Source organism: Micropterus salmoides, unplaced genomic scaffold, assembly GCF_014851395.1.
Source record: "Micropterus salmoides isolate LMB-PRFRI ecotype aquatic unplaced genomic scaffold, ASM1485139v1 Ms_hic_scaffold_10, whole genome shotgun sequence".
Lineage (NCBI taxonomy): Eukaryota > Metazoa > Chordata > Actinopteri > Centrarchiformes > Centrarchidae > Micropterus > Micropterus salmoides.
The window spans coordinates 6,033,795-6,177,973 of NW_024040041.1; the positions used below are offsets into that span (position 1 = coordinate 6,033,795).

The 144,179-nt window shown below is 40.2% G+C and overlaps 4 protein-coding genes and 1 long non-coding RNA gene across 5 annotated transcripts; 1 reads left to right on the top strand and 4 right to left on the bottom strand.

Annotated features, from left to right (window-relative positions):
• Positions 1-9,398: 9,398 nt before the first annotated feature.
• LOC119882326 (cytochrome c oxidase assembly factor 3 homolog, mitochondrial) lies at positions 9,399-12,533 on the bottom strand. The gene is made up of 2 exons (XM_038692335.1): positions 12,319-12,533; positions 9,399-9,985 (listed from the first exon to the last, which is right to left on the bottom strand). Exons 1-2 carry the CDS (start codon positions 12,485-12,487, stop codon positions 9,879-9,881), a joined length of 276 nt encoding a protein of 91 aa, XP_038548263.1. The 5' UTR covers positions 12,488-12,533; the 3' UTR covers positions 9,399-9,878.
• A 3,307-nt stretch (positions 12,534-15,840) lies between these two features.
• LOC119882316 (beta-1,4 N-acetylgalactosaminyltransferase 2-like) lies at positions 15,841-62,129 on the bottom strand. The gene is made up of 12 exons (XM_038692327.1): positions 62,067-62,129; positions 59,830-59,966; positions 42,652-42,801; positions 41,724-41,830; positions 41,268-41,305; positions 37,977-38,043; positions 36,994-37,107; positions 36,547-36,633; positions 34,667-34,848; positions 33,868-34,011; positions 17,597-17,825; positions 15,841-17,481 (listed from the first exon to the last, which is right to left on the bottom strand). Exons 1-12 carry the CDS (start codon positions 62,067-62,069, stop codon positions 17,285-17,287), a joined length of 1,455 nt encoding a protein of 484 aa, XP_038548255.1. The 5' UTR covers positions 62,070-62,129; the 3' UTR covers positions 15,841-17,284.
• Positions 62,130-66,034: 3,905 nt separating this feature from the next.
• On the bottom strand, positions 66,035-80,432 carry LOC119882299 (NACHT, LRR and PYD domains-containing protein 12-like). The gene is made up of 10 exons (XM_038692303.1): positions 80,294-80,432; positions 75,681-77,447; positions 75,414-75,590; positions 73,494-73,667; positions 73,194-73,367; positions 72,169-72,342; positions 71,869-72,042; positions 71,522-71,695; positions 70,856-70,902; positions 66,035-68,137 (listed from the first exon to the last, which is right to left on the bottom strand). Exons 2-10 carry the CDS (start codon positions 77,354-77,356, stop codon positions 67,554-67,556), a joined length of 3,354 nt encoding a protein of 1,117 aa, XP_038548231.1. The 5' UTR covers positions 77,357-77,447; positions 80,294-80,432; the 3' UTR covers positions 66,035-67,553.
• Positions 80,433-85,364: 4,932 nt separating this feature from the next.
• On the bottom strand, positions 85,365-91,626 carry nags (N-acetylglutamate synthase). The gene is made up of 8 exons (XM_038692344.1): positions 91,082-91,626; positions 90,188-90,468; positions 89,630-89,843; positions 89,312-89,492; positions 89,039-89,078; positions 88,722-88,853; positions 88,379-88,561; positions 85,365-86,711 (listed from the first exon to the last, which is right to left on the bottom strand). The coding sequence occupies exons 1-8, from the start codon at positions 91,454-91,456 to the stop codon at positions 86,528-86,530; spliced, it is 1,590 nt and encodes a 529-aa protein (XP_038548272.1). The 5' UTR covers positions 91,457-91,626; the 3' UTR covers positions 85,365-86,527.
• A 1,755-nt stretch (positions 91,627-93,381) lies between these two features.
• LOC119882341 lies at positions 93,382-98,377 on the top strand. Its single transcript, XR_005440498.1, has 4 exons — positions 93,382-93,814; positions 96,531-96,702; positions 96,978-97,004; positions 97,293-98,377. It is a non-coding gene; the product is annotated as an uncharacterized LOC119882341 (long non-coding RNA).
• The last annotated feature ends 45,802 nt before the right edge of the window (positions 98,378-144,179 follow it).

Sequence of the window (144,179 nt, forward strand, 5' to 3'; positions counted from 1 at the left end):
TGTACATTTGAAATACCTTCCTACCTTTCTGATAGGAAGCCTTCTTGAGGTGGTATAAAACATTTCTTCTTATATTCTGATTTGAGTTGTGGACAACTATGACCACATGAATTAAAAAAACATTTCACTGCCCAAGTCAGCTATAACACAAGTCTTGATCATCAGACTACATGCTGTACAGTATTTGTGGACAGATTTTGTCCCAGGATTTCTTATGCATTTCTTCTTCTTCGTTGCATGATTTAGAATAATAAGGTGAGAAATGGGTCTATTCTGAGTTCATCCTGCACTGCAGCAGCTAATAAAGTCCATTTAATCCCCAAAACGCTTTTCTTTTAGGCAGGCTGGAGCAGAAAACAACTCACCTTTCTCAAGTTGTACAGTAATGTCACATGTGTATGAAGGTGGATCAAACAAGCTAATCTTAAATGTCAAAGTAGAGAGGAGCCTAGTAGGCCTATTTATTTTCATTCATTACACAATATGAATAAGCTATGCAGACAGTTGTAAAGAAAGAACATCTTTTTCTTCTGTTCTCTACTTGTTATAGTTACACAGTATTAGGGGTGTGGGCTGTATTAAAAGTATCCACTGTTCTCCCATGCTCTAACACACAGTAACGATGAAATGTGTGCTGTTCTCACATTCTTCCTCTGTATGTACACATAAACAACAAGGCAGGGAAATATAAAAGGAATTTATTTTATTGTTTGGGTACATTATTGTTCAGTGTACATGTCACATCTGAAACAAACTTTACGTGCTTGATAACTCTCCCACCCCGCAGACATCTACACGTCAATACCGATTTATATTCATAGCGGCAAGTGCTATGTAGCTCCACATAGGGGACACAGGAAGTGACATATAGCACATTCATGCGGCGTCGGAACCGCGTAGGAAATTCACAGCCGCACCGGCAGAGCTCCAGAATGCAACTCGGCCGGCTCACGCGCGGACGCGCTTACAAGTGCGAGGGCCGCCCAACGCTGCTTGCAGCTTTAATTTTTTTTTTTTTTTTTTTTTTTCTGCAAAGTAGGCCCAAATGACATGGCCTAAACATACTCGAAAACTCACCAAAATTTGCAAACATGTCAGAACCGGTGAAAAATTTCGTATTCTACAAGTTTCGCACATGGGCGTGGCAAAATGACTCGCTAGCGCCACCTAGAAAATTGGAAATGATTAGCCCCTCGTTCACGTTCAACCTACATGTACGAAATTTTCTGGGGACATGTATCGTATCAAGACGCACAAAAAAGCCTCAAGAACCCATAGCCTAAAGTCAACAGGAAGTCGGCCATTTTGAATTTTATGGCCATTTTTGGATGATTTACACACTTCGTACTTTAACGAACTCCTCCTAGGGATTTAGTCGGATCGACGTCAAATTTCTGCTGTGCCTTCTAAAGGCATTGACGATGAAAAGTTGTGCTATTTGCGAGTTTTCGTCAATGGGCGTGTCCGTGGCGTCGATGATTCGCAATGAAACAGGAAGTTGTTGTAACTTCAGTGTACATGCTCACATCTGGACCAAACTGTACATGTAGGATGAGAGTCCCGCCCTGAACACATGTACATGCCGACATTCACCCACAGTCATAGCGCCACCTGCTGGCAACAGAAAGTGACCTTTAACGAAGCAGCCCCCGCCGCACGTTTCACCTACGTGCACGAATTTTCTGTGGTACGTGTATCTTGTCCAGACGCACAAAAAAGCCTCTTGGAGCCATAGCCTAAAATCAACAGGAAGTCGGCCATTTTGAATTTTACGTCAAATTTTGGATGATTTACACACTTCGTACTTTAACGAACTCCTCCTAGGGATTTAGTCCGACCGACCTCAAATTTGTGCTGTGCCTTCTAAAGGCATTGAAGATGAAAAGTTGTGCTATTTGCAAGTTTTCGTCAATGGGCGTGTCCGTGGCGTGGCGTCAAAGATCAGCTCTTCGCCATGACACGGAAGTTGTCGTAACTTCAGTGTACATGCTCACATCTGGACCAAACTGTACATGTAGGATGAGAGTCCCGCCCTGAACACATGTACATGCTGACATTCACAGACAGTCATAGCGCCACCTGCTGGCAACAGGAAGTGACTTTTAACGAAGCAGCCCCCGCCGCACGTTTTACCTACGTGCACGAATTTTCTGTGGTACGTGTATCTTGTCCAGACGCACAAAAAAGCCTCTTGGAGCGATGCCCTAAAATCAACAGGAAGTCGGCCATTTTGAATTTTACGTCAAATTTTGGATGATTTACACACTTCGTACTTTAACGAACTCCTCCTAGGGATTTAGTCCGACCGACTCAAATTTGTGCTGTGCCTTCTAAAGGCATTGAAGATGAAAAGTTGTGCTATTTGCGAGTTTTCGTCAATGGGTGTGTCCGTGGCGTGGCGTCAGAGATCAAGTCTTCGCCATGACACAGGAAGTTGTTGTAACTTCAGTGTACATGCTCACATCTGAACCAAACTTTACGTGCTTGATAACTCTCCCACCCCTATGGAGGACCGATCCTGACACAGTCAGAAATAAATACAGAAATAAATAAATGCTCAATAAAAAATAAGCATCCAATTAAATACACAAAAAAATAAAGTAAATAAATAAATGTGGTAGTAATTAAATTATACAAGGAGACATAAATGTATATATTTTAATTAGTGCCTTTACTTATTCACCTTTGTTATAATTACTTATTTATTTGTTATATTCAACTTTATTTATTACTAATTTTTTTAATGTATTTATTTATGTGTGTTTTAATATTTTTGTCTGTTTTATTCTTCCTTTGTATTTTTTACCTTATTTATTTTCACCCATGGTATTTATTTCTGCCTGTCTTTTTAAATTTCTGTCTCATTATGCAAATGAGGAGGGGCTGTGTCTCAAGGGGTCATCTTCTCTGCTATTGGTGGACCAGTCAGACAGGAGAGCTCCTACTCTGCCTGCAGACATCAACGATCTTGCCCCTCACACAGTCAGATGGCTTCCTTCAGTGCGCTGAGGTGTTTAACAACTCTGAAGACAATACTACCAGCAATGTCTTCCTTCTCTTTTCACGTAGACGCTCCGACAGACAGTGCTTTCAGTTTGCTGCATGCATGGACACAGAACTGCGGTATAGGGAGAAGCACACGGTCAGCTGGCTGCAGCTAAATCTGGAGTGCACTCGTATTCAATTCTGTATGGTAAATTCAGTTTTAACGGAGCAGAGCGAGCTGACAGGCAGAGTTAGAGACTTTTTCTGTCCGTTTCTCTCTTTACAAAGACGCATGTTGCAGTCAGAGTCTTCTCTGACATACAACACAATTTATCAAATTACACATCGGATATACAGTATGAAAATAAGATTGATTGGATTATACTCACAGGAAGTATAAAACCTGTTACATGCGTCTATTAAAAGTAAAGTAACACAAAAATGTCAGGGAAATTACTTTACTTAGATTTAAGTACTGCAGTTGTACATTTGAAATACCTTCCTACCTTTCTGATAGGAAGCCTTCTTGAGGTGGTATAAAACATTTCTTCTATATTCTGATTTGAGTTGTGGACAACTATGACCACATGAATTAAAAAAATTAAACATTTCACTGCCCAAGTCAGCTATAACACAAGTCTTGTTCATAGACTACATGCTGTACAGTATTTGTGGACAGATTTTGTCCCAGGATTTATTATGCATTTCTTCTTCTTCGTTGCATGATTTAGAATAATAAGGTGAGAAATGGGTCTTCTGAGTTCATCCTGCACTGCAGCAGCTAATAAAGTCCATTTAATCCCAAAACGCTTTTCTTTTAGGCAGGCTGGAGCAGAAAACAACTCACCTTTCTCAAGTTGTACAGTAATGTCACATGTGTATGAAGGTGGATCAAAAAGCTAATCTTAAATGTCAAAGTAGAGAGGAGCCTAGTAGGCCTATTTATTTTCATTCATTACACAATATGAATAAGCTATGCAGACAGTTGTAAAGAAAGAACATCTTTTTCTTCTGTTCTCTACTTGTTATAGTTACACAGTATTAGGGGTGTGGGCTGTATTAAAAGTATCCACTGTTCTCCCATGCTCTAACACACAGTAACGATGAAATGTGTGCTGTTCTCACATTCTTCCTCTGTATGTACACATAAACAACAAGGCAGGGAAATATAAAAGGAATTTATTTTATTGTTTGGGTACATTATTGTTCAGTGTACATGTCACATCTGAAACAAACTTTACGTGCTTGATAACTCTCCCACCCCGCAGACATCTACACGTCAATACCGATTTATATTCATAGCGGCAAGTGCTATGTAGCTCCACATAGGGGACACAGGAAGTGACATATAGCACATTCATGCGGCGTCGGAACGCGTAGGAAATTCACAGCCGCACCGGCAGACTCCAGAATGTGCAACTCGGCCGGCTCACGCGCGGACGCGCTTACAAGTGCGAGGGCCCGCCCAACGCTGCTTGCAGCTTTAATTATTTTTTTTTTTTTTTTTCTGCAAAGTAGGCCCAAATGACATGGCCTAAACATACTCGAAAACTCACCAAAATTTGCAAACATGTCAGAACCGGTGAAAAATTTCGTATTCTACAAGTTTCGCACATGGGCGTGGCAAAATGACTCGCTAGCGCCACCTAGAAAATTGGAAATGATTAGCCCCTCGTTCACGTTCAACCTACATGTACGAAATTTTCTGGGGACATGTATCGTATCAAGACGCACAAAAAAGCCTCAAGAACCCATAGCCTAAAGTCAACAGGAAGTCGGCCATTTTGAATTTTACGGCCATTTTTGGATGATTTACACACTTCGTACTTTAACGAACTCCTCCTAGGGATTTAGTCGGATCGACGTCAAATTTCTGCTGTGCCTTCTAAAGGCATTGACGATGAAAAGTTGTGCTATTTGCGCGTTTTCGTCAATGGGCGTGTCCGTGGCGTCGATGATTCGCAATGAAACAGGAAGTTGTTGTAACTTCAGTGTACATGCTCACATCTGGACCAAACTGTACATGTAGGATGAGAGTCCCGCCCTGAACACATGTACATGCTGACATTCACAGACAGTCATAGCGCCACCTGCTGGCAACAGGAAGTGACTTTTAACGAAGCAGCCCCCGCCGCACGTTTTACCTACGTGCACGAATTTTCTGTGGTACGTGTATCTTGTCCAGACGCACAAAAAAGCCTCTTGGAGCGATGCCCTAAAATCAACAGGAAGTCGGCCATTTTGAATTTTACGTCAAATTTTGGATGATTTACACACTTCGTACTTTAACGAACTCCTCCTAGGGATTTAGTCCGACCGACTTCAAATTTGTGCTGTGCCTTCTAAAGGCATTGAAGATGAAAAGTTGTGCTATTTGCGAGTTTTCGTCAATGGGTGTGTCCGTGGCGTGGCGTCAGAGATCAAGTCTTCGCCATGACACAGGAAGTTGTTGTAACTTCAGTGTACATGCTCACATCTGAACCAAACTTTACGTGCTTGATAACTCTCCCACCCCACTATGGAGGACCGATCCTGACACAGTCAGAAATAAATACAGAAATAAATAAATGCTCAATAAATAAATAAGCATCCAATTAAATACACAAAAAAATTAAGTAAATAAATAAATGTAGGTAGTAATTAAATTATACAAGGAGACATAAATGTATATTTTAATTAGTGCCTTTACTTATTCACCTTTGTTATAATTACCTTATTTGTTTATTCAACTTTATTTATTACTAATTTTTTTAATGTATTTATTTATGTGTGTGTTTTAATATTTTTGTCTGTTTTATTCTTCCTTTGTATTTATTTACCTTATTTATTTTCACCCATGGTATTTATTTCTGCCTGTCTTTTTAAATTTTTGTATGCATTTCTGCCTCATTATGCAAATGAGGAGGGGCTGTGTCTCAAGGGGTCATCTTCTCTGCTATTGGTGGACCAGTCAGACAGGAGAGCTCCTACTCTGCCTGCAGACATCAACGATCTTGCCCCTCACACAGTCAGATGGCTTCCTTCAGTGCGCTGAGGTGTTTAACAACTCTGAAGACAATACTACCAGCAATGTCTTCCTTTCTTTTCACGTAGACGCTCCGACAGACAGTGCTTTCAGTTTGCTGCATGCATGGACACAGAACTGCGGTATAGGGAGAAGCACACGGTCAGCTGGCTGCAGCTAAATCTGGAGTGCACTCGTATTCAATTCTGTATGGTAAATTCAGTTTTAACGGAGCAGAGCGAGCTGACAGGCAGAGTTAGAGACTTTTTCTGTCTGTTTCTCTCTTTACAAAGACGCATGTTGCAGTCAGAGTCTTCTCTGAAGAGGGCAATGAAGTCTAGTAGTACCCGATGCGAGCACCACATACAACACAATTTATCAAATTACACAACGGATATACAGTATGAAAATAAGATTGATTGGATTATACTCACAGGAAGTATAAAACCTGTTACATGCGTAACACAGTAATGTCAGGGAAATTACTTTACTTAGATTTAAGTACTGCAGTTGTACATTTGAAATACCTTCCTACCTTTCTGATAGGAAGCCTTCTTGAGGTGGTATAAAACATTTCTTCTTATATTCTGATTTGAGTTGTGGACAACTATGACCACATGAATTAAAAAAATTAAACATTTCACTGCCCAAGTCAGCTATAACACAAGTCTTGTTCATTAGACTACATGCTGTACAGTATTTGTGGACAGATTTTGTCCCAGGATTTATTATGCATTTCTTCTTCTTCGTTGCATGGTTTAGAATAATAAGGTGAGAAATGGGTCTATTCTGAGTTCATCCTGCACTGCAGCAGCTAAAAAAGTCCATTTAATCCCAAAAACGCTTTTCTTTTAGGCAGGCTGGAGCAGAAACACAGTAACGATGAAATGTGTGCTGTTCTCACATTCTTCCTCTGTATGTACACATAAACAACAAGGCAGGGAAATATAAAAGGAATTTATTTTATTGTTTGGGTACATTATTGTTCAGTGTACATGGTCACATCTGAAACAAACTTTACGTGCTTGATAACTCTCCCACCCCGCAGACATCTACACGCCAATACCGATTTATATTCATAGCGGCAAGTGCTATGTAGCTCCACATAGGGGACACAGGAAGTGACATATAACACCTTCATGCGGCGTCGGAACCGCGTAACAAATTCACAGCCGCACCGGCTGAGCTCCAGAATATGCAACTCGGTCGGTTCACGCTCGGACGCGCTACAAGTGCGAGGGCCCGCCCAACGCTGCTTGCAGCTTTAATCTTTTAATTATCATTATTGAGTAGAGCATTTGGTATTGTTGTATTGGTGTCACTTACTTGATTTGTGTCTTTTGTACAATCTTGATTTTTTAAAAATATTTCCCCCAACTGTGGAAGAACTATTTGTATATTTATTAAGTGAGAGCGTTTTGCATCAAGTGCACCCGGCGGGGTGGTATTGCTTTACATATTGGGCTGAATTCTCTGTAGGGCATAGTTTTCTCAAATTTTTCATTAAAGCAGCCATGGTCATCAGATCAGTAACAAAAATGGTTTTTAGTCAAACCAATTTGTATTAAATAAAGTTTTCCTTTTGATTGTAATAGTTGGGTTTCAAATAGTGTTAATACATGTAAAGTTATGGGTAAACAACATCTTCCAGTTGTATTTGTTAATTCAATTCTGACAACTTAATAGGCAGTTTTAAAATGTCAAACACAAACTATAACAAAACTTCCAGTACACCAACTTTCTTGAGTATGTATCTGGGGACGTAAAACCATATAGTCTCAGGGTAGAGGAAGGAAAGGAATACTGTATATCGTAAACATTTAAATAAATTTAAGAAACATTTGACCAAATCTGAATTTTTAGAAAAAGACATGGTCAATAGAAAAAGCTAATAAATAGAACAAGACTCTCTGATTGTATAAAGGACTGGTAGTGTTATGGATATGTCTACCTTTAATGAAGGTTAGATGTTGTTCAGTCAGTTTAGCCAGGACATTTTTAACCCAATTTGCAAATAGAACTAAATATATACAATTGACCATGCCATGGACACAGCAGCCCACTGTGGTATTGCCAGACGGCGAGTTCATGTATGCTCAGTATAATGCCCTAATTTTACAATACTGCCATATTTGCATACTTGCGGTGATTTAAAAAATGCTATTCAATGCATTCAAGGGTGCAACAGAAAATGTAGTATAGAACACAGACATCTTCTAATTACCTCTTTGAGCTTGGGGTCTGTCTATACAGGCATGTTTTATAGGAGCACGTTTGTGTTTTTGTGAAATTGGAATACAAAATTATATTCACACACTTCAACAGTGCTTGCATGTGACTTGGGTAGGTTATTTGAAACCACACATGCTTTATTCTTTTCATGTAGGAAGAATGGCAGTCTCATAAGATACCTTTGAGTAAAGGGAGAATTTATATACATTTTACATTACATTACTCTTCAATCCATCAATAATCTGCCAAGTAGTCATAACATTTCAAATGTTGAATAGGTTTTCCTGTCATTTCCATCCACCAGATTAAACCACAAAGACCAATGGTGAAAATAAATCTGAAGATCTGATGCTGCTTAATGAGAGCTCCATACCGGACTCCATATTAATTTGGTAAATTGAGAATTGGCCTTTGTAAAAGGCTTTAGGTGATGTACTAAGTACATAACTGCATTTCTGCTGACATGTGAGATGGCATTAAACTGCAAGATTTCTGAATGGAGTTTGGTGCAGAGTTGTTTGGTAAAGCTTTTTTTGTCAGTAATTCATAAACCGTATACATGTATCAGCCATAACATTATGACCAGTGACAGGTGAAGTAAAGAACACTGATTATCTTGTTACCATGGCACCTGTAGTGCGTGGGATATATTAGACAGCAAGTGGAGATTTTGCCCTCAAAGTTAATGTGTTTAAAGCAGAAAAAATGGGCAAGTGTAAGGAATTGATCGACTCTGACAAAGGCCAGAGCATCAAAAGTGGTCCAAGGAAGGAAAAGCGGTGAACCAGCAACAGGGTCACGGGCAGCCAAGGTTTACTGAAGCATGTGGGGAGCTTTGAACTGAACTGGACCATGGAGCAATGGATGAAGGTTGCTGGTCCGATGAATCACATTATCTTTTACATGTTTGGTGCCAGATACCACAGTACACCTTCAGACGGGTCAGGGCCGTTTTGGTGGCAAAAGGGGGACCTACACAATATTAGGCAGGTGGTCATAGCGTTATGGCTGATCGGTGTAAGTTTTGTCTTTGTCAAGGTTTGGATAAGTGCAATATAAATAAACTAGAAATATTTATTATTAATAATCTTCAAGAAGTTCCCTAAAATAACTATGTACAGGTAATATCACACAAACTGTACAAAAAAATAGGAATGTCCTTCAAAGAAAAGCCAAATTTAAACTCAAGTATAATTTATTTATTATTTATGTGTTATTGGAAACTTTACTCTCTGTGGTTATGGATATGTTTACACTTGCCTCAAGAAAATGTTCAATTCCAAGTTAAATAGTTATTTTGAGGAGATTTCTCAAAAATTTGGAATTTATTTGGAAATTATGATCATGTAAAATTAACGCTACAGTTTTTTCCACAACATGTCAAGGCAACATGATTGACTACTTTCCTAAGTAAATTTTATTCACAAAATAGTTTACAGCATTTCAAACAGAAAAGAAACAATCTGTAACATCTCTAAATGAATTGAGTGGTAGGTGGTATGTGTCTTAGATATGAGAAGCTCAGGAGACATGACTCATCACATGCCCCTCAGTGTGATGTCACCATACGTTCTATAGGAGTCACACTTAAGGCCCCCCCACCCTGTGGTTAGGGGCCAGGGTACAGTAAGTCCAGGACAGATCATGGTCAGTATCATCAGGAGTTGGCGCCGGTCCGTGGCCCTCTGATGATGTGGATCTTGGCCTCATCATCCAGCTCCTCTATGATTCTCTCCTGTTTGACGGACAGGATGGTGTAGCTAACTGGACAACAACAGATTAAAGGAAAACACTTTGAAATTATTTATTGGACTGGAAACGCAGACCTAACTTACTGGGTATAAAAACAAAACACATACACACACAGAGCACCACATGGCTTATCATACAAGCCATGTGGTGCTCTCTTTTTATAATAGGGTTCAGCGAGGCAGGAGACGTGAGAATGAGGATCTTTTTTTATTATCTTTAAGATCACTGTTTCCTGAATTTCCTGATAAAGAACAAATTGTGGTCCTAATTCTTTTTTAGAGAAAAGGTGTGAAGATTTTTCATATGACTTGATATGGCCCTTTGTAAGTGGCAATATAGCAGCTGTCATATCTTCATGCACTGTTTCTTCTGTTTGAGGAAAAAATTGCTACAAACTACAGCTGTTTGAGGACATTGCGGAGTCTTTTTGAAAATTAAACTATTTATTTCTGAATAGTTTTTTTAAAGCTTGTGTGTCTTCAGTAGGATTTCATGGATTTGTTGACAGTAAGAAAAGCACCATTCTCATCTCTTCCTTTCAAATTAAACTATGAAGATCTGACAGCGGCTGTGTATCCACTTGAGTTTCAATTTCTGATGTTTTTAAATCAATTTCAAGTAATTCAAAGTTTCACAAGGTGAAGGTTTTTGCAGCGATTGACAGAGCTTATAGTTTTGTGCAGGATTCTCTGTACTTCACGTATTATAGTGATAGGATATACTTTGGACCCTCTGGTGACAAACAGTTATGATGCAAAAAAAAAGTCATTTCTGGTGTTTGCTGACTTCACAAATCACCTGCCGTATCAAGTTAATTTAACTCTTGAATGGAATGTTCCCAGGGTACCAGGTTCCCCAGCTCTATATTCCCATAATATAACATACAAGGGACACGATTGTGCATCTGTCTTCCTTGTGATTTAAAAGATTTACAAAAATATTTTACACATGGTAGCTCCGCTTTAATCTTGAGAAGTGGCAGTCTCTATTCATTAGTCACTGCAACTTACACTGTACATTTACAGCTAAACTGAGGCTTCTTCTCCTGTCTGAATGGTAACAATGTGTTTTGTCATAGTGGAGATATCAATGTCTAAAGTCAAGAAACCTGTCTTGCCCGCATATGTGATGGCGTAGGTTTCAAGGAGTATAACATTGCTGGGTGATTTCAACATATTGACACAGATACATTTGACCTATGGGGGGGGGGGGGGGGGGGGGGGGGAACATAAAACCCTTCAAATGGTCTCCTTAATGTCATATTAAGAGGATATTCAGCTGCGAACATGGACCCCTGGTAACAAAATACAGAACACTCTATAAACACATAGTTGGTGTTAAAAGGCAGATTCAATTTTATTTGATGTAAATTAACTTTCGCAGTGTCATCATCATAATGATTTTTTACCTCAACTATCAACTCCTAACCTGGTGTGGACAGCAGGACCTCTTCGGACCTTTGCTTTGGAGAGTAAAAAAAAAAAGAAGGTGCTTTTGCAGTATTAATGTCAGTTCTCATCTTTACCTTGCTTAGTGAGATTTACATCATTTTATCTGCTGTATCTGTCTCTATATTAGCTAGACATCTTTTTTGCTAGTTTACTGCTTACAGCGGTCATCAGATTATACTGTCGGGGGAACAGCTAAATATTATGAACTCTAGATTTGGTATGTTGACCACACAGCTGTGTCACTATATCTTTAGAGTTAACATGAAATAACAAGGCTTCCTTAACCCTCATGACCATATTCTCTTTACAAATTCAAAAAAATTGTACTACAGAATTATTATCCAACGAAGGTTAAAATTATAATTATATAAAACTAATGGCTGAAGGTCAATTTGGAAGATCAAGAAGATTTCCATTAATGTAAATCAGTAGGTCACTACACTAATCAGCACTAGACTATTAAAGTATATATATATATAGTAAAATAGTCACACATTTCTATCAGTAAATTTGAATCCACTGTACACTGCTTTTTAATATTTACTGTGTTACACCGTAAGTTAACAATGACACAGTGAATTCATGTTGAAACACTTTAGTGTTACTGTGTTAAAATACAGCGCTTCAAAAAGAGTTAACGACTGTAAATTAGGTTGCAGATTTTGCTTTTCATGCATTTGAAAAAAATGAAACGATGGTTTAAGCTCAACCTGACATTTAAAACTTGCCTGATGTGTTCAAATAAATTTATTGCTTTTTTCGTCAAACCCGCTACTGTAGATTTTATTTTTATTTTCTCTTGAATCCTTCGAGCCCCTGAATGAAGAAAACGGTTAAAATATTTGCTGTCACAGCTTATAATGTCTATCTGAGTAGGAAACCTGTGAAGGATACACATGCCGACCACAAACGCTCCGATCGCCAGGCCGGTCCGCAGGTTTCGGCTCCGGAGCCGCGCTGCGTTTTTCTTCCAGTAGTCGAGCTCCTCTCGGCGGCGGAGGAGCTGTTTTTCTGCCGCTGTTAGTAAAGGTTTAGCGGATCCTTCTGCTCCTTTCTCCGCCATGACTTCTCTTTGGAGGACCAACTGCCTTAAGTAGATGTCACATATACCGGAATAATATTTCTTTTTAAAGTGCATACCGCCATCTACTGTGTCGGAGTGTGTAGAATCATTGCATTACGCCACCGGCTGGTTTAACTGAGAAAATTAAAATGATTATTATTTCATGTTTCCACTTCCAACACAGCTCATTTTCTGTTCAGCCTTTGGTCTTCTGTTGTTGGTTCATATTTTAATTATAGCATGTAGAGTCGTTTTGTCTGTGGTGGAAGAAGTAGTCAACTTAGAAGTAGGCTAATATATGTGGTTTTAGTGATGCATTAATTTGTAAGCATCACTAATATTGCAGCTGGGCGAGCTGCACTTTACTGACATGTAGCTTAATCCTTAATGGTACATCATTATGTATTAATTGATATATAATTTGTATTAACTCTGTCTCTTGCTAGTTCCTCCAAGGCTATTATTTCCTTATTGATTCAAACCCTATGTGTATCGAAAGCGCATTAGTTAGTGGAGGTTTACTGTACATCAGGGCTTTCCTTACATACATTACGCCAGTTTCTGTGTGTTTCATCTGCAATAAAGTACTTCAGATAAAAAGTCCAATAAAATAACAACGTGATCTAAAGTAAAGTTTGTTTGTATTAATCATTAATGGCAAGTGTATAAAAGAACAACACATCAGTAACTTGATTGATTGAGCTTAAATCTCACAAAAACATAAGGTCGCAATGTGTGTCTTAGTGTACATTGAAAACCTTTTCTTCAGAATAATCTGCACTTACCAACACTTTATAATAGTAGCTAATGAATTATGCATACATAAATATATTTCCCTACATTAGTGTATCCATCTGTTAATCTAAGTGGGAATGAACACGCACTTGTCAGGAGAGAATGGCATTAACCCTTTCATAGATGGTATCCACATTTGTTATTTTAACTCCGTTTTATATATCATGGTTATGTTCTCCAAGCCACTTGAGGGCAGTGTTAGTTGGTTGATAACGACAGGTGCATTTGACTTCAGGCGGCGCTGCGCAGCGTTGACTTAACGTGATGCATGCTGGACTTTAAATAAGGAAAGCTGTTTAAAAATTGTGTCTGACTTTTGCTGGCGCTGCAAAACGTCACCATGTCACATGACATTAAAACCTCGAGTCCGGCGACTGCAGTTGCTTTTCTCCGACTGCACAAAGTTGTAATATATGCTACCTAGTAGACAATGTCTATTTCAGGGACGGCCTCGTTTATTTAAGCAAGACAAAGCCAAACCACTTTCTGCACTAATTACAACAGCATGGCTCCATAGTAAAAGAGTCTGGGTGCTAAACTGGCCTGCCTACAGTCCCCAGCAGGGGTCACTAATCGATTGCAAGTTACAAAAATGTATCAACTTGCCACCTATATACATATACCAGATATTTCATCCCACTTGAACATTCCCACGTTCCTACTACTTAAACTTCCAAAAGGTGGAAACATCTGAAGAGAATAGCACCAGAAATACCAGAGCTGATGAAGGGTGAGGTTGGACTCAGTCATCTTCAGCAACATCTTTTTCTGGGCAATTATGCCCAGCCAGTAAATTTAGATTTAAGTATTTTGCACTCTAAAATGAAAAATAGCATCCCTCAGCTGCCAGCTTCATCAGAAAACAATTTCTATGTTGATGATGGCCTCATTTGTGTAGAATCTGTGGAGACAACCATCAAACTAGTGAGAGAAGCAAAATGAGTGCAAAAGGGAGATTACACCTCCAGAAATGAATCTCAAACATCTTGGAGTCAATTCCTGACAGTGAACGAACCAGTGGAGTTCAGGATGTAGAGCTTCATTATGATGAACTGAACTGCATCACTCTTTGGATACGAGTTGCCATGGTACCCACGGTCAGCAAATTAAGCAAGGCCCCTCGTCACTCTCATGTCAAGAGAGTCAAAAGAAGAGAAAAAACTCAATGAGAGTAAATTGCGGGAACAACAAGTAGCTAAACTTGTGTTCTTTCCTCACAAAGTCTGATGTCATTGAATAACAGTAATGTTAAGTTGTAGGTTGCAGTGAATCTCACTGTAGTCTGTTTGTCTTGCCAACCCAGTTGGGCAGTGCATCTCTTGGTCTGTGTTCCGGTTGCTTGCCAGACTTTGTGCCTTACCAGTGTTAGAGTGAGATAAAACTATTTATTACATTTAATAAACACTGACAGGCAACAGTTTTTATAAAGTACAGTTTAGAAAAGATAACCCCGTTGCTCGAGAACATGTGTTCATTTGCGCATGCACGAAATAAAACCTCCAGTCCAGGCAATGTATGGACGTAATGGCACTCCTCATTTTAACTAATGCAAGATGGAAAGCAATGGATTGACATTGATTATTGATTATTAAAATATGATTAGCAAGGCAAACAGGGCAAAATAGATGCACATAAATCAGTAAATAATAACCAAAGCGTATTCAGCCCAACCATATTTTACATTTGAAAATGTTCTAAATTAAAACTGAAATGAAAACCTGCAGCTGATAACAATAATATCTAGCTAGTATTGTTATCTATAATACACAGGGCCTATGCTATAGTTTTTCAGTAGAGTACATGCTGGATCATCATCAGTAGACTCCATCCACCAGTACAGTTGATCCATTTCCAGCCTCAGCCAACACCAGCACAGACCCAGCACAAATGTCTTACATCTGTACTGCAAGTCTAGCAAGTCACACAGACCCAGGTGAAGTATAAGCAGCCTCAGCCAGTGTGAGCACAGCCAGCGATGTAGAGCCAGCATCAGATACAAGCAGCTCAGACCCTAATGGAACAGTTGCTGCTCCACCAAATGACCCAGTAGATTGGCTCCCAATCTTGACAAACCAGCTTTCTTAAACCCAAAGGCAAGTCTAGAAGACATTTCCTTTCAGGTTTATTATAGAGAGGGACGATTGTAGTGAGACCTCTACAGTGTCAGGTGTGACTGTACAACAATGACAAATTGTTTACATGAGTCCGGTAAGAGGTCCCCATAGCAGAATCTTGCTTGTTGGCCCCAGGGAGGTCAGGATCAGATGTGACTATCAGTGCTCATACATGTTGGTTGTCAGTGAAGACAAAGTGCATTGCTCCTTATTCATAGTTAAGGTAAACGTTGCACCCACAAAAGTTGTTACCGTACCATGGCTGGAGCTGACGGCAGCAGTGAAAAGACTCACAGACCGAGAATAACCATTTGCACTGTAATTGTCTTTCTTTTGTATATATTGTTTGTCTGCGATGGACTGGCGAAATTTTCTGCTGACAAAAGAGGAAAATAAAACATTATACATATTATGCAAAGGCAACAATTCTTGCAAAACTCTTCCAACTCTTCAAACTTGTATTTTTGTAACAATACAGTACACCCAAATGGACACAAAGCAGTAACTACAAGTAAAAATAAAATAACGCTTTTGCTTTTGCGTTTTCTGTGTGAAGGCATAGCAGTTTGCAATAAAGTACCCAATGTAGAGAGACTAACTCTGGTGATGTTTTGGAACATTGTGTTACCTGCCGCTATGTGGTCCTGTAGTTCTCTGAGTGTGATCCAGGTATTTGCAATGACCATATATAATGTGGATCTCCGGCTATGGTGTTGTTGAATTGTAAACTTTGTGTAAAGCAGCGTTAAGAAAGTAATTTGTTTTGTTTTCTGAAATAGTGCTTCATGAATCACTGTTAGTGTTTCAGAAGAAAAAAAAGGACAGCACTGTGTGAAACCAATAAAAACATGTTAACATCTGCTGTGCTAAGAAGGTGATAGAGATCAAGTAAATACCAGTTACCAGTCTTAGCAATTGAGAAAAACTCTATTATCTAAAAGTGTTTTCACATGTGTCAGTGTGGGATGCTAATTAAGAAAATAGTGAAGCAAAATAAATATTACAGTTTTGCTAGACGTGTGTTATTGAATTTCAGAGTGTAAAGCAGTAAGTGTGTTTAAGGTTTTTCAAAAATGTGTTATTAAATTACAAATTGAGTGTAAAGCAGAGAGCCTGCGTTTGGCGCACTTGGTAAATGCATTGGCTACAAGTGGTAATGAAGTAGTGCCTCAAAAATCAGAATCCAAAGACTCAGAATGTTTGTGTTTCAGCAGAAAACTGTAACATACAGGTGCTGGATCTCCAGACCGCAGTGATTCCTGGGGCATTGTAAACAGTGACATTTTTCTTCTGTCATCCTTAGCACAGAATGTTAGGTCCTTTGAGAAATAGCTTTTCACAAATCGAGCCGTTTAAATGTTTTATACTTGCATACCTTGCACTGTAATACTAGTGTTTCATTTTAAAGAAGATTTCAACTTTTCACAAGTTTTGTTTTGTATTAGGCTACATAAATTGACCCAGCCTGAGAATATGACCTTTATCTTTTTGAAAAAGGGTTTTATGCATAAGTTCTTAGGTTTGTATCAACATACACATGTAAACCTTTAGTAAGAACAGGATTACTATTTTTAGATGTTTCTTTACCTTTTATCATTTTGATAGAACGAAGTCTGTATCTACTGGCTTAAATGTTGGTTAAAAACAATCAATTGAAAAGTAAATGTTGGATTTCTCTTTGAGTAAATTTGAGTGTGTTTGATTAAAGCTATTTAAATCTAATATCTCATTTAATTTTTCAGTGGTGGCACCTTTGTCATTATACTAAATTAAACTATTATTATTATTACAGCAGCTTCCAAATTCATAATGTTCTTTATGGGTTATTAAATAATGTGAATAAAGTCAATAGGTACAACCAGTGACTTCAATGTCTTCCAGTTGTGTTCTATCCATATCGGATACACTTGAGGTTGTTTTTGAAGAAGTGAAGCTGCAGTTTGAACTCTGAGTCACTGTGTGAAGGATTTCTGAAGCTGGCGTAGCGAGCTGCATCCTTTTCGTTGGCTGTTTTGGGCTGATGGCCAATGGACACATGGTCACAGCTGGCAACCAGTAAGGAGCCCAGGCCATCCATAAAGAACTCTAGAGTCAGAGACAGATATTAGAAAAACACATCTTTGTATCATGGCCAACAAAAACTGAAAAATATGGGCTTAAGGCCACTTGGAATCTAAATTCTGTTTGGCTCTAGACCTACCTGAATGCGCTACCCTCTGGAGCTTGGGGTCAAATCCCACCCTCTGTACAGCATCTGTACGAGCCAGGAAGAAGTTGACCACCCCACTGGCCAGAGAGCATTGTGGGTACCCAGGAAGTGAGTGGAACTTTGCATTAGACTTCCTGTACAGGCAGCCGCCCTCCATTTCCTCTCCTTCCTCATACTGAAGAGAGAAGTAAAACCGGTTCCCTTGTACTGACCCGCCAAGCTGTTAAGAACAAAGAGACCAGAGAACTGGTTAGGGTCAAGGAGCTCAAGATATAGGGTGTTGGGGTTGAAGTATGCTGGGTCATGCTCATTGTAAAGCCCCCTGAGGCAAATCTGTGACATGGGGCCATATAAATTAAACTGACTTGACCTGCTATAAACTGGTCCATTGTGTATCTGCCTCAAGAAAAGCTCACAGCATTTATAATAAATAGTTGTAAAAAATGGTGCATAGGATAGGATTGTGAAACGTGTCTTCAGAAAAAAAAAGCACAAATTAATCAAATCAAAGATTAAATGCAGGTGGCGTTAAGTACCAGTTCTGCCGGTCACTGCCTAAGTTAAGTTCTTGTTTTTTTTAGGATACAAATATTTAACATTCTTCTTCTGCAACACATTGAAATAGTAGTATGTCATATTGATTAATACATACTTACACAACTATACTGACACGTTATATTTCAGTTGGTTTCAAAATATAAAATATAAAGAAATATGTAATGTTCAAAAGAGTAATTTGATCTTTGTTATGCATTTCTTTGTTTGTGAGCGTGGCTTCACTCTGGCAACTGGCAGATCAATCAACTTATTAACACCCTAGTCAAATACTCCTGGGGCAAGTTTAATTTCAAAATGTTTTGCCTGCTTTGCTACAGTTTCCTGGTGAGAAGTGCAAGGGCCTTTAAGTTACCAGCATCTATGAAGATTCACCCCACTTTCCATGTGTCACTGATCAACACTGTCTCCTCCTGTCTGTCTCTGAGCCCTCTGGCCGAACCCCCCACCGACCTCCCCCAATCAGATTAATTCTGTATAATACCCTTGTTAGAGACTTTTATGGACACTGCTTTGTGTGTGTGTGTTTTGGGTGTCAATATGGGCACCTGGTGGAACGACAAACTTGTTACCAATCAACATCCTGGTCAAATACTCCTGTGGTAAGCAAAACGTTTTGCCATGTTTGCAACAGTTACCTGGTTAAATGAGCTTGTGTACCCAACAAGATGTTTAAGGCACCACCCAAATAGCAAACATTACTGAAACTATGTTGAATCAACATTCTGCTCTCAACGCTAATTTCATTGAATCAACATCAGACTCTGGTGTTGATGCATCATCCTTTTGCACCCTTCTTTAATACCGAAACAACGTTGAAATGATAGCTAACTAAAAATCAACGTGACTTCAGTGTTATTTCAACCAATATTACTATTGAAACAACGTTGAAATGATAGCTAACTAAAAATCAACATGACTTCAGTGTTATTTCAACCGATATTACTATTGAAACAACGTTGAAATGATAGCTAACTAAAAATCAACATGACTTCAGTGTTATTTCAACCGATATTACTATTGAAACAACGTTGAAATGATAGTCTAACTAACAAACAATGTGACTTCAATGGTATTTCAACCAATATTACTATTGAAACAACGTTGAAATGATAGCTAACTAAAAATCAACGTGACTTCAGTGTTATTTCAACCAATTTTACTATTGAAACAATGTTGAAACTATGTTGAATCAACATTTTGCTCTCAACGCTAATTTCATGTTAATTCATCATCATTTAGCACCCTTTTTAATATTAAAACATTGAAATCATAGCTAACTAAAAATCAACGTATATATATTGTTTGTCTGCAATGGACTGGCGACCTGTCCGGGATGTACCCCATCTTTCGCCCGATGTCAGCTGGGATTGGCTCCAGCACCCTGCGACCCTGTACGCAGGATAAGCGGTTGACGATGGATGGATGGATGAATGGATGGATGGATATATTGTTTGTTGATGTGCCTTTACATGGAAAATGTCAAACCTTTTCAGATTTTTTTCAATTGCAGTTGTGCTAATATGTTTGGGCCTGTTTAGCAATGGACGCTACCTTGAAAGAGTTTAAAATGACTAAGAGATGTATGTTTGAAACTTTTAATGTTTTTTATTTTCTTGTACTTTTCAACTTTTCTGCTGACAAAAGAGGAAAATAAAACATTATACATATCTTGCAAAAGACAACAATTCTTGCAAAACTCTTCCAACTCTTCAAACTTGTATTTTTGTAACAATACAGTACACCCAAATGGACACGAAGCAGCAACTACAAATAAAAATAAAATAACGCTTTTGCTTTTGCGTTTTCTGTGTGAAGGCATAGCAGTTTGCGATAAAGTTTTGTCATGCATGTAGTACAATTAAAACCCACAAATACAGGTGCCCGAATGTGTAAAATATGGATGTGTATTCCTCACTTGTTTTACACAAATTAACTTTACTGTATGTTGAACGAGACTCTATACAGCGGCTTCACCCAATGAAGAGAGACTAACTCTGCTGATGTTTTGGAACATTGTGTTACCTGCCGCTATGTGGTCCTGTAGTTCTCTGAGTGTGATCCAGGTATTTGCAATGACCTTATATAATGTGGATCTCCGGCTATGGTGTTGTTGAATTGTAAACTTTGTGTAAAGCAGCGTTAAGAAAGTATTTTAAAAATTTAAATTATTATTTAAAAATCAACGTGACTTCAATGTTATTTCAACCAATATTACTATTGAGACAACGTTGAAAAGACAGCCTCACTAAAATTCAACTTTACTTCAATGAACCACAGAAAAGAGACTATAATATATTAAAAATGTATAAATGTATAAGTAAATATAAACGAACGAACATAATCAGTTTAAAAAATACAAGTTTATTTATGTAATAAAAAACAAATTCACTACTCCTGCTCTGCTCTGTCCACTCATCCAATCTGGAGCATAGGAGGCCATTTTTGTGCTGCCTGGGCAAAGTCAAAGACTTCTGTCCCCATTTGTTCAGTCAGGGCATCTATAACAGAAAACATACAAACAAAAACATAAAGTTAAAACTTTAAGTAGTGACAATGATGTGAAGATAAATAATGTTAGTCAGGCTGAATTGGTGCTATATTATTTCAATATCACGTATAGATATTTATAGATATTAAACAGTATAACAGTTAACTTACTTCAATTCACTAATGTTACCAATTCGCTAGTTCATTGTAGATGTAGACTGCCTGGCTGTGGTGGAATCCATTGACGTTTATAGTTGAACTTTATTTAAATTGTCTAACTTTAAATGCAGTCATAGATTGAATATGGAGGCTGAAAACTGTAGAAGACTGACAGATGTATCACGTTAGCTGGCTTATTTAAATTTAAATGACAGGGGCATTAGCTTGGATCAGTTATGACCATGAGGAAGGTGTGCACATAAATATATATAAAGCACTCGAAATCTGAGCAAAGATAAAATACATTTATTATCATGATTTACAGTCCTGTACAAGAAATTATCTTCTGGTGATAAAGTTAGCATTTATGCTAGCAAAGTAACTTATCCTATTTTGATGGAGCTTTGATATTGTGCTATTTGTCAAAATGGTATTGAAACACTTGTATATAGTCTATGGCTGCATATAATGTTAGACAATGTCAATAAAGAATAAATGTCTACAAATTTGATACAATTAAAAATTAGATAAATAAATATGCGCTTACCTGATGTGGACTTGTAAGACGTGGGGTTCAAGAACGTTGATCCACCAAGTGATGGTCTCCCCGTCATATTTCCCGGTCAACAATAATTCAATGACTTTTTAATCATGTTTCCCGGTCAACATTAAATCCATGGCTTTTCAACATCACATCATTTCCCAGTCAACTATAAAGAGATGACTTTTCAATCATATTTCCCGGTCAACTAATTCAATGACTTTTCAATCATATTTCCAGGTCAACTATAAATCAATGTTTTTTTAATATCACGTAATTTCTGGTCAACTATAAATAGATGATTTTTCAACATAATTATTACCCAATCAACTACAAATCAATGCTTAATCAAGTAGGACAACTATAAATCAATATTATTCCAATGTGATGCTCATATATTGTCATTTTTCATCGGTATAGTAATAGTGATTCAACATTTATTTAGGGTTGACATTTCAATCTCAACCATTATGATGATTCAGATGTAAAATCAATAGGCCTATTTACTCACTCCTAAATTCCTGCTCGATGCACAGATGGATGGACACCCTGTTCTGCTGAATCACAGGCTGCAGTTCGCCTCCCCCCCCTCCCTGCTATCCCGGGATTGTGGAGACTGTGCTCTCCTCCTCGGCTCAGAACAAAAAAATACGTTCGAACTCTGAGCCTTACCATGAGCTCTGAGTTGATTGATCTCAGAGTTTTCGGTTCCAGAACAGCTGATCAGAACAAGTTCAATCAACCCCGAAGGTGCATCTCAAGTCTCTTTTTTGTCGTTTCCTCAATCCTCGCTTGAAGTGGATGATGATCTGATCCACCATCTTGCAGACGTCCCAAAGCTCTTATTTTTGCTCCGAGGAGCAAAAGTCTTTTACAGAATGACATGCCCACTTATTGTATATCTGTTATTGATTGGACGCTGCAGCTGATTGAACTAGTCTGATACATCACAACACTGCAGTTTCATACTGGAGTGTAGACAGATAACACAATAAAATCAGCTGATTAAATGTTTATTAAATGGGCTGTTGTATTTATATGATGGAACGCAGTGATCGATCGGTGTCAAGTCATGTGACTTGCAACTAAATTGTATGGAGTAGGCCGGAGTTAAAGGATATCAGAAAAGAAATAAATAGGAAGCTTAAAACTGAGCGTCTGCTTTGATATGAGTTCCATTATTTCAATTTCCCCTTGAAACATCTAATGAATCTAAAGACACCATGATCATATTCTGGTTTATTCAACAAATGTTAACAAACACAAATCAATCACTAAATAATAGAAGTATTGTGCCAGTAGAACTGATTCTGTGCCTCTGAGCAGGACACAGTATAATTGTGAAAAAGCAGGTGTTTGTACAGATGAGAGCTACAGAGGGAAAACATGCTGCTCTGCAATGAGACTTTATTAGTATCAGCACAGTGCATGTGTGCAGACAAAAACCCATCAAAGTTATCCAAGATGAAATTATGGATCAAACAGAAGACACAGTTTACTCATTGACCTGTTGATGTAAAGTCACAGTCCGACCAATCAACAATTATTTTGGTGATTTGCAGTTGCAAAATCTGTCCGGGTTCATACTCACTATAAGGTTTTAGATGTGTTATACATTTAAAAATCTTACACATTTCACATTTAATTTAATGCTGTCAAAACACATTAAGACTATATGCAGCTAAAATTCAAAAACAGTTTTTGAATCTTAAAGTTGTTTTAGCTGCACCACATTGATCCTCATCTTCTCCAATAACTATGATAGGAATGTTCCATCAGTGCGACAAATCACAACATGAAAAATTATTAAATAAGAGCTTTGGGACGTCTGCAAAATTATTATTGTTCATTGATCACTTACACCTTCATACAGATTAGTTTGACTTAAACTGATTACTGCAGTAATGCAGCCCACGCTAAATGTTTCAGTGCAAATGTTGCCAACCTGACAGCTGCCTTAATGTCCACAGAGTCACAGTGTTATAAAGGACAACGTAGGCCATAGATTTTGTTCTGAGCTGATGTGCTTTCATCGATGACACATGGATCATAAAAGTGGTCATGTTAAAGGTGGTTAACAAAGTAATATCTAACCAGGATTTCAATATCTCTGAAGATGTAGACTCATGAAAATTAATGTAGACAACAAAGGAAGAACGGTTGAGGGTATTTATGACATAAAGGAAACGGTAATGAGTGACAGAGAATCACTGGATCAGTATCAAACTTATATTTCTTTTAATAAACGGACCAGATTGTCTTCTCCAAGAAAAATGTCAGCATTGTTTGTTTATTCAAATGCCTAAACAGACACATGATGTGGTGTGCCTCAAAAAAGTGCATGCATGAATGGTAAAATGGTTTGTCAGACAGCTGCTTAGGCTCCCAGGATATGAGGAGTCAGAGTTTGTTCAAGTAAAAGTCCTCCTGAGCAGTTAGATTCACATCATAAGTTGCCATAGTTACTGATCTAGAATTTGTCTGGACTCGATCTCTAAATCGATAACGGTAGTTACGTACTGTAACTCCAGATTCTGTGAGTATAGGTTTCGCCCTCTAAGGCGATCGCTATTGGGTTTACCCCTCTGCGTGCCTGTGCGGCACTGAGAAAAGTTGTGTACGCCCACCCACAGCGTGGGCCTCTCCTACGTCCGCACCTTGTATATATACACAACGGTGAGACCTGGCCTTCGGCTCCCAAAATTTTCTTCAGCACGGAGAACCAAGATCGAGTGAGGTCTTCAACTTAGAGGGCAGCTGTACTGAAGCGTGTGTAAGACTAGCACCAAATCCCACTGTGAAACAACAGGCCGTATCACCGGCGTTCAGACACTAACGTTGGAACGCCGACCACTTAAAGGAGTAAGTAGACCGAGTAGAGGCGGCTCTCGAGCCCTGGATGGTGCAAACCACCTCACGAGAGAGACCTAGACCCTCCAGGCGCCGCCTCGCCAGCCCCGGAGGGTCCGGCCGAGAAGTGAAAAACTCCTGATAGCGCCCCAGCCTGAGAGAAGGCATCCCCCCCCTCCAATGGGGAGTTTCCACGGCTCATGGCTCAGATCGCCGTCCACACCGTGAGGAGCTCCGGCACGTTTATGTGGAGAGGCATGTGGCCCTGCCACAGATCGCCTACCACTTGAGAGAGATAGGTCCCGCTCCCATCAGGCAGGTGTCTGTGAAGACCGAGATATGGGACGTGACCCTGCCCAGGTGAACCCCGACCGACAGAGAGAGGGGGTCCGGTCAGTAGGCCAGATTTGAACCCACAGACAGAGGAACAGCAATCAGGCGCCGTCTCTGTCTCACCGCTGCAACCTCCTCATGTGCAGGAGGCCCAGGGGGACCACCACGTGAGCAGCTGACATGAGGCCCAGAAGCCTCATGATCGACAGAGCTGTCACCACTGCCCATGGGACAACCCGTCGGAGCGGCTTTACCAGAGAGAGGAGTCAAGTACCATACCCAGGTAGGTGAGCCTCTGGGAGGGGAGAGGAGCACTCTTCTTCCAGTTCACCGTGAAAACCCAGGTGAGAGAGGTCTGCGACAAGTTTGGCCGTCTGCACCACCGCCTTGTACCAGCATATTGTCCGGATAAAACAGGACCCTAATGCCCAACCGCTGCAGTGGCTCCAGAGCCGCGTCGACACACTTGAAGAAAGTGCGCGGAGCCAGGGAGTAACCAAACGTCAGGCGGTTGTATCGGTACTGGACACCCTGGAAGGAGAACCGCAGGAATATGAACGACATAACGAACGACAGTCGGAGTTAACCTCTAGTAGGTCGTAGCTGAAGCAAGAAGCAAGCTAACGTTAGATGGTCAATGGTGAGCTAAACATGTTTACTCACCATATGTTTGTGTTCAGCGCTTCTTTGTTTGGGTCTTGTTGTATGCCAAAGTTTATGATGAATGGCACAGCCGCTGCCGGTGTTTGCTGTCCTCTCTCAGGTGCAGCCGCGCGCAGCAGATGTTCCGCGTTACGTAGGCAGGTTATAGGTAACGGAGGAAGGGGAATAATGGCAAGCTCATCAGACGTTTCCTAAAACTAAACATTTTTCACGAGTCCCGCACCTCGAGTCCGAGTCAAGTCTGAAGTCTTTTGAGGATGAGTCTCAAGTTGAGTCTGAAGTCACTGTGTGCGCGACTTAAGTCGCACTCGAGTCCCCATCTCTGGCATCATGTCAGCATCACACACTGCCTGGCAGATTTCTTCAGAAAAATATCTGTACCAGGTGTGTATATGTTCACACAAAGTGAAATGTCCACTGTCGTAGCCTCATACAGTTTCTGTGGGGAGGGGTGTGTAAAGGGACCTCTGATTGCAGGGGCAGCTTGTTCATTAGGGTAACCGGACGACGCACCACCAAGCCGGGAAAGGCAGGGGATATTTTTCTCACACTTTCTACTACAGTGTTACTTAGCTGTGACTGTTTTTGACAGACAGTTTGTCTCTGAATATCGCTGTCCAATCAGCGTCAACTCGTGTTCCGTGGAGTCCGGCCTCTTTTGGTGCGATTTCAGTCTGGTTGTAAATTGCCCAGATCTCTCACATCGACTTTCATGTAAAGGCAGTTTTTTTCGAGCTGTGGCCGCTGCAATGCAATCTCTATGGGTTCCGGGAGGGCTCTCACTTGCGTGTTTAAGTCATGCACCCAGCAGCAGAGCTACGCTTCTGTCACCTAAAACGACTTGGCAGTCCTCCAGCTTGTTGCTCTCACTACGACCAGCTGCAGTAGAAAACAGTATAGCCTAATACATTTAATTTGTTAAGCTATGAGGAGAGGAAAAGTCCGCTAGCCACTAGGCTAATTTATGCTCCGTAAAATGCCAGAGGCTAAGCTAATAACTGCGACTAAACAAATATTGATAGTTATTATTAATTGCCCCCCCTGAGAGATTTGGCAGGAGCCGCCACTGTCTGATCGTGAACAGAGTGTACTGCTTGTTGCTGTGAGCTTCAAGCTGCAGATTAGCCACTTGGCTAACGGCAGCTACAAACAAGAAACAAACAAGCAGACACATTGTGGTGCAGGAGGCTCAAGAGGACACAGGATTGGTAACTGCTGTTGCCTGTATCTACTGTCATCTTGATCTGGACAAGGAGTCAACCCATCCACTTGCTTTGAAATGAGGGGTGCTGTGTATGAGTGCCTTCTGCAATAGAACATACACCCGATACCAGTATTTCCCACACGTAGACTTTACTTGGGCGGACCACCCAGGTATATTTGGTGACCCATTTTAGCGTTTTGCAAGCACAGACCAGTTAGGAGAATGAAGTAGAACGAAAATGGTGAAATAATAAATGAGCTACTAGAAATAGAAAATAAACCCTGCACACCGCCTGCAAAGTGTCTGTCGTTCTGTAAGAAACACTGCAATACAACATGATTATAAGCACCTATGAACATAATCTTTACAACATAAAGAAATATTTGGGCAATAACATAGGATCAGCCCTGTTCTTCTGGAGAAGGCTCACGTCCTTCAATGTGTGCACCAGGCTGCTACGGATGGCATCAACAAACTGGGCAAGTTGGTGTGGAAGGCCAGCTCGGTGGTGTGGATGGAACTGGACAGTGTGGAGGCAGTGACAGAGAGAGAAGCTGAAAACCATCATGGAAAATCCCTCTCATCCTCACTATGCTGAGCTGAGGCAGCTTATGAGCTCCTTCAGCCACAGAATCATCCAGCCCCAAGCCTCAAAGCACTTTGGAGGCTCATTTGTGTATGGTCTGTAACTGTGTTTATTTGTAACATGTGTCATCAGCCATCAGGGTCCACACCACAGCACCAAACTGACATATTTTCCTGATTATGACATTTATCTGGTTTTACCATGTTTTTATCTACTGTTCATATATTTGCTTTTATGCTATTTATGTTTTTAATCTGTTTTAAATGTACATAGTAACTTCTGCTTTTACTGTAAAGTGTCTTTGAGTGTCCTCAAAAGCGCTATAGGAATAAAATGTATTATTATTTATTATTTTAGATGGTTGTAAATATTTATTATTGATTGTATAGTGTAAATAGTGTGTTAATACTTCTACAATATTGCATCTGTTCTTTTATATTTCTTTGTGCTGCTATGTTGACTGAAATTTCCCCTACGGGGGATTAATAAAGTTATGTCTTATCTTTACTTTCATTAAGACTTAAAAAGTTAAGAGCCATCAAGGCCTTTATGTTGTCAAGACACTTAACAGAGAGACTGGTGTTCCCCTGTATTCGGCACACCACCGTTGCAGAAGGAATAACCACCCCACTAAAATGTCACACAATCTTTAATATCATTGAACACATTCAAGTAATGATTTTAACTCACACACTGCGAGCATGGTGAAGCTCAACACTTGGCTTGCTCCCTGCATATCCTGTGTGTGAGGCCGAGCGAATGAGAGAGAGCGAGCAGCAGAATATGATGGTGAAAGTTAGCAGAGAAAAATACTAGCCGTAAGTTTTTGTCTAGTAGTAAACATGCAATCTGTAGTTTCCCCAACAGCTGGAAAAGTGAAGGCGGTTAGCGCTAGCTAACATCTCCCCTATACAGCACGTTTTTTGGCTGTTATGTAACGTCAGTGAAATTAGTAATGAAGCAATGTTTATTAGCTCTGCTGTATGTCATTACTTACTTAACGTTACATCTGGTACAAGCTTAGACTAAACTGGTGTACAGCTCTGTCCTCTATACATACTGTACATCCTGATAATTAACTTATAATATTTCAGTTTTCAGGAGTCTGGCTGTTAAAGAAATGAGGGACCATGGAGCTGAGGTTAATGAAGTAAATTAGGGATTGAAGGATTTTTTACAGAAAGGTTAGTTTGGGGATATGCCTGAAATTATCAATGAAAGACTACTATTTAAAAATGCAAGAATAGATGGCCCTATAGTAGGGAAAACCTCCTTAAAAAGTTGAGGAGGGATAGTATCATTTGGAGAACCTGACGGCTTCAAATGACCAACAATCTTCTGTAACACAGACAAAGTCAGGTGACAGCAGAGCAGACAGGGACTGAGGGGTCATAAGCAGAAAGTGAGATTTGAGCCCTACTGGTAGTGACCTTATAAATAAAAAAATGAAGAAATTTTTCACAAACAGCGTGGGAGGCATCAAAACAGACAGTTTGAGGGACATTAAGAATGCCAGCAGTCCCTTAACATTTGAAAAGACACATGCAGTTTATTTATACCATTTAAACTGGAGATGGTCAAATTTCAACTCCTGGTGGACCAATTTTGATGGCATTTTTAAAATTTAGATAAAGTTTTTGTCTATTTTAAGGTTATTTATATGCTTATAATCAGCGTCATTGGTGCAATATGGTGGAGTTCAAGACAAATTTAATTCATGGTAATTAATACATCAATAGTTAGTCTCGATAGTCACCACAACTACACAAAAAAGGTAAGCTCATCATTTGGAATGCCTAAAGCTGATGATACACAGAGCAACTTTTAGAGCAATCGTGCAGGGCAACGTTGCCGTCAATGGTAATGATTAAAGATTACTACCATAATCCCCTTCCCCCACCACTCCGCTACCCGCCACCCACTGCCGCTATCCGTTCAAAACATAGTCAGACTTGCCACTAGCAAGATTGCCCAGCAACATTGCTCAAAAAGTTGCCCCATGTATCATCAGCTTAACAGTAAAGCTGATGATACTCGGGGGAACTTGAGGATGTGCTGCGCGAATGCGCTACAGCACTCTGCAATCAAATACGATTTTAAATAGGCCTAGTAAAACAAAAAATGTGGCAGTCAGCGTTGATATTGTGGCGGGCTGCCACAAATAAATGTACGTATGAGAAACACTGTAACAAAAAACCTAGTGAATTCTTCCCCAGATTTATAGCTGGCTTGCTAGCTAACTATAGTGATGTAGAATGGGTATCCCATCCCTGCAAGTCATTGGATGAGATGTACGACAATGCTGAAGCATTTGATACATTTCATACAATGAAGCCCAACCGATACAAAGAAGGTGGTAAAGGCTGGCGGGAGTTGGATGCAGAGAATTCTAGAAAATTATAGGAGTGCTACAGGAAACTCCCACTCACTCCCCACAGAGACTACTACCCTCCACCATATCATAAACGGTTAGGTGGCAAATAGAAAGGTGAATGTGTGAGATGCACTGAAGATCAGACATGAGCACACTGTTCTTTGTCATGGAAATTGAATCGTCTTTGACGAATTTATTAATAAAAGAGAATGAACAGAGAAGTACTATAACACATATACAGCTGTTCCAGAGACCTGCCGCCTAAAGCAGCGTCAGGCGTCTGGCCCCGAGCAAAAGGATGCATTATCATTTACACAGTCTAAGTTTCTATGTTTTGGCGAACAGAGATCCTCTCCCAGCCTTGAATAAACATTCAAGGAGAGGAGAGGAACAACAAGAGGGGGGAAACACCAAAACAATCTCACAACTCTGACCTAAACCCTACATACGTGAACAGACTAATGAAGAGTATATTAATAAGAAAAGGTTAATATTGAGAGGATAGGCAGAGAATCAGAGATCCAGTAGTGTTTTGCGATTGTACACCAATATTGAATCGATGTTTTGAACACTAAGTGACACAAACAGCACAAACACACACAGCATTGACAGAAACAGCCACACACACTGGCGCCATCTCAACCTCCTTGACAGCGTGACATGACAAATGACAGTAGAGAGTTATACAGTGTACAGTTGTTCTGCATAGACCAAATTAACTTTAAATATTACATGGAAAGTGAAAGTATTTCTGCAAGCTTGTGAAAGGGTGATGTGGCTGTTTTCTAACACGGCCACCTGTGGTATAGTGTGCAGTTACTGAATTTGAGATACAAACGTATTTGCTTTTCAAATGTTTGCATCTGCCCAGCTCATGAATATATGGCACAAGCTCACTGAAATGAGCCATGAGTTACACGTAGATTGCTGTCCCACAAAATACTAAAACTACTACTAAAGAGCAAAAGTACAGTTTTAAAAAGGAACATTAAAAGTTACCTTTCTTAAAGTAACATTATGTAAGATCTGGTGTGATGTAGCACCTCTACAATTTCAGGGTGTATTTCACCACTGTCAATTAAGGACAGCTGTCCACGTGTATTTGTCATGATAACATTATGATCAAAAACTAGCAACGTCAACACCTTTGCCAACACAGCCAAACATCAAGCAAGTGCCAACAAAAAACGTGCTCGAAAACTCACCAAACTTAGGACATAATAAAAGGCAAAGTAGCTCACTAGCGCCCCCTACAGAGCAGCCCCCAGACAAAGTTTCACCTGCATGTACAAAATTTCTGTGGCACGTGTATGATGTCCACATGTACAAAAAAGCCTCTTGGAGCAATGCCAGACACCCAACAGGAAGTTGGTCATTTTGGATTTAATGGTCATTTTTGAGGTTTTTGTCACACTGTGGGCGTGCCTGCTCTGTTTTGGTTCCCAGTCGATCTTATTTGTAGTCTTTTTAGTGTCTGTCTTATAGTATGTTGGGTTTTGGGTTCTGTCCTGTCTATTGCCCTGTCTCCAGTATCTGTTACATAGATAGTCTGTGTTTTGGGTCATTTCAGTCATGTCTTATGTCTAGTTTACTCTGTGTTTGTGCTGGTTGGTCTGGTACTGTCTGCGTGTGTGGTTATGATCTGTTTAGTTCATTATGATTTTGATCATTCTGCTTTAGTCTCCGTGTAGCCTTGTTTATTATTTTGTTCTTCCGCATCTTTAAGTTTAACTTAGTATCTGTCTTGTATCTTAGGTTTAGCTCTGTGTCATAGCTCCTCGTTCTGTGTCTCAGTTCAAGTCTTAGTGTTTTCTCCGGGTCTGCGTACTTCTGTGTTTTACCCATGTCGGCTATGAGTTCTGTTATTCTGTCTATCCCATCCTCAGTCTGTTTTCCCTGTTGGTTTTAGTTTTGTTGTGATCTGTCTGCTTGTGTCTGAGTTAGTTTGTTTGATGTTTCTGCCTGTGTCTCGTTAGTCTCATGTCTGTGTTGTGTCACCTGTGTTACTCCCGCCCTGCTCGTTAGTCCCTGGTGTATATATGTTTGGTGTTTCTCTTCAGTCTTCATCCGGTCATTGTAGCTTTTATGGCTCTGTCTCGTGTTGTGTCCTGCCAGTTCCCTGGTTATTTGGAGTATGCCTTTTGAGTTCTTTTGGATCACCGGTTTCGCTTGGATTGTTTATTTCTTTTGGATTACTTGGACTCAGCCACTCAGTTTGTAAGTGTGCTCGCTTTGTGTTGCCACAATAAACCTTTTGAACGTTACCTGACCTGCTCTGAGTCCTGCATTTGGGTCCACCAACCTGCTCAACCCCTCACAACCCTGACAGTTTTACACACTTTGTACTTTAACAAACTCCTCCTAGGGAATTAATCCAATCGACTTCACGTTTTCGCTGTGCAGTCAATACCCACTGACGATTAAAAGTTGTATAAACAGTTATTACCAGTCGACCATCTTGCCCGTGGCGTGTCATCGAAAAATTGATGATTCGCCATGAAACAGGAAGTTGTAATAACTTCAGTGTACATGCTCACATCTGGGTAACTGTAACTTGACTGAACATGATCTGTACGAAATTTTACATGTTTAATAAGAGTCCCGCCCTGAATACATGTACATGCCAACATTCACCCATAATCATAGCGCCACCTTTTTGCAACAGTGAGTGACATTTAACGAAGCAGTCCCCGCGGCACGTTTCACCTACATGTATGAAATTTCTGTGGCACATGTATCGTGTCCAGATGTACAAAAAGCCTTTTGGAGCGTTGCCCTAAACCCAACAGGAAGTCGGCCATTTGAACTTTATCATTTTTGGAGGATTTACACACTCCATGGTTCAACGAACTCCCTCTAGGAATTTAGTTGGACCGACTTTAGATTTTGCTGTGCAGTCTAAACCCATTGACGATTAAAAGTTGTACAAATGAGTTGTTGTGGAATGGCGTGCCCGTGGCGTGGCGTCCAAATTCGAAGAATCGCCATAAAACAGGAAGTTGTTGTAACTTCAGTGTACATGCTCATATCTGCACCAAATTTGACATGTATGATAAGAGTCCCTGAACACATCCATATGCCAACATTCACTCAAAGTTATAGTGCCACCTGCTGGCAAGAGGAATGGACTATTTCTATGCTGTGATGAACCACTTCTTGCAGGTTGGCTATATCTACTTCAAAACTATTTTAGAAAACTCTTTACACATTGGTGATGTCATGTTGTAAAGCTTGTGAGTTTCCATGAAATGGCGGCGAAGGTCCATGCTTCGCCATGAAACAGGAAGTCGTCATAACTTCACTGTAAATGGTCAAATTTGTACCAAACTTTACGTACATAATAACATCCCGCCCCGAACACATCCACATGCCAATAGTCAGTTATAGTCGTAGCGCCACCTAATGGCAACAGGAAGTAAGCTCTGTCTGACACTCATCGTGCGATTTAAATAAATTTTCCACACTTGACGTACGTGAGACATAATGTATAGTTACCAAGTGCTATGTAGCGCCACATAGGGGACACAAGTGGCGTTTAAGTCCTCTGTGCAGTTTTGGAAGTGTGTGACAATTCAGAGCCGCAACAGCCGAGCTGCAGAATATACGGTGCCTATATTCGGAGGGCCCGCCCAATACTGCTTGCCGCTTTAATTGTAGCTTGTAATGCTCTATCTCGTGTCGGGCTTGTACCCTGCCTTCATGTGGATTTTAGGATTTTCTGTTGGGATTACCTGTAGCCTATTTCTGTTTAATCACTTTGTGTCATTTGGGTTTGTTTTTAACTCTGCCACTCCTTGTAAGTGTGTATGCTTTTAGTTTGTAAGTAAATATCAACAACTGTACCTGCCTTACTCAGTGTCTTGCATTTGGGTCCTCAACCTCCTCCACATTGACCAAACCCTGACAGGAGCAGCAATGATAGAAACATCGTTCACCCTATCCTAAGTCACTGCACCATCAAACAATTTTGAAGCTGTTACTTTAAGATACAAATTACTACATAATGTTACTTGGAAGTATTGCCTGTTCATGTGTCACTACTCGCCTGTAAACTCTGTCTTACTCTGGTACAGAAATCTTTCTTTATAATGTGTGAGGACTGATTAAAGCCAAACCTCAAACTTAAACTCAAACCACCCAGCACTGTTCCTCCCTCTTGCTCTGACGAGCTCAACCACTTCTATGCTCACTCTGACAGAGGAAACAAGAAGGTCACCACAAAAGTGGATCCCCCACCTTCACAAGTGTCTCTGAATTGCCAGCAGCTACCAACATCCCTGAAACTGTATTCTGTAGATAAACATGTCTAAATTTCAGATCAGTCATGCAACTGCAACATACAAAAGCACCCAGTTTAAAAAGCACTAAAATCACTTGCTCTAAACCTCAAACAAAAAGCCACTTTAGTCAGTAAGTAAGTTAGTAAATAAGAACATATCTGCCAACCACTCATTACCCAGTAAATATTTCTCAAGATCTACCCCTCCAGATTCACTTTCATTCTCACCACGTCAAGTTCGGGGACTGCCTCCATCACCTCCACCAGCTTCTCAATCTTCGTCTCCTCCGTAAACACAAAGTCATCATCCACCCACAGGAAGTATTTGGTGGTTACCTGGGAGACAGCCAAATTCCTCCCAGCAAACCAGCCCTGTCGGAGGAAACGTGTTTCACATTTTGAATCTATGTCCAATATTTTGAAATGTTCATTCAACAGACAAATATGAAATAAGTTGTCAATAAAATAAAAATAGTAATTGTAATATTTTTTCCAAACTGTTGTGATGTCATATGTGATAAAACCTGTGAGCATTCTCCAAAATAAATCCCTAATGTATACAGGATAGAAAAAATTCTGTTTTATGATAAATTAAATAACTGAACTGAAATATATCATCACAACAAGAAAGGTCATTTTTAAACAAATGAGGCAACTGAAGGTGTTTAAATGTCTTCACTACCCACAGTTTAGTTCTATGCTATGCTTCGTGTGTTGTATAATAATCATGGCCTTGTATTTGTTTGTAGGTGTGTATTTTTAATGATCCCTGATTCATATGTCACAAATATGGTAGAATAGTTCTTTTCTATTAAACATGAATGGTGTTAATACTTTACTGACACAATTTAAATGTATCAGTCTGAAATCTGGGGACTTTTCATAGATATTTTAGTCTGATACATCTCTAAACTGACAAACCAAAGCCACTTTAGCCCAACGTTTTCTTCTTTTGTGTGATCGTATGGTTTACATGTGTGGTATATGTGTTAATGTAATACAATACTGCCCAAGTATGTGTGTATACCTGCGCTGGAGGCATGATGTATTGCTTGGTGTGTTCTTCAGTAATGTGTTCTGGTTCTATGCTGTCATCTGCTATGATGACCTCTATGTTGGTATAGAAACGCCGGATGCTACTCAACAACACCTTGAGTTGTCTGTAGCGCAGGAATGTCTTTGTGGCAATGGTGACGTGAGAGCTGATATCTGAAAGACAGAGAGTTACAATAAGCAATAAGACAGTAAAGACAAAAGGTGTGTTTCTATCTATGTGTTACATGAGCATTTTAAGTTTGTGCTAGTGAACTGGAGACCAGGAGGACTGCAGAGCTCAACCACAATGCTCACTTTGATTGTGGAAACAAAGTGGATCCCCAACCTGAGGCAAGTTCATCTCAAAATGCTTTGTTACAGTTTCCGGGTTAAACAGCATGTTTCCTGGGAATGGTGGGTGTATGTCATTGTTGGGTGTGTAATCAGCAGCGACATGTTTATATAAAAGAATATTAAAAAGGCCGTGCAGTACGCTCGCTTAAACAACAGAGTGTTCAAGTCACCACCATTTCTGTATAAACATTTTGCTACTTTTTATCAGGGTTGAACTCAGCCCTGGTGAGCTGCCTCTCATACACTCCACCTCAGACGTTTTCTCTACTCTGAGCAAGGTGAATGTACAGAATGTACAGGAAGCACCTGGCCCTGATGGAATACCTGGACAGGTGCTTACAGCCTGTGGGGAGCAGTTGACCAAGGTCTTTACGGACATTTTCAATCTGTTTGGGGACCAGGCAGCAATCCCAAATAGTTGCAGCAAATGAGTCAATGTGGTAATCACTAAAACGTTAAAATCATTCCCCAATCAGAAGGCCTGGATGAATGGAGAGGTGAGGCGATGCAGATACATCAGCAGAGAATGGAGTGAGACCTCAACACCAACAACACTAATGATATGTGGCAGGAGAACATCATGGGTACAAAAGCAGGAGCTCCCTCATCAAGTGTGAGGCCACATCACCAAACACATTTTATTCTCGCCTTTGATCTCCTAAAAGAGTCAGCTGTAAAGTCTACTCCACCTCCAGAGGGCCGGCGACTGTCAGTATCCACAGAACAACCTACTGCTCAACATCAGTAGAACCAAGGAGCTGATTGGGTTTTTTCCAGAAAAAGGAGGGAATGAGACATGACAATGCATAGGAACAACACAAGAAGATTTTTAGCACTATTTAAATTAAATGTTTGATGCGGAAATATATGTGAGGGGGGTCTGGTGGTCCTCCCCCAGAAGATTTTGAGCATTAAACTCATAATTTCCTGCATTCTGGAGACATTTTCTGCACCAATTTACAGTGGAAATGTCTGTTTTTACATGAGCGAAAACTATATTGCATTGCATGTTTTCTTATTGTGCAAATCAACTTTTCTCAAACCATTTTCCTTTGTTAGTTAACATTTCTTGGTGCTGTTTTGCAGAACGTGTCCCCAGCGTCCTCATTGTAAATGGCCCCTATGGCATCACAGATAACCTGGTGTCGTTATCTCACATCTCTACGCTGGTAAAGAAAGCTCAGAAATGACTGGATTTCTCAAGAGAGGCCAACTGCAGATCTCCACTGTGGAGCCGCTTCCGGTGCAGGCTCCTCTGTCAGGTAACCTCTATTGTCAGGACAGGAAATGCACGCAAAAAATACAAAATAAAATCGTGCGATTTGACAGTAAACACATTCACAACACAACCGAGATCGATTTCCAAATCACAGGCAGGAGGACGGAGGAGCGACGAGACGAGGAGGCACAAAATAGAGAAATGAGAAGAGCCTTGAGAAGCAGCACTTTCCTGCCATAAGTAATTGACTATTGACTTGTTTTTTAACCCCCAGACCACCATGATGATTTAATTCCTACCTGTTCCCATGTCGTACAGGACCGGCAGGTGAGGCTGTTTGATGGTAATGGGAAACACGGCTTCATGGTTCTCAAACTGGAAAGATGCTATGTACAGAAAAGGACAGCTGAGTTGTGCATTAGTAGTAATACATTAGTTAATTATGACATTTAGGAAACAAGGTGAACTCAAAGTAACCTGCAGTGAATCTAAGAACACCCAAACATTTTCCACAATAACCAGTTTCACTGATTCTAGCTGAACGTTACACACAGGACATATATTTGTGCACACACAGGTCTGTGCAAAGCATTGACAATTGAACTAATTCCTTTTGATTACATTTTCTGTATCAGGACTTATACATGCCATCGTGTGCATTTAATTTCTGCAACTGCATTTACTTTAAAATATATATATATATATATTCTGTTATCTAGCTCAGTTCCAATTTCTTACATACATACCAAGGTCTCCAGTGAGTATGTGGTAGATAGTGCTGGTATATGACACTTTAGCCAGCAGGTTGTTGAGGATCACCAGGCTGTTAGACTCCATTATCAGTCTGCTCTCACCATCACCTGTAGTTTACAGTTACAGGATTTTACAACAGTGAAACAGCTGTTTAATCATATTCCTTTTTTGTATGTATAACCTTTGTTTTTGTGAATTGGATAAAGTCAACTACAATTTACTGCCGTTATAAAATCCTGTTTTGTAAAATTAATCAACCTAGTCCTTTCAACAGTCTCAGGTGTTAACACAGGTACTTTGGGAGTTAAGACATTTAACTAACTGCAGTTCTTGTAGTATATTTTTCTATATATTGATACAAGTTATTCCGATATGATATCAATAAAAACAACTGACACTTATATTGGTTTAGAGTTGATGGAACATTCATTTTTACAACATGTGAAAACGACTTGACAGAGGCTAAGGTCGATGTACAATAGAGTTCAGCGAGTGGAGTTTGTTGGGTAAAACTTTGGATCAGGGTCATTGAACTGTGGAAGCATTATGACACTGTTGTGACAACAGATAAAAACCTCAATGGGTAAATTCAGTGTAGAGATCAATAAAACCAAACAGGCTGTTGGTTTATTGCCGTTTTCAGATTACTTATAGTACTTTATGTGTGAGACTGCATTTCCAAAGCAAGCATGTAACTTTGTCTTTGAAGAAGAAATAACAAAAGATAAAACCTTGGTTCCGGGCGGGTTCGAGTCACTGTTTGAGGACGGTGCGCCCCTAATACACTTGAGTTAGGAATGATGCACTTGATCGCGCTTTTAAATTCACTGATTTTTCTATAAATAAAATGCTACACAACACAAATTATTGTCAACTTTTATTTGCTTAGTTGCTTAACCAAATCAGACTTAGTCACACTCATCCAAGAACTACAACCTATGTGGTATTCGTTCTGGAATCTCAGTAAGAATCTCACCTTGGATCGTCCCCCCTTCAGCTGGAATCTCTGTGGTCAGGACACCTTTGGACACACTCAAGGAGACCTAGTGTAGACACATGTGAATAAACTACAGTGCACATTGCAAACATCTGCATTTATTATTATAACAGAGAAAATGTTCATAGTTTATATTATTGTTATAATTTATATACATTTTTACAATAATTTTCAATGTGACTCTATAGCATCACCCTTACAGTTGCAATAGCCACTTTTATGGGAAATTCTACAGGTTGAAATATACCAGATTGTTGCATTAAGTTCATTATGTTTTATATGTAGTATATCTAATACTGTGTCATGAATTTGTTAGAATTTCCAAAACATCTACGTAGCAGCTACCTTCATCAAAAAGCCAGAAGCTTCCATTCTACCACCTGCATACAGTGCTAAACATGAATCATAATGACCTCATACTTTCTTACTATCCTGTTATACAAGGAGACACATTCGTTTCAGGCTCTGTTGACTTTCCAGCAGCTAATTTACAAAATGTAAATGATCAAGGAAGAAACTCCCCATCCATCTAACTTTCTCTTTACTAATTGTTCACATGTAATGTTTTTGTTTCCAAAAGAAACCAAAGGAAAATGTTATTTTTGGACACTTAGGGTCCATTTAATTATTTTTTAAATCAGTTCTATAAATGATTACTCTTATTGTTTTTTTATTTATTCATTTCTTCAGCTAAAATGCCAGCCCCACACCAAAGCCACAAATTCAGATCAGAAAGTCTGCAAGTAAAGGATGAGCAGTTGCACCATTGGCCTTGCAGTCAGGTTTCATTTATTAAAGTCTTGGTCATACAGAGCGGCAAATAAGAGTAGTAAATTGGGTGTGTCGCGTTGTCTGTGAGACTAGACCATCGATGTATAATGCTGCCTGGATATAGTGTCGCTGCTCAGCCTTCCAATTTTACCATGTAGCCACTCACAATATGGCAGCGAAATGTTGACCTGCACCCCAAAAATCATTTTCACCTTAGACCATTAAAGAGGTGGTATTATGCTTTTAGGCTTTTCCCCTCTCCTTCATTGAGTTATATCTTTTTTGTGCATGTAACAGGTTTGCAAAGTGAAAAAGCCCAAAGTCCAGCCCAAAGGGAGTTCCCATCTCCCACAGAAAGCTCTGCTCTGAACCGCTTGCAAAACAGCTCATTTGTAGTCCAGCCCTTCACTTCCTTTACTTGTGACGTCACAATGAAAACGCGTCATAAAGCTTGCCAAGCGGCTAGCGGGGTCAGACACGCCCTCAAACCAAGCTAGTCTGAGCGGAGGCCCTTTGTTTGGTTTTCCATTGTAGAAATGTTGCACCTGTACCTGCTTCCAGGTACTTTTTTTCATATCACCTCCATCCAGGTTCCAAGCGAGCTGAGGGAAACTAAAATGTAACGTGAAAACACGACAGACTGCTGATTGGTCAGAGAGAATATTCACTATTCACTGCATCATCATTGCACCAGACAGAGGCCAGCAACTAAATCCACTTCTGAGAAGTTTTGAGGTGACAAATCAGCTGTGTAGATTTCCAATATTGACAGTTTTACAAGAAGTGATGGTGGAACAAAAATGTGCTTGAATATTTTCTCTGCAAGTGGCTGCGGGGGAAGCCAACCCGTGGGAGGAGCGTGTGAGGCCGGCCAGCCGCCCGCTCACAGAGCCCTCTGCTCCCGCCGTCACACAGACCGCTGCAGCAACAATGGCAGAGGAAAACACAGCTGGAAGGTTTTCATACCGCTTATCTGTCTTTACATTCTGAGCAATGTTGAAACGTTTTTACTTAAAAAAGAGAAAGCTGTGTGGATCGCTGGTGTGTGTGTCGCATTGAACAATACGTCACGGCAGTTGTGTGTGGCGTCGCTATGACGACAAGCTACGTACTATCTCTGGGTGCTACCTGCAGTGGAAAACGGAGCAGGGCCGAGTAGAGTCGAGTCTATCGATTTGCGCTATGGTAGCATTTTTCGGCAAGGCAGCATAGATCGTCAGAACACCGGCAACAGTTCAACGTTTAGTCCTGATGGTAAGATGTGGAACAATGATGATGTGTGGTTGTGGACTTGTGAGTAACTTATACCATCTGCTAGGTTATGGTCACAGTCTGAAGCTGCTTTTACAAGTAAGATGCATCACTCTGTAGCTCAAGAGCGGAGCGTACAACACAGGGTGAAAAGAGGAGCTGCAGCAATGTGCAGTATGAGAAAAATATGCTGTTTTTTTGAAAATTAAACCATGTAAACCTGTTCTGGTACAATCCATAAATAAGATTTTGAACCTGAAAATGAGCATAATATGACCTCTTTAAAAAGAGACGTCAGTAAAACTGTTGACAGGACACCTCAAACTGCAAACAAGGGCAATTATGATCATTTCTAAGTTTTATATTTGTAAAATTTTCCTCACGTCAAAAAAGCAATTTAAAAATCTGTGACATCATCACAATGTAAAGTCTACTGGCCGAGAAGGAACTCACAGGTGGGGCCAGTAGGATGAACACTATTGCCATGACATTTTGCTATTTTAAACGCTGGTGTGAGCAAGCCTTTTGAGTTTTTGAAAGCCAATGCGAATTACTCAGTCCTGTTCATAGTAGTCAAGTTATGCCATGGTATTCACCAGGGAAAAGTTGTGTTTGCCTGACATTAAGTCAATGATGCAATTATTGGAGAATAATTACTATTAGGGAAATTTTACTTTATAATTACTACATTTTTTATAGAAAATTAAAAATTGAAAAGGTAAAATAAAACCCACATAACGGCTTTCAAAATCAAACCCATACCCATCTTTTACAGGACCTGTACACCATAGGACCCCATCACCAAGTTTGACACCAAGATGGCTGCTGTACAGAAATAATGTAAAAGAAATACATCTGCCTTTACAATATTAGCACAAAGCCAACTAATTATTTCTTTGAAAACCTGAATGAACATGTTTTTATGTTTTAACATGTTTTAAATTACGTTTATGTGGAAAGCTCACGCAGCTTTCCCCAATGGACATTGTTTTGCATGAGTCCTCAATTCCCCAAATCTCTACAATAAAGGTGGTGAGTGCAAAGTTAACAAGAGATACAGTGTCACAGTGGCTTGAAATATATATATTTCTCTTCATTATGTTTTATATGGTATATCGTATCAGTAATTTGTTATTGTTGAAAAAATCCAGCAGCCACCTTGTATCAACCACCCAGAAGCTGCCATTCTACCAGACTGATCTGGGTGAGAATGACCAGTTGATCTGTTCATCTATGGGACCAACCAACCTTGTAGCTGCTTCTTTGTCCTGCATGCAGCGCTAAACCTGAAATCAAAATGACCTCATACTTTCATAATATCCTGCTATACACCCAAGGACACACACGATCATCTCAGGCTTTGTTTACTTTTAAACAAGCTTCCTTTCACTGTACTACGGTCGCTCTACCCTGATACTCAACTGTCAGTTCATATTGCTGTCTCATTTGCTGAGGTATTTTTTATTGCTCATCACCATTTTCAGTTACCATATATTTCTATGATCACAGACACCCATGAGTGTGTGTTTTAAGATTACATTACATGACAGTTCATTTCAATATTCCAGTCATGCTGCAATCAAGACTTCATGAAAACACTCTTTATTTAGTTCTGCTGGTTTATCTCCCCAAGTCTGTCATCCAGCATTGTTTTTCACTGTATTTAGTATAATGTAAAAACGTCAAATGCTCTGTGTGACATACCTGGTATGGGAGTGGTGGTCAAAGGTCGTGCTATAAGTCCCTGGATGGGATACTGCAGAGGAGAGTTGGGCAAAGCAAACAGCTGTCTGGATAATAAAGACGTTGTCCTGTTGAGTCAGGGACAGGTATCACTTTTGTGGACATACCCATAAAATTGGCAAGAACAAACAAGGAACTGGTCCTTGCTGATATTTTTAGCAACCAGCAAAGCTAACAATACAATTGGGCAAGTGAGTGTTCAGACTGAAAACAGTGCTGCATTAATACATTACTGCGCGCATGGAGCTTCAGGTAACCAGTTAGACAATGCAAAATACATAATACTGAGATGTACGTATTAATTTATGGTAGTACTCTAATACTTTGTAATAAAACTTAGATCATTTGTAATACTGTTCATTTCTGTAATAGGGCATCCATGAGCCAAAAACATAAGGATAATAATGGGCAAGAATATCTCAAGGTAATTATGAGACAGAGCATCTCAGTAAGAACATTGTACAAATGTGGCAACAAAAAGCTTCTCTGTTCAGTTATCCCCTTTCATCATGATAAGGTTCTCAGTAATAATTGGGTGTATTATCCTTGCAATTAAGAAGTAGCAAGGGGAATTGTATATATAGCTATATAGTAGTAGTATATATAGGCCTACTGTATATTTAATTTTCACAACATTATGGAGATACTTTCACAATGAAAACAAAATTTCAAGAAAATACTATCACTAATAATGTTGGAATTCCTTTTGCCTTGTGTTTCAAAATGCAAACATTAAATTGGGGCTGAGAAATACTATACCACCTGTTTCTTCTTAATTATGTGGTTATTTAAGAGACATTAGAAACACAGAGGGCACTTCCTGTGTATCATCTGTAAATCAGGACTGATCTGGTGAGTTTAACATTTTCATTAATCCATCAACCATTACCTGGCTTTGTGTTGTTGGAGCTCCTTCGCTCGGCGTTGCGCCAGCTCCTCATACTGCTCCTTGGGGAGGTGGTCTTTGAGGATCACTGATTTGTCAGGACAAGTGCATGGACCAGGTGAGGGAGAATCCCTGGATGGTGTCAACCAAGTCCTGAAGGGTCACAATTGTTTTTTCTTGGTGAATTTATGATTAAAGAACAACAATAAATATTGTTGCTTGCACAGAATTACTGTAACTCAGAATTAAGGTAGGTATGTGATTGTTCAATACATGTCCTTCTGTCAGATTCAGTGAATATCTCCTCTTTTTTAGCTGCTTGTTCTGTGTGTGCGCTGGGGCTGACCCCTAACAGCCGAAGATTCGATGCTTCGATGGGCGGGGCCTCATTGGACTGTCAATCTCACAGTCAAAACAAGGATCATGCCATTTTGGCAATAAGGGGGTGCTCAACGATTTTACATATGTAGGGTGCTGCCCCTTTAAGGACGTTGATTCTGTGGGCTCATGGGATCGCGGAAGAAGAGGCGCTGTAAAAAAAAAAAAAAAAACTGAACCGAACCGAACTGACCGAGAAAGCAACGTTGATGCTCATTTGCAGACTTTCTTATGTTCTACAACAATTACAGCTAAACACTTAATCTGAACTATATGTTCCCAGCGTGGTAAGTCAAATGTTGTTGTTATAAGTATATTGATAAAAGCACTATGTAGATCGCCATTCGCGATTAGCGCCTAAACGCCTAATGCTATTAGTTTGTTAGTTTGGATTGACATTTGGTTTAAATTGCTTATTTAAACATATATGCAATATGTGTAGCATTTACAAGGTTTAATAGGTGTTTGTAATACAGCGACTGTTTAGAAATCTGTATTGATAGTTTTATTACACACATGTGATAATATTTAATGCCTACATAGTCTACCACGTGTGATATTTGCTTTGTACGGAATATCTTTGATTTATAATGTTTATCATCTAAGCTGATGTTATGTTGTAGAAAACTTATTTGGGAAAATGATACATGACTGGAAACTAAAGGTGAATTATTTGTATTTACAGTTTGACCGCACGCACACACTTATGTGTACATTGTGAGTTCTGCACAAGTGGAATAAAGAAAAGAGAAAACACAAAATCCAAGTTAATGTTATCATTCATGGGTAACATTAAAGTCAAACACGAGGAGTTAAGAAGATTAATGACAACATGGACCAAGATTCAGAAACAAGTGTTACTCCTGATCAACAACAAAGATGTCTCAAGCGTCAACGTGGAAGTGCAAAGGCTGCAGTGACACGCTTGATGACACAGATTACAACTTCTATGAACTGTAACCAACCCAAAGAAGTGGAGATGAAACTTCCTGCTTTGGATGAGGCGGTTATGCGTTTTAATGAGATTCATGACATGTACCATAAATCATTAGAAGACGATGATGACGTTGATGCTTCTAAGGGCTATTTAACATCAGTCCTGCGTGATGTTCAAGACTTGCAGCACACAGTCTTGAGCTGGTTTGACGACTTTAAGCCATCAATGGAGGATCCAAACATAGAATCTTCAGATGCACTTCATTTCCAAGAGGAAGAGTCAAAGTTTGATGAAGCCGTTAAATCTCCAATGTCTTCAGTAGACCAGCTGTCTACCCAGCTTCAAGGGCTACAAAATCTAAGACAGAAAGAAAAGGAAGAGTTTTCCATGCTTATTGCTCGACAGGAAGAACGCCTTCGTGCAGAGTTTAACTTACAACTTCAACATGCAGTATTGGAAATGGATGGTCTGAAAGGCTTACTGAAACTCAAAGATGCTGAGATGGAGGAAAACCGTCGAAAGGCTGAGTTAACAACAATAAATAAAGACTTTTCCACTCCTGTCTCAGGTAACGCATCCATCAACTTTCGTTCCTCACTTTCAGCAGAGAATGAGAATTCTTTATGCCAACTATTAGACCTGTCAAGGCAACAATATCAGTCACACATCGATTCCATGCATCTACCACCAGTTGACATCATCAAGTTCGATGGAGAACCTTTAAAGTACTGGCAGTTCATGAGATTGTTCTCCTCTGTGATTGATAAAGAGACAGTGCCAGATCAAGAGAAACTCACTCGCCTGCATCAGTACACTGTCGGTCAAGCTAGAGATGCTATCTCACATTGCTTGTACAACCCCAACTCTAGCTTGGGCTATGCTGAAGCCATGGCTATTCTGAAGAGACGTTTTGGCAATCCATATGCAATATCACAAGCATGGGTTGACAAGGTGCTTAATCACAAAGATATTAAAGACAACAAGCAGTTGCAAAGCTTCGCGGACATTCTGTGCAGCTGCCGAGACACTTTAAAGGCAATGAAGTGTGAGGAAGAGCTAAACGGTGGACGCACTTTGCTACAAATTGTGGAAAAGCTACCTGAAGACATAAAGAAAAGGTGGCTCACAATAAACTATGAGATCATCAAGTCTGGTCATTTGCCAAAGTTAGATGACATAGTCAGTCTTGTTCAATCAGAAGCTGAAAAGAGGGCAGATCCTATTTTTGGGAATCTCCTTAGCTCTGCCAGTCGAAATTCTCCAGCAAGTTCTAAACCAAGTACTAAGTCAACTTTCAATAAGAAAAAGCAGACATTTGCAACAGTGTCAGTTACTAATGAATGCACCACCTCATCCACACCAAAACCAACATCAAGATTTAAGTGTCCAAAGTGCACTGACGGACATTTTCTGAACCAGTGTCAAGCCTTCAGAGCTCTGTCTGTTCAAGAGCGGTTGGCCTTTGTTCAACAAAAGCAACTCTGTCTGAACTGTTTCATGAAAGGTCATCGCAGCACAGTCTGTACTCGCACTTGGGTATGCAAGGTGCCTGGATGTGGGAAAAAACACAACAGTTGGCTGCACTCCGCCATTGTAGCTTCTAACAACGACGACAACGCCCAATCTACTAATCAAGCTACTAGAGGTGAGCCAACTGCTGACCCGCCTCAAGCCATTCAAGCACATGCCACTAGAAAGTGCATTGAAGCCAGTCGAAAGAAGATTGCACTTCCCATCTTGCCCGTAGTGGTTTCAGACAGACACAACAGATTCTCTATGAATGTCTTTGCTTTGCTTGACAGTGGCTCTAATGGGACCTTTGCTTCTAAGAAGTTAGTTCACGCACTTAAACTGGAGTCATGCAAAATGAACATTAAACTGAACACCATGGAGACCAAAAATCTCAACGTAGCCACCTTAGCGGTGGACCTACGAGTTGAAGATGCTCAACAAAAAAACTCTTACCTGATGAAAGGAGTGCTCTGTCGGGATCAGCTGAACATAAGTCTAGACAACTTGGTCACACAGCTTGAGGTGTCCCAGTGGCCGCACCTAAAGGACATTGCTGATGAAATCAGTTTACCTGACGTTGATCTAGCTGATGAGGTTCACCTGCTGATAGGTCTAGACCAACCAGACATACTCGCCCCCCGTGAAACATGCTGCGGTGAGTCAGGCGAACCCTATGCGATTCTAACTGGCCTGGGGTGGACACTCCATGGGCCAGTAGCTGATGGTTCAACATCTGTTTCGGCCAATTTCATTCAAGCTGACCACTCTCTACAACAAGCTGTTGAAAGATTTTGGAAACTGGATGATCCAGTGCACGTGAACAATGACTCGCTGTCAGTAGTCGACGAGCAAGTTGTTGATCTATGGAACAAGCAAGCAGTCAAAGAGGATGGTCATTATACTCTACCGATCCCTTTCAAAGAACATCCACCACAACTGCCCAATAACTACGGAATGGCCAAACATCGATTAGACCTTCTAGGAAAGAGGTTAAAGAAGGACCCGATTTTGCATCAAAGGTATACAGAAGGTATCAGAGACTGTTTGCTGAAAGGATATGCAGAAGAGGTCATTGACGTTAAAAGAGACGATGGTTGCGTGTGGTACCTGCCACATCATCCGGTGCTACATCCACGCAAACCGGAGAAAGTTCGTATTGTCTACGATTGTGCGGCACGGTACCAAGGTACTTCGTTGAATGATCATGTTTTCCAAGGCCCAGACCTTACCAATAAGCTACTAGGAGTTCTTCTCAAGTTTAGGCAAGAACCCGTTGCTCTGAACGCGGACATCGAGAGCATGTTTTATCAAGTCCGAGTGCCACCTGATGAAAGAGATGTGCTTCGCTTCCTGTGGTGGGAGGACAACGACCCGGACAAACCGCCTAAGCATTACCGTATGATGGTCCACCTTTTTGGAGGTGTCTGGAGTCCTAGTGCTGCCAATTTTGCCTTGCAACGAGTGGCTGAAGACAACCGTGGAAGTTTCTCTAATGACACCGTGCAAACATTGAAAGGAAATTTCTACGTCGACGACTGTCTTAAGTCAGTACCTACGGTGGAGGTCGCCATTAAACTTGCTTCCGAACTCCGTGAGCTACTCACCTGTGGAGGCTTTAGATTAACCAAATGGTTAAGCAATTCTAAGGAAGTGATGAAATCGATACCAGCTGATGATTGGGCAAAGTCATTACATGAGGTCAACCTTGACCAGGAGGATTTGCCATTTGAACGAACACTGGGTGTCCTTTGGGATGTTGAAAGAGATTGCTTCACATTCGATGCCAAGGCAGTGGACAAACCTGCAACAAAGAGAGGAGTATTGAGCGCTACTAGTTCCATCTATGATCCTTTAGGATTTGCAAGTCCATTCGTGCTCAAAGCAAAGGCAATCTTTCAAGAGTTGTGCCGCATGAAAGTCGACTGGGATGAGGAGGTACCGGTAGACTTAGCAGCACAGTGGCATAGATGGCTAAATGACTTGCCTCTGTTGTCTGCGCTGAAAATTCCAAGATGTCTTAGACCAACATCCGCTAGTTGCTTGCTAGAGACTCAGCTCCATCACTTTTCCGATGCTTCGGAACTGGCTTACGGCGCTGTTTCATACATCAGGATTGGCGACACCTGCAGGCTGGTGATGTCAAAGGCCAGACTTGCACCAATCAAGCCAATTAGCATACCGCGTCTGGAGCTACTTGCAGCTGTAGTTGCTACGGAGCTGGATCAGCATATCAAGCGCCACTTGGAGATTCCAATTGAAAAGACTTTCTTTTGGACAGATAGTACCATTGTACTTCAGTACATCAACAACAAACATTGTCGTTTCCAGACATTCGTAGCCAACCGTATTTCAAAAATACATGAGCGTTCAGAACCATGCCAGTGGAGACACATTGACTCTGCTTCTAACCCTGCGGATGATGTCTCTCGAGGAATGACTATGGGAGAGATTTTGTCAAGTGAACGATGGGTATCTGGTCCGCACTTTCTTCAACTGGAGGAGGAACATTGGCCTGCTCAACCTATCATAAAGGATTTGTCAGAGGAAGCAGAAATTAAAAGAGCCAAAGAGGTCTATGCAGCTAGCATAAAACCAAACCAAGTGATGAAAAATGCAGTGGACAGACTACTGGAACGATACTCCAGTTGGCATCGGTTGAAAAGGGCTACTTCTATCCTGTTGCGTGTCAAGGCTTTGTTACGCAAGAAAACAAGTGTGCATCTATCCGACCCTCTTACTGTAAGTGAGCTCCAACAAGCAGAATCAGCCATTCTCAATTACATACAAACTGCATCTTTCGGATCTTCTCAAGCAAAACCCAGTTCTCTTCTCAAGCTTAAACCCTTTGAGGATGAAAACGATCAACTCCTTCGTGTGGGAGGCAGACTAACAAATGCCCCAATTCCCTTTGAGGCAAAACATCAAGTGATCCTACCTAACAATCATCATGTCACTCATCTGATTATCAGTCACTACCATCTTCGCCTGGGTCATGCAGGTCCAGAGCGAGTACTTGCAGAAATTCGTCAACGTTTCTGGATTCTAAAGGGACGGACCGTCATTAACCGAACTCTCAAGTCATGTCTACAGTGTCGCAAGTTAAGAGCTAAGCCACAAACCCAGCAAATGGTGGACTTACCTGATTCTAGAGTGACTCCAGGTGAGCCTCCATTCACTCGTGTGGGCACAGACTACTTCGGGCCATTCTTGGTTAAGAAGGCACGCAGTGAGCTCAAGAGGTACGGATGTTTGTTTACATGTCTCACTACGAGAGCAATCCACTTGGAAGTTGCACACTCCCTCGATACCGACTCGTTTATCAATGCCTTACAGCGATTTATCTCCAGGAGAGGCCCACCCATGGAAATACGTTCGGATAACGGGACTAATTTTGTCGGTGGATTACGAGAGTTGCGGAAAGCCATCAGTGAGTGGAATCAACAAAGGATTTCAGATTACCTTCTACAGCACAATGTAAAGTGGATCTTCAATCCACCTGCCGCCTCCCACATGGGTGGTGTTTGGGAGAGGCAAATTCGCACTGTTCGTTCCATTCTTAACACTGTCCTCTCACAGCAGGCACCAGATGATGAAGGTTTGGCAACACTGTTTTGCTGTGTTGAGTCTATTGTCAATGGTAGACCAATCACTAAACTATCAGACGACCCGTCAGATCCTCTACCACTCACACCAAATCATCTGTTGTTGCTTCGTTCAGGTCCTACTCTACCTCCGGGAGCCTTCGTAAAACAAGACCTTTACCGACGCAGATGGCGCCAGGTGCAATATCTGGCAGATGTCTTCTGGTGCAGATGGCTCAAGGAATACTTGCCTGCACTGCAACAACGCCAAAAATGGCTGCAACCAAAGAAAAATCTTCAAGTAGGAGATCTTGTGCTTATTCTGCATGAGAACACACCACGCAATCACTGGCCTCTAGGTCTGCTTACTCAAGTCTATCCAGGTGCAGACGGACTTGTGCGTACTGTGGAAGTGAAGACACAGGCAGGTGTCTTCATCCGTCCTGCAGACAAGATCTGCCTCCTAGAAGCCAGTCTTCTTAGTTGATTTAGTTTAATTGTCACATCACCCTTACTTTGTTTGAATGACCTGTTTGGGTCATTGGGACCGGGATGTAGGGTGCTGCCCCTTTAAGGACGTTGATTCTGTGGGCTCATGGGATCGCGGAAGAAGAGGCGCTGTAAAAAAAAAAAAAAAACTGAACCGAACCGAACTGACCGAGAAAGCAACGTTGATGCTCATTTGCAGACTTTCTTATGTTCTACAACAATTACAGCTAAACACTTAATCTGAACTATATGTTCCCAGCGTGGTAAGTCAAATGTTGTTGTTATAAGTATATTGATAAAAGCACTATGTAGATCGCCATTCGCGATTAGCGCCTAAACGCCTAATGCTATTAGTTTGTTAGTTTGGATTGACATTTGGTTTAAATTGCTTATTTAAACATATATGCAATATGTGTAGCATTTACAAGGTTTAATAGGTGTTTGTAATACAGCGACTGTTTAGAAATCTGTATTGATAGTTTTATTACACACATGTGATAATATTTAATGCCTACATAGTCTACCACGTGTGATATTTGCTTTGTACGGAATATCTTTGATTTATAATGTTTATCATCTAAGCTGATGTTATGTTGTAGAAAACTTATTTGGGAAAATGATACATGACTGGAAACTAAAGGTGAATTATTTGTATTTACAGTTTGACCGCACGCACACACTTATGTGTACATTGTGAGTTCTGCACAAGTGGAATAAAGAAAAGAGAAAACACAAAATCCAAGTTAATGTTATCATTCATGGGTAACATTAAAGTCAAACACGAGGAGTTAAGAAGATTAATGACAACATGGACCAAGATTCAGAAACAAGTGTTACTCCTGATCAACAACAAAGATGTCTCAAGCGTCAACGTGGAAGTGCAAAGGCTGCAGTGACACGCTTGATGACACAGATTACAACTTCTATGAACTGTAACCAACCCAAAGAAGTGGAGATGAAACTTCCTGCTTTGGATGAGGCGGTTATGCGTTTTAATGAGATTCATGACATGTACCATAAATCATTAGAAGACGATGATGACGTTGATGCTTCTAAGGGCTATTTAACATCAGTCCTGCGTGATGTTCAAGACTTGCAGCACACAGTCTTGAGCTGGTTTGACGACTTTAAGCCATCAATGGAGGATCCAAACATAGAATCTTCAGATGCACTTCATTTCCAAGAGGAAGAGTCAAAGTTTGATGAAGCCGTTAAATCTCCAATGTCTTCAGTAGACCAGCTGTCTACCCAGCTTCAAGGGCTACAAAATCTAAGACAGAAAGAAAAGGAAGAGTTTTCCATGCTTATTGCTCGACAGGAAGAACGCCTTCGTGCAGAGTTTAACTTACAACTTCAACATGCAGTATTGGAAATGGATGGTCTGAAAGGCTTACTGAAACTCAAAGATGCTGAGATGGAGGAAAACCGTCGAAAGGCTGAGTTAACAACAATAAATAAAGACTTTTCCACTCCTGTCTCAGGTAACGCATCCATCAACTTTCGTTCCTCACTTTCAGCAGAGAATGAGAATTCTTTATGCCAACTATTAGACCTGTCAAGGCAACAATATCAGTCACACATCGATTCCATGCATCTACCACCAGTTGACATCATCAAGTTCGATGGAGAACCTTTAAAGTACTGGCAGTTCATGAGATTGTTCTCCTCTGTGATTGATAAAGAGACAGTGCCAGATCAAGAGAAACTCACTCGCCTGCATCAGTACACTGTCGGTCAAGCTAGAGATGCTATCTCACATTGCTTGTACAACCCCAACTCTAGCTTGGGCTATGCTGAAGCCATGGCTATTCTGAAGAGACGTTTTGGCAATCCATATGCAATATCACAAGCATGGGTTGACAAGGTGCTTAATCACAAAGATATTAAAGACAACAAGCAGTTGCAAAGCTTCGCGGACATTCTGTGCAGCTGCCGAGACACTTTAAAGGCAATGAAGTGTGAGGAAGAGCTAAACGGTGGACGCACTTTGCTACAAATTGTGGAAAAGCTACCTGAAGACATAAAGAAAAGGTGGCTCACAATAAACTATGAGATCATCAAGTCTGGTCATTTGCCAAAGTTAGATGACATAGTCAGTCTTGTTCAATCAGAAGCTGAAAAGAGGGCAGATCCTATTTTTGGGAATCTCCTTAGCTCTGCCAGTCGAAATTCTCCAGCAAGTTCTAAACCAAGTACTAAGTCAACTTTCAATAAGAAAAAGCAGACATTTGCAACAGTGTCAGTTACTAATGAATGCACCACCTCATCCACACCAAAACCAACATCAAGATTTAAGTGTCCAAAGTGCACTGACGGACATTTTCTGAACCAGTGTCAAGCCTTCAGAGCTCTGTCTGTTCAAGAGCGGTTGGCCTTTGTTCAACAAAAGCAACTCTGTCTGAACTGTTTCATGAAAGGTCATCGCAGCACAGTCTGTACTCGCACTTGGGTATGCAAGGTGCCTGGATGTGGGAAAAAACACAACAGTTGGCTGCACTCCGCCATTGTAGCTTCTAACAACGACGACAACGCCCAATCTACTAATCAAGCTACTAGAGGTGAGCCAACTGCTGACCCGCCTCAAGCCATTCAAGCACATGCCACTAGAAAGTGCATTGAAGCCAGTCGAAAGAAGATTGCACTTCCCATCTTGCCCGTAGTGGTTTCAGACAGACACAACAGATTCTCTATGAATGTCTTTGCTTTGCTTGACAGTGGCTCTAATGGGACCTTTGCTTCTAAGAAGTTAGTTCACGCACTTAAACTGGAGTCATGCAAAATGAACATTAAACTGAACACCATGGAGACCAAAAATCTCAACGTAGCCACCTTAGCGGTGGACCTACGAGTTGAAGATGCTCAACAAAAAAACTCTTACCTGATGAAAGGAGTGCTCTGTCGGGATCAGCTGAACATAAGTCTAGACAACTTGGTCACACAGCTTGAGGTGTCCCAGTGGCCGCACCTAAAGGACATTGCTGATGAAATCAGTTTACCTGACGTTGATCTAGCTGATGAGGTTCACCTGCTGATAGGTCTAGACCAACCAGACATACTCGCCCCCCGTGAAACATGCTGCGGTGAGTCAGGCGAACCCTATGCGATTCTAACTGGCCTGGGGTGGACACTCCATGGGCCAGTAGCTGATGGTTCAACATCTGTTTCGGCCAATTTCATTCAAGCTGACCACTCTCTACAACAAGCTGTTGAAAGATTTTGGAAACTGGATGATCCAGTGCACGTGAACAATGACTCGCTGTCAGTAGTCGACGAGCAAGTTGTTGATCTATGGAACAAGCAAGCAGTCAAAGAGGATGGTCATTATACTCTACCGATCCCTTTCAAAGAACATCCACCACAACTGCCCAATAACTACGGAATGGCCAAACATCGATTAGACCTTCTAGGAAAGAGGTTAAAGAAGGACCCGATTTTGCATCAAAGGTATACAGAAGGTATCAGAGACTGTTTGCTGAAAGGATATGCAGAAGAGGTCATTGACGTTAAAAGAGACGATGGTTGCGTGTGGTACCTGCCACATCATCCGGTGCTACATCCACGCAAACCGGAGAAAGTTCGTATTGTCTACGATTGTGCGGCACGGTACCAAGGTACTTCGTTGAATGATCATGTTTTCCAAGGCCCAGACCTTACCAATAAGCTACTAGGAGTTCTTCTCAAGTTTAGGCAAGAACCCGTTGCTCTGAACGCGGACATCGAGAGCATGTTTTATCAAGTCCGAGTGCCACCTGATGAAAGAGATGTGCTTCGCTTCCTGTGGTGGGAGGACAACGACCCGGACAAACCGCCTAAGCATTACCGTATGATGGTCCACCTTTTTGGAGGTGTCTGGAGTCCTAGTGCTGCCAATTTTGCCTTGCAACGAGTGGCTGAAGACAACCGTGGAAGTTTCTCTAATGACACCGTGCAAACATTGAAAGGAAATTTCTACGTCGACGACTGTCTTAAGTCAGTACCTACGGTGGAGGTCGCCATTAAACTTGCTTCCGAACTCCGTGAGCTACTCACCTGTGGAGGCTTTAGATTAACCAAATGGTTAAGCAATTCTAAGGAAGTGATGAAATCGATACCAGCTGATGATTGGGCAAAGTCATTACATGAGGTCAACCTTGACCAGGAGGATTTGCCATTTGAACGAACACTGGGTGTCCTTTGGGATGTTGAAAGAGATTGCTTCACATTCGATGCCAAGGCAGTGGACAAACCTGCAACAAAGAGAGGAGTATTGAGCGCTACTAGTTCCATCTATGATCCTTTAGGATTTGCAAGTCCATTCGTGCTCAAAGCAAAGGCAATCTTTCAAGAGTTGTGCCGCATGAAAGTCGACTGGGATGAGGAGGTACCGGTAGACTTAGCAGCACAGTGGCATAGATGGCTAAATGACTTGCCTCTGTTGTCTGCGCTGAAAATTCCAAGATGTCTTAGACCAACATCCGCTAGTTGCTTGCTAGAGACTCAGCTCCATCACTTTTCCGATGCTTCGGAACTGGCTTACGGCGCTGTTTCATACATCAGGATTGGCGACACCTGCAGGCTGGTGATGTCAAAGGCCAGACTTGCACCAATCAAGCCAATTAGCATACCGCGTCTGGAGCTACTTGCAGCTGTAGTTGCTACGGAGCTGGATCAGCATATCAAGCGCCACTTGGAGATTCCAATTGAAAAGACTTTCTTTTGGACAGATAGTACCATTGTACTTCAGTACATCAACAACAAACATTGTCGTTTCCAGACATTCGTAGCCAACCGTATTTCAAAAATACATGAGCGTTCAGAACCATGCCAGTGGAGACACATTGACTCTGCTTCTAACCCTGCGGATGATGTCTCTCGAGGAATGACTATGGGAGAGATTTTGTCAAGTGAACGATGGGTATCTGGTCCGCACTTTCTTCAACTGGAGGAGGAACATTGGCCTGCTCAACCTATCATAAAGGATTTGTCAGAGGAAGCAGAAATTAAAAGAGCCAAAGAGGTCTATGCAGCTAGCATAAAACCAAACCAAGTGATGAAAAATGCAGTGGACAGACTACTGGAACGATACTCCAGTTGGCATCGGTTGAAAAGGGCTACTTCTATCCTGTTGCGTGTCAAGGCTTTGTTACGCAAGAAAACAAGTGTGCATCTATCCGACCCTCTTACTGTAAGTGAGCTCCAACAAGCAGAATCAGCCATTCTCAATTACATACAAACTGCATCTTTCGGATCTTCTCAAGCAAAACCCAGTTCTCTTCTCAAGCTTAAACCCTTTGAGGATGAAAACGATCAACTCCTTCGTGTGGGAGGCAGACTAACAAATGCCCCAATTCCCTTTGAGGCAAAACATCAAGTGATCCTACCTAACAATCATCATGTCACTCATCTGATTATCAGTCACTACCATCTTCGCCTGGGTCATGCAGGTCCAGAGCGAGTACTTGCAGAAATTCGTCAACGTTTCTGGATTCTAAAGGGACGGACCGTCATTAACCGAACTCTCAAGTCATGTCTACAGTGTCGCAAGTTAAGAGCTAAGCCACAAACCCAGCAAATGGTGGACTTACCTGATTCTAGAGTGACTCCAGGTGAGCCTCCATTCACTCGTGTGGGCACAGACTACTTCGGGCCATTCTTGGTTAAGAAGGCACGCAGTGAGCTCAAGAGGTACGGATGTTTGTTTACATGTCTCACTACGAGAGCAATCCACTTGGAAGTTGCACACTCCCTCGATACCGACTCGTTTATCAATGCCTTACAGCGATTTATCTCCAGGAGAGGCCCACCCATGGAAATACGTTCGGATAACGGGACTAATTTTGTCGGTGGATTACGAGAGTTGCGGAAAGCCATCAGTGAGTGGAATCAACAAAGGATTTCAGATTACCTTCTACAGCACAATGTAAAGTGGATCTTCAATCCACCTGCCGCCTCCCACATGGGTGGTGTTTGGGAGAGGCAAATTCGCACTGTTCGTTCCATTCTTAACACTGTCCTCTCACAGCAGGCACCAGATGATGAAGGTTTGGCAACACTGTTTTGCTGTGTTGAGTCTATTGTCAATGGTAGACCAATCACTAAACTATCAGACGACCCGTCAGATCCTCTACCACTCACACCAAATCATCTGTTGTTGCTTCGTTCAGGTCCTACTCTACCTCCGGGAGCCTTCGTAAAACAAGACCTTTACCGACGCAGATGGCGCCAGGTGCAATATCTGGCAGATGTCTTCTGGTGCAGATGGCTCAAGGAATACTTGCCTGCACTGCAACAACGCCAAAAATGGCTGCAACCAAAGAAAAATCTTCAAGTAGGAGATCTTGTGCTTATTCTGCATGAGAACACACCACGCAATCACTGGCCTCTAGGTCTGCTTACTCAAGTCTATCCAGGTGCAGACGGACTTGTGCGTACTGTGGAAGTGAAGACACAGGCAGGTGTCTTCATCCGTCCTGCAGACAAGATCTGCCTCCTAGAAGCCAGTCTTCTTAGTTGATTTAGTTTAATTGTCACATCACCCTTACTTTGTTTGAATGACCTGTTTGGGTCATTGGGACCGGGATGTAGGGTGCTGCCCCTTTAAGGACGTTGATTCTGTGGGCTCATGGGATCGCGGAGAAGAGGCGCTGTAAAAAAAAAAAAAAAACTGAACCGAACCGAACTGACCGAGAAAGCAACGTTGATGCTCATTTGCAGACTTTCTTATGTTCTACAACAATTACAGCTAAACACTTAATCTGAACTATATGTTCCCAGCGTGGTAAGTCAAATGTTGTTGTTATAAGTATATTGATAAAAGCACTATGTAGATCGCCATTCGCGATTAGCGCCTAAACGCCTAATGCTATTAGTTTGTTAGTTTGGATTGACATTTGGTTTAAATTGCTTATTTAAACATATATGCAATATGTGTAGCATTTACAAGGTTTAATAGGTGTTTGTAATACAGCGACTGTTTAGAAATCTGTATTGATAGTTTTATTACACACATGTGATAATATTTAATGCCTACATAGTCTACCACGTGTGATATTTGCTTTGTACGGAATATCTTTGATTTATAATGTTTATCATCTAAGCTGATGTTATGTTGTAGAAAACTTATTTGGGAAAATGATACATGACTGGAAACTAAAGGTGAATTATTTGTATTTACAGTTTGACCGCACGCACACACTTATGTGTACATTGTGAGTTCTGCACAAGTGGAATAAAGAAAAGAGAAAACACAAAATCCAAGTTAATGTTATCATTCATGGGTAACAACATAGATCTACCGTTTTTCTCCCACTAACGTCATATACAACCTATTATATATAATATACATTTCAACATTTAATGCTGTAAATAAACATGTAGGCTTATGACCGCAAAAGCAGCCTAATTTTATTTGGATCACCTTTTCAACTTAAGAAAAAGAAAGATATGAATACAAACTGCAAGTGTTGGGCATATTCAATCCAAATAACATTACAGCATTCGCTGCCGCATTTCTACTGTTAAAAACCGCCAAGTCCCTGCCGCCGCTGCGGTAATGTTTACTTTTATACCTTCTGGTGATTCCCTCACCTAAGACAGCCCGTTGTATGGAAAGCATTCATAAACTTGTGGACACTTCTTTTCATTTCCCTGAGGAACTTCAAGTGAATCCGATCACACGTTTACTGACGGCTTTCACAGAGGTGTGTCAAGTAAGCCAGAGTCTCTTTCGAATGTCCTTCAGAACTTTTCAAAGTAAAAGCTCTCAATAAACTCAACATGAAGCATTGCTGTTCTCGCGCTTTAATTTTAGAGGCACAATCACTTAAGAGGAAGTGATTATGTGAGTAACTGTTGCTGTCATGACTGAGATCTATTTCAGCATCACTCCCTATCAATGTATTTATTTTTACATTTATATTTACGTTCTGGCCCGGGTTTTGCCTTTTGCCCACCACTGCATTAGAGTTTTTGAGTGATTGCTTAGGCACAATTTAAAAAAAATAAGCAGTAACTACACACTGATAGTGAAAATGATAAATACTTGTGGCATTTGCCTTTCTTGTGTGCAGGGCATAGCAGTTTGCAATAAAGATTTGTCATGCATGTAGTACAGTAAAACTCACATACACACACAGGTGCCCAAACGTGTAAAGTATGGATGTGTGTTCCTCTCTTGTTTTACATTAATTTTTTAAAGGGACTCTCCCACTGCAGAGAGACTCACTGTTGATATTTTGGATTTTGGAACATTGTGTTATTGAAAAAGTTTGAATACCTCAAGTGTTTTTTGTTGTTGTAATCTTTAGTGATAGTAAGATTGCTCCTGCTGACTTCAGCCAATCATTTTTCCATATCAGTGGGGAAGCGTTCGTACTCCTTTCAGTGATTGGAGCATCATATGTCTACGTTCAGACTGCAGGCCAAAGTGGCCTAAATCCATTTTATGACAGTGTGAACAGGCCAAGTCCAATGGAATCTGATCTTTTCCAGATCGGATTTGGGTCACTTTCATATGTGGTCCAAATCTGATTCAGATCGGATCTTTTTAAATGCGACCTGAGTCTGGACACTGGTCGGGATTGGTTATGTAATGATAGGTAACTTAATATATCATGGATCAACATATATATTAATAACTGCAGGGGTGCATAAGAATTGTAAACAAATTAATTCTATTCCACTTATTTGCAATGGATTTCCTAAGACAACATAGCTGCTGCTGCTGCTGCTGCTGCTTGTGCATTCATTGCAGAGATGCTCACAAGTCTTTGCGCTAGAGTCCAATTCAAGTTTCAAGTCTCTGAGAAGAGTTTGTTTTAATAATATTTATAAAGACGGTCTTTATTGGCCTTTGCTGGCGACATGTAGGAGCTACACAGACATGCAGGATAGATCGATTCGTCTCTTCAAGACGAAGAGAAAGCCCTGTAGGATGTTCTGTTCTCAAGCTGTGGCCTGTAAAGCATGGGAGTGCTTTTGGTCATTTATATTGACTGTTTTTATCAACATTTCAATGTTTTGGAAGCTTGATGTTATTTGGAACGTGGTTGTATGGAGAGAAATAGTGTTTTGAAGATAACTCCCAATAAAAGTGAACATATAACCAGTAAATATGGCCAAAACATGGAAATTCGGCTGGTATATTTGAAAGATTTTGTAATATCTGTTGATTGTCAGTTTCTTTTCATCAAATTTACAGTTACAGTTATATTCCAGGTGTATTAGAAGATATTCAGGTGCATTATAATCTACCTAATGATGGTTTTGATGATTTATTGCATTAAAATTGAGCTTTTTTTGACAGGCGAGGATGAAAATATCATATTTCTGTATTTTATCTCCATATAGTCTGTAATGGTAAAATAAACATGTTAATGTACAATGGATTTATATTCCTTAGCTTCTGACCTTTCAAAGGAGACCAGAATTATGCATCTAGGCCTAATGGTTGAGGAGATATTACTGATTTATTTTGGATATGTTATTTTTCCTGGAAATAGGTGCTAGGGACCATGTGGCTAAATAAGATTATGAACCTGAAAATTAGCATAATATCACTTCTTTAATACTGTATATTTCAACTTTGTCACAATGCATTTTCCTGCTAATCTAAGGAGCTGTTTAAACTACAATACCCATACACAACCACTTCAGAGGCTATTCTGAGGTCAGTGGTCTTTTTAACCAAGTTGAAGCACTTCTCATGCGACTTCTGATCGTTGTCCCTGCTTTGAAGAGGCTGAAGACCTTAGAGCACAATCCAAAGAAGGTTAAAGTCAAGGGTAACTCGGCTTGGTTGAAGATACTGTAAGACGTTTCGTCCCTCATTCAAGAGACTTCTTCAGTCCCTTGACTTTATCCTTCTTTGGATACTATGACCTGGATGACTGGGAACCTTCACAGACTTAGAGCACAATGCTTCAAAATGGCCTGAATAGGTTAGCAGTCTGTAACACTCACAAAGAAAGACTGGATACAGCGAGCCAGCAAAACATTTGCAGGAGATTATCCTTGCAAATTAGTACTGGTAGCACGTGTGTGGTTGTTTTGTGAGGAGAAAAGAAAGGACAGCATGGATTCATTAAAATGTGTTTGAGGAAGTGAAGAAAGACATGTTCTTTACACTAAATGTTAGATGGATTAAGCACGGAGACATGAATGTAAGAGGGATTATGCTTCTATATAAGCCATTCACATTAGGACAACAAGAAGGTATAATCATAATGCACTTCTCATAATAAAGATTAGGTGTAGTATACACATAAATGCACATTTATTTACATGCTATGTCAATAGAGGCGTTACCTAATTTTTTGTGTAGTGGGAACCTTTTCATTGAGCTCTCCTGGATAGTTATAGAATACAATAAAATAGAATGTCAGCAGGATGATCACACACCCAGCAGTAGCCACCTGAAGTGGTGGTCTGTTAGACACAGCCATCTGTAGAGAGAGAAAAATTAGGTCATGGCTAAAGGAACATGATCAATTTATATTTATAACCATTTGATGCTTTGGTCCATAATTCCTGAACTTCTATATAACTGTCTCCATTACAAACACTCTACATTAGCAGTGGGTACCATCCACAGAAGAGTAGACTGGTTGAACAGCTACTCTGAGCACAAACTGGTTAACAGGTGCCCTGAGGAAACAGTGAACACAGGAATGTCCCATTGGTAAGATCAACACTCACACCCCCGTGACCCTGTACGCAGGATAAGCGGTTGACGATGGATGGATGGATGGATGGATGGATCACTCACACATCTCCTGAATAACATGTCATCAGCGCTGCTACTTAAGCGTATATATTCTTCCCATTATCACTTGATTTTCCATCTCAGCGTTTCCTTACAGACATGCAGCAAACCTCTCCCTTAAAAGCGCTCAAGTGACAAAGAGCCAGAGATATGGTGACATCATGCAAATGTTGATTCAAATCTAGCCTGCAGTCATAGACAGGTCCTAAGATCACACTCATGTTATTGATAAAAATATTTAAAGCTGATACTGGGCCCCTGTGGCTACTTTGCAGCCAACGGATTTTCCTTTCAAAACGAAATAAACAACAACGAAAAACGGCAGCCCTTATTGACAGGGAGGAACACTGTGCAAATGACATGTAGGCTACAGACTGCATAATGGGAACTATTGTTACTAAAGGGTAACATAAAATTCAGCAGGTTAGTGCTGAATGCTCTGGTTGATATTGCAGCCTAGTAATTTGATGTCAGCAGCTGTTTGCACTGTTTTGTCACGATTATAGGAGCTACATTGGTGTGATGCAGGGATCGGCTCTGATAGCCTATCTGAATAATCATGTAGGCATAAATCATCCACCGGCACTCAACCCAACTAATGATTTTCTCAGATTTATCCCACCTCTACCGGCCCTTATAACTTTACAGGTGATTTCATTATTGTGTTGATGTGTTAATGTTTTGTCTAAGGGTTTACTTTTATGATGAGGCTGCTTTTTATTGTTATACATACATAGCCTACATAATTACTGAGGTCCCGACCTCGGTGACAAAGTATGCTGCCGGGCCACCATTTTTTAATATCAAAACTAAAAACGAAAGACGTTTTTTTTCAGGGGTTTTCGTTTCCCTATTTACAAATGGTAATTGGGAAACCAGCCGTTTTTCGTTTTTGTTTTCTTCCGTTGGCCGCAAAGTAGGCCCACACGGACCATACTGATTAGCTTCTTCTGATTTTGTTTGCAACAACTTTCCATGCATCGTCATTGTCTGGACTGTCGATGTGGTATTAAATTCTCCTTATGATTTTTCTGATGTATCTTGTCTGCCACTTCCCTTTTATTTCAACTATATCTAAATATGTATTCATTACAAATATATTCCACATTTTGCTGAAAGTAGAAGTAAGTCACTTGATAAATGTTGACAATAGCTGTTCTGGATAGTGTATACTGAAACAACGAACACCGAGGTCAATCTAAACATTATGCATTTCCTTAAATAAAGAAAGGAAATAGGAACAAAAGAAAGAAAGAGGAAGCAGCAGAGAGGTGACCATTCTCGCTATTTAGTCATGAAGGATAAATAAAACTCAAAATAGAAGACAGTTAAATCTAAAACAATTCATCTTTACATATCACAGCTTCAAAATGTAATTTTTATTAAAATTCTGATGATCTGGAAAAAGCCAAATAGCCTGTATCATTTCATTGAATGTATTTTTGTTCAGTGACTCAACACAAAATCTAACAATTTTGTGAAACTTTTATGTTAAAAGATAAATGGATGAAATCCAGAAAGTACCAACAAAAACGTACTGCTAAACTGATAGTTCAGGACCAGTCCCATAAGAATTGTTGTGACAACCTTGCATCTGCACATTATGAAATAATGAAATCTGTAAAACCGCAGAATGCCAGGAACAGCTTCAAGTATTTTGCAATAACAATAATAATGGAACATTACTTATATTTAATACCTGTGCTATAGGTAACAGAAACTCACCATGAGAACAAAAGCATTAAAGGTTATGGTAATATAGAAATTCTAAAGTTCTTACCATTTGCTCCTGCCAAGGTTCTGTACTTGTCCTCTTAGGGAAATAAGTAACTGTCCCACAATGGGCTGCAGGTAAAGCAGGCAGATTGCGAAATGCTCATGACGTACTTGAAACAAGGTAAGAGAGGAAAAGCGTAGGTTCAGTGCTATTGCGCACAGTAGAGGGCGCTGCTTTCTTCCATACCAGTGTCTCAGGAGTCACAAAAACACGATGTGTCTTCGTGGTGTGTAGAAATCTGACAGACTGGGTGGAACCATTGGTTTGGTTGAGCTAAGAGTAAGAAAACCATGAAGGGCCCACACACCTACAGTCCTTAGCCCAAAATGCAGCTTAACAACACACCTGTACCAAATGTACTTCAAGTATCAATCTTTCTGCACCAAATCTGCAGACTATTGTCTGGCGTATTATTATATAGGACATTATTTATCATCAACGTGTAAACAGCTTTTATTGGATAGCTGGTTAAGGTGGAGCTAGCTTTAACTTCTTTATACAGTTCAGTCACATGTATCAGTTCAGTCCCATGTATCCCAATGTGGGTGTAGCCTACCACCAGATAAATCTGAGGGGTTGTGTTGTGAGATAAGGAAATAAAATAAAAGGAAAGTTGTGATTCTAAAATGAGTACACCTTCATATTGTTAACTGCTTTTTTTGTGAAATGTTGAATTTTTAAAACTTTTTCACACAGCCTGTTGCAGCTGTTAAAATAAATGGGTTTCATTGTTCTTATGTTAGGCAAAATATTATGAGCATGTAACCCAGTTTGGTAGGCCTGTTCAAATTAAATTTAATAGAATTTGTTATTTATAAGGTTGCATTTTTCTCTTAAATCATAGAGACTTCTCTCTTTGCAGGGCAGCAGCATCAGTCTACGTAATGAGCTGCTGCCTTAGTAAGTCAGGCATGATTACACACAGGCTTTGTGCAAATATTAGCCTCATTTACTGTTTGTTGATCGATTTAAGCTATAGTCTACCTGTGTTATGTTACCATTGATTAATACAGAACATTTTGGCTATTTCACATTGAAAGCTTTCCCCTGGTGAACCAGCCAGGTGATTTTATTCTAAAATATTTAGTAGCCGAAGATGTGCAACTCATGTATTTTTGTATTTGCTCTTTTGAATTAAGGATTCAGAGAAGATGCTTCCTATTTTATGTTTTGACATGCAGGTGTTGGGACTGCAAGACAGATGCCACGCTGGCCTTTGTTCTATTGGATGTTTGGCTGTGTTTGCAAAGAGACCAAGAGGCCACTACTCTGCTTTATAAGTCTGTGTCAGATAAAAGCTTCAGCATCCTCCTCTTATGAATTGTGCCTCTGTGTGTTAGTTGTAACACTTTTGCTATATTCACTGTGATTCCTTGATTTGTGTAGCATTGTTTCATTGGACTGCTACAGTGTTTACCACTAACTAAACCAACAGGGGGGAGCAAATGTTTGTCCCATCCATATTTAAGTTGGGTGTAACAGTTGTCTCTCTCTCTCTGTCTTTCATCAGGTTATTAGGAGATGGTAAACTCCTATCACAAACACATGGTTTAAAGTGAAGAGGTTTCAAGATCCTGGTGTAACTTTTCAGTTGAAAGAGTTAGATAACATCTTTGAGGATTGTTGAAGCGACTGAGTTTAATGTGTTTTTCCCAGTTCAGCAAATCAGTTTCTCTGTAAAAGGGAGAGAATAGAGGCAGCTAGTGTAGCTTGTAAACCTCTAGACACCGTCAATGGAGTAACTGTTTTCTCTTCCTTTCACAGGCCTATGACAAGATGTGAAGTTGGACCCATGTCACCAAAGCACAAGAACTGTCTGCAGTAATTTCAAAGAATAAAGCATGTAAGTTTTACTTTACATTTCATGGTAAATTATAATATTAATAAATATGAGAGATAATGTGAAAGCATGTAAAGGTTTAATTGCTGCTCCCTCTTTTATTCATGTAACACTCAAGAGTTAGACTGCACACAATTAAATTTAAATACTCTGTAAAGACACAATCTGTTATATGAAAACTGTCATCGCTTTTTAAATGTTTGTACACTGGTGTCTTTTATAAACGACAATTAGAAATGAAAGAGGACCCCGGTAACCCTTCCTTGTGCTTTGCTCAGTTGAGCTACAATGGGAGGAGGGAATCTCTGGACCTACACCTGGTGTGTGACTGTGTCAGTTATAACAATGTAGTGTTCCACCATGATTTATTTCCAGACAACAACCAACTGCGGAATGCTTGTATTGGTCATCTGCGTCATCTGTATTAACGTTTTCTCTCTTCCACACATGGAAGGACCAGGACCACATGGATCAACAGACAGGACCAGAAGAACCAGAGGCAGTACAGCTAGGTGACTCCTTTGCCAAGCATTCAATGCTTTTCAGCTGGACCCAGACAGGCTGTAAGTAGTGTAAAGGGGACTGTAAATAGAGTTAGAGAGTCCCTTCTCCTCCTCCGGCATCTGGGATTTAGCAACAGTGGCTGGGTTGCTCTTGCAGGGTGAAGCTAACAGGAAGCTAATGAGAAGCTAACATGCACCCAACACTAAGCTAACGTGCGGTCTGCCCATGTTTCAGCTGACCAGGGTGACCCTGTGTGACCACGCTTTCCGCCATTAGCTGCGGCAAACAACATCTAGCTACTGGACTGCTTGCTGCTGTTCTCTCAGAGCAATTGGTATTTTATGGGGCGGGACTGTGTGTGATAACCTTATTGCTCTTTGTGTGAAGCTGTTTTGGAATAAACACCGTCTGTGCCTGTCTCAGTCAACTCAGTCACACCAAGTGACTGTTAGCCAGATGGACACTGCTGCCCTTCCTCAGGAAACGCCTTGCCGGCCCTTTCGAAGTGGACCCCCCACGGCAGCGAGGGTGGCAGAGTGGTTGCTCCACTTGTCAACCACGGAGCATCAGAGGCATGTGTGTCCACTCTCTGAGCACTGTTTTGAGAGTGGAGCAGTTCATGCTCCATGGACAGATGGATGGACAGCCTGATTAGCTGAGGCCACAGGCTGCAGTTCCAAGCTGGCTTCTCCCTCCTTCTCACAGGTCAGAGGAAGAAGCTGCATTCCATCTCACTGTCATGTTATGTTGAGCGCATGACTGCCTGGCGCCGTTCCCAGCAGCTCTTTGTGCATTAGAAAGAAGTCTCTGGGCCTCTGTCTGCATAGCGCCTGTCTCATTGGCTGTGTGAAGTAATTTTTTGGGCTTATCTGTCATCTGGTGGGCTTGCCTCAGCAGGCGCCCCAACACGAATCTGTTTAGCTGAAGGGGCAAAGCCCTGTAATTACTGTAGTGATCATGACAGGAGCTAAGGAGGATGTCAGGTGATGTTACAAAACCACATTGGTATAGGAAGGATGATAGGGTGGTTGGATGGTTTACCAAAACATCAGCTTTTAAAATGTGGACCACTGTTTGATTCCAACCAACAGCTGACATTTCTCTTTTTTCCCTTACCAAATAATTTTGGGATCACCCGCTATTATCATCGTCTCATGTTACTGAGGATGTCAGACAACTAGCACTTAAAAGGAATTTTAAGCAGGCATTCGCAGCATTTTACAATGAAAGATTTGCAGCAGTAAAATGGAGTGGTAGATTTATTGTAATAAGCAATATTATACTGTTTTAAGATGCTTTAAATGTACATTGCTTCTCAAGTAATACCTTTTGAAATAGGACCAGTTTACTGTAGAGTTTGGTTCAGTTTTACTATTGTTTCAAACATTATTGATGCAGGTAAACCTTCAGTAGTATCAGAAAATGTAATAACTCGTACTTATTTATTACTGTATTTAACATTACTCCCTGACAGCATCTAATCCTGTGTTTACAGTTTAAATACTAGGGCTAGACGTTTTTTTATATATCTGGACTGTGCTTTTAAGTTTCTAAAGTTTTATTATATGGTTTCCATGTAGCAACAGACTGAGGACAAATTAATTCTGCAAATAAAACATGATTCTAGTCTTTTCAGTTGTTCTTTAATGTGGAAGACAGAAATACAATCATTCTTTCTCTGTGTAGGAATCAAAACAAAAACAAAAGAAAAACTGTGATGGAAATAATGTTCATAAACCTCCTAGTAAAAGTTTCACACAGCTGCTTAAATATCATTGGGAATGTATCCGAAGACAGTAAAACCTGTATAATTTGACATGATTGTGAACGGGTGATGAAAAGCTTGGAGGGAATAGGGTGCAGAGGGTAATTGGTGGAGATGACTCATGAGCAGAATTTTGATGAGAGAAAATGCAGAAAACGACAAACCCGTAATGGAATGAAATACACTGTGGTGTGGTGGTGTATTGGACACTGACAGCCATCACCTTGTCAGTAAAGGAAAACACAAAGTCATCTACCTAAGGGCTAGTGGAGGAGGTGCAGGGTACAGCACGCTTTTAAAATGTGTGTCTAGTCCAGCTGTAATGCTTGAGGATAAGATAGAGGAGACTGATAGCTGCATCTGTAGCATCATAGCTAGGAGAATGAGCTTAGGGGTGGTAGAGCGGAAATCAGATTGTGATGGATGGATGGACCTTCAGCAACATGATTTCATTTTTATTTTTTACATTTTACTCTAACATGTGGAGAGCAAAATGAAGTCAGCGTTTACAGACATACACAGTGCTGCATTCATACATAGGAAGAAGCTTTATTGTCCACACTGTGGAAAAAATGTTTTGGCTTCACCACCCAGCATTAAAACAGTTCATAACAATAAATGACAACAGCAGGGAAAAAACATGTTAAGTTTGTTTATCTTGCTTTGTGTTTATGTTTATTTCAATTACCGATTTCATTAAAGCCCTGACCTGCCGATTCCAATTTAGGCTTCAAGCACATTTTTGATCCAACATCACTTTTCATAAAACTGTCAATATTCGACATCTGCAAAACTTCTCAAGAGTGAAATAGTGTACAAAACTTGTAAAAGACGTTCTGTTGTTGGCCTCTCTCTCTGCCTCTTTTCGCTTCTCCTGTGTGGTTGGTCCCGCCCCTTCCTTACGTAGCTAAAATGGCGGCCGTTGAGGGTGACAAGTGTCAACCGTTCCACACAACTTTTTAGCCATTATGAGCGCACCATCCGGGGACTCACAGTATACTGCATTTTGCCATACTTCTCAGTGTGAATGCACTTATGCCCTCAAAATAGTAAGTGAAAGTAAGGAAGCTGCGTTTTGACCTACAGCCCTACTAACCCTAAAATCACATTTAGTTTTACATTCACCAATTCCCTCTCTTTAGTTTTCATTGTTAGTGGTGGAGTCCGCCATGCCCACGCTGGATTCAAGATGCTTTCCCATGCACGAGTGATTCACAGGAAACGAGGCATGTATGTACTCCAGTGTAATTTTATCTCATTGACAACAGCCTCATTTTTTAATGCTTGTTTACTGCAGCAGAGCTGTAGTAAGTTACTGTGAATGCAAACTAACCATCCTTAAAGGTCACCCTGAATTGGGTAATTTTATTCTTGATCACACTTAGAATTCTGTGCTAGATGTCAGTTGATTGGTTTCCTCATCTGTCTGACACAATGAGTATTCAACCCTGACAGGGTCATTCAAAAAGTCAAAGCTAAACCCAGGATAGAGGGGTTCTGTAAATCTGGTGTAGAAGGTGTAGATGTGTGTCAGTGTTTCAGAGAAGACTCTGTAGAAGGACAGCGTGCCAGCAGGCCAGTCCAGATACACTGCTACTTTGTTAGTTTCTTTGCTAGTCATACAAATAATTGTTTCTGTCTTATTGAACCAAAATATGTGACCAGTATAATCAGAGTACAGACCATAGGACTTGTCATTCCTTCCAAACATGCAGTCACAAGCGTCTCCTCTCCTGCTGATTCCTCTGTAAGCTACTGCGATACGATACGATCCCTTAGTCTCAACTTCCCAATAACAGCGACCAGTCAAACCATTTCTACACATCAACTGTTGGCACTGATCAAATCTTTCAGGATGATAACGATAAGGCTGTTCTTCCTCCACACATTTCACCTGTTTGTTGTTCTCAGAGAGTAACAGACTTCTGTGTGCTGTGTTTGGGTCCAGTGTGAGTTCACAGGCATCTGGTAGAGAGAACAAGACACAGTAAAGCAGAACATAATTGTTTTAGTCAGCATTTGTGGATATACTAACTACTTGGCAGTTACTATAATTAACAGTTTAATGTTTTGGGAACAACATACTCTGCAGTATGTTTATGCTGTATAGTAGTGTTGTAGCACTCAAGGTCGGTCTTGAGACCACTTTTTTAAGGTCTCGGTCTCCTCTTGGAATTGACAACGTTTGTACTCTCTTGTCTCGGTCTCAAACATTGAGGACTCCTACAGTCAAGTAGGACAATCAGCAATACAGTCAACAACTGTGGTAATATCAATAAATTGCCTCTGCATTGTCTGATATTTTTGTTTACATCCTAACTTTGATTAGATGTAAAACTTCCTGCTTTAAATACGACCAATAATGCGGTGTTTCACATCCCCGCCTCCTTCACACGCACTCCAATTATGTGAATGGCGGAGGCAGGAGAAGCTGTGACTGTCTTCAAGAAGGAGAACATGTCAGCTAAATCTTCGTAATAACAATTGGCTACCTAAACCATAAAGAATTAATCTGTAAAATAACGTCCAGAAGAAAACACACAGCTACCGGTAAATTCTGCAGTGGATAACATAAGCTACTGTGTAGTCAGCTTTATTAAACGTTTTTGTAAAGAGTTTAGCAAAGGCATAGGTCTGCATTTGTCTTAAGATGTTGATAGAAGTTTTTCTATCGTTTGTTTTAAACGAAAATGTATCTTTTTGAATTGAATTTCATGTAATGCTACTACAACAGTGTTTCAATTCAGCTGATTTAAGCAGCTTTAGGATTTATATCGAGTTGACAGTTCGAATCAGAGAGATCTAAAACACACAGTTATATGAACAGTTAGCTTACGTTACCCACAGAAAAAAAGTTAATCCTACTACAGATCTTAAGGACCTAAACCAAGCTGCAGTTGGTCTATACAAATCTGCATGATTTAGATTCACAAATATTAATAGCTATTTTGATGGCGAACATGCCAAGACCTGTGCATTCACACTTTTTTTAGTGTTTTGGATAATGCTGCTGAGAGTCTGAGCTCCCATGGAAGCAGTAAAATCATGCAGGGTCACTAATACATTTACCAACAACCATTATTTTTTATCACAACTAATGTAATTTTCATTGAAATTATTATTATTTATATTTACAAGATAAACAGGCAATAATAAACAAGTTTTAGCAGCATCATTATGACAGGATGGCTGCACTCCACCCGGCAGCCACTAAGGTGCAATATTGACCTTACTGTAATGCAGGTTGAGACCGCTCAACCCGCGAAAAATGAACTCAGTTGAGTGTATTACTGTATTAGACTCTGTATTGACTGCTGCTTGTTTGTTTAGTATTATTGTATTAGCTTTATGATGAATCCTCCAATTTGTAGAGCGCCACATTCAATAATCTGCTTTCCACTGTGTGCCAGCGGTAAAATAATAAAAATAAAATATTAACACTTTATTATGATGCCATAAAGTGCGGAATGGTCTCTCCTTGTGCTGTAGTCGTTGTTGGAATATTTCAGGCTATTGAAACTTAAAGGTGTGTAAGTTTTAGTGGTGAGAGTTGCTGGTTGCGAATTGCAACCAGCAGCTCACGGTGCATTCACCAGCTCCTCGCATGGTCCCATTTCCCGAATTGTGAAGTCGTTCCTCCGACTTCAGTGTGTGTTCATGTGCTCTCAAATCGGAATTTGGAATCAACATGGACGCTACTACAAAGATGTGTCGGATTAGCATTATCAGAGTGTATAAACAACACACAGACATCTAGTTCACTCTGCATGAACAGCAAACTAACGGTTATGACCATATTACAAAGTACATGTTTGCAAAATATGTACACCATAAAACTTCCAATAATAGCCAAGTCCCAAATTGCCACCTGTCCCTTTTACTGGCCTTTTGTGGGAACCCATTTTGTTATATAAAGCCAGGTCTCAATCAGGCGCCTGGTCTGGTTTTTACAGTTCTCTGGATGTATAAAAGCCCTCAAAGGCAGCCAGGCCACCCTTTTTAGCTAGGTCTAAGCTACTTAGATTGTGAATACAAATATAAATGTAGAAACTTTCATCAGTATGCAGGGTTTCTGCTATGTACATTCAGCAGTGGTGGCCCGCTGCAAAGAAATTACTGCCGCAGCTGCTTCAGAGTTTTACGAAATGTCATGAAGGAGTAATTACACGACTCTGCAAAGGCTTTCAGTTTGACAATAAAGCCTATTTAGTCTCAGATTACATGTAGGCTAAGCACTGAATAAAAACCAAGTCATATATATATATATATACTGTATATATATCAAATTATGTCATGAAAGTTTAATCTTTAAAAATTAAAAATGGAAAGGACCATAATCATGTGACACAATACACAGACATCACACTGTATGCCTAAATGCTACATTTACTTGCTAATGTTTAGGGTTTTTTCTAGATACTTTATTGTCACATACACATACATGTAGCGAAATTCATTCTCTGCATTTAACCCATCCCTCGAGGGAGCAGTGTGCAGCCACTGTGCAGATCCCGTGGACCAACTCCAGATCTTTAATCTGGTGATCTTCAATTGCACTGACTGGAGAGCTAACATGTTTTTGATGGGTATACTTTCTTTGTTGCCTTTGGCCTCACTTGTAAAAATAAAATAATAATAATAAGACATGGAAGCTGCTTTGTTCAAGTAATAAAAAAAACTTACACTTCGACAGCCCAGATTTTAACCTCTGCACTCCACCTTGGTCCACTCTGAAAGAATAAACACACTAAGTGAGAAAAGCAAATTCTACTGTGGCCCTAAAGAGCAAAACACAGCATTGGACAAAAAACACTAACAACATTATAGAAAAGATTATATTTCAGAAAAGACAACATTTCACAAAACAAAAAAGGTAGGGATAAAAATTCTTGTTCTGAAATGTTATTCTGTTGAGTTTTGTGGTTGTGTTTTCTATAATGTTATTGTGTTTTATCAATTGTTGTTCTCTTTGCACCTCAGGGCCACCATAATATAATCTTTGACTCTAAAATGAGCATTATTCAATTCAATTCAAATCAGCTTTATTGGCATGAATGTGTAACAACAATATTGCCAACGCATCATACAAACTACAGGCATAAATAGCCTTCCAACTTGGGTCTAAACAATTCAGACATTTCAATCAGTTAACATTGTACTTACCAAAGTCACAGTTTGAGTGAAGGTTTTTTTTTGCCTGTTTTCTCACCAGAAGTTTGACCAACGGTCATCTTTTTTCCAATATAAAATTATTGTAACGCTCAAGACCCAAGTTGTAATAAACAGAATTATCCTTCAGTATTCCTCTGCTCCCTTAAAGGAATGAGTGTAAGCTTCTATGAGCCATACTTTAGAGTATCCAGTCTCCAGTTTGGATCCTCCAGTCCAGCAGAGAGAAGTGTCACTCCTGGGTCTCCTGGATGATTGTAGCTCAGGTCCAGCTCTCGCAGATGGGAAGGGTTGGAGCTCAGAGCTGAGGCCAGAGAAGCACAGCCTTCTTCTGTGACCTGACAGCCGGACAGCCTGTTAACATTAATGCATAGTCAATTAAGTGAAGTTAATTATTGTTGTAATAATCCTCTGAAAGGACTTATGGATTAACAATGATAATTACTACACCTGAAATGTAGGTTAACCCTAGTCATGTGAACTAAAACTGTACATGAGGAAGTCTTTAAATGGGAATCTGTTCTAACCTGAGGGTTTCCAGTCTACATTGACAACTCTCAAGTCCGGCTGAAAGAAGTTTTACTCCTGAATCCTGCACGTCGTTGGTACTCAGGTCCAGCTCTTTCAAGCTGCAAGTCTGGGAGCTGAGAGGTGAGGCCAGAGCTCCACAGCTTCTCTCAGACAGCTTACAGTCACTCAACCTGGATAAGAAGTAATGATGATGACAAACACAAACACAAACTCACATGTGGACAATAATTGTTTAAAATAATATTAAAAAAAGATTCCACCATCTCTAAAGATAGCAAATATTTCCCTCTGCTGACCTGAGCATTTCTATGTTACAGTGTGGACTCTCCAGTCCAGCAGAAAGGAGCTTCACTCCTGAATCCTGCAGATTGTTGTTACTCAAGTCCAACACTTTCAAGCTGGTGGTCTGGGAGGTGAGAACTGAGGCCAGAGTTTCACAGCTTTTTCCTGACAGGTTACAAGCACTTAACCTGAAGAAGGATGAATAATGAAATAAACATTAAAAACATATTATGGTTGGTCTCAACCTGGAAGTTTAAATCAGATGGACCCTGACAAACTGAATTCCCTTTGTCTAAAGATGGACCATACATTAATTTATAGGCCACTTACTGCTTTAGGATCTTTAAATGTATGAGAGCCATCTTTAAATTAAAGAATGGAATGGAAACTGTATATGTTAAAGCAAGAAATAAATGAAGTGTATGACAGAGTATGATAAGACAGTGATAAATCTAGGGAAATATAATTCTTAACAGAATTTTAATGCAGTGATCCTTACATACTTGTTTATGGAGGAGTTTTATAATGTGGGGAGAAGAGAATGGAGAGGAGTAGATTCGAGAAGCAAATAAACACTAAATTATGGTGAAAATGCCAGCGGTGTTTTACTCCTCCACTCTGCCTGGTACTCTCCAAACCACGCGAACTCCTTGAAGAGGTGGTCTCTGTACGCTTTCAAATGGACTCTGGTGCAGTTCGCTTGTTGTGTGAAAGCAAACTAACCAACCACAGGATTTTATGATAGCAGAGATGTGATCTGAGTATTATTTCCAAAGCTGGCCGCGTTATAATTGATCTGTATAAGCCATTCATAGGCTATGTTTATGAAAATCATTTGGTAACATACACTTGTTAGCGCGGGTTAAACTGATTAATAAGTTAAAATCTGCTTAAAAAAAGGAGAGTTAATAGCACTCTGTTTACCCTGTCAGTTCATTAAGTCCATAAAGCATTTGTGATACCACAGTATACTATAGGCTAATAAGCCAAACTCCCAGTCTGCTTTTAGCAGAACGTTACAGTACCGAAACCAGCTGACCTGAGAGTTTCCAGTTTACAGTGTGGACTCTCCAGTCCGGCACTGAACACCAACACTCCTGAATCCTGCAGGTTGTTCATACTCAGGTCCAGCTGTGACAGACTGGAAGACTTGGAGCTGAGGAAAAAGGCCAAAGCATCACAGCTTTTCCACGTCAGCGCGCAGCTAATCAACCTAAAAAAAGAAAAAACTTCTGGGTTTACGAGACAGAATGGAGAATGGAGATATTAGTAAAAACAATATATTCGAATGACAGGCTTCAAACCAATTTGTATGTGGTTAGTCAAAAGGCTGGCTGACCTGAGAGTTTCAAGTCTACAGTGTGGACTCTCCAACCCCAGAGAGAGCACCTTCACTGCTGAGTCCCCCAGGTCGTTGTTACTAAGGTCCAGCTCTCTAAGACTGGAGGACTGACAACTGAGAACTGTAGACAGAAATTCACAACTCCCAGATCGCAGACCACAGCAACTCAGCCTAAAGAAGCATACATGAAGAAGATGAATAATTCCTTAAAAAATAAGTTTTGATTCAAAGCAGTCTGACAGACTGTTTTTCTTCACAGTGAATGTGGTTCCTTTGTATTACTCTTTTTATTATGTACTGTTCAATTTGTAATCATTCTTAGTTGAACATTAGCATTTTGTGAGAAGTGTGCAGCAGGAGAAAAAACAGCCCTTGCCCCTCCATCATTGCCATCACTGAGGTGCCAAACCAACTATATTTTCCCCAAATTTTGTGACTGTATGGGTCATGCTAACTTTGTATCCAGTTCAACTTGCCAGCTGACCTAACCATCCTACATACTGTATTCATCTGTGTACTCCAGTGTGTTCATATGTGTGAGGCTGACTTTTACTGCAGATATACTTGCTTCTAGACAAACTCAACAAACTAAGCACGACGGCTGATAAATCCATGGGCTATTATGAGGACCATCACAAGTCATTTCACTTTAATGGTCGACCATATTTATTCAAACAGGAGCACACCGCCAAGGAGCTAAATCAAATGAAAGACAAAGGCAACAGAATCATTCCGAAAAACAACGTAGCTCAGGATACTGCCGGTGTTCCTGCTGTCACTGCTCTTCTATGCCAATTGAGCTGGAAAACCTTTGCTGCAAAAAATGGGACCTGTTGATGCCAGACTTGAAAAATGTAGATGTGTCCACAGGTGAGAGTGATCCAAGCTGTGTAACAACACCACTTTGGAGCACTGATCAAAATTGGCACCCTGGAGACTGTGTTTCACCTCCCCAAAATCAAGAATAAGAGGGAGAGGCTGGTGTGATCAAACAGACAGCTCGCCATACGGTAAGGTAATGTGAATACAATGCGTAAGAAGTTGCAATAAACAGTATCTGTTTACACTTTTTTTCCTGCCAGAATCATCTGATTAGGAGGCCAGTACTGTTTGCCCCAGTAAACATTTCCCTAAGTCTATTCAACGATGGTGGCTAGTGCAAAGTTATCATGACCCACAGAGTAACAATGGCCACATTTATGGGAAATACGCCATGTTGAAATACACCTGAATTTTCCTCTAAGCAATGCACATGAGCCTCAACTGCTCCAACGGAGCTGCTCAGTATATACCATGTGAGACTGTGGTTGTACAGGACAGCCTTTAGATGTAAATATGTGAAGGTGTCCAAAGTTTTGGAAAGATTAAAATTTCAATCTGACAGTGGAGCTAGATGAAATCATGAGATCACCAACAATCCTGTGAATATGAATGTCTGTACCAAGGTTATCGATCCGATAGTTGCTGTCAGGGGATCACTATAGTCATTAGGATGGATCATCTGGTAACCAAATATTTGTGATTTCACTGGATAACCAAAAAATCTGACCCGCTGCTGGAGCCAGAAACATCAGGGGATCGATTAAAGTCATTAAGATTCATCCTCTGATGACAGCAAACATTTACCAATTTTTTATGGAAATCCATCCAATACTTCTTAAGATATTTCAGGTATTTATAGCTGGACCAAAGTGGTCGACTTTCTGTCCCTAGATCCACTGCACTATTGTGCCTAAAAAGTCTATATTGTGTGACAATATGTGTTGTGAGCCAGCTTAACAAGCACACTCATTAGATTTCAACTCCTTCAGTAGAGACAAGGGCAGGCAATAGTCAAAAGCACAAACATGTAAAGGGAAATGGGAATAACTATGACACAATGATGTAAAAAAAAAAAAAGCATTTATGAAAGCACACCTGAGGATTTCCAGTCTACAATGTTGATTTTCCAAAACATCTCGTAGCAAGTAGGTGTAGTAATGCCCCATATGGTTGTTGTAACTTAGATCCAGCTCTCTCAGATTAGAGGTCTGGGAGCTAAGAGCTGAGGCTATAGTTTCACAGCTTCCCTGAGACAGCTTACAGCCACTCAGCCTGAAGATATAGACAGAGAAGGAATGAACAAGTCAATCTACAAAAATTAAATTTACAGTATTTAATATGTACAGTACATTGTGTACCCACAGAGATACTCTGGAGGCTTGAACCACTGGAAGCAACCTCAGAAGACCTTCACCTGAAGGACAGAATTTCTTCAGGTCAAACACATCCAACTCATCCTCTGATGAAAGTAAGACGAAGACCAGAGCTGACCACTGAGCAGGAGAGAGACTGCCTGAAGAAACACATCCTGAACTGAGGTACTGTTGGATCTCCTCCACTACAGAATGATCATTCAGCTCATTAAGACAGTGGAATAGGTTGATGCATTGCTCTGGAGAGGGGTTCTCCCTGATCTTCTTTTTGATGTACTGGGCTATGTCCTCAGCGCTCTGTGAGCTACTTCCTTGTTGTTTCATTAGGTCCTGAAGAAGTGTTTGATTGGTCTGCAACGAGAGGCCAGTGAGGAAGCGGAGGAAGGAGTTCAGTTGTCCATTTGAACTCTGTAAAGCCTTGTTGACTGCACTCTGGAAGAGGAGTTTAATTGCAGATTGCTCTGTGTTGAGTGCAGACTGTTGGGAGCTTGATTGTTTTTCAGACAAGAGGTTGACACCAGAGTTGATGAATGACACAATGACATGAAGAGCAGCCAGAAACTCCTGAAAGCTTGAATGGGCAAAGCTGAAAACTTTGTCCTGGTTTAGCCCATGGTCCTCTTTAAAGATCTGTGAAAACACTCCCGAGTAGACAGAGAGAGCTCTTATATCAGTGCTGCACTCTGCTTCACAGAAGATGAGGTTGCCTTTCTCCAGCTGCTCAAAAGCCAGTTTTCCCAGAGACAGGATCATCTTACTGGTGTTCCAGAGTGGATCTGTCGCAGCTCTTCCGTCATATCTGATATCCGCCAGTTTGGACTGATCTAATAGAAAATGGATGTACATCTCAGTCAGGGTCGTGGGCAGCGCTCCACTGTCATTGGTCTTCCACACATCTTCCAGAACTGTTGCAGTGATCCAACAGAAGACTGGGATGTGGCACATGATGTGGAGACTTCTTGATGCCTTCATGTGGTTAATGATTCTGCTGGCCAACTCCTTATTGTTTCTGAATCTCTTCCTGAAGTACTCTTCCTTCTTTGGATTAGTGAACCCTCTTACCTCTGTCACCTTGTGAATGTACTCTGGAGGGATATGACCGGCTGCCTCGGGTGTTGTGGTTACCCAGAGGCAGGCAGAAGGGAACAGTTTCCCCATGATGAGGTTTGTTAGCAGCACATCCACTGAAGCTGACTCAGTAACATCAGTCAGGATATCGTTGTTGTGGAAGTCCAAGGAAAGTTGACACTCATCCAGACCATCAAGGATAAACACGATCTGGAGTTTATCAAAACTGTATATCCCTGCTTCTTTGGTGTCAGCAAAGAAGTGATGAAGGAGTTCCACCCAGCTGTAGTTTTTCTCCTTTAGCAAATTCAACTCTCTGAAGGTGAATGGAAATATGAACTGTATTTTGTCGTTGACTTTGTCTTCAGCCCAATCCAAGGCAAACTTCTGTGTCAAGACTGTTTTTCCAATACCAGTCACTCCTTTTGTCATTAATGTTCTAACTGATCCATCCTGACCAGGCAAGGGTTCAAAGAAGTCTTCTATACTGATAGTGTTTTTCAAATAAACAGTTTGTATTTTATCCTGTTCCATGTTGACCTCTCCAGATATTTTGTCCGTGATATAGAGCTCAGTGTAAATCTCATTCATCAACATCGGCTTTCCAGATTTTGTGGCTTGCGCAAAGAAATACTGAAACTTCTTCCTCAGGTTGGATTTGAGTTTACGCCGCAATCATTGAGAGTCTCTGAAAGAAAAAACAACAGAAGACATTAACTACAATATGCTATTGTGGAGTAAAGCAAACATTTCCAGATCTCCATGTTACATATTCAGCCTATTGCTGTCAGGTGGAGTAGCAATAGAGACTTATTTATAATTTCTGAAAATAAACCTCGATGCAATTTATTTAATCCCTTAAACCTGCATTAACTGATTATTTATTACTTTTACTATTTACTAGTGTTGTTGTCAAGACCGCCCAAACCGAGACCAAGTCAAGACCAAGATCAGAGTTTATCGAGACTTTTAGGGGCTGAGACCAAGTCGAGACCAAGACTGAGGGAGGGCGAGACCGAGTCAAGACCAAGACCAGTTCCTTACATTACCTGACACACAATAAAAACTGGAACAAGATCATAGATACTTCTCAAATTGATCTGAAAGATGCACATTCCAATTAAAAAACTCACATACAAACACTAAGAGCTGAAATCAACGTAAGCATCTTTATTCAACACTCCTTTTACATGCGTACCATCATGGGTAGGGGTGACATTTTTATTTAGGGATATTGGTTGCATTTGAAGCAATACATTTACATCCAATCAAAGTTGTTAACAAATAAATGAGACAATGTAAAAGCTATTTATTGATATTCCCAAAGTTATTGTCTTGACTGGTCTTGAAAATAAATCCTCAGTCCTCAGTGTCCGAGGCCGAGACAAGACCGAGTGCAAATGCAGTCGAGTCCAAGATGAGACCAAGACCATCAAAAAGTGGTCTTAAGACCGGTCTCGAGTACTACAACACTACTATTTACTATTATTACTTTCAAAAATAAATCTTTTAATGGATGTTTCTGCTGCAGCAACAGAAAGTTTCACTTAAATCAAGTCCTGTCATGGACCAAACCGTAAATTACTGTGTGCAGCGAGGACTCATCTGAGCATGCGATCTGTTCTTACAGTTTTTCTTGATTGCTGAAACACATTTCTGGAAATTGTGCCTCTTAAGCCTGAGCAAACATGTTTTTAACAGATTATCTGTCCCCGTCCACACAGCCACGGAATCAACGAGTTTGCGTCTTGCATCTACCGATGGGGTTTCACTTATGAGAGTTAAGTGACGTCTTGCTAGCATGCCGACTTCGATGTGACGGCGTGTGAGTCTGCGGGTCTGTTTATGTGTGATGCCGCTAAGCCCCGCCCACGCTTAAACACACAGAGAGGACAGAACACAAGAACAACATTGCACAACTAAAGTTCAAATGAGCGAGAAGAAAATTCCCTTTGTATGTTTGAAACACTGGTAGGAAAAACACTGGTTTCCCCCATACTCAACTAACTAACAGCCCCCCTAGGCACACTTAGTCAAAAAAAATTATTCTAAATTACCTTGTGGCCTCATGATACTATCTTGAGGTAATTTATTTTTTGACTAGGTGGGCCTAGGGGTGCTCCGTACTCAACAACTCACAAAGTTTTTTTATGGGAGTCTGGGCCGCCTGGGCCGGTGTTCTCTTCTCTCATTCACTCGGCAGCAACACGTTCTCTAGCTGTAAACTTCACCGTGAGCCATGCATTTATGATTTTAAAGTTAGGGCACATCTAGAATGTTGTGTATCATAATAATTTGCTACTCTCCGCGTCATTAACAATTCATTGATCAAGGGAAAGTGTATATAAAACTTTACAGCTCATAACGTGAAGTGACTTTTAACATTAAGCTAGCTAGCTTGCTCACTAGCTTACCGAGACAAGTCTTACATACAGAGAGCCAATGTAATGAGCCTACTCTTTACTCTTTACTCTGGCATAACTGACATGCTCCCAGGCCAGGAGAGGTCAGCTACGCTGCCATAAGCGGAGGTAGCGTGGGTACATGGGCAGCTGACCTAGGGCCCTGACTGGGTGGGGGGCCTCTTACATGAACCGTGAAGTTTATGTCAGTTGATCGAAACATGGCTGCACGCAGTTCGCTTTCATCAAATAATTAAAAATCTCCCTTCACTCCTGGTTTGGTAAACCACCACAAGACACCACGCATGACAATTACCAACAAAAAACACTATTTTAAGCAGACATGTTTATAAAACATAAATCATCAAGTAAAAGTTGTATTTTAACCAAATGGGAAACTTATTAGCAAATTTGAACAAATCTCCCTTTTATTAGCTCCCTTAAAACACACAGGCTTGCCCCTCTGCTCCACTTTCTCCATCAGCAGTATGTTTTATCAAGTCGCCTAAAAGACACAGAATCTTTTTGCCGTATTTTTCCACGTGCCATCCGTTATCACGGCAGCAGGTGAGCGCTTGTGGACTTGTTAATGACACACAGCCTATCAAACAACCGAAACCAACATCTGCACCCTGTGTGTTCACTGCTGCTTTATCTTGTCTGTGCTTGTAAAATAAATACCACGACTTGTAACGTCATAGGCAGGTTTTTAACTGCGTCAAGTCTGTGCGAGTGAACACATGCACAACCGAGAGACAAGACAACCGAGAGAATTATATGTTGACCTGGTGCTCAGAAGGTGCCTGTTATGATTTTATGATCGTGGCTCTGGACTGTTTCAACAAGCTGGCAGCTGGCAGTGGCAAATAGCTTTGGTTTAATATTTGATTTGATTACACTAATGTTAAAGTTGAGATTTACAAGAAACATTTTATTGCTACTGTGTAAAGGGAATACTGCTGGTAAAAAGCACCTTATTTGTTTTAAGTGTTTGCAAACCACGTTATTGCACTTTTGTGTATATAGCAGTCTTTTTAAATTAAAAGTGCACAATACAAGAATTCATTATTCAATTTTACGCGTAACAATGCAATTAAAATCATAATCATAATTTTATTTTCCCTCTACTTACCTTTGGATGTTGAGCTAATGCTTGATAAACGCTGCACGAGGTCATTCTTTTTGATCATCTTCAAAACCTTAATGGTCACCTTCATAGCATTTTTGTTGTAGGTGTCTATGATCTCATCCACTGTGTCCATCCTGTCTGCATTCTGTAATTGGCTCTTTGAGATTGGTAGGAAGCCTTCCAAGATGTCAGTCTGCACCAGGAACCATTTGAACCTTTTGAACTCTTCATCTGCCAAATCATCCAATGCTGCCAGCAGGTCTACAGGTGTTGCCATGATTTTTTCCCTGAAATACCATTAAACGGTACTTGGTAACAATTTCCAAAAAGGGTCCATTAATTACTATCAATGAATACACTTCAGTATGTATGTAATGTAAAACCTTTTCTTCCCAGCGGTGAGCCCCAAAGCGGCCTCTGCGTTGTGTTAGGTGAAGTGTGCCAGGGCAGGAAGTATGGACAGCGAACTGGAAACCCAATGGTGGTGGATGCAAACAAACGAACAAACTCTTCCTGTTTATTGGCTTGTGAAACACAAAAAAACCTGAGTTTTCAAGACACCTGTTGACTCATGAATCAGTTACAAAATTAAAATAAACTTCAGCTGCCGTATTCTAAAGCTAGTTATAATTTAAACTGCCACAACAAAACTTTTAACCTGTTTAGCAATGCTCAGTAAAGCTTCATCCTTACAACATTAAACTTACAGAACAGGTCCAATCAGTTACATAATACAATGGGAACAGGTGTGCTGCATAGGTATATAACACAGACAGTGATATTCACGGTATTAAAGTGTTTCTAGTGGTGCAGTGCTGGGGGGCACTCCTTACCTTGTAAAATACAAAACATAAACTAATCCACGGTGGCTGCGGAGGGTCAATAAGGCTTAAGACCATGGCAAAGCAAATAACAGAAACATATAAGATAACATAAGAGCACCCTCTGCTGGCAAACATCTAACTGACTCTGTCTAAGTAGTATTAAATGGTTTGTATATGTGTTATTTACTGCAATTTGCAGACATAATCCAACAATTATTAATGCAATAAACATTACAGTATATAAACTAAACATTATCAATTTTATTACGTGATGTGTGCATTACATGTATATACCTAATTAAAGAAACAGTCCTCTGAACATCTATCTTTTTAGTCTTGCATACTGACCATCTGTATGCTTGATGGGTGACTGAAAAGTTTGTAGTTTGCTCCTTTGTCATCAACTTGAAATGACAGCAATTAGAGTGGATCAAACATGAAAAGCATCAACACAGTCAACAGAAAAGTAGTAAAGTATTGAATATATTATTAAAATATAAATGGATGTCTAATATTAAACCGTTGGTTTCTGAAGAGCAGTTTTGAAGCCAAAATTGGGCGGAGCCGGTTGTAGCGTGTCACTCCCAGATAACCAAAAATGTTCAAATGGTCGTGCGTGGAGCTAAGGTCGACGTGTTGCTGAAACCACAACCCATTTTGCCTCTACATAATCTTTGTGGGGAGTGGACACGTGCAATTCCTAGTTAAGGACTATTAGCCAGTCAGAAGCAGAGAAGGGCGGGCCAATGAGAAGCCGGTAAACACAGCTTCGTTTCAGCTGTACATGTTGCCGACCAGCTTGGCCTCAAAGGGCCTCACAGACCCGCATTATACAACAGTTTTAGAAAAAGGGGCCCAAAAAGCTTTGATGACATTCACCTGTCCAACAAACAAAAAACTCCTCCTGCAGGTTACATGAACAAATATTTCATTCTTGACTTTAGGTAGAATGTGAGAGATTTAGCCAGAATTTTTGTTTACCACATTCAAAAAATGAAATAACATTATCAACAGAATGTGAAGAAGCAACAGTTCCGATGTCTGTGAAGGTTTCAGTAATCAAGGTCATAGTTATTCAAGGAAGGTTAAAATCAAGGGCTTCCGCGATACTTTTTCAAATGCAGAGGATCCAGAAGTCCAGTTTTGATTTAAACCTTCTGATGTCATGTTTAAGACGTCTATGTATTGTGTTGCAGAGGTATCTACTAAAGTTGGCATGAAAGCCAGGTAGCCTATGGAATAAATACAAACCCAAATGTATTGTAGCTGTGTGGAAAGGTAAACGGTAAACAGCTTCGATTCAGCTGTAGGCTACATGTTGCCGACCAGCTTGGCAATATGGACTGGAGCAAGAGTTTCAGAGTGGTGAGTTATTAATCTGTAACAAAAGTATCTTTCATCCAGTTTTAACTGAGCTCTGTCTCTACATCACAGTAACAACTTTATGACCATTGACTGCCTGGAGGGTAGCTAGTGTTTGGAAGGGAGAGGAGAGCTGTGTGCTGGATCTCAGTGTTTTTCCACCGGTGTTTTTGAGGGCGTGTCAGACTAGCCGCTTGGCGAGCGTTATGACACGTATTTTAATTGTGACGACACAAGAAATCAGAAGTAAAGACTAGACTACAAACAAGCTCTTTTCAGGCAGAGTTTTCTGTGGGAGATGGGAACTCCCTTTGGGCTGGACTTTGGGCTTTTTCAATTTGCAAACCTATAACATGCACAAAAAAATATATATAACTCAATAAAGGAGAGGGGAAAAGCCAAAAAGCATGATAGCATGGGGGGGGCTTTCTTGAAGGTTTTTCGTGCAGTCTGTCACTGGGTTACTGTCACTTTATCATATAGCCTAGTTTAACGTTAGCTAGCTATAAAGAAAACATTCTTATCTCTAATTTGAAGGGTTAGGGTTAAGTGACCTTGCAAGTGACAGTTTGAACTTGCACACAACCGGTGCAACAGGTTGTGGACCTATTTAAAGATTCATTCATATAGTCTAATGTGATGAGTTATTGCCAACATGAAGAATCACAAGGACTACAATGCAGCTGTTGTTAAAGAGTAGAAAGGCAGTGACAGAAATGTAATGGAGGAGTTTCTGGCATTGAGCTGAATACCAGGTTTGCTTTAGCTAGACATTAGCAGTAGCAGGCATAGTGGTGTGATATTTGATAGCTGTTACTTGCATCTATTATGTGTTTCACATACTTGAAGATGGTCAAACAGCTTTACAACAGAGTCTGTTCTTATTAAATGTCATTTTTAAATCTAATTTGAATAGAAAATTGAGTCATGTGTTTAATGCACTACTATAGTGAGCAGGCTAATAAATTATTAGGTGATGAAGCTCAAAGCCAGGATTATTAATAATAATCTTAATCACCATGGCCACCAACTGCCAGATTTAAGGTTAATGACATTTATGTTTGTATGTTTTTATCAATGAAGTAGTACATCAAAAATAAGGTTACTGTAAATAAGTACAGTTGTCAATTGATTGATAAGTACAATTGTCTGTAGATGAACATAGCAGCAAAGACTATACCTGGTTTGGTGCCCGTTACATCAACAAATAACAGTTAGGGTTAGTCCACAAAATTAGCGGTTGGTGGTTTACGTGAACAGGATGGCCTGGGGTGGAGTCAAATTCCCGTCCTGAATTATTGTGCCAGTCCGTCCCCAATAAAGATATACCGCACAGCCCTACTAAATTATGATCTATGCATTACTAAAATAAAAAATCATTAGAAAAAAGAATGTTCTCTTTATAGCTAGCTAACGTTAAACTAGGCTAAGACAAAAACAAGCAGGCAGCTACTCACGTACTAACAGATATTCAAGAGCTCAACTTTATTATCCACCTCCTAGACCTAAATTTCAATGGATTGGTCTCCAGAGGTATTCCAGTTAATGTTAGTCTATTTATCAGGAGTTTCTCTGATTTGAGCATCATTTGAGTCACTGTAGCATCCAGTCAGCCCTTAATCCAAGATGGTGAGGATGAAGAAATAGAGCTGACGCGCGGGCTTGTCAGTCAATGCTCTACCTCTCGTTCCTCCCCTAACTCTACTTTTTTACCTTCTTATGTTATGAATTGTTCTTTTTATCTTATTTTTACTAACATTATCAAGTGGGTTTTATTTTCCATCTGATTTTCCATTAATTATATAGTACATTAATTAATGTTCATTCTATGTGTCTTCTCACGTGAAGCACTTGTGTATGTAATTTCTACTTTGAACTGCATTTCTTCTATGAAATGTGCAATACAAGTAAAGTTTATTATTCTTATTTATAATGGTTGATTATATTTCATACCAAGCAGTATACACATGCCTCTCTGGAAATTAGAATATTGTGAAAAAGTTCATTTTTCCCCGTAATTTAATTCAAAAAGTGAAGCTTTTATATATTTTAGATTCATATGAATGTTATGTTTTAGGCCTTTTTTTGTTTTGATCTTCATGATCAGGGCTTACAACACATGGAAATCATAAATCTATTTCTCAAATTATTAGAATAAATAATGTATTATACAGAAATGTCAACCTGAGAAGAGCCTTTAATTTCTCAGACTGGTTCAGTACACACAACCCACAATCATGAGGAAGACTTCTGACATGACAATTGTGGCTTAAGCTCCACAAGGAGGATAAGCCACAGAAGGTCATTGCAGAGAGCTGTATCAAAGCATATTCAAATTCAAAAATTCGAATTGAACGAACAAGGTGCACAAGCAACAGGGATGACCTCAGCCTTGAGAGGACGGTCAAGCAAAGCTGATTCAAGAAGTTGGGGGAGCTTCGCAAGGAGTGGACTGAGCACTGCAGGTAGAGGAGAAGGAAGCATCAAGAGTCACCAAGCACAGACGTGTCCAGTAAATGAGCTACAAGGAGAAAAAAGGACTGGATTGTGCTCAGTGGTCCAAAGTCCTTTTTTCAGATGATGTAAAGGTCCCAGAGTCCGGAGGATGAGTGGAGATGCACAGAATCCAAGCTGCTTTTGAAGTCCAGTGTGAAGTTTTTGATTTCCATGAGCTATAAACTAATCATCAGGAGTAAAACAAAGGCCTGAAATATTTCACTTTGTGTAATCAATCTAGAATACATGAAAGTTTAACTTTCTGGCTTACATTACAGGGAATTTTAGGAATCATCCGCCTCCTTGCTGAAAGGCAGTGTAAGAAGCTTCATAAATAGATCTCAGTGTTTGAACTTTCAGTGGGGTTCCAATGACTGATTTTGAGACGCTTGTACGTGTGAGTTGTTTGGGCTGAAGTGCTTTATTGAAAGTATAATATTACACACAAACAACAACAATCAGCAATAAAACATCACACTTTGGCATTTAAGAATTGCAAGAGAAAAGCAGCGGTTTAGAGGTTTGTTTTCTGACCGGCTGGCAAAAAAAACTTGTGGATTCTAACGCTTACTTTCACAGCCGAAACAATACGAATCTGGAAAATCTTGTTTATTTTATTCTTGTAAATTTATCTGACAACATATAGATTAAAAGTGTACACCAGTTATTCAAGTAAGTAAACTTGCAGATGACGTGAATCAGCAAATGAAAAGATGGCCGAAATTGAAGCAACACACGCTGAGATCTGTTGACTTTTAAAAACACTGGATCCTACATTTCCCACAATGCATCTCAATTGCATCTTTCATCAGTCTCTGACTGGTGAATGCCCACATTTTCCTAACTCCACACCTCCAGTATGTAACGCAGGCTTTCTGCTTGCAAGCTAAAGCCAAGACAACCCTGATGATGTCGCTATGACATCATCATGGTTATTTTCTCAAACTTCAAAAAAGCTCCTTACAGAGCCACAGAAAACACCAGCCACTGTTTTCTTAAGCTGAGCAGGACTCGTCCCAACGAGTAAACTGAACTCTGCAATAGCACCTGTATTGCCCAGTTTGACGTATTTACTTTCAGAATAAGCGATCACAGAAAGATCTGGAGGCGACACAGCACCTGGCTGTGTTTGTGAAGGCATACAGTACCGTAAGTATTTTGAAAAAGCGGTCTTCCTGGTCCACATTACAACCCAACACCACAGTTTTGAGATATCTCCACTCTGAAGAGCATTTCTGGGTGTGAACACCACCAGTTCAGTCTGGATGAAAAGTGTAAAATTAGAGAAGTTGCCTTATCAAATGAAGCGACCTCAGTGTGGATTTAGTGACAGTGTTTCTTAGCAAAGTGGAAATGCCTCTGAAACACTCAGCTCTAAAAGGTCTACTAATCTACTCCAGCTCTACTTGAACTCTTTACAAATAGAGGATGATTTATTTCTTGTAATAATATTAAATGTATGTAGTGTTGGTTTTCAAGTTTCAAGGAAGAGAACACACACCCAAGCCCACCACTACCACCAAAACTACACAACCAGCAGCCGGTAGGAGGCTGCTCACAGTCCTGCAGCCGCCGGTGTGGGGGGTTGCAGGGAGGCGGTGAGAGAGGAGGCGTGGAAAGAGTCTGGGAGGTTCTTGGCATACTCCACCAGCTCGTAAGAATCTCTGATGTCTGTCAGACCCAACCAGAAGACGGTCCACACCCCATGAACAAAGCTGCCGTCACAATGTTTAAAGTACCTGGACAGAAAAAGAGAGAGGTCATATTTATTGGTTTATAAAGTGGTAGGTCTTGGGCGCACCTGCTGTCTTGGTTCATGTATGTGCAGCCTACTGTCGTTTACACGTGATTTGATAAAGGTAAACACAGAGGATGGCCATGTGTAATGGCGCTGCGCTCTGATGTTGTACTTCTCCAATCAGAAGCTGCAGATTTATCAACATATGTGTCCTGCTGCCTTCAGGTGGCTGCAACTGAAAAGCTTCTCATACAGTAAAAAGAATCTCAGGCTGCTTTACCAACGTTCCTGCTTTGACTACAAATGTTATAATACTATAAGACTATAAATGTTACTTCTGACGCCCATTTGAAGTGTTGAGTGTTTCATTAAAAGTACTTTATTTATTATTAAGACTTCTTTCGTTATTGATGTGCAGTTTATTTAAGTTTTGAGTTGTTGCACCTCCACAGAAAGTCTCCAGTCACACCAGTAGCTGTGTTAAACCTTGTGCAGACTACACGACTTTCAGCGTCGGCCGACGGCCGTGCCGTTCACACTACACAACTTGCCGTCTTGTGACGGGAGTCTTGAAGTTGTTGTGGCATTCACACTACATGACTGATCGATGGCAGAGGGTCACACGAGCTGACGGCGGCTCGGTCACCCGACGCTGGTCTCCAAACCACGTTTTGTCAAGAAAACACACGTGAAATGTGAAACGGGAAATGACGCGACCCTACACATGAAACAGCTGTTGTTTCTGGGTGAAAGAATGGATTAGCACATGCAGGTGGCAGGGATTATCTGAGCTACAGAGAGAGCTGAAGGTGAGTAAAAAGTGTTTTGCAGTGAAAAAGTAGGTGCCTGCTCTCATTGGCTGGATGTGGATGTCGAGTCGGCCGACTCTTCCACATGTTTGGCAGACGTCGGCGATGTGTCAGAAATGTGCCGGGGAGCTGTTTTGATGAGTCGTTGTGTAGTTCACTTAACGACTGGCGACCGCTGATTTACTCCCGATCACAGCCTGACGGTCTCCGAGCTTACAGAGCGGAAACTCTGGCTAAAAATTGTGTAGTGTGAACTAGGCTTTAGCAGTAGTGTGCATCTGATCTTTTGGAGGGTCAATGTTCCCAGACTTCACCTTGAGTTGGCAGAGTAGATTCTCTTCTGAATGGGTTACTAAGCTGTGTTGGGCCTTCACGTGTGCTTTAATCAGGGGCGTACTGTGAATTGCCTGTTGAATTGAAACTTAAGCCCTAACCCTAACTTGAATGATGTTTGTGAAGATCTTCAGTCATCCAGGTCATAGTTATCCAAAGAAGGTTAAAGTCAAGGGCAACTGGACTTGGTTGAAGATACTAGAAGACATTGAATGGGGGTAAAATAATTTTTTAGAGCTGCTTCTAGCCTTCCCAAGTGTTAAAGACCGAATGGATCAAACATTGTTTTACAGCAGTTACTTTCACAATGTAAGTATGTGGGAAAATGTCTGGTTTGCTCAGTTAGCATACAAGTATAGTCTGAATTGCTTTCTTAGTTCACCTGTACCTCGATTTGTTTACTTGTGCGCTAAAAACCCATCTTTTCAGACTACATCCCAACAACCCTTGCTAGCACTTACTTAGCAGTGAACATTGTTTTAGCTGGGTATACTTAGTGTAATGTCTTAAAATGTGTGTGTCTTACCAGGGGTTGATCTTGTTGGTGGCTCTGGATCTCCAGAACAGTTTGCCCAGGTCCTGTCTGATACTTTCCCACAGGACGTGGCTGGTGCCCTGACCCTGCTTACTGCTGCTCACTACAAACTTGTCGAGGTAGGGAGTGCCGCTGTTCACCGGCTCCATGGTGATGATGGCTGCCGCACTGTAGCTGGAGGGACAGAGAGATACAAAATCTTCAGGAGAGAGGCCCGCTGGGTTTAGATTCATATCGGGCCTTTGTTTAGAAAGGAAGACAGGATGCAGCTTATAATACTACGGCTGATCTGGACTTATATGCGGTCTCATCGACATATTTTTAAGTTGTTCACCCTTCAGAGAGGTAGATGGAGTGCAGTCGTCCTTTCAGAGAGTCGATGTAGTCTTGCCTCAGAGTTTTATCAAATGACTTGTTGATGAGAGCCAGCAGGCGCTCCACATCGATCTCATCCAGAGAGCTGAACCTGCACACGCAAAGCAATAACATACTCTTAATGCAACAGACGAGTCAAATGAGCAATATGTTCTTTTACTTTTAAACCTGTGAACAAGAAAGCAACTCAACTCTGTTGAGAAGTTTCTGGATTACGGCTTTAATTATTTGGTTTAAGGGTCGTATTAAACATGTTTGTGTGTATAGTGTACTTACCGGTGTATGGGGTCTCCATTTTTAAAGAGTGTCCCAGACCCTGAGCCATTTAGAATCAGAGTTACAGACAGAAAAAACAAAAAAAACAAGCAGTTATAGAAATTATATTTAAGTACAAACTAATCATTGCTGGGTGGTCAAAACTACTTCCCCACACACATATGGACATAATATGGTCCAGTGCCCTCTTGGATTACACCTCAAAATAGACAGCTCTGCTTGCATGTGAGTGCGCATGTGTTTGAATGTCAGCGAGGCAGCCAGCAGTCTCACCTCTGTGGCTGAACAGCTCGGTCAGCAGTGTGTCCGCGGAGGTGATCACAGCAGAGGACTCAATCGGCAGTTGATTGAGCAGTCTGGCTATGCTGTTCACTCTGCGCCGCTCTGCAGCGCTCAGCCACGTCGCCGTGGACAGACTGGGCAGGTCGCTGGGCAACGACACTGTGTCCATCACCTGTAACACGTAAGCGTTCAGGAGAAGTTGGACAAGTGCTTTTATAGACAGTACATGTACATTTATTTTGCAGTGGTAGCCTACTAATACTAATACTACTGCATCTTTGAAAACCGAGCAGGAGCAAACTGTCATGCCTTGCATTCTTGGGTGCAGAGGCCTCCTGAGTTGTTCAGGAACATGACTTTGTGGGGTTGCAGGGCTCGGGAAATAGCCACCGTCACCTCCACTGGGTCCAACATCACCGAGCATCCTCGCCCATCCCTCCCGACTGGACAGACCAATGGGATTGTCCCACAGTTCAGACTCCACTGGAGGAGGCCAGTGTCCACAACAACGGAGGGTGGAGCACTGCAGGCAGATGCAAAGGGACGTTAGGAGAGAAAATCAGAGAGGAAAGCATGAAAGGATGAAAGACTTTCTTAGAAAATTTGACTTTAAAAAGGGGCGCTGATTCACTGATTTTAAATATTAATGGGGGAAAAAAGAAATAATTGTTCATTAATCATATTAATGTTCAATTATCTCAACTCTATCGCAACTCTACAATGCTTGTATAGCTGCACATTTACAGCTTTAAACTTTCTTTTTTCCCGTGCAGCTAATATTAAGGAAATTATTTAGAATATTAAATTACTAGCTAAACCTCCAAATGTACTAAGAAACCTGGGGCCACCGTATATCTCAACTCTCACCTGCATCCATGTGGGGCTTCATGTAGAAGGAGGAAGGACTCAGCGGAGAACAGTGGAAGGACGGTGGCTGACTGCTGCTGCAGCGCCTCGGTCAGCTGCTGGCACCGCTCCACCAGCCCATGGGTGAAACGAGACCCGGCCACCGGCTCTTTGGGCCCTGTCTCCTCGTACTCAGTCCGGCCCATCACCACCACAGGCTTCATATCCATCCGTTGCAGGAAGGAGAGTCCGAAGGCCAAGCTCTGAACCATTTCTTTACGGTCAAACACGGAGCTGTCCACCTGGGAGGGACAAGACACAGATGGACAGACAAAGACTGGAAGCATTAGTTTAGCACCGTCTTAAACTAAGTAGTTCTCTAAAAGAGGTTTCTGAACCACAAAACAAGGTCTGTGTGGCCACTAACGTTACATCAGTCCATTTTTCATCACTGTCAAAGCATCTGTTACAGTTTTTGGAGTTTTGCTTTCTTGCGTTTAAAAGATATTTGGTAACTTGAAATGATGAAGGCACTGGCAAAATGTAATCAGAACTCTGGTGTTTCATTTTGTCTTCCATTTTTATTTTTTATTTTTAAAGGAGCTCTTTAAAATTTTTCTCTTTACAAAATGAATGTATGAGAATGATGAGAATAAATTAAAACAAAATTTAATCATGAGTTTTGACCGGTTCATCACTGAATTGGTCTATTTTCACCACCTGTAGAAACCTCAGTATTGAAACAATACAACGTTAAGTACACAGTAACGTTAGCACCCTAACACCAACTTTTCTGGGCCTCCATGTCATATGACTAAACGACAACGTACATTAACATTCACCTCAATGAAGAGTTTCAACATCTATTGTTAAGTTAAAGGATTAAAAGTTACCAGGCCATAGGCCTAACGTTACCTCCAGTACGGCAAAGGCAGGAGACTGAGACGAATTCGCTCTCTGGAACTGGGTCAGCCAGTACCGAGCCTCCCGCGGGTCTCCACCGACTTCACGGAGAAAAGCCTTGACGTCCCGGTAAATCAGATTCCGGTTGGCCAGGACATGGCGGTCTGCGGCAGAGAAATAGCCCGGGTGCTCCTGCCGGGCCCAAGCCGCGGGTTTTCCTACCGAGCAGGCGGCATCCGAGTTCATCATGCGGCGCTGCGGACCGAACATCCTCCGCGGCCGCTCGCCGGAACACCGGGTCAGCGCCGGCAGACACGGGCTCGACAGGTACTTCCCCGCCATTACCACGGCCCGACAACCGGAGGAACCGCTGGTCACTTTAGTCATGTTGCTTTTTGGCACAGGTCGGTGTTCCTCGGGCTGACAGCTGGAGCTAGTGAGCACTGCATAGAGTCCCCGCCGAGTGCTGGCAGCTCACAGTAGCGTTAGAGCTTTTCATTCAATAGGCTGCTGCATCGGCACTTCTCACATTTCATCAGCCAGGGACACGGGGCGGGCTGGGGATGCTTTGCGAGCACAGGTAGCCCACTAGGCAGTTTTGAAGGGTGGAAGTTGTAACGTCATCTGCTACGCATGTAATATTGAATGTTTTAGTTTGTCTCCTTACTTTAAAAAGCTGCATTACTGTTGGAGAAAACATTTAAAGCAAGTCATCAGACAAAGATGTGCCCTTCTGTCAACTTATAACTTAACTTATTTGGAATTTTTTATTTATTAAATTTTTAATTACAAAAATCACAAGGGAAGAACACTGTTAACACGTCAATACTATTTAGAGCTATGAGAGTCTACCTCTCTTTAGTTGTATTTAGGTTGTGTGTTTTGTTTTTGTCCATTTTATTTAATACTTCTGACAAAATGGATTAATTTTATAATTATAATAACAGGCTTCTGTCTCCCTCAGTTTAGTATGGACTGTATTTATATACTGAATTAGACTTTTTTCATTGCTCAGTGTAGCCCACAGGAATAAGAGACACAACAGCGAAGAACAAGGACAATAAAGCTAGAAAAATAAAGGTAAAGAATAGACAGGATTATTATGTACACTGTGAAGGAATTTATGGGTACTATGACACAGGTTTCGCTAGGTCATGCTGAGCAATTGCTGAGTGGAAGCCATGTGACACCAGTGACTCTCCAAAAAAACTTTAGGTCAGACAGGATCTTCTCTCTGCCTGCTTGCTCAACTGACTGACTTAGCTGCTTTGATAATGATGATACACTGTTATACATTTACACTGTTACATTTGTTAACCCAAGGTTGAGATTACTTTTATTTAGTCTCAATACATAGACTGACGGCTCCATGTAGAGTGTTGCATGTGGCTTAAATGACGCACAACATGACTTTAGGTCAACTCAGGTAAAGGATAGTGTCTTGATTTGAACCAATATCCAATAGACTCTTCACACATTAAACTTCTTTGGAAACTTATTGAGGCTCTAGAGGTCTAGGAAGGATAAATATCCCCAGATAGAAAGTACCCTTCAGATTTGGTGTTGGCATTGCATGTGTGCACACGTTGATGCTGGCTTATTTCCATAACATACACAATATATAAATGAAAAAATAGGTATATATATGAAAAGCACCAGTGACCAACAACATGAATAAAATGTCTAGTCAACTCTTTGTGTGTGTTAGTATGATGTCCATGATATGGCTAAACTCTCAATATATAGCCAAATGAATTCTACACTGAATTTAATATGTTACAGCAGGTGTTTAGCCTTTGACAGAACACCCGTTAAATTGAAGTGCAACTTGGGAGAGACTGAGTTACAATGTTGAATTATCTTCTAAAGAATTTGATCACCACGGAGGTTTTCGATCATGTTACACCATTTTCCTCAGCAGATGTGGTTACCCACTTGTCATGGAAATGTAGATGTTCAAATGAGCCTTTTAGGGGCTTTGTGTCCTTATGTCAACAAGTGAAGGGAAATGCTACACTGTCTAAAGCAAATACGTAACACTCTGCCTGTCTGCCATGCCGTGTTTTGCACTTTTATGTTTAGTTAGCGTTATTTTGGTCTGTTGGGTTTTGGGGGTCTGTCTTGTCGGTCTTCTAGTGTTCGGTAACCCTTGTCATGTCTGTTACCCCAGTGATCCCTCTGCATGTCTGTCTCTGTTTTCCTCGGCTCTCTCTCCCTGCCTGTGCCTGGTTAGCCTCATGTCTTTCACCTGTGTTGCTCCCGCCCTGCTCGTTAGTCCCTGTGTGTGAATATACCTGGTGTTTCTGTCTTGTCTTTGTTGGGTCATTGTTCAGGTACCTCAAGGAGCTGTCAGCTCTCCAATCTTGTTCACTCTATATACCAATGAGTGTAGAAGTAGTCAGTCCAACAAACATGTCATAAAATTCTCTGACGAAACAATTGTTTTAAGTTTTTGCGCGTTGGTGACTGCCCTTCAACTTATTACAGGGAGACCGTCTCATTTAAAGCTTGGTGTGTGAGGAATTATCTCATCCTTAATAATTTGAAAACTAAAGCGATGATATTTGATCCCAGGGAAGTGAGAGCCCACGACAATGTAGTCATTCGGGACAGAGAAATCGAGCAAGTAACTTCATACAAGTACTTGGATAACCGATTAAAAGGAAATGTACTGTATATGTCGACTATTTGTGTGCCAAACTGGCCCAAAGACTGCATTTTCTCCGCAGATTGAGACTGTTTGGGGTGAGTACTAAGATCTTGACTTTATTTTACAACGCGGTGCTGGAAAGTCTGATTAGATATGGAAAGGCATCCTGGTTTGGCACCCTCACCATCCACTGCAATATAAATATTGAAAGACTAATAAAAAGCTGCAATGAAGGTTCTGGGAAAGAAAGACTATACTTCCTTTCAGACCATCTTTGAGTTTCCCAGGCCCATAAAATTCTGAAGGAATATTCTGCACTCTGAATATGACATATTACCTTCAGTGTAACTCTATAGAGCTTGCAGATGTAAAAGTAACCGCTATAAGCTGTCCTTCAACCCTATACTTCCATAGTGCTCCTATATAAACTGGTCGCTTACACTTTTTTTTTTATTCCAGCGGTTGTAATTTTATTGTTTGTTATACTGCTTTATGAGCTCAATTACAATTGAATAGAATTATTCAGAGGTTTCATATCACTCTATTTACCTTGTAATCAATTACTGACTGGTGTAGTGACTCAGATACTTGAGCAATGTAATGTAAATGAATGCCGACTGTATGAGTGTAAAGTCCATATGTGTTACTGTTGTTACTGCAGCGTTATGGGCACTGATGCCCATGACAAATTTCCCTTAGGGGACAATAAAGTTGATCTTATCTCATGTCATCTTAAAAGTTTCAACCTCAACTTCAGCACTGACTTTAGACAGGATTGTTTTACCCTGGAATTTAGACTTTAGGCTTAGAAACACAGTTGCAATGTATCACTTTAAAGTCATCCTGTTTATCATCACGTCCCGTGCCACCTGATGAATGGACTTCCCATTTGTGTACCTCTCCCACTACTCTGTCCAAATACAGAATAGGAGTTGAAGCCTGTCAGTGTTCCATTTATAGAAGCATGACATGATGGTTTCTGGTCTAAAATGCATAATGTCACATCATTTCGTTGATGCATAAAAATGCAATGTAAAATTACAGCAAAATATCTGTCTTAACTTCCTCCATGTCTTTTGGCTCATCCCATCCCTGCCATTTTAACAAAATTGCATCATCCAGCAGTTCAGGGGTAACGTCATGCTAACAGTATAGCCTCATATTGTAACTTTCTAAAGCACTAACACATGCGTAAGATTTTCTCAAACCTGTCTGTAATTGTTGATCTTAAATGAACTTATCACTTATTCCATGGACTTTTCCCCATCACAGGTTGAGTAAAATGGATGAATATTAAAAAATGTGTGGTCACATGACCAATTTTGTCTATGGCTGCCGAGAAACAAGGGGTAGCTCAACTTCCCCACAGGCTCAATTCATCCCGCTCTCCCCTACAACTGAACATTTGTTTAATTTATATTATTTAGTGCCTTGAAATGTCTATCAGTTGATTCAATTGTCATTGTGTTGATACTGCTGGCTGCACAACAAATTGCCCTTTGAAGATAATAAAGATATCCTTGATCCTTCTATTGTGTTGTACTGTGTTGTAGTGCCAGTGTTAACCACTGGGAGGCACACTCGGCTTACTGGCCACACTGACAGAGATTCCTCTGGAGAAGTGGACAGTGAGTGTGTTTGTAACATTTTAGCTGTTTTTCCCACTACAGACACTCCTCATGTCTTCACTGTTACCACACAGAGAGGTGTTATTTGATCAATAGGAGACACAGAGGGTGTAGTTTCATCAGTTGCTACCACAATGTCCTGCTAACTGGGAATTCAGAGCAGCATATCTTTTCAATCAAACTCCTCTTCTGTTACAGTAAGCTATACTCAGACCACTATGCAGTTTAAAAAAAAAATAATAATCTGATATAACTTTATCAGACAACATCAGCAGGTGTCTGGCATTGTTTATGTTAGTCTGCAATGGCATGAAGTCCAGAAGTCACATTTCCTTGGTAGAATGAACAAGATAAACACAAATGCATTCAACGGAAATGTCTTGTGAAAATAATACAAACTAACAACTCCTTGCATGTAACATGTAGTTTAATTAGTGAATGAATATTTTGTGCATACAATTAAAAGAACATAACATTAAACACCACTGTTAAGATTTAAACACACACTTAAGGGACTTCATAGATACCACCATGTTGTTTAAAAGGTAAAATCCAAAGTTTATCCACACATCTCAAACAAATCCAAACAAAACTGCACTAAACCTAAGCAGCTCATTTAGATTAGATTGATCATGGTCTGACAGCTGTGATTGTTTATTTTGCACTACATCAGGCAACACAGTGGCTTATATGCATCTATCTGATGGACTTGGTTAGGGTTAGAAACAGATGGCGGTCTTGGTTTAATATTGAAAAAGTTGAAAAAAATTTTTACAGGCTAAAGTATTATAGAATGTATATAATGTGATGAAAGTAGTTGTGTTGAGAATGACAACATAGCGCAAAGGAAGAAATCAGGTGATTTGTTGTTGCACAGTAACAAAGTCCATGTTACAAGGAGTTAATAGTGGTCGGATGGGTCAACAAAAGATTGCACTTTAATGGGAGACCGCTGTTTGTTTCCAGTTTCCAACTGACTGTCAACATTTCATTTTTTTTTTTTAAAGCATGACCACGATCATTCCATAACATTACCAAGTGTTTACCGTTATGGCAAAGGTCCCCTAACCTTAGCGAAGTAGTCATTTTAACCCAAACCATAATCTTTCCCTAAATCTAACCAAGGTGTTTTTGTGCCCAAACCTAACCAGATCTTAACCATAGAGTTGTCCTTTTTCAACAGTGATTCGTAACAGTTCTGGAGGGCGCAGACGAATGATGTCATCCTGCTGACAGGGGAGGCAGATCAGAAAACACTTCCATGTGTTTCTGTCGTTTAACTTGTGGGCTCTTCCCAAACTGATCAGAGCAGCCACAACAGCAGTAACTCCAACTGCTACCACCACAATACCAAGGTAGCTGTTAAAACTCCACAAGATAATTGTATGAATAAAGTAAATACAGTCTATTGTGCAGTGACACCAACCACAAGTTTCTTTAGTAATAAGGTTGTGCGATGAGGAGAGAGAACATCCTTCATTTGGCAGATAAAAGTACAAAACTGGAAAGATATTGAGTTTTTTCTTGCATTTCTTTCACTGTATCACATACACATGAATGACTCATTATTCAGTGTTTTTCCTATAATAAATCTCTACAAGCACCCACACTTTCATGTCTCTTGTTGCAGGCTCACACTTGGACCCATTACAGTTTTGTAAGTGATGTAATATCCTCTTTATTCAATCACAAAGTAGCTGCTATTCCTGAGACGCCTTTACTGCCCCCAAAAACCATAATGATACGGAGACTTGCCAAAGGCCTACTGACAACTAGCCGAATGACTTTACCAGCACTTCCATCTGTTTATTTTTGCAGTGTAAAAATGTGCTGACTCTCTTGACTTTATGCACTTCAGCATGACTGCCAAACTTATTTATAGCTCCTCTCAGTTGTCACTGTTTGATGACATCATGTTTCTGTCTCTGTTTCTTCCCTATCTCAGTCTGTCATCAGGCTGGACACCGAGGACTACATCTGCCCTGGCTGCCCTCAGGCAAGCACACACGCTACACACACGCGAGCGCACACACACACACACACACACACACACACACACAGGGCAGAAGGCAGTGCGGAGGTGCACGTACTGTATAATCTTCAGGAAGTGATTAGGGGGTGTGAGATCAAAGGTTTTGTGCAACAGGAAAACATTCCTCCCTCCGTTCGCCTTCGGGGATAGAAGGACGGACAGCTTCCTCATGTTTAAATCTGACTGCCTCGAAACAACTGACACTCAAACTTCTTTTATGGTAACAAAAGCCCTGATTCAAAACTGTTACGGTACGAACTCATCCATATAATCCATATGTTTGATAATAGGCCTACATGCTTTTTATAGAGGAAGATTTTTAGTTAATGCTTTTTAAACAAACTTCAGTTCTCTCTGCATTTTCAGGAAGGATTCTTTGAAGCGTGAGGAAAACATAATTTAATAATAAATACCCTTATAATGCTCTATAATGCCCTATAAAACACACATTAAAATTATAAAACTTTAGGAAAATCTATTAATAAATACACATAAAACACAACTGTGAGATGTGAGATTTGTCAGATTTTACATAAAAAAAACAGATGATCATCTTGTGTATTATGATGCATTGTTATAGATGAAACTACCCAACAGTGTGTTAAGTAATATAATTTAATAAAATACAGCTTAAATGTTAATGCTTTAACAAATATAATCCCACAATCAGGGTGTGAAACACAGGAGAGCTATGTGGAGCTCAGCTACCCTGTAAGAGACATGAGCTCCCCAGAGAGCTCTAAAGTATTGTAATTTTTGGTACCATTATTTTTTTTCTGTGTAAATTTATATTTTTCTTTAGGTCCCTGTACTAAATAGTAGACTAATAGTAAACCACTTGTGAAAGTGCGGGTTTATTCGCACATAACAGTTTCTGATAATTTGTATGTAATAACAGTGCTGTCAATTCCTGCTGTGGCACATCCATGCGTGAAGGCACATGTTCATAATTATCATGGGATGCAACTTAAGTCTGGTCTGTTTAATAAAGTAATGCAAACCATTGCCTGTCCACTGTGCATTGGGATTTTATTGTTTCTCTTGTTTCTTTGTTATGCCAGGCCAAATATTCTCCATATGATTTGAAATGTATTAATAGTAGTTTTACACAAGGGCACAATGAGTTTGTCATCATGGGTCTTGTGTGTGGCATTAGATGTCATGGTGCTTCATACAGAGCAGGTGATCATATGGGATGTTTAGATGCAGTGTCCCTTTGAGGCAGATGAACAGTAAGCAGATAATTACCACTTACAACCATGTTTTCTACATTTGAGATATCTCCATTTTAAGTCAGCCAAACTCCAAACTCATGCAAGTATAATGCCAACACCAATTGTAGTGGACAGTGGTAAAAAGATAAAGACAAAAATAATTATTTGTTTAAATTAGGTTTGTTGAAAGTGGAAATGTTTCTGAAGGTTCTTGAAACTCCATAGTGCTTTACACTTGCAGTACTGTATTTACACTGATGTAACACTTGTGTGTCAGAAAAACAGTTATTTTGTTGAATAACTGCATATTTGTATTAATGCAATTACATGTTACTATTTGTAGTGATTTTTTCAAGATTAAAAGGACCACTTAAATCAGTTAAATGCTTAAACGGAATATATTAACAAAATAAGGCCTGTAATGGCAGTGTTGGGACCATGCAGAACCAGTTTAAAGCAGTGATGTTAAACATAATTAACTGAAATTCCATTACATGTGTTCAGCTCTGAGGGGATATATACATATACTAACTTCAAAACTGCTGCTGATTTCAGCGATGCTCAACTCATCAAATATAATCAAAAAATGACAACCATACATTTCATCTCAACAAGTATACTTCTGATTTGGCAGAGTAAAACAACATGATACGTCCCAAACTGCATTCTATACCATCATCTTCATTAACTTGAATCTGAACAGTCAAACAGTAGATGGCAGTAGACACCAAGGGCTGTATGTGTGTGTGTGTGTGTGTGTGTGTGTGTGTGTGTGTGTGGGCTTGTTTTACTACATTCGTGGGGTCCAAAAACTGGGATTCCACTATATTTGTGGGTTCAGACAGCTTTGTGGGGACCAAATTGCTGGACCCCACAAGTTTAAAGTGCTTTTCGAGGGGTTCAGGTTAGTTAAGGCTAGGGTGTCTATTACGGGTGCCCACGATGATAGTGCCACAAAGTTGTTTGTGAGTGTCCATGTGCAAGTGTGTGTGGGTGTGTATCAGAATCAGCTTTATTTGCCAAGTATGTGTGCGCATACGAGGAATTTGACTCAGGATTGTGCATTGCTCACGATGTGCTTGCTTATACAATAATGATAATACAATAATAAAATCACACATAGGCTACAGGATAGAGAACACATACATACACACTATAAAAAACAATATAGACAGAAATGTATCATTAGTATCATCGTATCATTCAACTCCCCTGGGATCAGACCTAGCCACCCCTTGACTGACAACAATGTGCAATACATTATATTTCAAGACAAACAAACTGAAAATATGATAATATGGCTCAGTGAATATTCAAGTTTAAACAGCCTACTGTACCTTTGAACTGACATGAACTTCAGATGTAGTTTCAACTTTCATTATGACATTGTGACATTTATTGTGCAGTAATTCATGTCCAAGTACTTGCCACTGACAATCTTGAAATACTTTTAAAGTCATTTTGATAAACTTGCAGGACTGTAATTCAATAGAATTTATTCAAATTTTGAACATTCAACAAAAGACAAACTTATGGCTTTGACAGCAATTTACTGCACTCAGGGAAGTAGAAAGACACATGGATGGGTGGATGTAGAGATGAAACAATTAGTCTATCGACAGAACGTGTTTGATTTGATGCTTTTCTTTGTCTTTTTGGAATCAGAGGCAACAATGGCTAACATGCTGTAGATGTATTTTCAGTCTATTAAGTGTAGCGTATGGGATATTATAGTATTTAGACAATTTTTGCATTATGTAATAGCATTTTTTAAAAGCAATTACATGACATTACATCACTTAAAAATCTTTTTAACAGTAATATAATTTGCTCCTTTTACTCAAAATAATTTAACAATTCGTGCGCAAAGATTTCCACACTAATATTTTCTACCATATGTTGGTGGGTGGTAGCAGGAAAGTCAGCAGGTAAGTAAACTTACTTTAAGTACAGTAGATGGGCCTCTAACGGTGTGTTCAGACAGAACACAATATTAGAAGGGACACAATTTCAAAGTCAATGGAGAGTCTTCATTACAGAGAGACATGATTAGATGCAAATTTGCGGCAATGGGAATTGAAAATGTGTCAAATTGTGCAAGAAAAAGGGTTTTATGAATGTGCTTCATTAACATACAGAAGGGTAACCCAAAGGAGAGAGACAGCGGTCAGTCAGATGAACACATACAAACAGGCACACTACCACAGACACGGTCCATGTGTCCCTTGCTAGTTATCTTACAGCTAACGTACAGCTGGGTCTTTGGCTGTTGTCTTGCCCGCAAAAATTTGCTTCGCTTTCTGTCTGAACAAGTGTAGTCAGAACTTGGAACATCACTCAGGTCAAACCACCTGCCCCACAAAGGCAAAACACAGGAACTCTCTAACTTATCTCCATTTAGTTAAGATCTGAATATGACTTTCTAACATTACCTTAATATAAGAAATGATGCTGTAGAAATTCACAGAGAAACAGCAATCGAGACTGCTAAAGCAAGAGAGCTCTATGAAATGAGAAAAACTTAGCTGGTGAGATAGCCATGGCTAGCCTTAGCTAAACAAATAAATGTAATTTAGGGTGTTGCAGTAGCTGTTAACTGTAAATAAAACATGTCTATTTTAATGAACTTCTTGGTAATTCAGCTTGTTCCACATGACTAAACGAGGTAGTAACTAAATCCAGTCATGACAGAGGGACAGAAAGCTAGAAATGGAGGTGAAACTCATTTTGTCTGTGTTACCACAGAAAGGTTATTTTTTTTCTAGTCAGTCTTGCAACCCTGTCTATTCTCCTCTCTACCCACCTGCCCACTCACCCTGCTTGTTTCCTACCTGTCTGCCTGACTTTGTGTCTGTCTGCCTGTCGGTGTGGGTGGTCATTTAATCACAGACTGTATGTGGTCCTTCATCTTCTGAGGGCGACAGGGCAGATTGAATTAGAGCTTTAGAGCATCTCTGATTACACAGACATCAGCTTGTGTGTAGACAAATCCATCAACAAGGGGTGTTAAAGTGATATTTCTCTCCGGTTTCATCTTTTTTCAAAAACATGATAAGATGCTACCGGGCAGTAAACATGTGCGATTTGTTGGTGCGTAAGGCTTCAACGTTGTGTGTTTTTAATCATGTTTTAGTTCAAAACAGAGCAAAATATGTTTGTAAAAGACAGCCTCTAGTACACCCACAACACAAACACACTATGAAGATATTCAAAGTATTTTACTCCTGTCATTGGTAATATTATCAATAAAATACACCTTAGATTTGGTCTATTTTATTGTAATATTGATGTGATATGATGAAATGAGAAAAATAAATAATTAAAAGATCAAGTAATAGGGCACATGATATGAGTACAGGACGAGGTTTCACTCTGAAAAGAGAAGAGGAAGGCAAAAGTAAACATGTCAGCCAAAAACCTGAGTGCAATGTCTTTTTTATTTTAATATTACTGTAAGACACTTTGCAACCTACTCTGAATCATAAGGAACCTCCGGGTCTGAAAATTGAGGCGAATGCGGAAGTCCATTAAACCTGCATTCTATCAAACAGCCAGCAGGAGGCAACTCCTTGGGTTGCAAAAGAAGTCTGGTTCCATTAGAAATAATGGTAAAATGACCTTACTTCTCACCTGATGGCCTTAGATCTACTACAAATTGTCAACATGTCTCTCCTGTCAGGTTTTTTCCCACAGGCCCTGAAAACAGCACCCCTTAAGCCACTCTTAAAAAAGAGCAATCTAGACAGGTCACTAATGAGCAATTATAGGCCGATATCAAATCTCCCATTTTTAAGTAAAATCATTGAAAAGGCTGTTTTTCAACAGCTTAGTGCTTTCTTGGCACTAAATAACTGTTTTGAAGTCTTCCAGTCAGGTTTTCTACCACAACACAGCACTGAGACGGCTCTTGTTAAGGTCTTCAGTGACTATCCATCCATTTAAACACTGACAGTGGGAGAATTTCAGTCTTAGTATTATTGGATCTCAGTGCTGCAGTTGACACAGTCGACCACAACATATTACTAGACAGACTTGAAAACTGGATTGGACTTTCTGGCACAGTACTAAACTGGTTTGAATCCTACTTAAAGGACAGGGACTACTTTGTGTCTATAGGTAATCATACATCTGAGCTGACAAAAATGACGTGGAGTTCCCCAAGGCTCCATTCTGGGGCGTCTTTTGTTTAACATTTACATGCTTCCACTGGCTCAGATTATGAAAAACAAATAAATATGTTACCATAATGATGACAGACAGATTTACATAACGATATCACCAGGGGACTATGATCCCATACGGGTGCTGAGTAACTGTATTGAGCAGGTCAACGGCTGGATGTGCCCGAATTTTCTTCAATTGAACAAAGATTTTTTGGAGCCAGGGAGGAACAATTGAAAGTCAGCGCTCGACATAAATCTGTAATGTTAAGATCCACAAATCAAGCCAGAAATCTTGGTGTAGTCATGGACTCAGACCTGAATTTGAGGAGCCACATTAAGACAATTACAAAGTCAGCCTACTATCACCTGAAGAATATATCACGGATTAAAGGACTTATGTCTCAGCAGGACCTGGAAAAACTTATCCATGCATTTATCTTCAGTCGACTCGACTACTGTAACGGCGTCCTTACAGGGCTCCCTAAGAAATCCATCAGACAGCTGCAGCTGATTCAGAACGCTGCTGCTCGATTCCTCACTAAGACCAAAAAAGTAGATCACTTCACTCCAGTTCTGAGGTCTTTACATTGGCTTCCTGTATGTCAAAGAACTGATTTCAAAATCCTGCTGTTAGTTTATAAAGCACTAAATGGTTTAGAGCCAAAATACATTTCTGATCTTCTGCTTCGTTACAAATCATCCAGACCTCTCAGGTCGTCTGGGGCAGGTCTGCTTTCTGTCCCCAGAGTCAAATCTAAACAAGGAGAAGCAGCGTTCAGTTATTATGCTCCGTATATTTGGAACAAACTCCTAGATAACTGCAGGTCTGCTGAAACTGTCAGTTCTTTTAAATTAAGACTGCAGATTTTTCTTTTTACCTCTGCCTTTAACTAGTAGATTGATAACTTGCACTGTAACTTTTACTGTCCTGTTTTCTTTTTCTTTGTTTTTTTTTTTTGTTTGTTTTACCATTGCTTTTAGTTAAATATTTACACAGTGAGAAATTAGTAGGTAATTGAGTGAAAAGATAACGAGAGTGAGATTGAACAGAGTGAAGGAAGTGGTCTTAAATCTCGCGCCTGACTGATTTGCAGGAACCTCTGTCCACCTGTAAACGTGCAGGTGGGTCCAGAGTATAACGGGGATTCAAAGTGGCCTGCGGACAGACATGTCCTGGTTTCTCTGTAGTGTCCGAGGGTTTTTGGAGTTTCAGTGGACCCAAAGATTGCTATGGACCCGAGTACAGACTAGCTAGAGAGAGTAGATTAAGTGTACTTATCTGTTTATGCTCTTTTCAGAATAATTGTAACTGAATTATTTGCTCAACCCCTCTGCCTGTTTTTATTTTCCATTTAACTCTTTTAACCCTTATTGTACATTGTACTGTCGGCTGTTCATTTTCGTGGCAAGTATGTTTTGTTTTGAGTTTGTTTTTAACTAGCCACAATTAGCATACACAGTTAACATGATTTACAGCTGCAGCTAGCCATCCAAGCTCGCAAGCACCACTGTCTCGTCCAAATGTGGTTACGTCCAGTTCGGCTGGTTGCAAAAAATCAACATAGTGGCGGCCAATCTGCCAAACTTGAGGCTTCAAAACGGCAGTTCCCAAACCAATGTGTGACATCACGATGACTGAATGAATAGAATGATGAATAGATCCTACTAACAAGTATAACAAGGGTGTTTGCGTGTGTGTGTGTGCGTGTGTATCAAAGCTTAATATATCTTATTCACCTGTGCCATAGAGCTCCTTTGTTGTCCAAAAAAAACATCAACTAGCCACACTGTTGCACTGGGTGACACTTTCTTTCATTTCCATGAACATTTTTTTAAGTCAATGCCACAAACACCATCTTGCTGCTTTTAATACTCACTAGAGAATGTGTATTAATCCATGGCTGAAAACAGTCCCCAACAAATGGACTATTTACTCATGTTTGAGAAACATTTGCTAAAAACAACAGTACCCAGCAGCTTTAGGAAACTAAGACTTTTTTCTATGAAACCATTTGTGAACAGTCTTCAGTAATGGGTTTGGGACTGAGTGTCAAAGACAGTACCCTGTCTGTAGCACTCAGCCAAGGAAGTCAGAAAGTATTGAGAGTTAGACTAACACATTGTCAGTGGTGGTATGTAACTAAGTACATTTCCTAGTACGTAAGTATAACTTTGAGGTACTTGTAATTTTCTTCAATATCTCCATTTTATGCTACTTTATACTTTTACTCCACAACATTTATTTAATAGCTTTACAAGATGACTAAAGATAACTAAAGTATGATATACAGTCACAGAAAAAAAGTATGTGAATCCTTTGGAATTACCTGGATTTCTGCATAAATTGTTCATAAACACACAACAATGGACAAACAGTCAGTTTAAACTAAGCTAAAAGATAATTGGAGTTGGGAATCCAATCAATGAGACAAGATTGGAGGTGTTCGTTAGAGCTGCTCTGCCGTATAAAAACACGCACCAATTTTAATTTTGCTATTCTCATGAAGCATTGCCTGATGTGAACCATGCCTCAAACAAAAGAGCTCTTAGAAGACCTAAGATTTAGAAATGCTGACTTGCATGAAGCTGGGAAGGATTACAAAAGTATCTCTAAAAGCCTTGATGTTCATCAGTCCATGGTAAGACAAATAATCTATAAATTGAGAAAGTTCAGCTCTGTTGCTGCAAAGATGACTGCATGAGCATAATGCAGAATGTTAAATGAGGTTCAGAAGAATTCTAGAGTGTCAGTTGAAGACTTACAGATGTATCTGGAACATTTCTGTTGATGACTCTACGATACGTCAAACACTAAACAAAAATGTAGTTCATGGGAGGACACCACAGAGAAAGCTGCTGCTGCTGTCCTAGAAAAACATTGCTTAACATCTGAAGTTTGCAAAACAGCACCTGGATGTTCACAGCACTACTGGCAAATTATTCTGTGGACAGATCAAAGTTAAGTTGTTTGGAAGGAACATACAACCCTATGTGTGGAGTAAAAAAGGCACACACCAACATCAAAACCTCATTGTAACTGTGATGTATGGTGGAGGGGGAATCATACTTTGGGGCTGCTTTGCTGCCTCGGATCCTAAAATGGATACTATAATTGACGGAAACAATTATTCCAAAGTTTATCAAGACATTATGCAGGAGAACACAAAGCCATCTGTCTGATGCTACAGGATAACGACCCAAAGCACAGAAGTAAATCAACAACAGAATGGCTCCAGCAGAACAAAATACACTTTCTGGAGTCCTGACCTCAACCCAATTGAGATGCTGTGGTATGATATTCTTGGGATTCTCAAGAATATTGCTGAACTGAAACAGTTTTTTAAATAGGAAAGGTCCATAATTCCTTCTGATCGTTTTTCAGGTCTGATCTGCAATTACAGGAAACCTTTGGCTGAGGTTATTACTGCCAAAGGATGGTCAACCAGTTATTAAATCCAAGTGTTCATATACTTTTTCTACCCTGCATTTTTAATGTTTACACGTTGTGCTCAATAAAAACATTAAAACATTGAATTCTTAGTATGGTATTAGTTTAAGCAGACTGTGTTTGCCTATTGTTGTGACTTAGATGAAGATCTGATCACATTTTATGACCATTTATGCAGAAATCCAGCACTCTCTCTAGTACTGCAACTCTGTAAGCATCTCATTTATGCAGTTTCTTTTTAACCTCTAAAACAATATATTACATAAGAGATAAAATAAAACTGGACCTTGCCTTAAACCAGTCCTTCTTTCCTGTTCTCTCTCTCTCTCTCTCCAGTCCACACTTTTATAACCCCCCACACATGTAACAGTTAAACAATTGTAGGAAGTGTCAATACTTTGCTCACCAGTCTTGCTATCAGTACCACAGGGGCTAGCTAGAGCTTAATCCGAGGCTGTGGCAGATGTTTTCACGCTCACACCATGTCACCGCTTCAGGTGAGTTAGTTTTGAGGTGAGTCGTGCTGCCTGTGTACTCTATAGCGACGCAGCATATTTTGCAAATTGCATGCGTTTCTCCTGAAAAATAATAATTGTCTCCAAACATTTCATTTGTAGGAATTCAGAGGAACGTGTAGCTCTTCCTCCCTCCACATTAATCTAATATAACATGCTTTGGCCTCCGCAGTAGTTGAGAGATGAGAGAAACACCTTAGTAGGAATGTAATGTAATGTAACCAATTTGATACCAAATGGTCACATTTCTAAATAATAAAGGCATAGAGAAATTGGATTGTACAGATGCAAAGATGTTACGATGCATCGATACATCCTGAGTTCATTCTACTTTGTGCCTGGTGCACATTTCTTTAATCGGGCCAAAAGCATCTTTTTACTATTATGCCTGTGCAAATCTATGAATCATACCATCCCTGAACGCAGAGTATAACAATAAGTAGTTCTTATCGTAAATAAATAGAAAAAACATAAGGTCAAATGTGAAATATTTCTAATTTATAGCATAATGCTAGCTCAAATGAAAGGTTGCGTTCATACAGTAATTTACAGTCAGTGTTCCATTTGATGATCCTGCTCCTGCAGAGCAGGGATAGCAGCACCAGGAGCAGAAATCTCTGCTTTGATTCACAGCTACAGTACTTTTGACCCTAGTTTTCCTCCATATACTGAAGTTATAATGCAAAACCAGCAAACATAGACAGACCCGCACAAATCAATGACAGCCCAATTGGGGCCAGATCATTTCATATGATCACATCACAACAAGACCTTTTGACTATGTTACAACTGTCCAGGGACTAACATAAATCCTACAGAATTAAGATTTCGCAACTGAAATCTCAGGCTCAAATCTGACCCAGTAGGCGACTGTCATGTTCCTTGTGTAACATCACAAACATAATTTGATGTGTGAATGACTGCACTCATGTATTATAAACTTGTAAAAATCAAAACAAGTATTGCCACAATAGAAATGCGGTTTACACTTCAAGGACTTCTAGTAAAATAATAACTAGTTCTTATTGTGAATGAATAGAGAAAACAAAAAAAGGAGGTCAAATGTGACATTTATGTGGTTTATTGCATAAGGCTACCTCTAAATGAAAGGTTGTGTTCAAACAGTATTTTTTTTTATTGTCACGTTAAATATATGCCATATGATTAAGTGATTACGGAAACCAGCTGAACCTGAACTTACTAAATAGGGAGAGCTTACTAATTAAACATGAACAATTATTGCAGCGACACAAACCATGTACAATAAATGTTTAGAGCTGAATTTGATAATCAGGCTCTTGCAGTGCAGGGATGGCAGAACCATGAGCAAAAACCTCTGCTGCCACTTTATTAAATTGTATCCTGGCATTTGGTCCTCAGGCTGGTCTGGCTGGTCCTTGTCCTTATATCTAGCTCTACATAGTCCCCATATAAAATGGAGAGGTTGTGGAGAAAGGCACATGTGGACACTACCTCTGCCCAAAAGGTAGACTTAACCAACAGGAACAAACAGAAATTTTACGGAACTGCATGTAAATTAAATTTTTAGTTTAATTTAAAAAAAAATTAATAGTTGCATTAAATGTAGTTCCAATACAGACCAAGAAACTGATGCAGAGCTGCAGAGAGTTTATAGCTATTGCTAATTTTCTCTTGACCCTAGATAGGCTTTTACATGTACAGTGTAAATAAACAACTTTTAGTATCATTTAACTACAATACAATACAGATATGAAAATACAATAAAATATATTCATACCGATACACTTACCACAAAACATCAGTACACCTTGCATGTAGAACACAATTTGTGGTTATAATTTGAGCTGCCCTGCGTTGATTTTCCTAGTCAATTAGGCTTGACACCTCTCCTGTCCCTGCCTGAACCTGCTGTCATTCCTCAAGTCAGAGTCCTGGGCTGTTTCTCAATACCGAGTTCACCAAGTTCGGGCTTCTGTACTTTAAAGCTCGGACTTGGCAAGTTCGGCTCGGGAGTACAAACTCCCAGGAACGGGAGCACCCAGTCAGTCATTCAGCAATTGGAACTGGACTTGATGACGACCGAACCCGTTAGCGGGCAGGACCTCACATCTCAGAAAACGTCATAGCAATTTTTTTAATCAGCTCTGTCTTGAGAATTCAACCACATATTTGGACAACAATATTCCCACATAAAAAACTCTTAAAACTACTATATATGACACAAGAACAGCAGTATTATAAGTTACAGTTGTGAGTTTTCTCCTCCGGCATTTCTGCTTTTTGGCGGCGAAATGCATTCTGGGATATCTGGCTATCCGAAGTCCACACAAGTCACCACCAATGCAGGCTCGGGCTGAGTGAGAACACATCCAGGTATTTGACTGTACTTGGCTAGTTGGAACAGTACTTTAGCTGCGACTGATGATGTTTCACAAGTCCACAAGAACACAAGTACAGACAAGAACGCAGATTGAGAAACAGCCCTGGCAAGTGACTTCTGTGTTACAAGAGAAAGTCCGTGTTGCAACAATCCCCTGATACTTTCGTTTTGGTGACAAGGGCAGCTCAAGAATACAGTGTGAGATTTTAGAGGGGATTTGGCCACCACCCGCCTAATGAAAGGTTTGTCAACTCTTCTTCGCAGTTTAGTCGATTAGGGTGCAGCCCTAGTTAGAATGCTCATATGTATCTTTGAATTTCTTGTTTTTAATTATCTTAAAATGTTTTTCCTGTACGACTTTGCTCCTTTTTTTACCTACCTGTTGCTCAGCAGTCTGCCATTGTGTATGTAGTTACATTTACACATGAGAGCCTTAAGGCAGATGCTGTCACACATACTGCCACTTAGCCTTCATCATCCCGATTGCCCTCCTCACCACACATCTAGTCTGTGAGTGATGCCAGTCGTACCTCACCGGGGTTCTCATTTATAAAACTGTGTAGAAACTTCACTAAAAGTGTACGCCAAAAAATATTCAGACTTATAAAACCGTGCGTACGCACACTTGTAAGTAAGTTCCTTTATAAATCACAATCAGCCTGAAATGTGAGGGAGCTCCATGTCCGACCCTTCAAACCCCCATAGCTGTCTATAAATGGTCAGTGAAACGCCCCTCATTAATATTAATATGTCCTGAGTGCAGGAAGAAAAGGAGGCAAATTCTGACGGACTACAAAATTACAAAACTACAAAATTAAATTCAACTCAGTGTGATACTGACATTCCTTTTGGTGAGGCTGAAGCATGTTGTTTGATGGGTACAAAACGCACTTTCACACAGCGCTTGTGCACCGGAGGAAAGGGGGCTCCACCCCTTTACAACCGATCTGCAGGAGTGACGTCACTGGCTGGAGGGGGACACACAGACGGGATGACCCCATTTGAAAAGAGATTAAACCAAATGCATTCCACTTGTGTTTAAACATTTAGGCTACACAAACAGCCCACTCACTTAATGAGGCTGCTGATGAGTTAAAAGAAATATGACTTGTTTTATATGACACACACTGAAAGATTTCTTTAATAAAATAGTGTTATATTGTCAAGCCAAGCCGCGCATCACATCCACACGCTGGCACCTAGTGTTAGCCTCGAAAAGGCAACGGACATCTGATAACAATAGGCAATATGAAACTATGAACTCGCATTTGCTCAACTGACGCACTGAAAATTGCATCATTTAAAATGTAATTTGTCCTCTTGTTTACCTTAAGCTGTACAAAATATTTTAGGCGTTCTTTTGCAGAAATAGATATCTCTGTTTGTGTTTTTTATCCTAAATCTGGATCTTTTTGAGGCTGCAAATGATCTTAAATTGTGTTTTTGCGCACATCAGGGAGAGTCAATCAAACGGGTGTTTTTTATACAGAAAGGCTTTAATACTCAGAGGTAATATTTCGATTTATTTTACACAATAGTAGGCCTATTCATTTCAAACCGTTTCATTCTTCTGCAACGTGAGTCGCAGTTTCTCATTTTTCCTCCTCTGGTTCAGAGTTTACTTACAGGACGCACATTCCCCCGTCAACTTTGTTTTTTATAGATCACAACCTTTGCTTGGGAAGTGGCGTACGAACGTTTCCAGCCCTGTTTTGTACGTACGCACTGTTTATAAATGAGACCCCTGAACAGGGTTTTGGTTGATCACGTTGATTATATTAAAAAATGCCTGACAAATAAACACTACTGAGACGCACTGCTTGTCCTGTTCGAATCTTATGATTATGGAATATCTCCGTCGTCCATTGCAATGGCAAACAGATATCACAACGTTGAGCCGGCATTGTGATTGTAAATTTTTGTCAACATTGATATGGGATTAGCAGGCCATCATATCTGTGAAGTGACTATTCATTTGCAGGGTACCTGTTCAGGCCACTTGACGGAAGGAACACCTTCATCAATCACCTCCAGCTCATTTGTGGCAGGAAGACGGACCGCCCTCTTATAGACTGCCATGATGCTGTGTGATACCTGATGGATGACATCAAAGACTGTCATGGTGGGAACATCAAATGTCTCCAACACTATACCAACCTCCAGGTCTTTTTTTACTTTTTCCAAAGTTATAAAGTATTTTTAAAAAAACAATTCACTAAATTGTTTTTGTTACTGTCTGATGGGCACTTTTGTATGTTCTGGCTATAAAGTATGTTTTTGTCATTTGGATGAACTGTTTAACATAAGTACCTTGGATCTCAGAGGCCTCCTATCCAAAGAGCACTGTCTTTCTCCTCCTTTGTCCAAGGACGTCTCTGAGCACTTTCTTTGTTCTAAATACAGAGGGTAAACAAAGAGGTGGTTATCAGCATCCATGCATACCTCCCATTAATGCTGGCACACTCACAAACTAAAGTGATGAAGGGTTAAAAAAAAATGACTGCACAACAGTAATTCCCAAAGTGCTCAGTAGAAGTGACAGTGTATAAAATGCAGCATTTTTCACCAAACAAAATGAGAGGCTGCTTTGAAGCCTGGCAGACAGCTTGTGGGCACATGCCCCCCTGGCAGTGTAGACACCCACAAATCCCGAGCGGTGCCACCCTGCCACCCTGGTGCCACACAGAGACTTGAAAAGCTAAATTAGAGTCAGTTAGGATGGCGGATTTGGATGCAGAGTCAGGGTGGGCTCATTGGTGTGGTTGGATATGTTGGCAAATGCGGTTATGTGTGGGTATAAAGTATTTATTTTGGTGATTTGTGTGTGTGTGTGTGGTCAGTGTCTGTGTGTGCGTTGAAACCAGGTCTAGTCTACACATCTAAACATGTGATCTCCTGATTAAAATGTCACTACACAGCAGCTTGAGAACTAAACAAGTTGTCAGATGCAGTCACAGTGTATTTTATCACAGAGTAAGCAAACACCCATATCTCTCAACTCTGTTTTATTTACTGCTCTGTAGTGAAATGTAGTGAAAATACACTTCTCAAATTTCACGTTATTATAGACATAGTATGTTCTTATTTTTAACTATTATCATTTTTTTGTGGGAGAAAAATGCTCTCTTTTATCACATATCTCCATTAACCAATCATTAACACCAAATTATGGGAAAAACCTTTCCTCTTTTGCTGTCTTCTTATACAAGAGTATACTTCTTATATAATATAAATATATAATTTAACATTTATATACAGCATAAATACCAGAACACTGGTTATCTGTAGCCCCAGTTTGTTTTGTTTGTTTTGCCTTTCACACATTGCTGCTGGTAAGCCTTAACAAGCGCTGGTGGAGTAAACTGAAGTGTCTACTGGCACTACCCAGATAGACACACACACCGGACACGCTAGCTCAGCTTCAGCACCCAGACAGTAGCTCCCTCAAAGGGACATAAATAGGTTTCTAGGGACTGTCAACGCTTCACCACACTCTTTGTCTTGGAGACACGGGGAGTCTGACAGCAGCTGATAGCTCTGACTACCAGCTCTACATCGCTGTACACGCTTCACTTAGTGTTGGTTGGTCAGTTTCCAACATGTCCTTTTATTGCATAGTTTTTTTCCCCAACCAGATTTATGACAACTCTCCCTCTGATTGGCTAGTACTCGTTGCCTCTGTTAGGTTGGTTAAGGTTAGGGTCAAGGCAAGGTCATTGTTGGGGTTAGGGTTTGCCAATCAAGCAGAGTAAAGGGCTTGATGCAAAGCTAGTGTCCATCAAACGAGAGCTGTTGAAAATCTGGTGGGGGAAAAAATAACACACCCATTACACTCTGAGTCACACATTGCATAGCCACGAGGCCACGCCTCCTACAGGCGCAGCTCCTTCACTCCTCCGTTGCATTGAAAAAAAATATGCTGGGAGGGAGGGTTCTAGCAGAAAATAAATAAAGAATACTGCTCTAAGGGCACAGTAATAACTAAAAGCACAACTCAATATATTAAATATATTCACACAATTCTGACTTCCTTACTAATTTATTTTAATTCCCTCACACTCACACAATTGTTTCATACTCAACAGACTCAATTCTACAAAATAATCAGTTCTCACAGAGACAGTGGTCTTCTTTAGTATTCACTAGGTCACAAGAGTAGGCAACAACAAAGGAAACTATACCACAATTTCTGTATAACTAGTTTTAAGTATATATTTAGAATAAATGACTGCACCAAGGAGAGGACGTAGTTTCACTGATAACTTGCTCATTTTGCACAAGGCAATAAATAGAATTCTTTTGGTGTTATTGGAACTTCAAAATCAACAAACATCACACTTCACACTAACGTGAAAAAAGCTGTTGCTGCTAGTTTGATAATTTTACAGGAAAACACTGCAAAAATAATGATTGACAAAATACAAAAATACAGGAACCCAACTGAAATTGTTACCAAAAAGGTCTTGAACTTTGAAATAAAATCTTTTATTTCCATTCCTTCTATTCCCTTGTTATCTCTCCTTCCTCCCTTACAGCAGCAACCTTCTGGGGGCCATGTCCCTGTAGATGTTTACTACTTCACTGTGGTTTACAGGAATGTCTTTCTCAATAGCCAGGAGGAGGAGATCAGAAAGCCTCTTTTCTGTGCATAGACTTCTGAGGGTGTCTTTCACCAGCTTCAGCTTGGAAAAGGACCTCTCCACTGTTGCTGTTGACACTGGAATAGTCGTTTAAGTTCTTATCATTTCCATGACTGTTGGAAAGATATCCTGTCCACTGCTGTCTATCAGTGTTTTTAACATCGCCTTCATGGTGGATGTGTTTAAGAAAGAGGCATTAAAAACTATAAGCTCTGTTTTCAACTTCAGCAGTGGGTTAATGACAGGACCCATTTTATCCTTGCCTATCCAGTTGTTGGCCATTGTACAGTATTTTACTGGACTGTGTCTTGCCCTCCCCCCTATATCGTCTTTGTAATTCCTGAGAAAGAACATCTATGAATGAATAGCACACTTTCCCTCTATATTAGTCTTCTACTGACTGAAAGGAGCGGCTTTCTATGGCTGCACTAGTACTTTGGCTATACTTCACAGGCACCCTTCTCTGCCTTTGCTCTCTTGGGGGACTATGGGGATGCTGATCCCAGTGGCTTCTGTGTTTTCTCTTAAACAGTCCAAACTGTTTTTCTGTCCTGAGGTTGGACATGGTGTCCTTCACTCCATCAACAGAATTAGACAGATCAGTATCGCAGTTCTGTAGAGCAATCAGAGGCAAGTGCAGTGACCTCAAAGACTATAGGTGGCTATCTCAAGGCAAAAACTTATAGTCTATGGCTTTAAGGTACATCCTGGCATCTCCAGCAGCAGTATCTGGAGGCTCCTGCTTTGTACTAGGTTGAAAAAGGTAATGAAGTGAAGGCTTGATTCTGCAGCTTCAACTAGGACCAAATGTAAGCAGTTGACTTGACAGTGCACATGACCACTCATTTTGGCAGCGCCATCATAGCCTTGACCATGCATGTTTTGGATCTGTATGCCATTGTTCTTTAGCAAGTCAATAACTGTTTTTCACCATCAGCTCACCTGTTATTTTGGAGGAAGCGCTCATTGACTTCCATTTGATACACATAAGGCATGACAAAAGAGACCTGCTCGCAATCATCATCAGTAGTTTGATCTGGAAGTACTGCATATATATTGGCCTCCTCTATTTCTTTCTTTATCTCTGTTCATCTCTTCATTCATCATTTTGTGTTCTGTTTGAGGGGTGTAAAACTTGACACCTCTTCTTACCCATTTTCTGGTCTTTTGGCTTATCCAAACGTAAGTACACCATTGTACTAAAACGTTCAAGTAAATCGCCCTGGTTTGAGCTTGTGGCAGACTTGTCCTCACCCTTGAAAGCCTTCCCCTGCTGCGCAAGTCATAAAGGGTCAAACTTCTCGGTTTCCTTGTTTCTGTCGCTTTCTTTTTGCCTTGCCTTGAACATCTGATACCTCAAAAGTTGCTTTTTTATGTTTTCCATAGCACCATGCATGTTAAGTGTGAATCTGAGTCTGCATGCTCTTGCAAACCAGTTGTTTACCCGAGCCACTCTCCACGTACTTCTTGTTGTACTTCAGTTTATTATAAGAAAAAGTCAACAGTTGAAGCAGTACATACTGTCCTTGTCAGGTGAATACTCCAACCATGGCTTATTTTCATACGGCAGTATATGTAACGATACTGTTTACGTCAGTGTTCAGCTTTACACTGTGGACTGTTAAGTGTTCGCAGTGCACGAGCTCTGGCATCCAGCTCTGCACGAATCAGTCATTTGTTAGAAAAGAAAAGAAAACGTCTCTGACGTGCTACTAACGTTAGCTCAACGACTCAGAATGGGCAAGTGTCTGAAATTCACAAAGCCAGAGATACGAACAAGTTGGCGGACGAGGCTGAGGGCATTGGCTCTGAGGTTAGCACAACAAGCGGATCGGCGTGCGAGCCAGTCAAACTCTGGCGAGCGCTAATAGAACAGCGGAGCTGGAAGACCCGCTGCAGGTTACTGGTCAGTGAATGATACAACAGCAACAGAGAGACAGGTGTGTATGAAACCGTGTCTGTGTGTCGGCATTGCGCCGCCGTTGTAGGCTAACGTTATGTGAATGGAAACATCAAACTAGCGCACATTAAACTTACATCTCCCAGATGCGCTGATCACGGGAATGAGGGAAAAACAAACCGGAGCCCAACTCCTTATCCCCGCTGCTTTCAAGCCAATACTATATAATACTATATTTCAAGCAGCCTTTAGATGCTTTAGAAAAACAGAACAGGATGAACAATCACTGAAGCAATTGGCATATATTACATTACCTTATCTAGCCAAAGTGTAACTAATTGCAACAACTCATTCTGCACAATTTGTTTGTATTTTTGATTTCACCCCTTAAGAGTTCTTAGTGCACAAATATTGTATTCATTTCATAGTTGTCATTTACGCTGGGGATACTGGGGACATGTCTCCATCATTAAAGCATTTGTTAAATATTTTCTGAAAAATGGCTTGCAACAAGAAATGTTAAAAAAACTAATGAAAATACTTTGAGAAATAAGAAAACATGCAATCCAATTTAAAGATAAAAGAAACAAATGTGCATTGTTCAAAAAAGTTTAAGCTAAGAAAAATAAATAAAGACAATTCTACCATAAATTGGTGCAGAAAATGTCTCCAGGGAGCAGGAAATTAAGTGTTCAGTGCTCAAAATTTTCTAGGGAAACTCCAGACCCCCATTTAAATATATTTTATTTATATTTTGAATATTTCATCAAATAGTGTTCAAATATCTTCTTGTCTTGTTCTCGTGAACCCAATATTGTGCATCGTGCATGTGGGCTAAGTGTATCGTCACAACCCTTATCTGAACCCTTATGTTCCCATCACTTTTTAACACAAAGTGACGTCCTTGATTCATTTTATCTTATCAAAGTACAAACACACCCCAAGCTATAGTGTGTTAAATATGAATGTATTATAATAAAATGTTTTATTAAATTCATGTAACTTCATAAATAATTTTCTCAGGCTTAAAATTAATACAGATTTTCCATTAAACGGCAGTGAAGTTGGCATTAAATTTCATCCTAGGTTGTATTAAAAAGGCCTTAAAAAGTCTTAAATTTAACTCCTGGGGGTACTCTGACTACACTTGAGATCAAGAACTTGTGTGTTGCCTCTAAAGCCTCCTTTTGTCTTTCAGTTGTTGCTTGAGAGGGTGTAGCAGACATAGACAGTATATTACTGGATGAAGCCACCCCACTGATTTGAATGGAGAGCAGTGAAGCCAGTTTTGGACCAATAAAATACTACTACAGGGCTGCTTCCTGTTGGCACCAGCGTCTACTGCGCATGATCGCGCAGCATAACCGTGGTTTAATGACGTAGAACAACTGCAGAAACACCGTAATTCTGGTAGCTGTATAAACGCACCAACAAATAGTTTCATGGCTCAGTGTGTTTGTCTGACTCGGATCGTCACTGTTTAATCAGCCCACCTACAAGGTTCACCTGTTAAACATCAAAGCAGCGTCTCTGATTACTCTGATAGTTTTTTTTTGATTGCTGAGAGTTTATAATCTAAGCAATACGGTTACATCTCTCATGTGCGACGGGGTGTCACGGGGTTTTGACGTCATTTTTGGGCCTACATGGATTCCTCCATGCAGGCTTTGGTCGGCTTCACTGTCCGATCTCTGGCTTGGTAGCAGAGGGGCAGAGTGGGCCTTTTACTTTTGATTGGGAGTGAGGTTTGAGCAGGAGGAGATAAAATATAATTTCTACATCAATGTACATGCAGAACAGGTTTTACTATATGATCATATGTATTATTGTAATTTAACTACATGCAAATATATGTTTTGTTGCCTTTTTGTTTATGGTTTACCATTTACAGTGTGTGCTTCCATGGGCACTGACATTGTTTTGTGACGTAATTCAGCTGTTACTCGTAAAGTTGGGGTACATATTTTTTCTCTGAGTTCACAAGTAGGAAATACGACTTCAAGTGGCGTTCCACAGTACTTTTTCTAGTTGGAGGTCTGAAATTTCCCAGTTCCAAGTTTCCTGGAATGCAGCATAAGTTACAAAGGCTGGATTGGGCCGCAGTGCAACACAAGAGCCCCCCACAGCAAACTGAAGACAGTCAGGGAGCACCGAAAATGCATGAACATTGCTAACCTGCTTAGCAGATGCTAGGGCCAACAAAAGAGCTGTCTTAAGCAAGAGCACTTTCAAATCAACTCCTACGGCCCTTTGTGGGCTGTACAAGTTTTTTGTACAACTCCTCAGCTTGATTATGTTCGACCACCTTTTGTAATGAGCTTTGGTGGGGGTCGTAACAGGGATGGCCACTATCGTGGATGCCATCAGATCAAGCAGCCGAAGGCACATCCTGAAGGTGAACAACTTCCCCCTGCAAAAGAGGGCCAGGCACGCAAAAAGTGCTTCCACCCACAGGTGGGCTCTGAAGGAGACCAGTGTTTCTAGTCTAGGGTGGGTCAGACCGATGAAAGAGACTCCGATGCCAAGTGTGTGTGTGTGTGTGTGTATATATATATGTGTGTGTGTGTATATATATATGTGTGTGTGTGTGTATATATATGTGTGTGTGTGTATATATATATGTGTGTGTGTGTGTGTATATATATATATATATATATATATATATATATATATATATATATATATATATATATATAATAAAAAATGTCATGCTCGGGTCCTGGGAGTCTGAGGGTTCTGCGCAGTATCTTAGCAGTTCCTAGGACTGCACTCTTCTGGACAGAAGAGTGCAGAGCAGTGGTCTGCAATAGGCGGCCTGCGGACTACAACCGGCCCACCAGCAACAATATCTGGCCCACGGCCAGGTTTCTTTGATAGCAGAAAAAAACTAAATTGATAGTGCTGGTGCTGAAATAGATCTCAGTCAAGACAGCCACACTTGCTCACACAATCACTTCCTCTTAAGTGATTGTGCCTCCAAAATAAAGGCGCGAGAATGTTTTTTTGCAGCAACTTTATGGTGAGTTTAGCGAGAGCTTTTACTTTGGACATTCAAAAGAGTCTGTGTCTTGCACCTCTGAAAAAGCCGTCAGTAAACTTGTGACTGGATTCCCCTGAATTTCCTCAGAGAAATGAAAATAAGCGTCCATAGGTTTATGAATGTGGATCAAATGCCAGGATGCGCACACACACTGTAGCACATGCTTTATTGTGAGCATTGCAAAAGCATCCTTATAAACAATTTGTTTACCGAGGGAGAATAAAATATACACAGGAATCAATCTTACAACCTTCCTAATAGACTGAGCTAAACGTGCGGACAAGTATACAAGGATTTGAAATAATTTGACTTTGTTCTGGCCCGCCATGTAGCGGCTTGAAAGAAATTTGGCCCGATGCCAGACTTATTTGCCGACCCGTTATCGAGGAACGGCATTAAATCCATTTCAAAATAATAGCTTGCCATATTTGACATTATTTTACAGTTTGATATAATCAGACAAAAAAATTGTAAATTGAATTCACACATTTAAATATGGCGCAAGACTGAATTAAGAACCATACAAACACGAGTGCTGTCAGTCACAATCAATTGTTCACTCAATAAAGGCTTCAGCATTCAATGACTCAAACATGGACAGTTTGAATCATTTTCATGTTCCTGTATCTTGTTATTAAAGGAAAAGACAATGAATGAATTCAGCTTCAATCAGAAGGTTATGTACCTTGATGGTCTGTGTACTTTTGTGTCCTTTGCTTTACACTATCATGGGGAGGTCATCAAGTGTGGGAGAAATACTTCCAGGTGTCAATTTAGGCAATGCAAAATTGTTCTGTCGACATTTTTCAATATTCATTTGTCCAATTTAAAAATTTTCATAAAAGTGCAATAACTTAAACAAACATCTGAGTTCATGTTTTATTTTTTTTGCCCAGCATTTTGTGTATAACATTCAAATTCTGTTCTATCGTACGTCATTAGAAAAAGGCTGGATTGACAAAAACATTGATTGCTCCCTTCTCTGAATGAAGACATGAGGTACTGTAAATAAGGAAAATGCAAATTATTCTCTGCAAAATTCTCTCACAGAAAAAGGTCAGGTAATTTTTAAGGGCAAACACAAACAACTTGTTTTGCTGTTTAGGTTGGAGGACTTGTTGCCTAATAAAGCCTTGAGCAATATTTCAGCATACAGTAGTATGTTTATGTAAGAGAAAGTAAATGGTAAATGGCTGTATTTATCTATTGCTTTTATCCAAAGCACTTTACAATTTTGCCTCTCATTCACCCATTTACACACACCCACCCTCACCCTGATGGTAGCGAGATACCATGCAGGGTGCAAGACCATTAGGAGCTATTTGGGGTTTAGTGTCTTGCCCAGGGACAAAGCGCCAGAGTACTTGCAATGGTTTATTCCAAAAAATTTATTTCACAATTCACAACTAGAAAAATAACAAAAAAACAAACATTGTGTTTCTTTTCACAAAAAAATCTGGCCTCTAACAGTGTCATATTTTGCCAAAAAATACCATGCATGCTCTTTTGGGAACGTAATACTAAAAGATTGAAAACTAAAACAAACTACCCCCACTGTTTGACTGGCAGCTGATCTCTGGGAATTGAAGTGCAGAAACGCAGCAGCAATATCTGCTTATCACCAAAATTGTTGCCAAAATTGAAAAGAACATGGAGTTTGTGGAACACCACTTCAAGCACGAGCAATTATTGATAAAAAATCATTTGTTTTGTCTTTTGGTAGGCTAAAAACAAAGTTGGTACCCATTTAATTCTCCTCACGACTTAACTTTGGATCTCAGCAGAGCTATTAGACACCTTTTACTTACACACACACACACACACACACACACACACACCATAAAAAGTCATTGAAAAACGCCCTCCTCGTATTTCATCCAAGTGTTTCTTTTTTTTTCTTACACTTAGAACACCCGTCTCTTTTGTTTTTGCCTAAACTCTGGTGAAATTCCAACAAGAGGCGAACGGGGCAGGAGAAGGACGAAGGAAAAACATGTTGGAATTTTCTTCTCCTCTCAGATCTTCAGGGTTTCTCAGCAGCAATTACACAGAAGTGTTACCAGATGCTTCTCACCATTGTCAGACCAAAAACCACGTATCTGCACAAAGTCAGTCTGTCTTTCAGGATTTGGAAATGCTCTTTTATATTTATATATATATTCATGCCAATGCTGTTTTGAAATTTCACAGTGGATTTTTAACAAAATACCTCGGGGTTGATGAGGCTCAGTCAGTGGCGGCACACAAACATAAATTCAGAGGAAGAGAAAACACTGAAATTGCAGTTACATGGTTATTTCCCGACAGCAGCGTTTGGTTTCTGCAATCTTATCTTATCCTTGAGCCTTGACTCCAAGCTCTCTCCAATTAGTTTGACAAAAACACACTTGCATGCACATACACACACACAGATGCTCTCCACACAATTCTGCACGGACACACACATTCATTCATGGACAAGTGGTACATTTTGTTTTCATATATACGTTCATCAATATACAGTAAAGTTTGCAGGAATAACTGCATTCCCACACAGCCTCACATAAAACCACATTTTTCACTCACACACCATGTTGCCATTAGCAATGAATCACTCGCAATTTACTGTCATCCATTATACAGCACATAAATCAATTGTGAGAGTAAACATTGTTTCCCTCCTTGAATTAGAATCTGTGTGGTTTGTTTTTAATTTAAATTTAAAAATACTTCAAGCAAAGGTCAAAATCTTACGTGAGGTAAATAATATTATCAGCTGAATGTAGTTATAAGTATTCATTATGCCAAACAGTCCTTTTCAGAGTGTTTCAAATTTTACAGGATTCTTATCACCAATTCTCATGTGCAAAAAAACTCCCAATAAATAAATCCCAATAAAACTCAGTGCAGTGATTATATTACAACCTGTTTTTAATTTACTTCAATTTATTTAAAACATTCTAGAAAATGGTGTATTTTGAAATTGAAACAATAATGAATAAGGCAGTTCATCGTATTAGACTCATTAAAAAGTAAATTTTACTAAATTCTTGAAACTTGAAATAGGTTTATATGCCCTGGTTTAAAAGACAGTTTAAATTTTTACTTAAAACACTTAAAGGGCTGGAATGTTTTTGCACTGAATAATGCATCACATTAAAAAATGTATATGAAAAATAACTTGTAGCAACTGTCAGACAAAACGTCCCTCAGAAATGTAGTGGAGTAGAAGTAGAAAGTAGAAAATGGATATGCTCAAGTGAAGTACAAGTACCTCAAATGTTCAGCTGTGATCATCTCCAGCCCTCCACGACCCTTTTAAGGATAATCGGTTATAGACCGTCATGTGGAGGTTGCTCTGTCGTGGTTGACCGCCTTTGAGCTGTCTGTTCTTCAGCATCCCGCAGTTCAAATATTGCTTAAAGCTGATTTGCTTGCCTTCTGTATTTTAAAAACAAGAACACACGGAGAGATTGTCATCACCGATATTTGGTCACATATTCACTAAGGGCTCGAACCTACACGTGCAACTGCCACACTCGTGCTTACCCAGTGCACAGGACATGGACACAAGAGGTGGAAAGTAACTAAGTATATTTAATCAAGTAATCTACTTAAGTATACTTTTGAGGTATTTGTACTTTAGTTGAGTAGTTCAGTTGTATTCCACTTTATACATCTGCCCAACTGTAATTCAGAGGGAAACATTGCACTTATTAGTCCAGCATATTTATCTGACTATTAGGTAAGTATAATGCTTCATCAATACCAATAATCCAACAATTGCATATATATATATATATATATATATATATATATATATAATAACCCAACAATTGCATATATATATATGTATATATATATATATATAATAACCCAACACTTGCAGGGTACGTTTACGTTATGAACATTTTGCTGATAATACTTTTGTATTTAAGTAAGATTCAAGATTTTTATTTTTATTTTTATAAACCTGTCCTGCCCAGCAGCCTGGTATAGAGTATGATGACCTGGATACCATGTTGTGCCAGACAGATTTTACTTTAACAAGAGAGTATTAAAATACTCCTTTTGTCTGTTTTATTATTTATTTAATTATGTATTGATTTGTCACCGGCCGGACAGGGGGGCAGACACGGGGATGGGGGGGCACAAACAGACAGCACATAGAAAGGACAAGACCTGCAAGAGAAGGTGGAAAGGGGGATGGAGGGTGGGGACAACAGGAAATAGCAGAGGGAAACGCCAACACAGTCTCACTCCCTACTCATCAAATGTCTGACGCATGGTCAAGGCCCTTTGTCGTCGCTTTTTAAAGACTTCGGTAGCTCTTTTGCATCAATTATTGACGTTTAGGGATCCACAGTCAAGACAGCAACGCTTAGCAACAATAAATATGCAATATCCGGTTACACTTTCAAGATAAAACGTAACGTTTCGATACATTGCCATGTTGCCATAATTAAAGTCGTGAAACGTTGCAGTTTCGTTAGGTTTAGGCACAGAAAGTACTTGGTTGGGTTTAGGCAACAAAACTAATAACTAAGGTTGGGAAAAGTTCATGGTTTGGGTTAAAATAGCTATGTATGTCAATTAAGACTTAAGTTAACTAACGTTAAAAATTTACCTCACTCGCCTAAATAAAAACATTTAATGTTTTGTTTCGCACAGGACACAAACCCTGTTCTCCTGCTTCAAGGTCCGGGTTCTGGCCCTCTATCCACCCCAATCACCTCCTTACTTAGTCTTTTCTCTTAAATATCATACTTGCCTTTACCATCAAAAACTGACACAACAGGGCTTCCCTCAATACGTCGAACTATGACGTCAAAGGGATCCCTAGTGCGTCACAAACTGACGATTATGGCTCCTGACCAAGCGTCCATATGTGACGACTTGGGAGTGAGACCGGGTTGGAAACGCCAATTGCAGAAAGCAACAAAACCTGCAAGAGAACAGGGAGGGGGGCTTGAGGCGGAGAAAAAGCAACAACAAACACAAACAAACAAAAAACAAAAAAGAAGACAACCAGCTGAACAGCAGCAATAAACAGCTGACATAGTAAGACAACTAAGAGAGAAATGAAAACAAGAAACAGTCACGCACAATTATTAAGCAACACAGCACAGCCACGAGACCTGGAATAATAATAATTCATTTAATTAAGTAACTGAAAGAAAAGCATCAAGAATAATTCTACCAGGGACAACCTAAATTTGTTTGTATCTGTGTGTGAGACTGTATGCTCATGGGTGTGTGTGTGTGTACGTGTGTGCGCATAAGCCTATTAGAGAATGTAGTTGTTAGTGAGAGTGGGACGCCATGACCGCTCTGCACCGACCCCAGCAACAGGCAGGCAAGAACCCCAGTAGCAAATAATGGTGGGAGAAATAAATAAATAAATACAGTTTTTAAAAATAATGCACCGCGACAAGAACGCGGAAGACCAAGACCCAACCAACAGACGCCCCAAAAAAACGACCATCCAAATGCCAATCGACAAGCAAGATTCAAGATTTACACGCAGGACTTTTACTTTTACTACAGCTTGGTATTGGTACTAAAGTGAAGGATCTGAATACTTCTTCCATCACTGTTGGGCGTACTCAGCACACAGCATGTGTAATGTGGCAAAATATGTTGATAATTTCTTAGGTTATATGGCACTGACCATGGTTCTCGTTCACTCTTTTTATTTCTCGTTAACGGAATATTTCTACATTTCACTTTGATTTGTTTAAACTTTACGGTGATAAAGTAGATAAAGTAGATGTTACCTATAAACTTTTCAGTACAGTAAAGTAAAAGCATAAATAATCCCCCAAACAGCTGTCAATATCAAACAAAAAATAATGCATTTCATTTCATCTGCCAAATCCGGATCATTCTGATCTAGATGAAAATTTTTGAACAACTGGAGTCTTTGCTGGTTGCCAGGCTCACCAAAAAATAGTCTGGCACATAAAAAGTAGGATTTTTTTGACAGAGTCAGGTTAGCTGTTTCCACTTGTTTCCAGGCATTATGCTAATTATGCTTTAGGCCCTAAAAATGTACTAAACTAAAATGTACTTGTTTTACAGATGAGTGCAACACTCTTGAATGCGAATGGCCACAGTTCAGAGCCAATGACTGGTCTCTACAGGCAATTTAGACATAATCCACCAATCATAGGGCTTGCTTAGCCCAATAGGTCAGTCCCACCTACTGTTCAAGCCTAATGGATGCAATAATGACAAATCAAATGTTTCTGACACTGGTCGCTGTCTCACTGTCTTAACCTCAGATTGCATCAGCTTTCAATTTTTGAATAGCGGGGAGCTGGGAGCCATTTTGTAAAGGGGAAACTAAATACCTCATGTGGGCACAGAGGGATTATGGGTATTTTGGGTTATGTGGGCAAGCTCAATTTTCTGACACTGTTGCTTTGGGGTTTTGATTCAGAGCAGAAACACGTCTGATATGCACATACACACACACACACACACACACACACACACACACACACACACACACACAAATGCATACTGTAAGCATGTGCCTTATCCACACACACATTCACTCTTACTCATTCATACACAGAGAAGCTGCCTATGCTCTAAGGTTCTCGAGGGAGAAGGTAATTGCTGCGGAAGCCGAGCTACTGAGCGCCAGCCGTCTGTTTGGTTGATAGGGATCAGTGGGCAAAGAAGTGTGGAGTCCAGAGCAGAACTCTTCACAACCTTAGAACACAACATACAGTAGTTTTTCACCTTTCTTTCCTCTGATTCTGTCTTTCTCTGGACCTTTTATTTCCAGCAGGACTTTCCCCTGGCTTACTATTCACCGATTTAGTTTCGTTACATTTGCAGATGTTGACTGTTTGAACCTATAATGGTATGAGATAGACAGCTCTCTAAAGGTGTGTTCCCACCTTGCATCATTCCCACGAAACTGACCGGCCCATTTGTGCTTATATGCCTCAAAGCCGGCTCTTTCGGCTCCCAAACGGCTGTTTATTTAGTATCACGCCTGCTGGTCAGTTCCAAAAAGTTACATTCTTATTTATTGCAAGAAACAAATAATGCAAGATTCTTCATGTGCAATACATTAAAATATTATGTGTGGAAAGTGGAATATGTGAAGAATCCTGCATCTCATTTTACAATCCTGTTGTAATGTGACGATTAAGGCTGTCCCCGACTCAGGATTTACATAGTCAAATCAGAATTGTCAGGTCTTGCCTATACTCGACTGATAGTCAAATCGTGTTGGTGCGCGGTGATTGAGCGTGGGGATGGGGAGTTACGCACAGTAGCTCTGCTTTAATCTTGAGAAGCAGCAGAGCTGAAGTCTCTATCAGATGTTTATTTACAGCATTATATGTTGAAATTTATATTGTAATAGGCTGTACATTAACTTATTGGCAGAACACTGGTAATTCTATGTAAAATCAGATGTTGATGTTCCCGCCGTTTACAACACAGTGACCATGTCTCTAATGGGATTGTTTCTGTTTCTGTGGTTTTTTTCTGCTCAGCCTCTGACCAGAAACTGCCGTTCTTTCTGGTATTTCCCTCTTGTCTCTGTCCTTTTTTGTCTAATCAGACACATCTTCGCATCAATTCATGCTACCCCAGGCTCATTCACGTGTCATGCAAGATCACTGTCGTATACTTATCGTAGCTTTTTCTTACTTTTTTGTCATATGGTGGTTCTCGCACGAGTGTGCCACATCAGATTCAGCAAATGCTCCAAATTTCAGATGACTGTATAAATGAACGGCATAAACATGATGAAAGCCTTCTGTGTAGAATTGAGCATGCCTCCATGAGAATTGTAAATTAGCATAATTAAAACCTCAATAAAACCATATAAGGCTAACCGTCCTGCCCCATTTGTCTGGTGACGTCAAGGAAGCCAGCTGACCTTATTATATTCAGAGACAAATTAATTTTAACTTTCAATTAGTGCATCATTTAAGTGTTTTTTATATTGTACTGTTAAACAATAGCACCAACAGCCAAAAAGATGCTATCATTAGCCTATATAAATGAATTTCAAAAAATCTGACCTGTATGTGACAACATTTGTAACTTTAAGTAACCAAAGACAGACTTTCAAGGTTTTGTCATTTTCAGAAGACTGGAGGATTTCATAGTTGTTGGAGGATGAATCCTGTTTATTTTGATGATCCCCCTGGCTTTCTAGTTCCACCATGAGGATCTCATGAGGTAATTTGGTTTATGACCAAATGATACCACTCTGCCAAAGAACAGCCTTACAGAGCTGCTAGCATGGCTGTAGAGTATCTTGTTGAGTTGCAGTATATGTTTGTTGTCTTGCCAGTGTGCCAGTTTGACCTAGAGAAGCTATTGTCAGTTTGTTCTGCCATTGAAAGGAGTGGTATCACACGAAAGTATCACACTCATATCCCCTGTATAACCCCCCACCCTCTCTCTCCAAGCAACTATTATTGACTGACCTACGTGTGCTGCACGCAAACAAAGTTTCACACCTCCACACAGAAGCCACCTGTGCAGATCTTCTTCAGTGGTCCTGCATGGGGAATGCAGCCTGGATGTAAAATCAATTTTAACAGGATTCATCCAGATGGAGTCCAAGATGAGACTACTGATCTAAAGAAAACACAGCCATAATAATAATGATCAGTGCAACATTACATAATTGTCTGTACAGCCACTGTACAACACAGAGATTACAGCATGTCACTAAGGCTGTAAGGGTGTTTGATTCCTACATGGAGTCACCCATACTGAAATTGCAAGCAAATATAATACTGTCATGTGCTTTGTTGAAAAACGTTGCATCACCAGTAGCATCTTCACATCATTACAGATGAAGAGAGTCTGACTTTATTTAATCTAATCAGACCACTCTAATGCTGAAAATTAAACACTGGGATTAGGACAATTAAAGAGATGTGAAAAGATTGTTTGTTTAAAAGTATGCAAGTCCCCACTGTTATGATACTGGCTGTTGATTCATATCTAGAGCCAAATGTGACAATTTTAGCTCTGAGACTCATGACGAACAAGAGTGAAACACTGGTGCGAAGAGAGTGAAACAGAAAGACGAAACCAAAGGTAGGAGAGATTAGCAAAATAAAGTCCAAGAGAGAAAGAATTAAATTGTGAAGAAGCTCTATTTCTAAAGTGAAACTAGTGACTCAGCTCCAGAGCCTCTTGGGAATTTAGTCATGCAAAACATTCTGGTATTGTAGGGAGTTTTGTGTAAGTGTCTATGTGATCAGTAGGTATTTTCCATTTCCATTGTTTTCTTTAAGGCAAAAAAGCCTCCTTAATGTCATAAGGCAATATTTATCATAGCTAAAAGAACATTTCCATAAATAGCAAGTCAGGTGGAGATGAGCTATGATGAGCAACCACCATGGCTAAGGTTGGAGTTACATTTCAGCAAAGGTACCTGTTAATATCTCTGTGTATCTATATTGTGGGTAACTGGGCAGACACTGTGTGCTTTTATCAATCTTGTATGTTGTGTTAACTCACACTACAAGTTTGAATCAGGTTTTCTGCACTGCCAGAACCTGTGACTTTTATGCTTACGGTCACTCTCCATTAATTAGCTTGTAGCCGCAGGTGGCTGGATGATACAGCGTATCTAGTCTGTCTGTTTTTCAGCATTCAGTTCAAGTTCAGTTTTAGAACACTCTGCAACCATGAGGGAAATCAGGCCGAGGAACTGTGAGACAGCTGACCAAAATTTTTGACATGCCAGAAATCTATCCGATCGTCAAAGAGCCCGGTAGTTGATCACATGTCAAACGACAGCCGATGTGGCAGATATCCGGCCTGATTCTAAAATTAGTCAGGCTACAGTTTTAGACATTAGTTCTTCCAAGTTTGGTGTGGAAGAACTTGACTGGCCTGCACAGAGCCCTGGTCTAAACCCTATTAAAAACACCTTTGGGGTGATGGAGATTGCAAGCCAGGCCCTCTCATCCAACATTAGTGTCTGACCTCACAAATGCTCTTCTATATGAATGGTCAAAAATCCCACAGACGCACTCTTCAACAAAATATCGTATAAGACGTTCCCAGAAGAGTGGAAGCTGTTATAGCGGCAAAGGGGGGGGACCAGCTCCATATTAATGTCTATGGATTTATAATAGGATGTCATAAAAGTAATGTGTGTTGTCCATACAGCGCAAGTCTACTATTCACTCCTTTTTTGGTCTCAAACAACTCCAAAGTGAAATATCTGGCTCTTTAGTTTGCTAGACCTTTCACTATGTCCACCAGCAGCTGCCTGTTGTGGCTGGATTGAAGTTGATTAGAGTGGCAAGACTGATTCAAAACAGTAAAGTTGCAGGCTATGAAACCAATGGGCTGAATGACACTAAAAAGCTCCTTGAGCTCAGAAAAACAGCAGTTTGTGTCTATGATTAAGCCCTTTTATGTGACAGTCATTTGACTAATTGGAATATATACATATTAATCAGGGCAGCTTTAACAACGAAGCTGTCATTTGTAAATTCGGCATCAGGACGCACGTTAGAGAAAGTGGAGACTTTGAAAACAGTGATTTTGTACTGCTCTCAGTCTGAAGTTTACTTCTGCAACTGCAGCACTCAACAATAGTATTACTATAATGTATAATAATTTCAGTTAATTATGCAATTACGTAATGATATTAGAACTCTACACATATCCATGCTTTTCACCATCATGTTCATGTTGACCAGTGAGTGACCTGCTGAATTCTTCTTCCCTCTCATGTGGTTGTCATGCTCATCAGTCATACTGGAGGACATTTGTCTTTTCATCCACACCACCTTGCTGTAACATACTGTAAACTGTCATTCTCAGCACAGCATCTGTGTGGTTTAAGAGGGCGCAGCATAAACAAAGTTTCAGAGAGATTCGGTTTGATTGGAGGACGACTACAGAAGGGTGGACAGCATGTTTTGAGTTCTGAAGCCAAATTGAAGAGAGGGTTAGTTGAAGCCGCACTAACAACAGAGCAACTGGGAGACACTAACATTTATGCAGAGAAACCACACACACACACGGATGCAGATGTTCTGGGTTACACGGTATTCTGAGAGAAATGGTTACATTTACATGGACAAGACAGATGCACACATCCACAAGAAGATATGAAGTGGTGAACATTTACAACAAAGGTAAAATGCCAACATTTACGCGGGAGAAAATTAATGCAAACACACACAAATACACACACCTACAGATGGTGGCAGCAGGGTAGACCCCCTAGTCTGTCTACATATGGCTGCAATTGACCGGTATGGTGGGTGGATAAATGGCAGCCGACCAACCGGTGGTATAATTATCTGACCAGCCTCTTTATGTAGCTTTAAATAGCAGTCTTGTTTGCACTAAAAATAAACTGTCATTTCAGCCTGCTGACATTTGACCCTTGTAACCTAACCCCGGGCCAGAAAGGAGAAAGGTCGGCCATCTTGGACTTGGCACTAAAAATAGCACCCTTGAACCTGAATGGAGAAAAAACCTTCTCTTACAGATCACCTGAAAAACAATATTAAAACATAAACTCTTTTAGTGCTTGGAGTAGGTCAAATTCTGGTATTTTTAAACTTGGGACTCGTCCATTCTGACTCTGGGTCATCCTAACTTTGTACTCATTACTTCTAAACTAACTCAATCAGAGCGAGCCTTCTGAAGTTTTTCAAGTTAAATCATCTCTAACTTTGTAATCCAACTGAAAGTAAATATATAAATTGACCCTCTGGATTGGCTATTGTAGCTAACTGCAAAGATGTACTTCCAGGACAGTTTGCAAGTTTACTTTATAATTTTGAAGGAAATCTTACAAGAAATCTTGTAAGTGTAATAGCTGGTTATCCAGTGGACTGTTATGAGGAAGCTTGTAAAGCATTTTACTGTGATATCCAGCCTTTTGTATTTGAAAAAGAGTAGAGTGAATGAACTAAATCAATCAATCAGTGATTCCAGCTGGGTAACAATCAATCTAAAGAATATACCCTGTTTCACCTTCCCAAAATCAGCTAGCCGAAGCGATCACCTCTCCATGCAGTAACCTCTACACAGCAAAGTCTTTCAGGACATTTTTGGACTTGTTTCATTTTAGTAGGCATAGGCCTTCTTTGATATTACCCACCACAGTGGTTGGGGTAATCAACCTTCAGCAGCCAAATTCACAATTTTAAAATACGTAGCATGATAAGCCATGTCAATAATCATGGTCAATAATGAATAAGAACTGTTGATCAGCATACTTGCTAACTAGCTGAGAAAGTTTGATTACACGATAGTTCTCTAAGGAAATCTCATGTAAATCGGAAGAACAAACCTAACAAGGGTATCTTCTTCCAGAAAATCTACTGAATTTATGGAGTAGGTTTTGTTGCCGTAATGTGGAGTCCAGAGGATAGGGGGAAGTAGACAGGTTTAAATTGATGGGCAGATATGAGAAAATGGGCATGTGGCTGTGAAAAGTGTCAATTGCGTGTGTCTCATGGTCACTGCGTGAGAATTGTTATCTTTTTGCAGATGAATAGGCGGCTAGCTTGGTTAGCCTGGAAGTATCCCTAGTTAGCTACAAAAGCTAATTCAGAACTTCTGTGTTTACTTGTGGTCTGACTCTATTGTATTGTATTGTATTGTATTAAGTGTACCTCAACACTTTCCAGCGTAATAAAGCCATTTTTTGAGGCAGAGCAAGTTGTGTTCAATTTTTTTCTCTTGGACAAACTCGTTCTCATACTCTTTCCTTCTGTCTTTGAACACCAGATCACCAGCTGTTCACCCCCAAAATACCCTCATATTCCGAGTCTTGCTTACACACACAGAAAAGAGTTAATGACCCTGACCTGTGATTATGTTAGCCTGTAGCGTTCACCTGCAGCTCCACTCCAGACACATACAAGCAACGGCTGCAAAGACCCAGCAGACCCCTGACCTCTTAACACGCAGGGCCAGATGTGGTGGCAAAACTCTCTCATGTATCCCATTCTCGCTCTCACACACACACACACACACACACACACAAAATGCATTAGATGGAGGATGTGTCATTCTGCTTTGGTGACTGTCGTTTTTGTTGAAGTAACAACTGTCGCTAGCTGATTTTATCAGAAGTAGCTAGCAAGATAATCAAGCTAATGTTAGCTCAGGTATTTAAAAGAGGTAGTTTGGTCCGGTGGTTCCTGTATAAACAAGAAATAACTGAGAGAAGATGACATTGCAGAAGGAATTAATAAAATGTTGTTTGGCACCACATTCTTAATCAGGAATTCTGTTTAATGCCCTCATGACGGCGCTACCTTTGGTCTCTCCCCAAAACGGGAGGATGTGAAGGATTGCTTGCAGTCTTGTCCTCCTTTCCTGCCAGCGGCAATAAGATTATGTTCGCACAAGAAGGACATTCATTTGGCTAACTTGAACTGGCCTTGAGTTAAGTTGGCGCTGCAGGTAGTAATGCCATAATAATAAAAATATAGTATTCTTGTCAAGGCAAAAGAGTATTGTCAAAGCTACCTGCAGAACTGACAACACGTTGACGTCAGACGCATGTCAGTCCACATAGGTGATGACGACAGGATGCAAGTATGTCATGTAACGTTCTTCTGTGCTCTCGCATAATGTGAAACCAAACCAGTTCAAACCAGAGTTAGCAAAACATGAACCTTGGTGCGGACTTTTAGGTGTGAAAGGGCCCTTAGTAAACCGCGTTAATCACGTGTGTCAAATATTCTTATTTTACACCATCACTGGTGCTGTTACCAAAGAATCTTTGCTAAAAATTTCTTTGGCTGCTATTATTTTTACCCTTCGATGCACCCTTACTTGTTGTCATGCTGCCACAGACACTTCCTACCTCCTGCTGCAGCAATGGAGATGAACAACAACACAGTCCTGAATGGCGTGTTTTACTTTAAGAAACTCACAGATGGCTCCGTTGTCAAGTCAAAAGCAGTGTGCACCTTGTGTGAAATGGCATTAAAATAGCAGCGAAGCACTTGGACCTTAAGCTAACGTTACCATCAACAAACTAAGCGTGCAGCTAGTACAGCTAATCAGGTTGATGCTAGCTGAACGAGGCAAAGCAATATTTTGGAGAGTGCAAGTCATATACATTGTCGTCGCGGGAGACGGGTTGCACGCATACATAGCCTGTATGAAATGGAGAAAGCAGCCAAACTGAAACTCCTAGTTAAAGTAGGTGCTATCTCATTAGTTTTAACTGAACTCAAAAATAATGTAGCTATGGAGTATTTTGTTTGTTATCCACTTAATAATATATAATAATATAATATAATAAGCTAAACTAAATTTCTTTGCATTAATTTGATTGATAAGAATTGTTATCATAGACTTAAAACAGTTAATAATAATAATAATAGAATTCATGTGATAAAACATGCGATTAATTGCGATTAACTATTGAAATTCAGCGATTAAAGTTGCCTATTATGACACATTTAGCAACCAGAGAGCCACATTTCAAATAGTGTACAGTCGGTGTACCAGCTGCATGCAAGGCTGATGAGAGTGCAGTTTGCTGGCTAATTCTCTGTGGGTTTCTCACCACAAGAAACACTTTGAACAAGTAAATGTAAATGCTCCGTACTTGTATAGCGCCTTTCTAGTCTTTTCGACCACTCAAAGCGCTTTTACACTACATCTGCATTCACCAGTCATACACATTCATACACTGTGCCTAAGTGCTCAAACGGAAACTAACATTCACACTCACTCATACACTGGCGGAATAGCCGCCAGGGGCAAATCGGGGTTCAGTATCTTGCCCAAGGACACTTCGACACGCAACCAGGGGGAGCCAGGGACAAATCGGGGTTCAGTATCTTGCCCAAGGACACTTCGACACGCAACCAGGGGGAGCCAGGGATCGAACCGCCGACCTTCCGATTAACGGCCAACCCGCTCTACCTCCTGAACCACAGCCGCCCCTTAAACAAGGTAAGGTTTAGTGCAGAATAAATCCTTAACAAATCAACAGTACATGGTGCAGTCAATCAGGACATGGTGAACGTTAATGCTTGCTCTTTCCACTATTTTTGGAGTCACTATTATCATATACATATATAGATTTAATACACGTACTGTATACTGTCATACGTTGAAACTTTGATACTTTTATTTTTAATTTTTCACTGAATACTGACTTTAAGGATAAAACAATTATAGAAACAGAGATTAAAAAGGGCAGACAAAGAAAAACAGGGATGATGAGAGTGCAGAAAAACAAAAGAAACTAAACAAGGATGAAAGTAAAAGCCGTCTTAATAATAAAGGTTCAGGGTAAAAACAGAATGAAAATCTGTTAAATATGACACGTTTATGTGTTTCAACTGGCCCAAATCAAAATGGACATGTAAGAGCAACATGGTACGTGCTAAAGTGCGCAGAAATGTTGAGGACCATACTGTGTGTGCATATTTCCAGCTCATGGAAGATTATACTGCATGTGGGGAGTTTCTGCCAATTTTTACCAGCATATCCACTGGGTGTTAAACAAAACACCTTTTTCACAAATATGTTCTTTCCATTGACATGTTGGGCATGTGTCTAATCTGTTAGATTTTCTTTGTTACCCAGCCGAATGTAAAGCCGCCCAGACACTGGAGAAGGGGGTGTGGGGTAAAGTACTCTTTCAACAACGTCACATTTGATCAGATATGACATGGAAATTGCTCTTTACAAAATCACCGCCTGGGCAGAGAGTTCATTACAATACCACAACTCTGGTCTACGGTTAAATATCTCTCTTCTGCCTTCTTTGCTCCTCTTCGCAAACCCGTCTCCAGTTCAACCTAACCGCACACATACACACCCATACATAATTTACATCTGTGCTGTCAATTCTATACAATAACGTCTCTTTTGAATACGAAACCATTAATCTAGCGATTTTAAAACTGGTCAATGTTGTTACACTTTTTTTTATTTAAACGAACAAGAAGGCAGAACATTCAAGGTCAAGGTCAACTTACCAGCTTTTTTCAGGTGTTTCAACCATTTCACGCGGTACTATCCACGGAAACATATTAGTGTTTAATAGATCCAACTCCATGACAAATGAGCAAATTCCACCTGGAGTAATAAAAATGAGCCAGTTACCTTCGAAAGCGGAACATTTCAACCTTCTAGTGGACATAATAAAATCTAATAATCTAACTATTGTACTTCATGTGGCAATACACCTACGAACCCACACCCTTATTTCAGATGGTCTAAATATACCTACTCAGTACCTTCCAAATGTATTCAAATAAATATTTAACTTTTTCCTGAATTATCAGCTGTCATTTCTATGTGCTTTTAAAATTGATTACAGTATTGTCAATTTATTCAGGACAGCATAAAACCAGCGCAAGGTGAGTTCTTTTCCCTTCCTAAATGAGCAGGTTTATCATTGTGTTATTCATCTGGTCAACAGGTGTCCATGCTGTCTGAGCGTAATCATATTGGTTGGTTTAATGTGTGAGAAAAAATCTTGTTACATACATAATGGGTTTTTGGTATCTAGCTCTAGGAAGGCAATGTTGGTCTGTCGGTTGGTCCGCCACTTTGTTCCAGACTACAATACTTCTACAGCAGTTCTTGTATGGTTTGCCATTCACTTTTGTATTTTACATTCATGGTCCCCAGAGGATGAATCCTACAACACTGGTGATCCCATGACCAAACATAGTAGATATTAGGGTTACCAGAAGATGTATCCTGCTAACTTTTCCTCTAGTGCCACCATGAGGTTGACATTTGGTGTTTTGAGTGAAGTGTCTCGACAACTAGTGCACAGACTGCCATGAAATTTTTGATACAGACATGTATTTTCCCTTCAGGATTCATTGTGACAACTCTGGCCCAACTTTCTACAGCTTTTCCTCTAGCGCCAGGTAACAAATGTAACCTTACACCAACCTTCCTTTGTGTTTACTCCAAATAAACCAATGTTAATGCACTAAACTAAGACGGGGAACATGGTAAATATTATACCTGCCTAACTTCAGTCTCAGTCATTGTGGCATTATTAGCATGCTGGTTAGAATTTAGCTCAAAGCATCACTGTCTCTAAGTACAACCTCACACTGGAGCTATCATGGCTGTAGATTCATGGTCTTGCTTTCCAGTTGTAAGTTACACTGATAATAATAAGCAGACGTACACACTGCTCTGTCTCTTTTTCTTCCCATATTTCCTCCCACATGTTCATTCTTCTTCCTTCCCCTTCCTCCTTATCCAAATCCAATCTGCCCCTGCAACAAAACTCCGACATCTATAGGACTGATCTCCAAAACGATCTGAAGATTTTGGCTTTTGGTTTGTTTTTTACCGCCATCATTTAAGGGTCACCTCGTGGGTCCAGTACCCCGCAGCATGCAGACAATCGGGTCAAGAGGCCTAGAGTTAGGGGACACAACTCTGACACACTAAAGGACTGTTGTCTACACACACACACACACAGACAGAGGAAGCTGGGAAACGAAAGGAAGCTATGGTGACAAACCATTTCCCCTGTTCAGCAATTACCAACCATTCAACTCTGCACTGAGGCTCATTACACCCAGGCCTGGAATGACATTTGGAAACGGTTGAAGGGGCCCGTTCAGTGCTGCACTTTGTTGTTGTTATTATTATTGTCTGTGCTGAGAGCAGCCCATTAGCACATTTAATCTGGTCCTCCCTCTGCTTCTCGCCACCTGCACTTGTTAAACAAGCAAACTAACCGTCGTCCCACATGGGACGCTTGCCACGATTTGGTTTGCTGTCGTCACTGGAAATATTACAGTCCTGCATAAACTGACAATACTGTAATATATTTAAAAAGCACATAGAAATTACAATTTGGAAGGTACTGAGTAGGCATATTTAGACCATTCATAGTTCATAGGTCCATAGATCCTACTAGATCCACTTCTATAGGTTTCCTTTCTGTCTAAATGTGAAAAACAATATTGCAAGAGAAGATGAGCCTTATATAAAACATAATTTAAGTTACAGTCAAAGATACGTTCACAGTTACGTTCAGGTAAATTAACATTAGCTATACAAACAGGCAGGGTTATCGCTCTCCCTGAAGGGAGGAAACTTCATTATGAGATTTAGGTAAGACTGAAGTCAAGTTATTGCTCATTATATGATGATTAAACAACTATGCTTTTTAGTAAAATGTCCTTCATTTCTGATCTGTCTTCTGTGATTATAAAAAACACTGAGCTGTGTTTTGGAACCTTTTATGTAGCAGATTTTGTCAATTTCGTAACAGAAGACAGATAACTTTGTTTGTAATGTTATACATAAGATGTTTTGCCATGTGGGATGGGCACTTGCAACTGAATGACATAATAAATATCTTACTATTTTATACTATGCAGTAAATAACTCTAAATGTATTCTTAGTATGTTTCCACGTAGTCACTGATAATTTTGTAATAAAGTCTATATTTTAAAAATACATTCCCCAGGCAGCGAAAACATGATTCTCCATTACAGCTAATAGGAAATATAGACCAACACCAAATTTGCAATCTAACAAACAACAGTTAAATTTAAATTTAATTAAAGTTTAGTGTTTATGCACCCACTATGAACCAGTTTTTTTTTTTTTTTTTTTTTTAATGGAAAAGATGTGAGCAGGTGTTTCACCTCATCAAACTATCAACATTGGACTGATGTGAAATTAAATGAATTTGGTTTTAAGCAGTGGTGGAAGAAGTACTCAGATTATTTACTAAAGTACTGATACAACAATGAAAACTTACTCCATTATAAATTAAAGTCCTGGATTCACAATCCTACTTACTCAAAATTACAGAGATTTTATCAGCAAAATGTACTTAAAGTATCAAAAGCTCTCATTCTGCAAGAGATGATTAATGAAAGGGAAGAAGAAGAAAACAAAGTTCTGCTGCACAAATTTATATTCATTTTTGGACTAAATATTGAATACATCTAGTTATTTTAATCAAGGCTCACACCAAGTTGGAAACCTCTGGTTTAATCTCCTTTTTAAATGCATTGTTTTTTATAAGCTTATCATTAGTTTTTTAGGGCGGCAACCTACGATTATTTTCACTGTCGATTAATCTGCTGATTATTATCTCAATGAATGTATTTTGTTGATTTTGTCTGAAAATATTGAAAAACACAATCAACTTGCCTTGCCTTGCCTTCTTTTCTCTAAATAAAAAAACATCCAGTCAACTGTGGAATATTTTAAAAACAGCAAATCTGGGACACTGTTAGCTCAGTTGGTAAAATGTAGAATGTGCAGGTACAAGGCTGAGTCCTTTTCGCACCAGCCTGGGTTGGAGTCCAGCTTGTGGCCCTTTGCTGTGTGTCTTCCCCCCTCTCTCTCTCCCTCACGTCTTTTTGACCTCAACTCTCCAATCTGAAATAAAAAGCCCAAAAGTATCTTTAAAAAAAAGCCAATCCATGAAATTGTGATGCTGAGCTAAAAAAATATTTAGCATTTTTGCTGGGTAAATTTCCTAACATATTAATCAGTCATCAAAATAGTTGCATATTATTTTGACTAATTAATTAATCGACTAATTGTTTCAGCTCTTAATGTTTTTTCATATAAAATAATAACAATCATTAATTTGAAAAGTAGTACCTAAAATGGACAAGTAAAGTACAAGTACCTGAAAATTTTACTTAAGTACAATACTTGTCCTTAATAATTTTTCCACCACTGGTTTTATCCCCAACATTTATCTTACTGTTTTATATTCTGTTTCTATTGCTGTAGTGTACGCTCACTAACAGGCATGCAGCTATGCAGACTGCACCACAGTGTCTGTGGTGCAGACGCTCTGGCAGTGGCTTCTAATGACTTTCCCATCTGATGAACTGTTGACTCTATTGGTGATAATAGATTTGCATGGACTGCCTTGTGTCGGCTCTTATTGTGTAGATGAAAAATAGGTTTTGCAGAACTTTGCATTTTATGTCAAAACTAAGGATTTGGTTTACTTTTTCTTGGCAAACATCAAACATTTAAACACTTTTAATAGCCTAAACTTTGTCTGTGAACCAAACCTCAAAGAATATAGAGAGAATATTTATACGAATGTGCTAATGCATTCATGCACAGTAGGATTTAGATAATGTTGCAGATCTGAGTCCTGTATATTTCAATAAAGTGGCTAAGGAACTGGTTCATCATCTTCACCCTATTCTTGAGTTATTCATAAATGTTTAAACATTTGTTGAGACAGAATCTTTTTTTCATTATTTAATCAGATAGACTTATTTACATGGAGTGACGCGTATAATTTTTTAATAATGAAACGCAGGGCACAGTGGTAAACTGCATCAAGTAGCGGAATGAGCAGCATCTCCATAGTCAAGCATGACGGTGATTTTCCTGTCATTAAGAGAAAAAACATGCTTTATTTCAATAAAATAAATCTATTTCTGTCCCAGTTGTTCCACATGAGGTTTAATCATCAAACCAGATTCTAAAGAATTTAACACTACTGTGTTTATAAGATAGACTTCTGTCATTAATTCATTTTCCACCCACTGTAGAGCATGGGTGATCCACCTCACTGATCCAGTGGTTTAGTTCACACTTTAAGATGAATCACTACAGTTCCAACGCCACATGGGCAGTTAACAACAAGTCTTCCAACCTAAACAACAACATATGTTGTTTATCCATGCTTCCCAAAATGACACATATAAGCATTTCCGTTACGTAACCCACATCACATTAAACAAGTGGTTAACATTGTGAAAATGTTGCATTTTTGGTTGGATTTAGGCAATAACCTACTTGGTTAGTTTTAGGTAAAAGACGTGGTTTGGGTTAAAGTAAGTACATTACGTAAGTCAAGTGACAGAAGTCAGTAACATAAGTCATGTGCTGGAATCAAAAACAAAACGCTGTTTTAGTTAAAACCAACAAAAACTCCACATTTAATTGGTTTCACATGGGACTCTAATGGCATCCAACCACCCCATCCTGCGTCCTCACGCAGACTTCCTGCCAATTTATAATACTTCACCCGACCACTTTGCTACCCTTGGATGGCCACTAGAGGTCGCTGCCACAAGAAACGTCTATGGGTCGTAATGACCTATGACTCGCTATGTTTAGATTAGGACGGTGGTTTATTTCTATACAATCTTTGTTTATTTAATCTTTAAGTTTTTTTAGCAGCCATTTACCATAAGCCCCAGAACATTTTTGTGGGCTAAGGTCTTAGCTAGACAAAAGAGGCCACGTCTATAGCTAAGACCTTTTGTTTTGTTAAAATCACAAAAGTTTCACAAAAGTGCTATAGAGAGGATGATTTGTCTTCCCTGGAACAATTTTTATCTGCTTTGAGTTACAGTAGCGAATGGAGCAGAGGCTACCCTGGACCTGACAGCAGTGCATGTGCAAGAGTAGTAGACAAAATGGCTTTGAAATAACATTAAAGAAAAGTAACATCTCAAGGGAAACAGTGCTAACATTAGCAATCTAGCTTAAGCTTTGAGGGTGGCTGCATAATGTTGCTCAGTAATCAGTCCTTAAAAACAGCTTTTACACACTCCCCGCAAATTTGATTTATGAGCAAAGAACAGAGCACTACAACAAGTAGCTATCTCTCTAGGCTAACCTATCAGCAGTTCCAGCTTCTTGGGTGACATGACCATGTTCTGACAGTTTTACGAGGAGTGACTAAAATGTGGAAGCCTGCACCAACCCGCGGGAGGAGCGTGTGAGGCCGGCCAGCCGCCCGCTCACAGAGCCCTCTGCTCCCGCCGTCACACAGACCGCTGCAGCAACAACGGCAGAGGAAAACACAGCTGGAAGCTTTTCATACCGCTTATCTGTCTTTACATTCTGAGCAATGTTGAAACGTTTTTACTTAAAAAAGAGAAAGCTGTGTGGATCGCTGGTGTGTGTGTCACATTGAACAATACGTCACGGCAGTTGTGTGGCGTCGCTATGACGACAAGCTACGTACTATCTCTGGGTACTACCTGCAGTGGAAAACGGAGCAGGGCCGAGTAGAGTCGAGTCTATCGATTTGTGCTATGGTAGCATTTTTCGGCAAGGCAGCATAGATCGTCAGAACACCGGCAACAGTTCAACGTTTAGTCCTGATGGTAAGATGTGGAACAATGATGTTGTGTGGTTGTGGACTTGTGAGTAACTTATACCATCTGCTAGGTTACGGTCGAAGTCTGAAGCGGCTTTGATTTGGATCACACTACCTTGTTTCTTACGACCCGCCCTTCTGTGCTTCTGATTGGCTAGTAGTCCTTACCTGGGAACTGCGCATGTGCAACTCCCAACAAAGATTTTGTACAAGTAAGATGCATCACTCTGTAGCTCAAGAGCGGAGCGTACAACACAGGGTGAAAAGAGGAGCTGCAGCAATGTGCAGTATGAGGAAAATATGGTGTTTTTTTTGAAAATTAAACCACGTAAACCTGTTCTGGTACAACCCATAAATAAGATTTTGAACCTGAAAATGAGGATACCACCTCTTTAAAGTTAGCCCTTTACTGTTGTATCGAGTTGAGTACCTCTGTAGAGGCCAAACTGGTCCTATGTTGTATTGTTGTGTTAAATGCTTTATAACACCAGATGTGATAGTCACAGCTCCATAGATAATATTAGATAGATAACAGATAGCTAGATAAGGGTTTAAATGATAATGATAGATGATAGCTTAAATTGAAGAAGACCATTGTACCATTGCATTTGTTAACATTGCCTTTAATAATGGTATATAATACTGTACTATATCACTTTTTAAAACTGTGATGCTAATTGCATTGAGCACATTAGCATGTTAGCAACTGTAGCATGGTTGTGTAACTTTTTTAAATGTTTGTTTTCTGAATGGAGTTTGGATCAGTCGGGGCTATGCTAACTTGTTCACAGTAAAGCACAATGATAGCTGAAATTAAGTAACAGACACACATTTTCTGAACTCACCAGGTAGTTCAACTTCCTCGCTTTCCTTTCTCCAAGAATTGCCCAGTTTTGTTCGGTTTTTATGAAGTAGTAGTCCAACAGAGATCTGGGTGCCTACAGAACCTAAGAACAACAGTGGAACTGGAAATACACTGAAGCTAGCTGCTGAGAAGCTCAAGTGAAGATAAATCAACTTTGTAATCTGAAAAACTAAATAAAAATTCAACTCTGAGCTCCTCCTGCTGGTGAATGGCGCAGTTCTCAGAGCCTAATCCAGACCGACTATGGGTGATTATTTGTCCAAAAGCTGCAGCGCTGCTCTCGGCTCTGTCCTCCGTCGACCCAGCAGAGTTTCACCCCCCGGCTCTGCCTGGTCCTCTCCAATCAACGATCTGAAGCCATTGGTGACGTCCAAACAATCTCAATGCTGATAGTCTATCGCGACTTAGCGTCATACGACTTTCTCACTCGGGCCCTATGCCACCGTAAAGGTCGCTTATTGGCTTGGCCGGCTCTGCCCAGAGACCTGAAGCTCGACACTGTTTCCACATAAATGGTTTTATCTTCTTTTCAGAAATGGGTAATAATGCAATAGCAGTACTATTATTGTAGCTTATATCCTTAGACAAAAAGTGAAGAGAAATTGCTAAACTGATACATCTAAGAGTGAGTTGTTTTCATTAGAACTCTACTTTCTGCCAAAGAAATACCTCTAATGAAACAGCTGACAGTGTGTTCTCTGGATAGTTACAAGTAACAGGGTTGCAGTGTCTGGGATGTTGCTGATGAATTTAACATGGCAACAGATATAACTATCTGCGTGGCAAGATTTCACTAGGAGTAAGTGAGAAAATATTTTTTTCGTAATTTGGGGAAATCAATCCTTTAAAAGACAGACAAATTCAGTCCAACCTCAGGAGGGAGGTAGAGGCTTCCAGGTCTCACAGCCTCTTATATGGAAAGAAAAGTGTCAAAATTTACCGCCAGTTCTTTCCATTGCTGACACAATGTGCCAACAGGGACCACAGACACACAGACAGACTCACACACACAGCAGGCAGGCCTGTTAAAGTTGCAACAGAACAATATCACTGAAAAACCAACAACAGTTGTTTGTGAAACAGCCAATATGTCTGCCTCTGCATGTGTGTGTGTGTGTGTGTGTGTGTGTGCTGTGGAATAGTAGATAGTGTGAAATCTTGGCAAGGTATGGAGACCAGTGTTTATGTCAAAGGAATATCCAGTACAAAGGAGCTCAGCTTTGTTTGCTACTGCCCTGACATAATAAGTAAAAAAAAATGACCATCAAAGTTCACAAGTTACGTCAAGGTCTGCGTCCTGAGGCCTGTTCCTGTAAAAAATTTAGTGAAATAGTTAAACATGATCTCTCAGGGGAAATTTTTCCGTTCCAAAAACAGATCATTTTAACTCTGGGTCTGTTTCTGAGGTGACTTTGAACACCTGGCTGCTTTCAACTCTGCTAATTATGCTTCCTCGCTCCTCCCTCCTCATCGACGATGTTTGGATCAACCATCATCATTAGGAACGTTCTGAGAAGTGACGCTCCTGGAGGCATGCATATGGAATCTGAATCATGAACGAATCATAAACACTGTCCATTCGCAAAAAGGCTTTTCTGTTCGTCCTTGTTTCTTACTTTCTGTTTCAAGTGCGTCTTGGCTCATTCAGGAACAGACAGTTCTATAAACTGTAATTATTCCTATGTGCCTGAGCATAAACAGGACATCAGACATCCATCCAGTGGTGCAGGAGCCAATCCCAGCTGACAATGGGCGAAAGGCGGGGTACACCCTGGACAGGTCGCCAATCCATCGCAGAGCCACACATAGACAAACAACCCTTCACTCCTAAGGTGACAATTTAGGGTCACCAGTCAACCTAGGCCTCATGGTGGGAGGAAGCCAGAGCACCCTGAGAGAACCACGCAGACATGGGGAGAACATGCACACTCCACACAGAAAGGCCGGGGCAACCGGGGTTTGAACCGGTGACCTGTGAGGCCACAGCACTATCCACCAGAGCAACATCAGACATCAGTTAATTCTATTTCTGTGCCGTGATGCCACATATATTGACTGCAGGAGTCATCAATCAGCCTGTGTTTTTCTTTTAAACTGTTACTGTTGCTTCTACACATTTGCCAGTTGAGATGCTGAGCATCATCAGTAGGTGCTGTCTCCTCAAAATGACTGAAGTGAGCGTAGATGTCCCATATGGTAACTCTTACATCCTCGGAGCATAATGAAGGTATCACTGGAGCAAAACAACTGAACACCTGTGAAAGTGGAATTTATAGTTCAGTCATGCTATTCTGTTGTTATTTTTCAAACTTCTGCAAAATTGTAGAAACAAACACTACAGTTACAGCTCATATTCTTCATTGCAGGTGCACAAATTCTATTCTACGAATCACAAATTAAGAAACTTACGCTCACATTTTTGCTATAGTTGCTGCAGCGACAGTGGTTTTATTCCAAACCCCAGTCCTTAGCTCTCTCGCCTTCCCTGTCTATCAGTTCAGCTGTTACTATAAAAAAAATTATCAAATAACTCTCATAAAACACTTTTTCAACTCTCATCCGAGGGCCGTCTTCAGTTCTGACTGA

Excerpts from the sequence above, each read along its gene's own strand:
- LOC119882316 (XM_038692327.1), bottom strand. Across the intron at positions 42,802-59,829 it reads CCCACTACACAAAAAATTAG|GACTTGGTTGACACCATCCA; the intron begins GTAACGCCTCTA and ends GTGACCCTTCAG. Across the intron at positions 34,012-34,666 it reads ACATCATGCCTCCAGCGCAG|GGCTGGTTTGCTGGGAGGAA; the intron begins GTATACACACAT and ends TTCCTCCGACAG.
- LOC119882326 (XM_038692335.1), bottom strand. The coding sequence starts at position 12,487 with ATGGCGGAGAAAGGAGCAGAAGGATCCGCTAAACCTTTACTAACAGCG. Across the intron at positions 9,986-12,318 it reads AGCGTTTGTGGTCGGCATGT|TTAGCTACACCATCCTGTCC; the intron begins GTATCCTTCACA and ends GTTGTTGTCCAG.
- LOC119882299 (XM_038692303.1), bottom strand. The coding sequence starts at position 77,356 with ATGTTGATGAATGAGATTTACACTGAGCTCTATATCACGGACAAAATA. Across the intron at positions 73,668-75,413 it reads TGTAGACTGGAAATCCTCAG|GCTGAGTTGCTGTGGTCTGC; the intron begins GTGTGCTTTCAT and ends ATGCTTCTTTAG. Across the intron at positions 72,343-73,193 it reads TGTAAACTGGAAACTCTCAG|GTTAAGTGCTTGTAACCTGT; the intron begins GTCAGCTGGTTT and ends ATCCTTCTTCAG.
- nags (XM_038692344.1), bottom strand. The coding sequence starts at position 91,456 with ATGACTAAAGTGACCAGCGGTTCCTCCGGTTGTCGGGCCGTGGTAATG. Across the intron at positions 88,854-89,038 it reads AATGGAGACCCCATACACCG|GTTCAGCTCTCTGGATGAGA; the intron begins GTAAGTACACTA and ends TTGCGTGTGCAG. Across the intron at positions 86,712-88,378 it reads ACCAACAAGATCAACCCCTG|GTACTTTAAACATTGTGACG; the intron begins GTAAGACACACA and ends TTTTCTGTCCAG.